At 39.0% G+C, this 144,179-nt stretch overlaps 2 protein-coding genes and 1 pseudogene across 4 annotated transcripts; 2 read left to right on the top strand and 1 right to left on the bottom strand.

Moving 5' to 3' along the window:
• Nucleotides 1-10,907: 10,907 nt before the first annotated feature.
• On the bottom strand, nt 10,908-100,256 carry MOSPD2 (motile sperm domain containing 2). Of its 3 annotated transcripts, none has more exons than XM_068962089.1 (15): nt 100,167-100,256; nt 99,938-100,007; nt 80,286-80,441; nt 78,368-78,454; nt 76,591-76,745; nt 73,074-73,134; nt 70,711-70,749; nt 60,299-60,423; nt 26,896-27,072; nt 26,000-26,112; nt 23,904-24,000; nt 23,029-23,125; nt 22,519-22,648; nt 13,837-13,939; nt 10,908-11,767 (listed from the first exon to the last, which is right to left on the bottom strand). In XM_068962089.1, exons 1-15 carry the CDS (start codon nt 100,191-100,193, stop codon nt 11,726-11,728), a joined length of 1,479 nt encoding a protein of 492 aa, XP_068818190.1. In that variant the 5' UTR covers nt 100,194-100,256; the 3' UTR covers nt 10,908-11,725. The 3 variants fall into 3 exon arrangements, with proteins under 3 accessions (XP_068818190.1, XP_068818191.1, XP_068818189.1); XM_068962090.1 differs by lacking the exon at nt 10,908-11,767 and adding an exon at nt 12,119-12,135; XM_068962088.1 differs by lacking the exon at nt 10,908-11,767 and adding an exon at nt 13,030-13,342.
• A 10,951-nt stretch (nt 100,257-111,207) lies between these two features.
• FANCB (FA complementation group B) lies at nt 111,208-129,405 on the top strand. Its single transcript, XM_068963323.1, has 10 exons — nt 111,208-111,245; nt 111,935-112,886; nt 117,132-117,284; nt 118,042-118,134; nt 123,300-123,428; nt 123,523-123,525; nt 126,315-126,481; nt 127,506-127,936; nt 128,055-128,292; nt 128,991-129,405. Exons 1-10 carry the CDS (start codon nt 111,208-111,210, stop codon nt 129,403-129,405), a joined length of 2,619 nt encoding a protein of 872 aa, XP_068819424.1.
• An 8,254-nt stretch (nt 129,406-137,659) lies between these two features.
• LOC138071963 (cardiotrophin-like cytokine factor 1 pseudogene) lies at nt 137,660-138,322 on the top strand (annotated as a pseudogene).
• Nucleotides 138,323-144,179: the final 5,857 nt, after the last annotated feature.

The raw sequence follows: 144,179 nt of genomic DNA on the forward strand, positions 1-144,179 counted from the left end.
TGATAATAGCCATTCTGACTGACAGATGTGAGGTGAGATCTCATTGTGGTTTTGATTTTCATGTCCCTGATAATTAGTAATGTTGAGCATCTTTTCATGTGCCTTATATCCTTTACCTTGCTTACCAACCATCTATATGTCATTTAAAAAAATTTTCTTCAGATTTTTTTGCCAATTTTTTAAATGGTATTGTTGTTGTTTTTGTTGCCATTTGGCTATATGAGTTCTTTATGGATTTTGGATATTAGCCCATCATCAGATATATGATCTAAAAACATTTTTGCCCATTCTGCTGGTTGTCTTGTCTTTCTTTCTTTCTTTCTTTTTTGTTGTGCTTTTTAGCTTGATATTGTCCCTCTTGCTTATTTTTACTTTTATTGCCTTTGAATTGGGAGTTAAATCCAAACAATCATAGCCTAGACCACTGTCAAGGAGCTTACTTACCCACATGTATTCTAGGAGTTTTATAACTTCAGGTCTTACATTCAAGTCTCGAAATCCATTTTGAGTTAGTTTTTATGCATGATGTATGATATAGGTCCAGTTTCCTTGTTTTGCGTGTGCCTATCTAATTTTCCCAACACAATCTACTGAAGAGACTATCCTTTTCCCATTGTACATTTTTAGCTTGTCATAAATGAATTGACCATATATATGCATGGGTTTCTTTCTGGGCTCTCTATTCTGTTCTTTTGATCTGTATGTCTGTTTTTATGCTATTTACCATACTGTTTTGATTACTATAGCTTTATGGTAGAGTTTAAACTCAGGAAGCATGATGCCTCCAGCTTTGTTCTTCTTTCTCAGTATTGCTTTGGCTACTCAAGGCCTTTGTGGTTCCATACAAATTTTAAGATTGTTCAATTTCTGTGAAAAGTGGTAGTGGAATTTTGGTAGGGATTATATTGAATATGTAGGTTGTTTTGGGCCATTGGGCCATTTTAACAGTATTAATTCTTCTAATCCATGAGCACAGAATATCTTTCAGTTTATTTGTGTCTTCTTTTCAGTTTCTTTCACTAATGACTTATTGCTTCACTGTACGTGTCTTTCCACTCCTTGCTTGAACTTATTCCTAGGTATTTTAGTCTTTTTGATGCACTTGTGTATGAGATTATCTCCTTAATTTCTCTAGTTCATTATTAGTGTGGAGAAGTACAACAGATTTTTGTATATTGATTTTTGTATCCTGTCACTTTATTGAACTCATATAGTCTACATCTTTTGGTGAGGTCTTTAGGATTTTCTATATATAATATTATGTCATCTGCCAGTTTTATTCTTCATTTACAGTTTGGATGCCTTTTATTTTATTTATCTTTGCTTAGTTGCTCTGGCTAGGACTTTCAGTAAGTACCATGTTGAAGAAAAGTGGTGAGAGTGGGCAGAGAAGTACCTTTTCTGAACAAGTGAGGAGCTGAGAACCCCCTTTAAGAAGTGAGAATGGGAAGTTGGGATGGGTGGAAGTTCCAGGCAGAGAGATGAAACTAGACTTTTTACAGCAAGAGAGAGGGGGAAATGAGGCTGAGAAGGTAGCAAAAGCCAGCTCATTCAGCAGCTTGTAGGCCAAGTTAAGAAATTTAATCATGGGCTGAGAGCCATGGAAGCCAGGTAAAGTTTAACCTGGGTATAATAAGATGTTCATTTTCAAGGGTCCACAATGTCCCTGACTACAGAAATGACTGCTGAGAGTCAGAAGGAAAGCCCAGACACAGCCTGAGATTGTTGCAGAAGTCATGTGAGAGACATTCTGGATTGAAGGAGGGAGTTTGCAGTGGGGAGTGGAGGGGCCCTGTAGGGTCAAGGATGAAGGTCAGGTTTCTAGCTGGTGTAAATGTGTTACCAAACCAAACTGGGTTTTCCCCACTTACATCCAGTGAAGCCAGTCTATTGATACCAGGTTGTAGTGAAGGAAAGTGCAGGCAGGGGGTATGAGTGGTTAATGCTCAAAAGACCTATTGGCTTTCAGGGAAAGGTCTTTAAAGATAGGGCTCTAGGGTGCATGATTAGCTTGTGGGCCTTCTGATTTGTTGGTGGTAAAGTGACCTGGCCTCAGCATCATCAATCTTCTGGTTTCAACCAATCTAGGGTCTGTGTGCTTGTGGTTAGTTCAGTTCAGTTCAGTTCAGTTGCTCAGTCGTGTCCAACTCTCTGCGACCCCATGAATCGCAGCACGCCAGGCCTCCCTGTCCGTCACAAACTCCTGGAGTTCACTCAGACTCGCGTCCATCGAGTCAGTGATGCCATCCAGCCATCTCATCCTCGGTCGTCCCCTTCTCCTCCTGCCCCCAATCCCTCCCAGCATCAGAGTCTTTTCCAATGAGTCAACTCTTCACATGAGGTGGCCAAAGTACTGGAGTGTCAGCTTTAGCATCATTCCTTCCAAAGAAATCCCAGGGCTGATCTCCTTCAGAATGGACTGGTTGGATCTCCTTGCAGTCCAAGGAACTCTCAAGAGTCTTCTCCAACACCACAGTTCAGAAGCATCAATTCTTCGGCACTCAGCCTTCTTCACAGTCCAACTCTAACATTCATACATGACTACTGGAAAAACCATAGCCTTGACTAGACGGACCTTTGTTGGCAAGTAATGTCTCTGCTTTTGAATATGCTATCTAGGTTGGTCATAACTTTCCTTCCAAGGAGTAAGCGTCTTTTAATTTCATGGCTGCAGTCACCATCTGCAGTGATTTTGGAGCCCCCAAAAATAAAGTCTGACACTGTTTCCACTGTTTCTCCATCTATTTCCCATGGAGTGATGTGACCGGATGCCATGATCTTCGTTTTCTTAATGTTGAGCTTTAAGCCAACTTTTTCACTCTCCTCTTTCACTTTCATCAAGAGGCTTTTTAGTTCCTCTTCACTTTCTGCCATAAGGGTGCTGTCATCTGCATATCTGAGGTTATTGATATTTCTCCTGGCAATCTTGATTCCAGCTTGTGCTTCTCCCAGCCCAGTGTTTCTCATGATGTACTCTGCATAGAAGTTAAATAAGCAGGGTGACAATATACAGCCTTGACATACTCCTTTTCCTATTTGGAACCAGTCTATTGTTCCATGTCCAGTTCTAACTGTTGCTTCCTGACCTGTATACAGATTTCTCAAGAGGCAGGTCAGGTGGTCTGGTATTCCCATCTCTTGAAGAATTTTCCACAGTTTATTGTGATCCATACAGTCAACGTTTTGGCATAGTCACTAAAGCAGAAATAGATGTTTTTCTGAAACTCTCTTGCTTTTTCGATGATCCAGCAGATGTTGGCAATTTGATCTCTGGTTCCTCTGCCTTTTCTAAAACCAGCTTGAGCATCAGGAAGTTCACAGTTCACATATTGCTGAAGCCTGGCTTGGAGAATTTTGAGCATTCCTTTACTAGCGTGTGAGATGAGTGCAATTGTGCAGTAGTCTGAGCATTCTTTGGCATTGCCTTTGTTTGGGATTGGAATGAAAACTGACCTTTTCCAGTCCTGTGGCCACTGCTGAGTTTTCCAAATTTGCTGGCATATTGAGTGCAGCACTTTCACAGCATCCTCTTTCAGGATTTGAAATAGCTCAACTGGAATTCCATCACCTCCACTAGCTTTGTTCGTAGTGATGCTTTCTAAGGCCCGCTTGACTTCACATTCCAGGATGTCTGGCTCTAGATGACTGATCACACCATTGTGATTATCTGGGTCGTGAAGATCCTTTTTATACAGTTCTTCTGTGTATTCTTGCCACTTCTTCTTAATATCTTCTGCTTCTGTTAGGTCCATACCATTTCTGTCCTTTATTGAGCCCATCTTTGCATGAAATGTTCCCTTGCTGCTGCTGCTGCTAAGTTGTTTCAGTGGTGTTCGAGTCTGTGCGACCCCATAGACGGCAGCTCACCAGGGTCTGCCGTCCCTGGGATTCTCCAGGCAAGAATACTGGAGTGGGTTGCCATTTCCTTCTCCAATGCATGAAAGAGAAAAGTGAAAGTGAAGTCGCTCAGTCGTGTCCGACTTAGCGACCCCATGGACGGCAGCCTACCAGGCTCCTCTGTCCATGGATTTTCCAGGCAAGCGTACTGGAGTGGGGTGCCTTTGCCTTCTCCAGAAATGTTCCCTTGGTATCTCTAATGTTCTTGAAGAGATCTCTAGTCTTTCCCATTCTGTTGTTTTCCTCTATTTCTTTGCATTGATCGCTGAAGAAGGCTTTCTTATCTCTCCTTGCTATTCTTTGGACCTCTGCATCCAGATGCTTATATCTTTCCTTTTCTCCTTTGTTTTTTGCTTCTCTTTTTTTCACAGCTATTTGTAAGGCTTCCCCAGACAGCCATTTTGCTTTTTTGCATTTCTTTTCCATGGGTATGGTCTTGATCCCTGTCTCCTGTACAATGTCAGGAACCTCGTTCCATAGTTCATCAGGCACTCTATCTATCAGATCTAGGCCCTTAAATCTATTTCTCACTTCCACTGTATAATCATAATGGATTTACAGTTAACTTCTTCCAGCTGATGGGAGTTTCAGTATTTGCCAAATAGCTCAAGGATATGACTCAGAATATTATCTATAGTCCCTGCTGCTGCTGCTGCTGCTGCTGCTGCTGCTAACTCACTTCAGTCGTGGCCGACTCTGTGCGACCCCATAGACAGCAGCCCACCAGGCTCCCCCGTCCCTGGGATTCTCCAGGCAAGAACACTGGAGTGGGTTGCCATTTCCTTCTCCAATAGTCCCTGAGGGGGAACTAAAGGTCCTTGATATTGTTCAGTGACTAAGCTATTGTCATTTTGTCTTGCTTGCTTGTTTTCCTTTGTTTTTGCATTTTCTCACTCCTCTGATTGAATTTGCTTTTTGGAATTCTGGGAAGACCTAAAAGGCTCAAGTTTTTCTATAAACAAGAGGCAGGCAGAGGGCATGGTGGGGAGAGGGTCTCTCTTGGGAAGGCCCCACAGGGTCCTGCTTGGTTATGACCCTCCATTTTCCTTGATATTCCTCAATCTTGAGGGGGAATGGGTCCAGAACAAGAAAGGGAATATGGTTTTGGATAGAGAGGTTAATCATAAACTCAGTTTTAGGGGTACTTGGTTTTACATGGATGGAGGGTGGTACTATCCATTGAGATAGGACCTGGAAGACGGGTTATGGGTGAGGATCATGAGTTGTTTTTGACATTTTCTGATGGACACCTGGAACTGCTGAGTTGGGGCGATGGGGTGGGGGGGTCGCCCCCTATTCCTTCACGCTGCCATGTGTCACCCTGGGCCCTGCTCCCAGCACGCCCGGCTCCTTGTGCTTGCTTGGGCTTCCCTGATAGCTCAGTTGGTAAAGAATCCGCCTGCAATGTGGGAGACCTTGGTTTGATTCCAAGGTTGGGAAGATCCCCTGGAGAAGCGAAAGGCTACCCACTCCAGTATTTTGACAGTTCCACTCCAGTACTGTATGGAACCACAGAGGCCTTGAGTAGCCAAAGCAATACTGAGAAAGAAGAACAAAGCTGGAGAATTCCATGAACAGTCCATGGGGTCACAGAGAGTTGGACACGACTGAGCGACTTTTACTCACGTATGTCTAAGACCTAGTGGGGGAGGTATGGTTAGACCATCAGAAGGTTAATGGTTGGCTGATGCTAACTGCTGCTGCTGCTGCTAAGTTGCTTCAGTTGTGTCTGACTCTGTGCGACCCCATAGACGGCAGCCCACCAGGCTCCCCCATCCCTGGGATTCTCCAGGCAAGAACACTGGGGTGGGTTGTCATGATGCTAACTGCAGGTCTGCATATAGAGGAGGCCACCTTAGGAAAGAAAGGAAAGAGAGCCCACTTGTAACTTGAATGCCTTAAAGACATGGTGGAGGAAGAGGAGGCAGGGAGAAAAGAAAAGCAGGAGTTTGTTGTGTCAGAAACCTCGTGGTTGATACAGTCAAACCCTGCTGCATGGATTCACTTCTGATTCAGACTGAAGCACGTGCAATGGGTGACCTGATAAGGAGGTCATTGCTCGAACTTAGCAAGTATTGTTTTGCTGGAGTGATGGTAATAGACTTTAGGATGGAGTGAGCACGGAGCAAGATGCAAGTGGAGATATGGTGAGGACCCTTCCTAAAGAGGCTTGTCTAAGAGGAAGACCATATTTCATTTCTGACTTTGGCCCTAACTATGTAAGCAACCTCACTTATATCTGGCTCTCAACCCTTAGAATCAAGACGATCATACTCCACTGTGTATAGAATGGTCAATATGTTTTCCTTTCAGTCATTTGCAATTTTCTTGTGTCTCCCAAGAGAATCTTGTTGATGGTGATTCTAGTTTTAAAACTCATTGTGTGTATTTATTATACTGCATGACCTCCACCACTACCACCAAATGAAGCAAACCAAATGCTTTATCTGCTGTTAAAAAGGTTTAGACTCACCAGGATATGGTTACTATATCATCTCTGTTTTGGCATCTTCCTAATGAATTCTGAGGGAAAATTCTGACTAAATTCTACCCTAAGCACTGACTTTATGATTTGAATCTCTATAAGACACACCCCCACCTCTGGTGACTAAGATCTCAAGTGATTTAAGAGATCTCAGAGCAGTAAATACTGGTTTGCAACGAAGCTTTGCTTTTTACATCAGTTTCCTTTTAAGCAACTTATTAGTTCAGTTGCGTGAAAAAAAAAGTTAAGTTTGGGTAGACTGTGTCATCTGATTGTTATTCCCCTTAATTATAACTTTCTCCCTCTCCACCTCCCTAAAAAGAAGTCGCTGGAGTTACAGAGTTGGAAAAGTACCTAAAACACATTTCTGACATTTATTTTATGACCGAGAACAGTGATTTGGTATTTGACTCAAGCACACTTGCCTGTTAGTGGGCGAAAGTGGTTCAGGAAAAATTGAACTGCAAATAGGAAGTTTAATGAATTTCTGTGACAGTATTAGGGTGAGGGTTTGCTGCAGAAAAGAGAAGAGTGTTGGCATGAGAAAGACAAATGATTCACTTCTTAGTTTGTTATAGTCTGAGATTCTGCAAAAGGGGATTGTCATAATATTAGTGGTTTTAAAGTTTCTTGCAGTCAGAAAGAAACAAGGCTACATACTTACATAGAGGGGAACATCAAGTTAGAATTTATGGGGCAGTTGCAAATCCACGTAGAAGGAGTTTGGAGTGGCTTCCAGAAGCTACTGAGATTTTTTTGACACTCACATGTACATACACAGCTCTAGGAGTACCTGCAAATTTGCAGAGGACTTTCTGGCATAATAGAATTCAAGGCACTGGACTTTGATCCAAAGTAAATTAGACAGTAACTATGCTGGGAGTCACAAGGCAAGTCTCCATAAGGAAAGGAGTTTTTTTCCTTCCTTTGTTTTAACCTTTTCTTGTAGCTACCTTAATAGAGTATATATAGGTCTAAGAAAACTAACTGAAACTAACTGAAATGGATTGTTCTGAAGGAAAAGGGAAAGTTAAAAAAAAAAAAACAGTTTTTCACTGGAGCTGTTTTTGACAAAAGCACACAATTACTGGAAGTCCTCTTTGCCCCAGCACATGAACTCATCGTGAGAATGTTTCTTGGGTTTTTTTTTTTTTTTTTTAATGACTGAATCAACATTTGACATAGTGGTGGCATTCTTTCCCTTAACAGATTATTTACAAAAGTTTGAATTCTTGTGTGCACTGAAGTTATGAGAGTAGAGGAAACCAGCTGGGATAGAGACATACTGTCCTCCACACCTATCATCCGGTGCCTAACACAGAAGTTCTAGTCTGTTTCCTTTCATGTGCAGGACGTCTGAATTCAGAGCACTCAGACTAGGTAAGACTGGGTCAGCTTTCTGATCCTCTGTTTCCTGATCTGTAAAATGAGGGGACCATATTGGTTGAGCTTGCTGATTTCACCCGACACACACCCTGTATAACCCTTTCTCCTTGAGAGGGGGCTGGGGCTCGTGAATGTGATGGAATAACACTTATCCCGAGCTTACACAGAGGAAGGGATTTTGCATATGTGATGTTTCTTTCTTTTTAAAAAAATATTAATTTGGCTGCACCAGATCTTAGTTGTGGCCCTCAGAATCTTCACCCTTCACTGCAGTATGTGGGATCTAGTTCCCTGACCAAGAATCGAACCCAGGACCCCTGCACTGGGAGCACAGAGTCTTAGCCACTGGACCACCAGAGAAGTCCCCAGATGTGATGTTTCTAATCAGTTACCTTTGAGTTCATCAGAAGGGAGATTGTCCTGGGCGGGTCTGATCTAATCAGGTGAGCCCTTGGAAGTGGACGTTTATCCAGCTGAGCCTCCACGGGGGACTCAGGTGACTTGACAGTTTGATTTGTCTTGTGAGACGTTATCCAGAGAACCTAGCCATGGTGTACCAGACTCAGCCACGTGAACTAGGAAATAATTTGGGCTGCTTAAGATGCTGAGTTTATCGTAATTTGTTTCATGGCCATAGCTCAGATGGTAAAGAATCCGCCTGCAATGTAGGAGACCCAGGTTCGAGTCCTGGGTTGGGAAGATCCTCTGGAGAAGGGGATGGCTACCCACTCCAGTACTCTTGCCTGGAGAATCCCAAGGACAGAGGAGCCTGGTGGGCTACTACAGTCCATGGGGTTGCAGTTGGACACGACTGAGTGACTAACACTTTCACTTTACTTTTAATAGAAAACTTACATGATTTGATTTCATTAAATACAACTCCTTGAGGTGACTAGACTATGGCTGAGACAACTAGTAGCTGCCCCCTGCTAGATGCCCTTCTATAGACTGATGGATAAACCTCTCTGACAGTTGATGAGGCACAACACAGGCCTCCATCAAAGTAAACAGGACATTAACCTGTACCTTTCAAACCTTTTTCAATGAGGTCTGTCTGTAGCTTAGAATACCAAGAAACTTTTCCAGCCAAGGGCCTTGAGTGGTTATTTGTACTTTGTCAACTTTGCTTCTCAAGTATGCTATCTTCTCTCCTCTTCCTCTCTTGCTGTTTAGGGAATGTGGAGTTATCAGACCTGTCCTTCAGTATGGTAACCTGATGCTCAGTCGAGGCAGTTTTGAGTGGTTGTAACAAGCAGTGGACTTGGGAGACTAGTTCAACTCTTGGCTCTGAAACCAACTAGCCTGTGACCTTGGGAAAAAGGATGAGTTCTCAGGCTTTTGGTTTCCACATCTATAAAACACATGATCTTATGTCTTCTCACACTGTTCAAATAAAGGAACATGAACAACTGGTAGTTGCAAGCATCACTCAAATTCTCAAGTCTACAAAGACTTGAAAGGGTACATGATCTCATTTCTGTGGGTCAGGGAGATGTTCCTTTATATTCTTGCCAGCTGAACCAGTTGTCTCAAATATTGTAACATGTGCCAGAGATTAGTCTTAGTGTGGCAGGGGACCTGAGAGGGGTAGGGAAGAGGATCTTCGGACATCACAGGGAAGTAATTATAGTCAGTGTTAAAGATGGAATTGTCATGAAGATAGAAAGGATCCTATGCAATATTTTTATACAATTGTTACAAATATAGGGGGAAACTGTTCTGGGTGGAATATTGTGGTTTAGGGTGTGGGTGCGGTGTTGTGAGGGGTCTGGGTGCCATGGCGGAAGGAAACGTCAAAACAAGCCTTCCTCTGACTGGTGGGGGATACTCCTTCACAGGGTTCAAGGCAGCCGATCTTCACTGGCTTTCTCCATGTGTCCCTTCACCTAGAAAGCAGAATTCAGTGATGGACCAAGAAAGGGCTAGAACAAAACAGGGAAAAGCCTGGGGCACTGACGTGTGGCTTTGAGTGAGATGAGATGTTCAGGAAGACCAACCCCAGCGTGAAAAGCTCTAGGGGCTGGGAAGGAAGGTGGTGGAGGCACCATCAGCAGAGCCAGGCGAGCCTCTCCAGGGTGGCTTTAAATGCAAGATCTCCTCCCTTTCACACTCCTCTTGGGAAATAGGCCTCTGATGATTACAGGCACTTGGGGATGAGGAAACTGAGGCAGAAAGGTTAATGAACATTCCTGAGTCATGCAGGAATCAAATGTCAGTGAGGGGACTGGAACCCAGAACCCCTCACTCCCTACTACCCCCGCCCCAGTCGAGACAGATGGGAGGATTTCCGTTCTGTGCTCATGGTCCAAGGAGAAAAAGGGGAGCCCTGTGCTTCTTGAGGACCCATGTGGTGCTGACATCAAGAAACCTCAAGTTGCTAGTAAAAATCTAGAGAGCTGGGTTGCTGTAAAGTAACTGACCTTTTTCTAGCTCTTCTGATCCCTAGAAAACTGTCTTTTGAGAAAGGTCACACCCTCACTGTCCCAGGTAGGTACGGGGCTCCCTTATAGGTTACTGGTCTTAGTGGCTTTATTTTTAATTTCTCAGGTGGTTCTCTCTCTCTCTTTTGCAGTTTAGAAGATGGACCTGTCCTTTTGGTTCTGTTTTATGGAGCTGCACTTGGGAGTTGTGTTTTCCAATGGCGAGGAGCCCACACACTCCCCAGGGCCTTTGCAGTCCCCATCCAGGGCTGCCCCCGCCCCCAGCCGCTCTGATGCCCTCTTGCAGGGACTTCCTGCCACGTGCCCGGCAGCCAGGCAGGCAGGTGTGTGGGTACTAGGATGGGGGATGTGGGGCAGTTGTCACTTGGGTGGCCACTCTAGTGGTATGTTCTACGATGGAGGCCCAGCTCTGACAGTGAGGCCAATGCTGAGTCAGGAAAATGGAGAGCAGCCCCGAGCAGCAGACCCTGACCCTGGGCGACAAGAAACAAGATACAATGAGGTTGGGTTCTCCCGAAACCACAACTGTCTTTGGAATTCTGCAGTGCCCTCCTTATAAAAAGGTAAGCAGGTCCAGGAGAAATTAATGTGATTTTTGAAAGGTCAGTGTGAGCCTGAGCATTGATTTTTTAAGATGCTTTATGAATTAGAGACCAGAGGTTTTTCCTGATGATATTTATTGCATAAATGTAATTATTTTTCTAAAACATATTAAAATAGAAAGCATGTTCTTTTGATCAATTTATACAAAGAAAATACCAATATAGTAATAAAAATACTGAAAATATATGAAAAGCACCAGAACATTAGAGAAATTACACTGGCAACAATTCTAGGAATATATTTTTTTTTTGCAATTGTACAATAAAGTGCTCTTAAATCCAGTCAAAATTAGTGGCAAGATATAAAAACAGTTATGGTATATTATGAAATTTGAGACTAGGTTTACCAGCAATTGTATTTTTAGGCTACTTGCCTATAATGATACTTCATTAATGTTTTCATGGAAACTCTGTGAATTTCCATTCCCAAGTGAAAACACTCTAAATCTAAATGTTGGTCCTTGGTAATCTGGTCATAAACAGGTAATGTCATATTAAAAAATAATTATAGAGTACTCAAAATAATCATACAAATGTGATTAAATAAAATCAAAGGAAGACAGAATAAAATCAAATATAAATATATGTAACCAATCAAGACAAGTACAAAAGTTTAGATACCTTTGATTTTATGGTTAATTTTCAGTACATTTTGCTTAGTCACATTTAATAGACAGACAAATGTTAACAAGATATGTTATTAAATTCAACTGGCCAGACATCAGGGAAAAACATTTTAGTGAGTTTATGTAATTATCACATGAAACATAATACATTTCCAATTTTGACTATTTCCACATTATTTGCAAAAGAACAAAACACATAGACAATTTGGGATTAGACTATAGTAAAGCCAGCGATCTACCATATAAGGGGAAACCGCTGTGCACACAGGGAGAAACTATGAACAGTACTTAGGGTGGACTGCAGTCACTTTCACGTCTGGAGGTGACAAACTGAAACAGAAAAACCCAAATTAAGACAAAGTATCAGACCAGTATCCATTTAAGGTTTTATTTCCTAGGCCAATTTTCAAGGAAGTCTCTCTTTTCATTCTTCATAATGCCATTTTGGATTCATCAAGTTCTCAAGATGAAAGCCGCCAACACTGCAACCTCAGAATAAAACATTCTCCAAACGTGGCTCAATCACAACTCAAAATTTATTTTACAGACCATGTTTTGTCTTTCATATAAAGTAGATTTACATGTGAAGCAACAGGGACCCAAACTGGTTATATTGATGAGAAAACAAACTACTTTTATTAGGCTCTGCTCCTGCGAGGTGTTTCATGTTAGGAATTGAGGAACTGTCCTCAGTATTGCTGTTGACAAAGGTGGAAGATCAAGTCAGTTAACCTTGGTCTGAAGGTTGGACAGTCGATCACCAAGTAATATTTTTCACTTCTAAAATGGAGAACTGACAACCTAAGTTTCACTTTTTTTCCCCACCCTCTTAAATACTCCAGTCTTTTGTCAAGTTCCCCTCTCATGCCTGATTTTAACAAGAAACTGAAATGTAAATGAATTATACTGCTAGGCATCTTTTTCAAAAATTAACTTTTCAAAAAATATGTTTATCTAACTCCTTTCATTTAGAAAAGAAGGTGAAGATGGTCCAATGGAGGATCAGGCCTTTCTAATAGGTGAAGCAAAAAGGTATGTGTTCAGCCAGAGAGCAACAGGAAACTGCATAAAAAGGACTGGAGAGGTTCTCCTTCCAGATGTTACTGACAGATTTCAGAGAAAATCCAACCAGACTTAGTTCCCCAGGCCTACCTCAATGAGAATGTGATTGTTCAAGACAAAGTCTGAGATTAATAAAAGGCAGGCAGACCTTTAAGGAAGATGGAGAGGAAACAAAGGCTACAGGTGGTTTGGCATTAAGTAGTTGTACATTTCAAAAGAACATCAACTAGCACGTGTTAGTAGTTCTCAAAATGACAAAGTCCTGGTTACAGAAATGACTCTGTATAAGTAACGTCTTTTTTTTTTTTTTTTTCAATATACATTGTTCTATATACACAGTATAGAAAAACTAAGTTGGCTCAGCTATAATAACTGTTTAAAAAAAAAAAAGCAGATGACGTGTTTTGGCTGCAACAAAGCAAGTTACTTTTCTGTTCAGCTAACATATACATACATATATATATAAACATATATATATATATATATGATAAAACAAGCTTTAAAAGTATTCAGGAGGGGAAAATAAATTATCTGTAAACTATTAAGTCACACAACAGCTATGCCTTTACTTACTTGACTACTACCCATAGACTCTCATAATCAATCTCTTCAGTGTTTGCTCATTCTACTAGTTTATTTCAAGAATGTTTCAATTCTGGTGGAAGCACAGATGTGCGACACTTGCTCCCACTAAGGCCCACTTCTTTAACTGTGCAACAGATAGAAAAAAGAAACCATAAAGGTAAGCAAGAGCACAGTTAGGGCAAGTAGCAGCTGCTGGAACCGGATACATTGTTGGACTTGGTCTTCAAGCTTCCTAGTGGTCGCTACCAAACAACTGAGCTGAAGACGGAAAAGAGGATGAAAGGTTTGCATCAGTACATTAATCATGTGCGTGACAAACGAATATTAGAAACCCCACAAACAAGTACGGGAGAGTCCATGCACTCTGAGAGGCTGGGTGGAAAGGCAATGAGGAATTAGCCTTGGCTGGTGAGGAGATGTGCCTCTCTTTATTCTTGTTTTGAAAAGGAGCAAAGCTATGATTTCCTGGAGGTACTGAGACCAACTCTTCAGAAAGAGGCCCTCCACCTTTTTCAAATGTAAATGCACTACATGATACCTTTTCTGGGAGATCATGTTTTTCGATGAGCTTTCAGAAAGAAACAGCTCTCTGAAAGTAACTCACCGCTTACCATTTCTGATCTGGTTTCCCTTCACGAAGAGGAGAGCATTTCTGTCATGCCAAAAGGTTTCCTTATGTCAGTGGGGATAAATGGATTTCTAATATTGATTAACATTAAGGACTGTTTTAGTTGGGAAGAAAGAACACTTACCTGATGGCAGAGGTCTTCGCTGGTTTTAACTGACATGTTAAAGGCGTGATCTTTCCATGTAAGACTAGATGGTTTATAGCTGTCAACAATATGGCATCGTAACCTATGAAAATCCAAGGGAAACGTAACTTCTTAAAGCTGTTAATGAATTATTAAAAAAGTAAAATATAAGGTGAAAGAAAGTAAACACAGAAGTGTGTCACAGAGGGGAAAGCATTCACTTCTCTGCCCAGAGATACCTAAGGGAGCCACTCAGTGTGTATTTATCTTCGAAGGGCAGCAGAATTTGTCATCCCCTCAAAGTATGCCTCTGTGGCACATGGTTTATCTTGAGCTGGTTATTCTCTAAGAAAAAGCAGACACAGGAAAAGTTCTGGAAACTGAATCAGTTCAGCTCAGTCGCGTTTGGCTCTTTGCGACCCCAGGGACTGCAGCAATGTAGTCCATGACCCCATGGACTGAATAGCAGTTACCTTTTTGTGAGAGACATTTACAGTTTACACAAGAAGTCGCCTTCTCTACAGCAGAAAGAGGAGGATGACTCTAAACCTCTGGAAACTCTTACGAGTGGAGAAGGTGGGGACTTAAGTATGTGGGACAACCTTACCTGTGTATACCGTGCTTGTCCTGCTCACCTCCCAGTCCCTCACCCCTAACATCATCTTTTATCTTTAGTTGGAGATGATATTTAAGGTGATGTCATGGGCCACTTCAGGGAGTTTGACTGTTTTCCTGGGTATCCCTCCAGTATACAGGAGTTATACATGCTATTTAACTTCTGTTTTTCTCCTGTTTTCTTCTATTCATCTGTCTATGATTATGCAGGCTGGGGGGATGTCTCAGTCAAGAACCCAAAAAAGTAAAGGGTGAAGTCTTTTTCCTCTCCTACAGGTTGGCAATCTCCCATGGGACCTGCCGGGACACCATCCTCGCTTGGGACCCTGCAAATGAGATCCTGGAAATACGGAAGAAGCCAGAGAGGGTAAGGATTCTTACCACAGTCCTCTCTCCCGAATTTCACTCTGGGGGCAGCTGAGAGACGAAGGTAAACATTTCACCTTGCCCCTTCTTTTCCAAATAGAGATTAGCAGGAGAAGATAAGGGTCAGCTAGTTCCTTAGGTGTCTTGACTCTGGTAGAGACTTTTATTTTCAGGACTTCTGTTTTCTACTGGTCCTTTTTCCTCCCAGAGATGGTGGTTGTTTTATCTCTATCTTTTGTGGTGTTTGGCATAAGGAGAACCACAGGACAGGTGAGACTTTGCTTTTGTTTCATTCTGTCCTGAGAGCTTGGCTTTACGACCAATGAGAGTATTCTCTCTGGTCGCTGCCAGCTAGATGATGCTCGTATCTACATGCATCTCATGACCAACTGCATAGGCTGGGGATCCAAGACACAAAGTGATAAGCGGCCTTCTCTGATCCTTCCAGCTGTTGTGGGAGTTTGGCATAAAGGGCCCTTGTCCTTGCAACCTTGCCTCCTTTAGTGCAGAAGTCCTGTTCCTACAGCGCCCACCCGGTGTCACAGATGAGGAGGTTTGTAACTGAGAGCATTATCACATTCTTGTGGGAAACTGGAGACACTTCTCATGACACTGTCCTTAGCACATGTGACAGTGAAGGTCTTGGCTTCCTGAGGCTAATTCTGGAAGTGAGCTTTCTGAATTTTGTGAGGGCTGCATCTTAAAGCACCCCGTTTTGGGATGCCTCTTGCATCCATGGTTAAGCCATCAAAAGGCTTATTGGTGTGGGTTGCTATTGAAAGTAACATAAGATGTTACTTGTCAATGGCCAAATGATGGATCTTTCGAATTGGAGAAACTTTTGTGTTTAACATGTTTCAGAGCTCTCATCCTAAACAATTAACTTCTTTGCTATCTAGGGAAAGACTAACTTGAAAGGAGGACATGAAGGAGTATGGCAGTCAGCTTAGGGACATCCTTAGCAAGATGAAATGACAAAGTTCTTTTTAGCTCCACTTTTAGAACATATCTATCAAATTTAGAGAAGAGTTAAAAAGATCAGTTCCCCGCTCCCAAGGACCTTGATTGGCTGTGCAGGGGTGTTCTTAACATCCACAATTATACTATAGTTATCACATACACCAGATGGCCCCCTGCGGAAAACAGGTACACTCACTCACACAGCAAATATGACCACAATTCCTCCCAAATAATCAGGAAATGGATAAACCAATATTCAGAGGCTGATAGAAGCAATAGTAAAGGCTTCCCCTACCCCCTCCCTGAAGGTGAATTGGTCCAAGGCTGAATTGTGCACTCAGAAAAAGGAGAACATTCAAAGGCCTTGTTGAATGCTTTATCTGAATTTTGTAAAGCATGCTGCATTAAGCCCTGAAACTCCAGAACACAGAAATCATTTGATTTCCATCTTAATTGGAAATCTTCTCCCTGATATAAAGCAAATTGAAGAAAATGTAGTTGGATGGCAGGTCAGTCCCTTGATATCATTCAGGCTGCAATCCAATTTTTTGAGGCATTAAAAGCAACTGTCTTTGTCCTGCAAATCTTTACAAAGCCAGAAATTCAGCTCTAGAAGCAATTCAGTGTTCACTTATCCTAACCAGTTCGAAAACCTGCCCTATTTATTAATATCTCGAAATACCTGTAGGCATTGTCAAAGACCAGGACACTGGAAATAGAACTGTTCTGTACTTGGAAAAACTTATATGGTAATTACTCTACACCTCTGATATTAGGCAAAGTACCCCCAAAACTCCAGGCAAAAAACTTAAAGACACTTTCTCAGTGCCTTTGTGTTGTAAATTTTCTGTCCCCACCTTCTTTAGGACATGATAGCCAGCTTTTAGAAATGCAAATTCTCGGAAAATGATTCTCATCAGAAGGCAAAAAAGGAGCTATTTTGAAACTGGACAAATGAAAAAACCATACATATACATACATACATACATATATATATCAGTTAAAACATATATCTTAGCACCCTGAGAAGGTAAACTTACTCCAGCTGCCAGAAACACAATTTGGATTCACCTGTTCTTTTATAAGCTAGTGAGTTTTGTGTTACTGTACCAAAAATCAGGGCTAAAAATTTAGAACCAAAGCTTTAAGATCTCTGTTTGCATCTGTTTACATGTGTTTATATATGTGTTAACAAATGTGTGGTATTTTTCTATCTCTGCATGGTACTGTAAAAACTAATTCATAAAAGTTCTATTTAATTGGCATAAAGAAAAAAAGTGGTTTTCAAATTAAATATTCCTAGAACTCTCAAATATAGAAACTAACCCCGATTTTTTTTTTCCAAGTTCACGTGATCTGGGATAATTTTTGGTAAATAAAAAGCTGGGTTAAGTTTGTTGGTTTAATTCAGCGTCATCAAGAGATGCAACTTTTATTCTACCTGGACTTACTACTCAAATAAGCTCATGTTAGCTCTGTTACAAAATCTGTCAGCAAGAAAAACAGCTTGGGATGATGGCTGACACTGTGCCTCGATGTTTTTATGAATAGACTGAACAATTCTATCTAAATCACTTGACCTAACAAGTCACAGGGATAAAAGTTTGTAGGTGAGCTTTTCAGCACTGAGGATGTTTTATATTTCTTAAAAATAGTTTTCTAAATATCTTTGATTGCTTGAGAGTTGAGAGTTTTGCTACGTTAAATGATAGGGAATTAATTGAATATCTAGGTCATTTCCAAATAAGATAAAATACTGAAACATTACTAAACATAGGTTTATCTACTTTGGGCTTCTTAGTACAGAATGGAAGATATTTGGATACATAAGACATAGTCATATCTTGTGCCATGTTAAAAAACTATTCTAGGAGGAAACATCTGTTTCTAGAAATGATGAACTATATTCATAAATTTGCCAGTTTAAAGAATGCTGGTGTAACAGACTGCAAGTGCTTGTTTTGTTTTCACCAGAAATTAGTTTCTAAGAGTTATGAAAGTTATAATACTAGAAATAAGTATAATAACTCCATATGCAAGAGTTGGGATATTTTTGACTAAGAGAAGTGAAAGTAATTATATCCTAAAGTAAAGCTAGTTATTTCAGAATAGAAAGTAGGAGAATAAAGGACAAACTAAAGGCATATAGAAAGCTGGGAAGAGAGAGGAAGAGAAAATGTTACCTTGTATAGTCAAGAGCGCTAAAATTGAATAAATTTGTTTTAAGGGTTTTAAAAATAAGCTTAATAGTGTAAGTACATAAAACAAATTTTCTTTCATTTATTGGTTAAAGGACAGTTTTATTAGACTACTGGTCTGCCCCCACTAGGAGATTGTGAAAGGTTTTTCTTTACCCTTTCTAAGTAATCTGCCTAGAAATCAAAGATTTGATTGTATTAAAATGATTTCCTGTGTTTCTAGTTATCTTTATCATCAGGTCTTTGATTACTTTAGCAAACAGTCTTTTAAAGATTAAGAGCTAAGTGACCATCTGTATTTGCCTTCGAAATTTAACTGTCACTTTGGTTAATTGGATATGTAAGTATTGTTCCATAATAATTTATGATTCTATTTAGTCAAGTGTCCAAACCTTTTGATATTTTTGACAAGCTTCCCCACATCAAATTCTAAATGAAATCTTTTTGACCTCTAACTAACTTTGGGACTTTCCACAGGGCCTCTGTGGAAAGATGTGTTTTCTCTCATTATAAAAATATATTAAACCACTTAGGCTTATTTGATAGATTAAATTATGTGAGTGAAAGTGTTAGTCGCTCAGTCCTATCCGACTGTGATCCCATGGACTGTAGCCCGCCAGGCCCCTCTCTCCATGGGATTTCCCAGGCAAGAGTGGGTTACCCTTTCCTTCTCCAGGGGCTTTTCCTGACCCAGGAATCAAACCCACGTCTTCCGCATTGCAGACAAGATTCTTTACTGTTCGAGCCACCAGGGACGCCCCCAATTACATGAGACACATTGTCAAATAAGAATACTAAACCTTCTTGATTGTATTTGTAGAGATACATGTTTCATCTTCAAAGAGACTCACAAAAAGGACTCTGACAAACACTGTAGGATTCAGGTTTCTGATAACTTCAAAATTATAAAACTGAACTGGGTAGGAATTTCCAGAACTAATGGAAAAACTGGACTCAAGCAGAACAAAAATTAATAACATGGAATTGAATGAAGCTGATGAAAATGATTCTAATTTTTATGACTTTTGGTTAGAAATACAATGTTCTGTTTCTCCAGATTTAAGGAAAACTTTTTCTCTTATGGTATCTGTGATTTACTGCAATTTGGTAAATTATACCTTTGTAAGCAGAATTGAGACAATGTTTTTCCATACCTGATCCCTCCAAAATCTGGAAACACTTAGTGATATTCTCATTCTCATGGTGATACAGTTATTTGCATAAGTTCAATGAGAATCTGTTCCCTTTGTAACAGGACACAATTGGAAACATGGTTATATTATCAAGGTTTATGACTCAAATGTCATATTGAAAATGAAATGCATAAAGACAGGTATGAGCAGATGGCTGTAAGGAACTAGAGACACTTGGGGAAAAAACTCACCTGGTACCTTGTTTTCAGACAGCCTTACTAGGGGAGTAAGGAAAGTCACTTCCTGGCAAGCTCAGGAACCTCAGGATACTTTGGGGACCTCAAGAAGAGAGGAACTTGCCTCAATTGGCACAATAACCTTACTTACCCATGTTTACCGTGCTTTCCCTGACAGCAGCTCAGAACTGGCTTTCTTTGGTCCTCAGCTGGAGGTGCTGATGGGCTGCACCATTTGGGTGAGTAACTTTTAGTTTTCCTAGGTTTCTCTCGCATTTACAGGAGGTGTCCATGTTATGAAACTTCTGTTTCTCTGTTTCTCTCCTGTGCATCTGGCTTTTATACAGTGGGTCTTAGCCAAGAACTTAGAAGGGTAGAGGAGAAATTATTTTTCCTTTCCTACATCTTCTAGCTTTATTGCACAAAGAACACAATTATACACAGTCCTCAATAACCTATGAGAAGTTTTCTTTTATATAAGGTATTCAATAGTATTCAATAGAATTCACCCAATCTAAGGATCTGAAGGAAACCACCCTTTCTACCTGGGAAGCAGTGCTCTCACCTGGCCTTCAGTGCTAAACCACCAAGTCTCCCTGTTTCTGTAAGTGATGGATTCTCTTTTGACAGTTATAGAACAGCAAGCCATTAGGAACTGATTTACAAAATAAGACAACAAAACAACTCATATGTAACAAGACTAGGAAAAAAACCTGGTAATTTTAAGGTATGGTTTCATAAGCACTTCAAAAGTAGGCCCTCTTGTAATATAACTTGAAATTTAAATATCTAAACACTCCATTTAAAAACACATCACAACCAGCACGAGCCTTACCTAGGATCTGTGTTCCCTTCTCCCTCTTGACTTAAGGCTGACCTCTACCTGGGTTTTAGGTTTTGTTCCTTCTTTCTCAGGAATTTCATGGTCAGTGATTTACCTTGTAAGGTCAGCTTCTCCTTCTGAAATTGTTCTTACCGTGGTTTTAAACAGTGCTCAAACAGCTCCCACTAAAAACCCAAAACACAACACATTCTTCCTTCTAAAGATGACCCTGGTCCTGCCTAAATAAGCCAAACCTTCAGGAGACTCTTTACTTACGTTTCTTGGGCAGTTGACTCCTGCCAACTAAACTGATCCTTGTGAGGTCATCAGTGACCTCTATGATGTCATCAGCAGTGGCCACCACTCACATGTCATCTTTGACAGACACTGGTAGCAGTTTGCTCCTTCATGAAACATACTCTAACCTGAGTTTTGAGGGCGCAGCTCACTTACTGGTTTCCCGCCTGACTCCCTGTATTGTCCTCCTTTGTTTGGCCACTAAATATTCCTCTAGGCTAGGTCTAAGTGTAACTTTTACCCTCTTTCACTGGGGAAAAGTCAGACCTAGCCTAGTGGAAATACAGCTTGTCTTTCTAGACCCTTTCTTATTTTTCTTGCTCTCTTACCTATGAATGACCTGAAAATGATAATCTCGTCCAAGGCATTTCACGTCAGGTCAATGTTCTCCCTGTGGTTTTACAATGGTGACCAAGCTCCTCCTCTGGGCCCTGCTTCCTCTCCAACATTCTTTCTTAGTATGGGTCCTCTCACATTCTGTTCCAGTCATTATGTGTTAAAATCAACCACAGCCATTAATAGACTTCCTAGCTTCTCATCTATAGAGAAAAATAATTACCTATACCTAACTTTCCCAGGTGGCGCTAGTGGTTAAGAACCCACCAGTGTAGGAGACATTAAGAGACACGGGTTTGATCCTGGGTCAGGAAGACCCTATGGAGAAGGAAATGGCAACCCACTCCAGTATTCTTGCCTGGAGAATCCCATGGACAGAGGAGGCTGGCGGGCTACAGTCTATAGGGGTCACAAAGAGTTGGACACGACAGAAGTGACCAAGCATGCACGCAGAGTTGTCCTACTAACTAAATGAATAAATATGAGTAACACACTTACACCAGTACTAGCATATAGGAGGTTCTATTTAAGTGTTAATATTCTGTCTGCCCACAGTCTATTTTCTACACAGCCTCCCAGAGGAATCCTTTACGTAAGTCACTTACCTCATGGCTCTGCTCAGCACCAGGTAATGGTTTCTCCTCTTAGAGTCATCAGTTCTCACTATGAGAATGATTTGGCCCCTGCCACCCACCTTACTTGATTTAGGCTCCAATGACTTTGCTGTTCCTCACACAGGCCAGGAACACAGCTTTTTCATTTGTGGTTCTCTCTACCTGGAAAGCTCTTGTCCCAGTTACCTACATGGCTTTCTCTCATTTCCTTCATGTCCTACTCAAACACCATCAGAGTAGCCATCTTAACTGTCCTCAACTGAGCTTCCTCAATACATTCTGGGCTGCACCATTCTTCAGCGGTGGCGGGGGGGGGGGGGCGGTGTACCCTGTGCAGAGGGGTACACTGAGTAGCATCCCTGGTGTCTACCTGCTAGATGCCCACAGCATCCCACTGTTCAGTTATGACCAACAACTGTCCCTTGGGGAGCAAAACTGGGCACACTGAGAAAAAAAAAAAAGACCCATAACCAACCTTCTCTTACCTATACATCTTTTTAAGATGTAAATGACTTGCATGCATGCACAGATGTACATGTGTAATATGCCTATACAGTCAGGGTTTTCTCCTCTTAAAGAGGTAACTGTCATACATATTTTTCTGTGAGTAGGTTCTTTTCTTTTCCTAATACTATATCAGATGTCTTTTTCCTGTATCAGAACAAACAGACATAGTACACTCTTTTGAATGGCTGCAGAGTACTCCTTAGTGTGGCTATTCTGCTGTTACTTTCCTGATGATCATTTAGGCTCTTTTTCATTTTCCACTAGTACAAACAATGCTGCAGCAAACATTCTGGTACATAAAGTGAGCATTCCTATAAAGGTTTACTGCTGGAAGAGAAATACCTGTGCTTGTAATTTTGACACATCCAGAATCTTGCACTGGCCTGCCAGCAAGTCTCTGTTATTAGCAGTCCTAGAGCCACTCCAGGTCCCATTCACGTGGGCACCCTAGAGCCTTTCAGCAGTTGGGGCCCACAGTGTAAGCCTAGTGTCTGCCAAGTGCAAGAAGGAAGGAATGCCTGCCTAGCCCAGGTAGGCACATCCCTCTTTGGGATTTTTCCCATTGCAGTTTGAGAGCTTATGAATCAAAAAGAGTACCTGTGCTCCATCACTTTGTTTCTAGGAACTTCCTTCCAAAACTGAGTTAATTCTGCTGGACCCGTGCCAGATGTCTGTTCCATTTCTGCAGCCATTACCAGAAAACGGTCTTGGGCAGAGACTGTTAAACCTGCATTCCAAAAGGGCAAGTTAATACATAAACAGGAACCTTTACAAAGGGTTGGGCATGTGGCTTAGGCATTGTTCTAGAAAACAACACTAAGGAAAAAGAATAATATGGAACTATTGTAAAACAGGCAGCTCTCCTATAAAGATGAGGACTTTTGTGGTTTGAAATTCAATTTCAGCTGGCATTAGTTTCAACAAGTTTAGTTGTTCAATTTTTTTAATGAGACTCATTCAACCATCTCGTTTTACAGTTGGCCAGAGTATGGTGAGGTGACTTGCTGACAGTCCAGTTTCGAGATTCCAGTTGAGCTCTGCTGACTCATCACCCAGCCCTAGGTCCCCCATAAATAGCCTGTTGCAGCCACTCAGATGACAACTCACCACCATGGGGAGACACAGCTATATCAACTGATGCACCAGGGTCACAACTGCTATTGCTGGGCTTGACTCTGTACTTTTCCGGAGCAGTTGTTCTCACCTGTTTATAAAGACAGTAGTCATAATAACTTTCATGCTCTTTGGGGGGAAATGGTTGAAAAATGACTTTTAAAAACCAGTTAATAAAGTCTATAAAACCACCTTGGTGGTTAAAATGTATCTTTTCCCATCAACAGGTAAAAAGCACCTCAATTTATTGGGAAGAAACATTCATCAGTCCAACTGTCACTGAGCCTTCCTCTTAAATTAAAAAAATGAGCCCAACTGTTAATTATTAAATTCAGGTGGTTAACAGGATAAATATTTCATATTCAAAAACACAACATACATTAGAATACATGTTACAACAGTGTTTAGAAATTGAAAAACATTAGATAATCAAAGAACATCCAGAAAGTAGATGATTTAAGGAAGTAAAACCTACCATATGGGCAATAGTGGGCTCAGTCCTGTTATACTTACTGCTCAGCATCAGGTTAGTATCCAGTATAAACTATACTCCAGAATATACCGCACTTGGGGGGAAATGCACTTTTGATTTTATAGCTTTATTTTTCACTCTTACTTATTATTCATATAATGAAAAAAGGATTTTTTTTTTTAAATAACAAACATTAAACCCTGGGACTAATTTGGACAGTATCCTATTACTGCATATTATAGACAGATACAGACCTCAAGGGAACATTTTAGATAAGCTTAGAGCTAAAAGGCAGTTTAACAAGCCTAAAAATATCATAAATAAAAACATGCAAGCTCAAAATTATCAATCTTTCAATTTCCACACATAACTTATAAATTATCTTTCAGATATTTACCTTAAATGCCACTATGTTTTTTGTTACATTTGTCAAAACTATCAAAGCTTTCTTCTCTCCTGAGTCTGTACTTCCAAAATAGAGTTCTTCTGCTGGGCTACATGGTAATAAAAGCATAAGGCATTGGTATTGCTCAGAAGAAATGACAAATCTAATCATCAGCTTGAAGGAAAATATCTGGTTATGCCCATTTGTATGAAGAGATTTCATCAAAGAAGATTACAAAACAATTACCTAATACATTTTGTATTTTAATCTTACTGACTGAATGAATGCATGCTATTTGAAAAGTCCTATGGTTTCCCCTAAGATCTAAAAGAAAAATAGGCAGGAACAGAAGGGAGAATTAGGAGGATTCTGAATTAGTCCTGTAACCAGCACCATCTTAAGGTTTATTTACTGAAACTCTTTGGCAGGTGACAGATAAGAACCAGAGAAGAAATTGCCACTTCAACTTTACCTAATTACAAACATTAGAATGGGGCACATATCTATACACCAACTTAAAAAAGTCAGAGATATATTTAAGTAACAGAATAATTCCTGACTATAGTTTTTTTCTAAGTAACATGGAAGGAGAATAACATAAGATTTGCCGTGGGAACTACAGGAAAATTGGTCAAAAAATCAGTAAGCTTCAAAATGCAATTTTTACTGTTATTAGCCACTGTAATGCCCATGATCTAAAATAAAAATAAAGACCCAAGCACAGTTTGTGTAATTTAATTACATGAGCTAAATTTAAATTGCATCAGGTGCCTCTCCAAACAGTACAAAGGACTATGATTTTTAAATAAAAAGGTGAATTTGCCAGATAGCCCTTGACTTTGAGCTCCATCTTTAAACAGACTCATTTTATATCAGGAATTGTGTAGAGAACACATTGTTAAATAAGAGCTCTCCCTGGAGAGCTGTGCCTAGCTTTGGACAAGAGATAAATTGGCATGACTGCTGGCTTCCTTTAAAAACCCACGTGAAATATACCACAGAAAAGATAGGAAGTTTCTGTCTTCAACTGTTCTCAGTACCCAGCACAAAAACCATGAAAAGGTCTGGGGAGACAGAGGCTGGTTAGGTCCCCAGGTCTGTGGAGGAAAAGCACTGTGATTTTCTGGTGGGCATTGCAGAGTTGGCTTTCTCCCTAGCTGGCTCTTCTAGCCATATCTCAATAGCAGTAGCCCAGGAACTAAGGTTGTGACAGGCCTCCAGAGGAAAAAAAAAACTAGCTTGCAAACTAGTATAGGGGGAAATGAGGAAAAAAATTCTGAAGCAGGGAAAACGACAAAACAAAACCATGGAAAGGAGAACAGGCACGTGTGTTTCCCCCTGTACCCGCCACACACACACACTCATGCAGATGGTGAAGATAAATCCAAATATAACAGTAATTAAAATATGTGTCAACAAATCAATCTTGTCAATTAGAGAATTTCAAATTTGATCTTTAAAATGTCTGGCTCTACTGTTCATGAGTCTTTAACAGTTATATAGAAAGGTTTCAAGTAAAGGGATATAAAATGATACAGTAGGCCATTACTGAAGACAGTTGATAAAGCACTGTTAAATAAGGCTATATAGATTTACCAACCCAAAGCATCAATAGTGAGAAAGGTCTCTACATAATGATAAAGAAATCATACTAAATTTTTTGGATTGAACACCCTGGAGAGAAAAAGAGAGATGTGCTGAAATTTGGCTTTGGTAAAAATCCTATTTTTCTGGTTCAGCTTTAGTTTTGGAAGGTTAAATCAATAAAGGGCTACTTCAGTGTCATTTCTGGCAACCTCAAACTTATGCAAGTCAAACACTATCAATAAAATGAGAAAAATGTATGTCATTCAGATTTGTTGTTAATATGGGAGTATTCATTATTACCTAATGTGGGATAAAGGCCTTTTAAACAAACTCAACAGAATAAATAATAAAAAGGTAGCTACAATACTATGTTTGAAAACCAAGGTAAGTCTTCAGATACCCCTTAATTTTACATGTCCACAGTTTCAAAAACAGTCCAGAAATTTTCTTAACTTTGCAGTTCTCTCAAAACAATCAAGATATGTTACAAAAGCATAGCTAATAAAATCCTTAGCCATTACCTGATGTGTAATAAGGGCCCTTTAAACACACTCAGTGGTTTCTTGAAAGTTTTCATTTTGGAATCAACTTTTTCATTCTCATCTGCTTTGGAAGTAGGTTCCATTATGTTACCCTAAAGACAAATTTTATATATATATATATATATATATATATATATGAAAAAAGATAAAAAAATTGAGTTTCACACAGGCAGTGACAGGCAGTTCATTAGGTCACAAAATAAGCATTATAGTGACTCGATCCAAATTATAATCTTTAAGCTAGGTTTACTATATGTTAAATATATAATTTAGATATAATAATCAGATCATTAACCTATATTTGAGTGCCTACTATATAAAGAAGCCCCTTTAGAAAATGTAACATGGTCTTTCTCTTAAGAGTCTTTTTATTTTTAGTTTTTTTGGCCACACTGCACAGCTTGTGGGATCTTAATTCCCCAACCAGGGACTAAACCTGGGCCCTGGGCAGTGAGAGCACTGCATCCTAACCACTGGACCACCATAAGGGAATTCCCCTCCCTTATGTATTTTAAAATCTTTTCTACATAGAATATATTTATATCTCTATCAAGTTCCTGATATAAAAACATAACAACTCAGTGCTCTTTAAAAGTGACAAAGGGGGTAGATCAAGGGTACGTTTTAAGTTACTTTTATTTCAGATAAAACATTTTTTGGATAAAAGGATTCTTTCAAGGTGTTTTTATACAAAGCATGGAATCAGCCTTTTATATAATGTAGTGGTACTAACAGTCAGCTAGTGTCATCCTTGCTCTTTTTACATTTCAAGATATAGAAGGGCAGCAAGTTTAGTGAATTATCTAAATTCACATAGCCAGCTGGTGGGACGAGATCACATCTTTTGTCTCTCAAATTTTTTTTGTTAAAATTACCTTTTTAGGAAGAGTTGTTTGTTCTTCATTAGAAATTGTTTCCAAGGTATCTTTGCCATCACTTTCTATATCTTCTTTACTTGAAGCTTCATCCTCACTGGCAATAGGCCCATTTTCACACAGTGGTGTTTGGAAATCATCATCTACAAGTGGTGGGTAGCTATACTTGAAAGGATCCTGAGAAAAAAGAATTTGTATCAGCTTGCTGAGAGGTGGGTAGAGAAATAATACTCTTAGTAAAGTTAAAATCCATTCCTCTGGCCAAGGAAATAGAGTTAATTAGATAGTGAAATTTAAAACAAAGCAAGCATTTCAAAACAGCATGGGAAAATGCAATAAGTGGTGTGGGACAACTGGCCAGCCATCTGTAAAAGAACCAAGTTGGATCTTCAGCTCGTTCTTTATGCCAAAAAGAATTTCAGATAGGTAAGAGCTTTAAATGTGTGTATTTTTTTAAAACCATGTAAGTTTCAGGAATAGGGGGATTAAAAACAACAAAATGAAGAAACACAAAACCTAAGTAAGGAAAGACCTTTTTAAGTATAACATGAAACCTAGAAGGCATAAAAATATTTATAAAAAATGAAACATTTCTGATTGAGGGCTGAGACAAGATGACAGAGTAGAAGGATGTGAGCTCATCTCTTCTCATGAAAACACCAAAATCACAACTAATTGCTGAATAACCATTGAGAATAAAACACTAGAACTGACCAAAAAAGATACTCTATATCCAAAGACAAACAAGAAGTCATAAGGAGACAGTAGGATGAGCACAAGCATGGTAAAAATCAAATCCCATACATGCCAGGTGGGTGACCCACAAATGAAAATACCTGTATCACAGAGGTTCTCCCACAGGAGTGAAAGTTCGGAGGCCTACACCAGCCTCCCCAGCCTGGGGGTCTGGCATTGGGAGTAGGAGCCTCCAGAGCATCTGGCTATGAAGGCCAATGGGATTTGACTGTAAGAATTCCACAATACTGGGGCAAACAGAAACTCCACTCTCAATAGTGACACACAGAATCTTGTGACCACCAGGACCCAGGGGAAAAGCAGTGACCTCGTAGGAGCCTGGGTTAGACCCACCTGCTAATACTGGAGGATCTTCTGCTGAGACGGGGTGGTTATGGCTCACTGTGGGGACAAAGACACCGGTGGTGGTAGTTCTGGAGAGTATTCATGGGTGTGAGCCCTCCTGCAGGCCGCCATTTCCTCACTAAAACCTGGTCCCTCCCAATAGCCTATAGGTTCCAATGCTGGGATGCCTCAAACCAAACAATGGGGTGGCAACACAGTCCTGCCCATTAGCAGACAGTCTGCATGAAGTCTTCCTGAGCCCACAGGTGCCCACTAAACACACCCCTTCACATGATCTTGCTCACTAGAGGTCTTACAGGAGAGAAGTGACTCCACGTCTGATCTTTTTTTTTACTTTTAACCGTTACCTGATTATTGCAACTGGATTACAACTAGTTACATGAATCATTGTTTTGTTTCTTGTCTCCAAAATGTTTGTGCTTTGTGTCTTCCTGCTGCATTATGTCTTTGTAAATGTTGCTCGCTGCATTATTTATATCCTGCCTCATTTATAAGATGAGTTGTCTATCATAGTACCAAGTGTGCAAACAGGCCTCCAAAGAAACTTCTCTGGCTAAACATCTTAAGGAAATACATTACACTGATAACATAAAATAATTGTAATAGTGTGATTCTAGGTATGGGAAGAGGCAATAAGTGAAAATGTCTCCTGGATCATAATTAGATCTAGAGAATCATTAATTATTGATGGGGGTCTACCGACTCGATAGATGTTGAGTTTGAGCAAGCTCTGGGAGTTGGTGATGGACAGGGAAGCCTGGTGTGCTACAGTCCAAGGGGTCACAAAGAGTTGGACATGACTGAGCACTGAACTGAATCCAAAAATTAGCACCTGGAGTGGCATATTAAGTATTTTTGCCTGATCTGGGAGGGGCCACCCAGTGTCATGGGACAAAATTTCATCATAAACTGTCTCCCAAATATTGGTTAAATTCCTGACCAAGAGGGGAGGATCTGAGAAATGGAATATTTCCTGCCATATCAGCCATCAGCAATTGCAGCCCCCTGCCCAACATGAGCTGGTGGGCCCTAGGACATCAGGAAGGAGAAGAATATCTCCTATCCAGCAGCCATCAGACTTCAGCCACTTGCTATGGTGAGTCCTGAGGAAACTCGGGATATGAGAATACAGGATTACAGGCCCCAGATACCTGAGGTACATGTCAAGGAAATGATTTCAATGAGCCCTGACTCTTGTATCTTCACATACACAGAAAAGTTGCTAAATTCTCTACCTGAGCGGCTGCCTCTCAGGCCTTAAGTCCTCAAAATTCCCACTGAAAAGAACATAACTCTTAACTTTTAGGTTGTGAATATTGTTTAACTGTACAGGTGTAAAGTAGACACTTCCCATACAGGAACAAAAGCAGCAACATTTGGAACACTGGCACTGATGGTAGACATTCCCAGAGACATCTATCGGACAAGATGCAACAGGAAGCAATTAGAATGGTCATGGCCCCGTTTTCTACAAGACTGTGGAATAGACACTGACAGTGCACAACTGTTACTGGGAAGAACTGACTCCACGCTGGCTCTGTTTCTTCTCCTTTAACCTTTGCTTCCCATGGCTTTTGTTCACGAAAAGGATACTGTCCATACATAGTGGGCTGCCTTGGGGAACCCTGCCCCATTGCCTGAATGTTAAACCAAAATGCCTTTGTTCCAGGCCCTGTCCACCTGTGGATGGCTACAGGAAGGAATTAATGTATCCTCTCCACGAGGCTGTCTATTCCAGGAGATATTTGCAAGATTAATGGAACTTTTACTTGACTTCCCCGCCTTCTCCCATCTCTGTTCTATAAAAAGAACCAGGCATCCAGACCCTGATATGATGGCTTTTTGGAGACAGTAGTCTGTCATCTCAGTCTGCCAGCTTTCCAAAGAAACTCGTATTCCTTGCCTCAACACCTCATTTCTCGGTTAACTGGCCTGTCATAGCAACCAGAGCAAACTTGGATTCGGTAAAAGAGACACAAGACTCAGCTCTGCCCACAAGTTGGCAGGAACCAGTCCCTCCTAACAGGAAGCCTGTACGAGCCTGTTAAATAATTTTTCTTTTTTAACCATGCTGTATGGCTTGTGGAATCTGTTTCCTAACCAGGAACTGAACACGTGTACTCAACAGTAAAAGTGTGGACTCCTAACGACTGGACCACCAGGGAATTCCCTGCACAAGCCTCTCAGAATGGCCTCATCCACAAGGGAACAGAAAGCAGAAGCAAAACCGAACTACAACCCTGCAGCTTGCAGAATGGAAACTGCAATCACAGGAAGTCAGACAAAATGAGACCAGCAGAGGAATAAGTCCCAGATGAAGGAACAAGATAAAATCTCAGAACAACAACTATGTTTAGTGGAGACAGGCAATCTACCTGAAAAAGAATGCAGAGTACGGACAGTAAAGATGATCCAAGATCTTGGAAAAAGAATGGAGGCAAAGACTGAGAAGAAAGAAAAAATGTTTAATAAACACCTAAAATATCTAAAGAACAAATAAAGCAAACTACAATAAGTGAAATGAAAAACACACTCAGTTCAGTATAGTTCAGTCATGTCCGACTCTTTGCGACCCCATGAATCACAGCACGCCAGGCCTCCCTGTCCATCACCAACTCCTGGAGTTCACTCAGACTCACGTCCATTGAGTCGGTGATGCCATCCAGCCATCTCATCCTCTGTCATCCCCTTCTCCTCCTGCCCCCAATCCCTCCCAGCATCAGAGTCTTTTCCAACTCTTCGCATGAGGTGGCCAAAGTACTGGAGTTTCAGCTTTAGCATCATTCCTTCCAAAGAAATCCCAGGGCTGATATCCTTCAGAATGGACTGGTTGGATCTCCTTGAAGTCCAAGGGACTCTCAAGAGTCTTCTCCAACACCACAGTTCAAAAGCATCAATTCTTCAGTGCTCAGCTTTCTTCACAGTCCAACTCTCACATCCATACATGACACTGGAAAAACCATAGCCTTGACTAGACGGACCTTTGTTGGCAAAGTAATGTCTCTGCTTTTCAACATGCAATCTAGGTTGGTCATAACTTTCCTTCCAAGGAGTAAGCGTCTTTTAATTTCATGGCTGCAGTCACCATCTGCAGTGATTCTGGAGCCCCCCAAAATAAAGTCTGACACTGTTTCCCCATCTATTTCCCATGAAGTGATGGGACCAGATGCCATGATCTTCGTTTTCTGAATGTTGAGCTTTAAGCCAACTTTTTCACTCTCCTCTTTCACTTTCATCAAGAGGCTTTTTAGTTCTTCTTCACTTTCTGCCATAAGGGTGGTGTCATCTGCATATCTGAGGTTATTGATATTTCTCCCGGCAATCTCGATTCCAGCTTGTGCTTCTTCCAGCCCAGTGTTTCTCATGATGTACTCTGCATATAAATTAAATAAGCAGGGTGACAATATACAGCCTTGACGTACTCTTTTTCCTATTTGGAACCAGTCTGTTGTTCCATGTCCAGTTCTAATTGTTGCTTCCTGACCTGCATATGGGTTTCTCAAGAGGCAGGTCAGGTGGTCTGGTATTCCCATCTCTTGAAGAATTTTCCACAGTTTATTGTGATCCACACAGTCAAAGGCTTTGGCATAGTCAGTAAAGCAGAAATAGATGTTTTTCTGGAACTCTCTTGCTTTTTCCATGATCCAGCGGATGTTAGCAATTTGATCTCTGGTTCCTCTGCCTTTTCTAAAACCAGCTTGAACATCTGGAAGTTCACGGTTCATGTATTGCTGAAGCGTAGCTTGGAGAATTTTGAGCATGACTTTACTAGTGTGTGAGATGAGTGCAATTGTGCGGTAGTCTGAGCATTCTTTGGCATTGCCTTTCTTTGGGATTGGAATGAAAACTGACCTTTTCCAGTCCTGTGGCCACTGCTGAGTTTTCCAAATTTGCTGGCATATTGAGTGTACCACTTTCACAGCATCATCTTTCAGGATTTCAAATAGCTCCACTGGAATTCCATCACCTCCACTAGCTTTGTTCATAGTGATGCTTTCTAAGGCCCACTTGACTTCACACTCCAGGATGTCTGGCTCTAGGTGAGTGATCATACCATCGGGATTATCTTGGTCGTGAAGATCTTTTTTGTACAGTAGTTCTGTGTATTCTTGCCACTTCTTAATATCTTCTGCTTCTGTTAGGTCCATACCATTTCTGTCCTTTATCGAGCCCATCTTTGCATGAAATGTTCCCTTGGTATCTCTAATTTTCTTGAAGAGATCTCTAGTCTTTCCCATTCTGTTGTTTTCCTCTATTTCTTTGCATTGATTGCTGAAGAAGGCTTTCTTATCTCTTCTTGCTATTCTTTGGAACTGTGAATTCAGATGCTTATAGCAGAATAAATGAGAGAACAGATGAGTGAGTGGGAAGACAGAATGGTGGAAATCACTGCCACAGAAGAGAATAAAGAGAAATGAAATGAGAACAATCTAAGACACCTCTGAGATTGCATTTAAAGCACCTCTAGTCACATTAAAGGGATGTCAGAAGGAGAATGATAAAGGACCTGGGAAAATGTTTGAAGAGATAATAGCCGAAGACTTCCATAACATGGTAAAGGAAATAGTTACCCAGGTCCAGAAGTGCAGAGTCCCCGGCAGGATAAACATAAGGAGGAACGTGCCAAGACACATGTTAATCAAAGTGACAAAAATTAAAGAGAAAATATTAAAAGCAAAAAATAATGTACAAGGGAATTCCTGAAAGATTATCAGCTGATTTTACAGGAGAAACTCTGCAGACCAGAAGGGAATGGCACGATATATTTACAGTGAAGAACCCATAACCAAGATATCCTTCCCAGCAAGGCTCTAACTCATAGCTTGTGGCGGAATCAAAAGCTGTCACGCAAAAGTTAAGAGAATACAACACCAGACAAACTATGCAACAAATGCTAAACAAATTTTTCTAGGTGGAAGGCAAAAAAAAAAGGGGCCACAACTAGAAACAAAACATAATGAATGGAAAAGCTCACTAGTAAAGAATGCATATAGTAAAAGTAAGACATCATCCACACAGAAATAGGATATGAAAACCAGCAATCATGAGAAGAGGTGTGTACAAACTCAAGATATTGGAAATGCATTTGAAATTAAAAGGCCAGCATCTGAAAACAATCTCATTTATAGACTACTATATCAAAACACAGTTAACTGCAAACTGAAAATCAACAATAAATACACACACACCAAAGGAAAAATGAAATCAAACACAACACTAAAGTTAGGCATCAAATCATGAGAGAAGAAAAGAGGAAGCAGGGAAAAAGACCTACAAAATCAAATTTAAAAATTAATAAACTGGCAATAACAAGGGAGTTTCCTGGCAGTAGAGTGGGTAGGATTTGGTGCTTTTATTGCCACAGCCTAGATTCTATCCCTGGTCGGGGAACTAAGATCTGTAAGCCATGCCGCAAGGCCAAAAAAGAAAAGACAGTAAAACAAAAACATATCAATAATTACCTTAAATGTAAACTGATTTAATGCTCTATCCAAAAGACAGAGTGGTTGAATGGATGCAAACTCGTACATAAGCTGTCTACAAAAGACCCACTTCAAATCTAGAGACACAGACTGAAAGTCAGGGGACTGAAAAAGGTATTCCATGTAAATAGAAATCAAAAGAAAGCTGCAATGTCAATACTCATATCAAACAGATTTTAAAATACAGACAGATTGTTTTAAGAGAGAAAGAAGGACACTATACAGTGATCAAGGGATCAATCCAAGAAGATAAAACAACTGTAAATATACTAGCACCCAATATAGGAGCAGCTCAATATATAAAGCTGGTACTAAAGGTGAGAGCCATAAAATGAAAAATCTACAGTAACAAACTAATAGTGTGGGACATTAACACCCCACTTTCATCAATGGAAATATCCAGACCAAAAGTCAATCAGGAAAAACAGACCTTACAAGACACATTAAAATAGATCAACTTAATATTTATAGAGCATTCCATCTGAAAGCAGCCGAATACACTTTCTTCTCAAATGTACATGGAACATTTTCTAGGATTGATCACAAGTAAGGCCACAAAGTAAGGCTTGGTACATTTACGAAAACTGAAATCACATCAACTATCTTTTCTGACCATAATGCTATGAGATAGAAATGAACTAAAAGGAAAAAAAGTAAGAAACACAAACTTGTAAAAGCTAAACAATATGCTAAGAAACACCCAGTGAGTCACTGAAGAAATCAAAGAGTAAATTAAAAAATACCTAGTGACAAATGACAATGAAAACATAAAGATCCAAAACCTATGGGAAACAGCAAAAGCAATTCTAAAAAGGAAGTGTACAGCAATACAATCTTACCTTGGGAAACAAGAAAAATCTCCAATAAAAAACCTAAACTGAGTTCTGACAAAACATGGTCCACTGGAGAAGGAATGGCAAACCACTTCAGTATTCTTGCCTTGAGAACCCCACGAACAATATGAAAAGCAAAAAGATATGACACAGAAAGATGGACCACCCAGGTCGGTAGGTGCCCAATATGCGACTGGAGAAGAGTGGAGAAATAACTCCAGAAATAATGAAGAGATGCCGTGAAAGCGAAAACAATGCCCAATTGTGGGTGTGACTGGTGATGGAAGTAAAGTCCAATGCTATAAAGAACAATACTGCACAGGAACCTGGAATGTTATGTCCATGAATCAAGGTAAATTGGAAGTGGTCAAACAGGAGATGGCAAGAGTGAACATCAACATTTTAGGAATCAGTGAACTAAAATGGATTGGAATGGGTGAATTTAATTCAGATAACCATTATATCCACTACTGTGGCCAAGAATCCCTTAGAAATTGGTGTAGCCCTCATTGACAACAAAAGACTCTGAAATGCAGTACTCGGGTGCAATCTCAAAACTGACAGAATGATCTTGGTTCATTTCCAAGGCAAACCATTCAACATCACAGTAATCCAAGTCTAAGCCCAAACCACTAATGTGGAAGAAGCTGAACAGTTCTATGATGACCTATAATACCTTCTAGAACTAACACCAAAAAAGATGTCCTTTTCATCACAGGGGATTGAAATGGAAAAGTAGGAAGTCAAGAGATACCTGGAGTAACAGGCAAGTTTGGCCTTGGAGTACAAAATGAAGCAGGGCAAAGGCTAAAAGAGTTTTGCTGAGAGAATGCACTAGTCATAGCAAACACCCTCTTCCAACAACACAGGAGACGACTCTACACATGGACATCACCAGATGATCAATACAAAAATCAGATTAATTACATTCTTTGCAGCCAAAGATGGAGAAGCTCTATACAGTCAGCAAAAACAAGACTGGGAGCTGACTGTGGCTCAGATCATGAACTCCTTACTGAAAAATTCAGGCTTAAATTGAAGAAACCAGGGAAAACCACTAGGCCATTCAGATATGGCCTAAATCAAATCCTTTATGATTATACAGTGGAAATGACAGATTCAATGGATTAGATCTGATAGAGTCCTTGAAGAACTATGGATGGAGATTCATAACATTATGGTACAGGAATTGGTGACCAAAACCATCCCCAAGAAAAAGAAATGCAACAAGGCAAAATGGTTGTCGAAGGAGGCCTTACAAATAGCTGAAAACAGAAGAGAAGCAAAAGGCAGAGCAGGAAAGGAAAGATATACCCAAATGAATGCGGAGTTCCAAAGAAAAGCAAAGAGCGATAAGAAAGCCTTCTTATGAGAACAATGCAAAGAAATAGAGGAAAACAACTGAATGTGAAAGACTAGAGATTTCTTCAAGAAAATCAGAGATACCAAGGGAACATTCCGTACAAAGACGGGCACAATAGAGTACAGAAATGGCAAGGACCTAACAGAAGCAGGGGAGATCTAGAAGAGGTGACACAGAAAAACTGTACAAAAAAGGTCTTAATGACTCAGATAACCGTGACAGTGTGGTCAACAACATAGAGCCAGACATCTTGGAGTGTGAAATCAAGTGAGTGTGGGCCTTAAGAAGCATTACTATGAACAAAGCTGGTGGAGGTGATGGAATTCCATCTGAACTTTCAAATCCTAAAAGATGACATTGTTAAAGTGTTGCACTCAATATGCCAGCAAATATGGAAAACTCAGCAGTGGCCACAGGACTGGAAAAGGTCCATTTTTATCCCAGTCCCAAAGAAGGGCAATGCCAAATGATGTTCAAACTACTGCACAACTGTGCTCATCTCACATGCTAGAAAAAGCAAGAGAATTCCAGAAAAACATCTACTTCTGCTTCACTGACCATGCCCAGGCCTTTGACTGTGCAAGTCACAACAAACTGTGGAAAATTCTTTAAAAGATGGGAGTCTGAAACACCTTACCTGTCTCCTAAGAAACCTGTATGTAGGTCAAGAAGCACCAGTTAGAATTGGACATGGAACAATGGACTGGCTCCAGAGTAGGAAAGGGGTATGTCAAGGCTGTATATTGTCACCCTGCTTAATATATGAAGATTACATCATGTGAAATGCCAGGCAGGATGAATCACAAGCTGGAATCAAGACTTCCAGGGAAAATATCAACAGCCTCAGATATGTAGGTGATACCACCCTAATGGCAGAAACTATAAAGTAACTAAAGAGCCTCTTGAAGGTGAAAGAGGAAAGTGAAAAAGCTGGCTTAAAACTCAACATTCAAAAAACTAAGGTCATGGCATCTGGTCCCATCATCTCATGGGAAATTGATGGGGAAAAAATGGAAACAGTGACAGACATTATTTTTGTGGGCTCCAAAATCACTGCAGATGGTGACTCCTGCCATGAAATTAAAAGGCACATGATCTTTTGAAGAAAAGCTATGACAAACCTAGAGAGTGTATTAAAAAGCAGAGACATCACTTTGCCAACAAAGGTATGTATAGTCAAAGCTATGGTTTTTCCAGTAGTCATGTACAGATGTGAAAGTTGTACCATAAAGAAGGCTGAGCACCAAAGAATTGATGCTTTCGAACTGTGGTGTTGGAGAAGACTCCTGAGAGTCCCTTGGACAGCAAGGAGATCAAACTAGTCAATCCTAAAGGAAATCAACCCTGAATATTCACTGAAGGACTGATGCTGAAGCTCCAAAACTCTGGCAACCTGATGTGAAGAGCTGACTCACTGGAAAAGACCTTGGTGCTGGGAAAGATTGAGGGCAGGAAGATGAAGATGAGATGGTTTGATGAGATCATTGAGTCAATGGACATGAGTTTGAGCAAACTCTGGGAGATACTGAAGGACATGGAAGCCTGGTGTGTTGCAGTCCATGAGGTTGCAAAGAGTCAGACACGACTTAAGAACTGAACAACACCACCTAAAGCAAACAGAGAAAGAAGAAGAAGCAAACCCCAAAGTGAATAGAAGGAAACAAATCATAAATATCAGAGCAGAAATAAATGAAATAGAGATGAAGAAAACAACAGAAACGATCAATGAAACTAAAAGCTGGTTCCTTTAGATGATAAACAAAACTGATCAATCTTTTAGCAAGACTAATCAGTAAAAAGGAGAAGGCAATGGCATCCCACTCCAGTACTGTTGTCTGGAAAATTCCATGGACGGAGGAGCCTGGTAGGCTGCAGTCCATGGGGTCGCGAAGAGTTGGACACAACTGAGCGACTTCACTTTCACTTTTCACTTTCATGCATTGGAGAAGGAAATGGCAACCCACTCCAGTGTTCTTGCCTGGAGAATCCCAGGGACGGCAGAGCCTGGTGGGCTGCCGTCTATGGGGTCGCACAGAGTCAGACATGACTGAAGCGACTTAGCAGCAGCAACATCAGTTAAAAAATAATAATAATAATAATAATAAAGTGAGGACTTCCCTGATGATCAAGTCTTTAAGAATCTGCCTGATAATGCAGGAGATACAGCTTTGATCCCTGGGCCAGGAAGATACAACAAGCTGCAGGGCAACTGAGCCCATGTACTGCAACTATTGATGCCTGAATGCTCTAGAGCCCATACTCCACACATAAGAGAAGCCACCACAATAAGAAGCAGGCACACCACAACTACAGACTAGTCCCTGCTCAAAGTAACTAGAGAAAGCCTTAACAGTAACAAATACCTACTGCTGCCAAAAATAAATAAGAAAAAAAGGTGGAGGGTTCCAGTCAATAAAATTACAAATAAAAAAGAGAAATTAAAATAAATACCATAGAAATACAAAGGATCACAGGAGACTATTCTAAACTATATGCCAATAAAATGACCAATGTAGAAGAAACAAATTCTTAGAAAGTTACACTCTCCCAAAAATGAACCAGTAAGAAACCGAAAATATGAACCAACCAATCACAAGTACTAAAATTGAAACTATGTTAGAAAAATTCATAACAAACAAAACTCTAGGATCTGATGGCTCCACAGGTGAATCCTTCTGAAAATCTTCAAAAAATCCACTGAGGAAAAGACACTCCTAAACTCATTCTATGAGGACATCATCATCCTGATACCAAAACCAGACACATATCACACACACCCCAAAAAATCACAGGCCAGTATAACTGATGAACACTGATGCAAAAATGCTCAACAAAATACTAGCAGACCATATTCAACAATACATTAGAAGGATCATACACCAAGATCAAGTAGCATTTATCCTTAAAGACACAAGGATATTTCAATATTTGCAAATCAGTGTGATATACCACACTGACAAACTAAGAATAAAAATCATATGATGATCTCAAAACATGCAAAGAAGGTCTTGACAAAATACCCATGAAGAACAGTATGTAGATTCCTTGAAAAACTAGGAATAAAATGACCATATGATCCAGCACTCTTACGGCAGAAAGTGAAGAGGAATAAAGAGCCTCTTGATGAAGGTAAAAGAGGAAAGTGAAAAAGCTGACTTAAAACTCAACATTCAAAAAATTAAGATCATGGCATCCAATCCAATCACTTCATGGCAAATAGATGGGGAAACAATGGAAACAGTGACAGACTTTATTTTCTTGGGCTCCAAAATCACTGCAGATGGTTACTGCAGCCATGAAATTAGGACACTTGATCTTTGGAAGAAAAGCTATGACAAACCTAGATAGCGGAAGAAAAGCTATGACAAACCTAGACAGCATATTAAAAAGCAGAGACATTACTTTGCTGACAAAGGTCTGTCTACTCAAAGCTATGGTTGTTCCCTGATGATTACACAGTGGAAGTGAGAAATAGATTTAAGGGACTAGATCTGATAGATAGAGTACCTGATGAACTATGGACAGAGGTTTGTGACACTGTACAAGAGGCAGGGAGCAAGACCATCCCCAAGAAAAAGAAATGCAAAAAACCAAAATGGCTGTCTGAGGAGGCCTTACAAATAGCTGTGAAAAGAAAAGAAGCAAAAAGCAAAGGAGAAAAGGAAAGATATAAGCATCTGAATGCAGAGTTCCAAAGAATAGCAAGAAGAGATAAGAAAGCCTTCCTCAGTGATCAATGCAAAGAACTAGAGGAAAACAACAGAATGAGAAAAACTAGAGATCTCTTCAAGAAAATTAGAGATACCAAGGGAACATTTCATGCAAAGATGGGCTTGATAAAGGACAGAAATGGTATGGACCTAATGAAGCAGATAATATTAAGAAGAGGTGGCAAGAATACACAGAAGAACTGTACAAAAAAGATCTTCACAACACAGATAACCGTGATGGTGTGATCACTCACCTAGAGCCAGACATCCTGGAATGTGAAGTCAAGTGGGCCTTAGAAAGCATCACTACGAACAAAGCTAGTGGAGGTGATGGAATTCCAGTAGAGCTATTTCAAATCCTAAAAGATGATACTGTGAAAATGCTGAATTCAATATGCCAGCAAATTTGGAAAACTCAGCAGTGGCCACAGGACTGGAAAAGGTCAGTTTTCATTCCAATCCCCAAAAAAAGGCAATGCCAAAGAATGCTCAAACCACTGCACAATTGCACTCATCTCACACACTAGTAAAGTAATGCTCAAAATTCTCCAAGCTACGCTTCAGCAACACATGAACCGTGAACTTCCAGATGTTCAAGCTGATTTTAGAAAAGGCAGAGGAACCAGAGATCAAATTGCCAACATCTGCTGGATCATTGAAAAAGCAAGAGAGTTCCAGAAAAACATCTATTTCTGCTTTATTGACTATGCCAAAGCCTTTGACTATCTGGATCACAATGAACTGTGGAAAATTCTGAAAGAGATGGGAATACCAGACCACCTGATCTGCCTCTTGAGAAACCTGTATGCAGGTCAGGAAGCAACAGTTAGAACTGGACATGGAACAACAGACTGGTTCCAAATAGGAAAAAGAGTACGTCAAGGCTGTATGTTGTCACCCTACTTATTTAACTTACATGCAGAGTACATCGTGAGAAACACTGGGCTGGAGGAAGCATAAGCTGGAATCAAGATTGCCAGGAGAAATATCAATAATCTCAGATATGCAGATGACACCACCCTTATGGGAGAAAGTGAAGAGGAACTAAAGAGCCTCTTGATGAAAGTAAAAGAGGAGAGTGAAAAAGGTGGCCTAAAGCTCAATATTCAGAAAACTAAGATCATGGCATCTGGTCCCATCACTTCATGACAAATAGATGGGGAAGCAGTGGAAACAGTTATTTTTCTGGGCTCTAAAATCACTGCAGATGGTGATTGCAGCCATGAAATCAAAAGGCCCTTACTCTTTGGAAGGAAAGTTATGACCAACCTAGATAGCATATTAAAAAGCAGAGACATTACTTTGCCAACAAAGGTCCGTCTAGTCAAGGCTATGGTATTTCCAGTGGTCATGTATGGATGTGAGAGTTGGACTGTGAAGAAAGCTGAGTGCCGAAGAATTGATGCTTTTGAACTGTGGTGTTGGAGAAGACTCTTGAGAGTCCCTTGGACTGCAAGGAGATCCAACCAGTCCCTCCTAAAGGAGATCAGTCCTGGGTGTTCATTGGAAGGACTGGTGCTGAAGCTGAAACTCCAATACTTTGGCCACCTCATGCGAAGAGTTGACTCATTGGAAAAGACCCTGATGCTGGGAGGGATTGGGGGCAGGAGGTGAAGGGGACAACAGAGGATGAGATGGCTGGATGGCATCACTGACTCGATGGACATGAGTTTGAGCAATCTCTGGAGATGGTGAAGGACAGGGATGTCTGGTGTGCTGCAGTCCACAGGGTTGAAAGTGTCGGAAACAACTGAGAGACTGAACAACAACAATGATCTAGCAATCCTACTACTGGGTGTATACCCTGAGAAAACCATTTTCAAAAAGACACATGTACCCCAATGTTCACTGCAACATTATTTACAATAGCCAAGACATGGAAGCAACCTAGACATCTGTTGACAGATGAATGGATAAATAAGTTGTGGTATATACACACAACAGAAAATTATTCAGCCATAAAAAGAAACAAATTTTAGTCAGGTGACTTGAGGTGGATGAATCTAGATCCTGATACAGAGTGAAGTAATTCAGAAAGAGAAAAACAAATATTGTATATTAACCCTTATATGTGAAATGTCAAAAAATGGTACTAATGAATCTATTTGCAGGGCAGGAATAGAGACAGACGTAGAGAACAGACTTGTGGATACAGTGGAGGAGGGAGAGGGTGTGAGAATTGAGAGAGTAGCACTGAAACATACACATTCCCACATGTAACAAGCTAGCAAGTGAGAAGTTGCTGTATAACACAGGGAGTTCAACCTGGTGCTCTATGACAAGCTAGAGGGATAGGGTGGGTGGGGGTGGGAGGGAGGTTCGAGAGGGAGTGATATATGTATGTTTACGACTGATTTGGGTTGTTGTATGGGATAAACTGACATAACACTGTAAAGCAATTATCTTCCATTTATAAATAAAATTTTAAAAAGTCACCCATTTATGATAAAAAAAAAAAACCTCTCCAAGAAGTAGGCATAAAAGGGAACATTTCTCAAAGTAATAAAAGTCACCTATGACAAACCTACAGTTAACATGATACTCTATGATGAAAAACTGAAAGCACTTCCTCTAAGATCAGGAACAAGGCAAGAATATTCACTATCACTTTTATTCAACATAGTTTCAGAAGTCCTAGACCCAGAAATTAGAGAAGAAAAAGGAATATAAATTGGAAAAGTAAAACTGTCACTGTTTGGAGATGACAGGATACTATACATAGAAAACCCTAAAGATGCTTCCAGAAAACTACTAGAGGTCATTAATGAATTCAGTAAAGTTGCTGTATACAAAACTAATACATAGAAATTTCTTGCATTTCTATACACTAACAACGGAAGATCAGAAATTAAGGAAACAATCCTATCATCACATCAAAAAGAAGAAAAATGCCTAGTAATAAACCTACATAAGGAGGCAAAAGGTGTATACTCTGAAAACTGTAAGATGCTGATGAAAGAATTCAAATATGAAACCAACAGAAGGAAAAATATAGCATATTCTTTGATTGGAAGAAACAATCCTGTCAAAATGACTATAGTACCCAAGGTAATCTACAGATTCAATGCAATCCCTATCAAATTACCAATGTCATTTTTTTGCAACTTAGAACAAAAATTCAAAAATCTGTGTGGAGACAGAAAAGACACCAATAGCCAAATCAATCATGAGACTATACTACAAAGCTACCAGTTATCAAAAGAGCATCATACTGGCACAAAGAGAGAAATACAGATCAATGGAACAGAAGTACAGAAATAAACCCACACATGTATAGTCAATTAATCTACAACAAAGGATGTAAGACTAAAAGTTGGGGGAAAAAATCTCTTCAACAAATGGTGCTGGGAAAACCGGACAGTTACATGTAAAAGAATGAAATTAGAACATTCTTTAAAACTATACACAAAAATAAACTCGAAATGGATTAAAGAGCATTTAATGGTACTATTTAATGAGTACTAATCAACTCCTACCACTTCCCTGGTGGCTCAGATGGTAAAGCGTCTGCCTACAATGTGGGAGACCCAGGTTTGATTAAACTCCTAGAGGAAAACACAGCAGAACATTCTTTGACATAAATTGCAGCAATATCTTTTACAAGCTGACTCCTATAGTCATGGAAATAAAAACAAAAATAAACAAATTGGACCAAATAAAACTCAAAACCTTTTGTACAGCAAAGAAAACCATAAACAAAACGAAAAGACAACCCACAGAATGGAAGAAAACATTTGTAAATGATGTGACTGACAAGGGATTAATCTCTGTAAAGAGCTCATGCAGCTCAATATAACTCAAACAACCCAATCAAAACACAGGCAAAAGACATATATAGACAATTCTCCAAAGAAGAACATGGAAAGCCAAGAGGCACATGAAAAAATACTCAACACTGTTAATTATTAGAGAAATGCAAATAAAAACTACAAGATATTCTTCTAAGATCAGGAAGAAGATAAGGGTTTCCATTCCCACCATTATTATTCAATATAGTTTCTGAAGTCCTAGCCATGGCAATTAGAGGAGAAGAAAATGAAAGGAATCGAGATTGTAAAAAGAGGTAAAACTCTCACTGTTTGCAGATGACATGATACTATACATAGAAAACCCTAACAATGCCACCAGAAAATTTCTAGAGCTAATCAGTGAATTTAGTAATGTAGCAGGATACAAAATTAATACACAGAAATTCCTTGCATTCCTATACACTAACAATTAAAAAACAGAAAAAGAAATTAAGGAAACAATCTCATTCACCACTGCAACAAAAAGAATAAAATACCTAGGTATAAACCTACCTAAAGAGACAAAAGATCTATATGCAGAAAACTAAAACACTGATGAAAGCAATCAAAGGTGATACAAATGGGGAGATACACCATGTTCTTGAAGAATTTATATTGTGAAAATGACTATACTACTGAAAACAATCCACTATCAAATTACCAATGCAAATTACCAAATTATCAAGATTCAATGCAATCCTGATCAAATTACCAATGGCATTTTTTACAGAACTAGAAGAAAAAATTTTACAGTTCATATGGAAACACAAAAGACCCCTAATAGCCAAAGCAATCTTGAGAAAGAAAACCAGAGCTGGAAGAATTACCCTTTCTGACTTCAGACTATTCTACGAAGCTACAGTCATTAAGACAGTGTGGTACTGGCACAAAAAACAGAAATAGAGACAAATGGAATAAGCAGAAATCCCAGAAATAAAGTACCCATAGGTGCATGGGTTTATCTTTGACAAAGAAGGCAAGAATATACAATGGAGAAAAAGCAGCATCTTCAATAAATGGCGATGGGAAAACTGGACAGCCACATGTAAAAGAATGGAATTAGAACACCTCCTAACACTATACAAAAAACAAACTCAAAATGGATTAAAGACTTACATGTAAGGCCAGAAGCTATAAAACTCTTTAAGAGGAAAACATAAGCAGAACACTCTGACAAATCACAGCAAGATCCTCTTTGACCCACCTTCTAGAGTAATGGATAGGAAAACAAAATAAACAAATGGAACATAATTAAACCGAAAAGCTTTTACACAGCAAAGGAAACTATTAAAAAAAAAATGAAAAAACTCTCAGAATGGGAGAAAATAATTGCAAATGAGGCAACTGACAAAGGATTAATCTACAAGATATAAAAGCTGCTCATGCAGCTCATTATAAAAAAAAGACCCAATCCAAAATGGCAGAAGACCTAAATAGACATTTCTCCAAAGAAGGCAGACACATGATCAGTAAACACATTAAAAGATGTTCAAGATCATCAAATATTAAAGAAATGCAAATCAAAACTATAGTGAGGTATTACCTCATGCTGGTCAGAATGGCTATCATCAAAAAGCCTACAACAACAACAACAAATTCTACAACAAATGTTGGAGAGGGTGTGGAGAAAAAGGAATCCTCCTACACTGTTGGTGGGAATGTAAACTGATGAAGCCACTATGGAGACCAATATGGAGATTTCTTTAAAATAAACAAACTAGGAATAAAAGTACCATATGACCCAGCAATCCCACTACTGAGCATACACCCTGAGAAAACTACAGTTCAAAAAGACACACATATCCCAATGTTCACTGCAGCACTATTTACAAAAGCTAGGACATGGAAGCGACCTAGATGTCCATCAACAGATGAATGGGCAAAGAAGTTGCAGTACATATATACAAAGGAATATTACTCAGCCATAATAAGGAACAAAGGTGAATCAGTTGAACTGAAGTGGATGCACCTAAAGCCTGTATACAGAGTGAAGTCAGTCAGACAGTGAAAAACAAATACCATATATTAACACATATATATGGAATCTAGAAAAATGCTACTATTGAACCTATTTGCAGGGAAGGAATGGAGATGCAGATGAAGAGAATGCACTTGTGGACACACTGGGGAAAGGAGAGGGTGGAATGAATTGAGAAAATAGCACTGACATATATACACTACCATGTGTAACACAGAGAGCTAGTGGGAAACTGTTATATAACATAGGGAGCCCAGCCTGGTGCTCTGTGACAACCTAGAGGGGTGGGAGGGAGGTTCAAGAGGGAGGGGATATATGTGTATGTGTGTGTGTGCATGCGTAGTTATGACTGATTTGCAATGTTGTATGGCAGAAATCAGCACAAGTCTGTAAAGAAATTATCCTCCAATTAAAAAATAAATTAACAAAAAAACTATGAACTATCACCTCACACCAATCAAAATGGCCATCATCGAAAGGTCTGCAAACAATAAATGCTGGAGCAGGTTTGAAGAAAAGGGAATCCTCATGAATTGTTGGTGGGAATGTAAATTGGGATAGCCACTATGGAGAACAGTACGGAGGTTCCTTAAAAAACAAAAAAACAGAGCTCCCATATGATTCAGCAATCCCACTCCTGTGCACATATTAGGAGAAAACCATGTTCAAAAGGTTACATGCACCCCAATAGTCACCAAAGCACTGTTTACAATAGCTAAGACCTGGAAGCAACCTAAATGTCCACTGACAGAGAAATAAAGAAAGATGTGGTACAAATATTCAACAGAGTTTTCAGTCAGTTCAGTTGTTCAGTCATGTCCAACTCTTTGCAACCCCATGGACTGCAGCACGCCAGGCTTCCCTGTCCATCACCAACTCCCAGAGTTTGCTCAAACTCGTGTCCATTGAGTCGGTGATGCCACCCAACCATCTTATCTTCTGTTGTCCCCTTCTCCTCCTGCCTTCAATCTTTCCCAGCATCAGGGTCTTTTCCAATGAGTCAGCTCTTTGCATCAGGTGGCCAAAGTATTGGAGTTTCAGCTTCAGCACCAGTCCTTCCAATGAATATTCAGGACTGATCTCCTTTAGGATGGACTGGCTGGATCTCCTTGCAGTCCAAGGGACTCTCAAGAGTCTTCTCCAACACCACAATTCAAAAGCATCAATTCTCTGATGCTTAACTTTTTTTATAGTCCAACTCTCACATCCATACATGACCACTGGAAAAACCATAGCTTTGACTAGACGGACCTTTGTTGGCAAAGTAATGTCTCTGCTTTTTAATATGCTGTCTAGGTCAGTTAGGTTCTGATAATAATGCCACAGGAGGGTAGGCTCTGGTTAACTGGTTTCCCCTGATGGCAGAAGAACTGAGTCCTCTGGTGTATTTCAAAATGGCTCTTCTTCCAGCTCCTCCTGCAGGAAGTTCTAGGAGATTTTCCCCTAGTATTTACTGAAGAAATCTGGTGGAGCTCCTGGAGGTTAATGTCACAGTGTTGTGGGGGCCCTTCGGTGACTGGATCCCTTGGAGCTGTTAATTCTGAGAATTTTCCAGTGAGCCTCTAGCAATCCATCAATTGCCATTTAGGTTTTTAACTCCTGCAGTGGTTTCTGCTTTGTGAGTCTCCACTCTGGAAAACCTAGACTCCCTACATAGACTTGACTGTTTCTCTAAGTAGTCTGTCTTGTGTCTACCCCTTTCTTATGAATTCAAGAAGAGCTATTGCTGTCATCACTCCCTTCAGCTTTTTACTTTTAGGACAAGGTAGCAACTTCCAAGCATCTAATGTGCAAAACCCAAAACTGGAACTCTCTGTCCACTTTCTAAAAGGAAAGGATTCTGGATTTCTGTGTCACCTTTCATGCTCTTTGTCATACTGAAATTTGTATAGTAGGCTATTTCTCCAGATAATCAATGAGAGGCAGAGTAGAAATTTTACTCCTCAACACCTAGGCTCAGAGGAGCAGAGAAAGGAAAATTGTGAGACAGTAAGTTGAGAGTTGAGTCCAGTCACTCAGTATTACTCAGCCATTAAAAATAAGGAAATTATGCCATTTGCAGAAGTATGGATGGACCTGGGATGATCATACTAAGTGAAGTCAGTCAGAGAAAGATAAATATCATATGATATCATTTATATACAAAATCTAAAAAAATGATACAATTGAATTTATTTACAAAACAGAAATAAGCTCATAGACTTAGAAATCAAACTTATGGTAACAAAAGGGAAAAGATGGGAGGGAAGGAATAAATTGGAAATTTGGTACTGACATATACATACTACTGTATTTAAAATAAATAAAGGGGAGGGGACATATGTACACCTAAGCTGATTCACGTTGATGTTTGACAGAAAACAATAAAATTCTGTAAACCAATTATTCTTTAATTAAATAATAAATTTAACAAAATACAACAAATAATGAACAAAGATCTACTGTACAGCACAGGAAACTCTACTCAATATTCTGTAATAACCTAAATAGGAAGAATAGATACATGTATATGTATAATTGAATCACTTTGTTGTATACCTGAACTGTGGCTCAGTGGAAGAGAATCCGCCTCTAATGCAGGAGATCCAGGTTTGATCCCTGGGTTGGGAAGATCCCCTGGAGAAGGGAATGGCAACCCACTCCATTATTCTTGCCTGAAGAATCCCATGGACGGAGAAGCCTGGTGGGCTACAGTCCTTGGGGTTGCGAAACAGTCAGATATGACTTAGCTACTAAACAACAAGAACTACTCTCTAATTTGCAGGGGGTGGAGTAGCAGTAGTTTAGGGCTTCCCTGGTAGCTCAGCTGGTTAAGAATCTGCCTGCAATGCAGGAGACCCCAGTTTGATTCCTGAGTCGGCAAGATCCATTGGAGAAGGGATAGGCTACCCACTCTAGTATTCTTTGGCTTCCCTTGTGGCTGAGATGGTAAAGAATCCGCCTGCAATGTGGAAGACCTGGGTTCAATACCTGGCTTCAATCCCTGGGTTGGGAAGATCTCCTGGAGAAGGGAAAAGCTACCCACTCCAGTATTCTGGCCTGGAGAATTCCATGGACTGTATAGCCCATGGGGTCACAAAGAGTCAGACACGACTGAGCAACTTTCATTTTCACTCTCAATAAGCATTGTAAATCAACTATACTCCAACAGAAAATAAACAATAAAGGGAAACATTTCTGAATGGCAACACAAACAAAACCCAACCAATAAATCAACCAACCACAAAAAAAAAAAAAAAAAAACTTAAAAAACAAAGCATTTTTAAGAAGTCCATAACTGGGAAAATATGTATTACATATAAGAGCAACAAAACCCACTTTTTCTTAATATAGAAAAATCAACAAGAGTAACCACTCAACAAAATAAGGAATAAAGGAATGATGGAGAGTTCATAGAAAAAAATAGATTGCCTTTTAAACCATTAAAAAATGCTCAACATCACTTACAATAAAAAAGTACAAATTTAAACCATAGTTAACTATTTTTTACCTGAGACTGACAAAGCTTAAAATAAGGAAAATAGGTGGTGTTGGCAAGGATGTGATTCAAGCATTCTCATACATTAAATAGGCACAATCTCTTTACAGGGAAATTGATAACAGGTATCACAAATCAGCTATTGAAGTTTAAACTAAATGTAACAACTGACCTAATGATTTCAATTCAAGGAGTTTATCTTCTACAGATACTGCTGCTTCCATGTATTAAGAATTCATTATGAGAATATTCACTGAATCAGTGTTAGTAATGGTAAAAGGTTAGAAAATTAACGGTATTTAAAACAGAACATAATAATAATACATCATTAGATCCACACAATGGAATATTCTGCAATGGTTTAAAGAATCTATTAGATCTCTAGCAATCAATATGGTATGACCTAAAAATAAATGATATTAAAAAAACAACAGAATAATATACTAAATAGCATATAATGACTACAGTAAAAAACAATAACAATGGACTTAGTATTTCTAGAAGAAGAAAAAACTCTGAAACAGTGACTACTTGGGGGAATTGCAGCGGCAGTGATTTAGGAAAGTAGACATACTTTTAATTTTCATTGTGCTGTTGTAATTTTCAGTCTTTGGTACTGTTTGTTTTATTTAAGGAAGTGTGTATGTATTTAGGGGAAAAATGTACTTTAATGAACAGTAGTCCTTTTACTATTATAACTACAATTCTGAGGAAATAAATCTCTAGCAACCGAGAAGGGAAATAAAATACCTTTTTCTATCCATAAGAGAGACGTTATGGGGAGGGAGGTGGGTGGGGGGTTCATGTTTGGGAACGCATGTACACCTGTGGTTGATTCATGTCAATGTATGGCAAAACCAATATAGTATTGTAAATTAAAATAAAGGAAAAAAAATATTAAAACAAAAAATAAAAAAAAAACTTATAAAGCAAAAAAAAAATAAAAAAAATAAAATTAATAGCATGCAGTAAAAACTACTTTTAAGAAACAACAACTGTATTGGCAAATTATTTAACAGAACAAACCAATCAAATAGTTATTTTAACCAAGGTTAGTATCTGAAATGACACATACTTTTTGAAATGAACCATACTTTGTTTTTCTAGGTTTAAAAGTGAAATATAAGGCCTCAGAAGAGGAAAGCAGGAAACATGAAGTTTAAATAGTGCTTCAGGGGGAGGAAGTCAAGATGGCAGAGTAGGAGGACATGGAGCTCACCTCTTCCCACAAATACATCAAGAATACACCTACAAATGGAACAATTCTCAGAGTACATGCTGAACACTAGAAGAGGACTTTGGGCAGCTAAAAGGACAACAAAGATCTCTGCATAACCAGGTAGAATGAAAGAAAGAAAGAATACAGGAAGCTGAATGGGATCTTGCACCCCAAGGAGGGAGGTGCAAGAGAGGAGAGGTTCCTGTACCTCAGGAAGTTCCCTCATTGGCAGGGCTATCAGCTGGGACAGAAGAGGAGTTACAGAACACAGCAACCAGTCTGTGGCAGGCAGGACAGAGTGAGACCTCCACAGGTGGTCCACAACCCTGTGCACCCCAGCCTGAGATGTGTCTGCAGATGCAAACGGGCTGGATGCTGGAACGTTGGGTCTGGAGAGAGCAGACCTGGGGAAAGCCTGCTGCCCGTGGTGACGAGATAGCCTGAAGGGATGGGAGGGTGGAGCTCTACAACCAGGAATATTTGTGGAAGAAGCCTGGGACGCCATAGAAGCAAAGTGCCATTGTTCAGAGGCATGTAAAGGGTGAGGCTGTCACTGCAGGCTCTTTCAACATGTGTTGACCTTTGACTTGGTGGGCTCCAGGAGGGGCTACCTCCTCGGTGGTCCACACACCCTGACCACTGCCCCAGTAGTCTATCGCCTGGGCAGGCTCCACAGGGCTGGGGGAAGATAGATCCTTCACTCTTGGAGAGTACACACAAGGTCTCAAAAGCTGGGCCCCAGGGCAAAGCAATGACTCCATAAGAGTCTAGACCTACTTATGGGTCTTGGATAGTCTCCTGGCGAGGTGCAGGTTGGCTGTGGCTCCCTATGGAGGCAAGAACACTGGTGGCAGAGGCCTCAGGGAATATTGATGGGTATGAGCTTTCCCAGAGGGAGGTCCCCGTTTTGGCACCAAGACCTGGCCCCATCCAACAGTCTGCAGGTTCCAGAGCTGAAATACTTCCGGCCAAACAATCAACAAGACAGGAACACAGCGCCACCCAGCATCAGACAGGCTGTCTCAAGTCATACTGAGCTCAAGTGAAGTTAAGTGAAAGTCACTCAGTCGTGTCTGACTCTTTGCGACCCCATGGACTATAGAGTCCATGGAATTCTCCAGGCCAGAATACTGGAGTGGGTAGCCTTTCCCTTCTCCAGTGGATCTTCCCAACTCAGGGATCTAACCCAGGTCTCCCACATTGCAGGCAGATTCTTTACCAGCTGAGCCACAAGGGAAGCCAAAGAATACTAGAGTGGGTAGCCCATCCCTTCTCCAGTGGATCTTCCTGACTCAGGAATCGAACTGGGGTCTCCTGGACAGCAGGCAGATTCTTAACCAGCTGAGCTACCAGGGAAGCCCTTACTGAGCTCAAAGACGCCTCTAAACACACCCCTTGACATGGCCCTGCCCACTGAGGGCAGGCACCAGAAACAAGAAGAACTAGGATCCTGTAGCCTGCACAAAGAAGGCTACAAGCACAGAAGGTTAGACAAAATAAGATGACACAGAAATATGTTTCAGACGAAGGAACAAGATAAAAACCCACAAGAACAACTAAATGAAGAGGAAATAGGCAATCAAGCTGAAAAAGAATTCAGAGTAATGATAGTAAAGATGATCCAAAATCTTGGGAAAAGAATGGAGGCACAGACCAAGAAGATATAAGAAATGTTTAACAAAGAGATAAAAGATTTAGAGAATGAAGAATTAAAGATAAACAATTCAATAATTGGGACTTCCCTAATGGCGCAGTGGATAGGAATCCACCTGCCAATGGAGACAATATGAGTTCAATCCCTGGTTGGGGAAGATTCCACATGCCAGGGAGCAGCTAAGCCCATGTGCCACAACTACTGAAGCTGGTGCACTTTAGAGCCTGCGAGCAACAAGTACTGAGCCTATGTGCCACAACTACTGAAGCCTGTGTGCCTAGAGCCTGTGCTCCACAACAAGAGAAGCCACCACAATGAAAAGCCCATGTACTGCAATGAAGAGTAGCCCCCGCTTGCTGCAACTAGAGAAATCCCACACAAAGCAACAAAGATTCAGTGCAGCCAAAAATAAATCATAATTAAAAAAAACTCTATCCCACCCTCTCTCTCTCCCTCAGAGTCCAAAAGTCCACTCTACACATCTGTGTCTCTTTTGCTGTCTTGCATACAGGTATTGTAAAATAAAATAAAGTAAAAATTAAAATTAAAAAAACTAAAAATCAAAACACAATACAAATAAAAAATATACTAGAAGGAATTAATAGCAGAATAACTAAGGCAGAGAATGAATAAATGAACTGGAAGACAGAGTGGTGGAAATCATGGCTGCAGAACAAAACAAATAGAATGAAAAATGATAAGAAATGAGAAAGAAAGAGGGAAAGGGCCTGAGAAACTATTTGAAGAGATTACAGCTGAAATTTCCCTTGGAAAAGGAAATATTCACCCAAGAGCAGGAAGTGTAGAGAGTCCCTGGCAGGATAAATCCAAAAGGAACACCCTGAGATACATATTAATCAAACTGACAAAAATTAAAATACAGAGAAAAAATATTGAAAGCAACAAGGGAAAAGCAACAAATAACATACAAGGAAATTCCCATAAAGTTATCAGCTGATTTTTCAGTGGAAACTGCAGGCCAGAAGAGAGTAGCATGATATATTCAAACTGACAAAAGGGAGAAAATCTCCAACCAAAAACATTCTAACCAGCAAGGCTCTTGTTCAGACTCCACAAAGAAACCAAAAACATTACAGACAAGCAAAAGCTAAGCGAACTCAGCATCACCAGACCAGCTTTGGAATAAATGCTAAAGGTACTTCTTTAGGTGTTTAAAAAAAAAAAAGGCCAAACTTAGAAATATGAAAATCCACATGGGAAACCTTACCAGTAAACATACAGTAAAAGTAGGAAATCATCCACACACAAATATGGTATCAAAACCGGCAACTGTGAGGAGAGTACAAATGCGGAAAATGGGCAATGCATTTGAAATTAAGTGAACAGCAACTTAAAACAATGTTGTATATATATACATATAGATAGATAGATTGCTATATCAAAACCTTATGGGAAGACGTCCCTGGTGGTGCAGTAGATAAAAATCTGCCTGCCAATGCAGGAAACAGAGGTTCAATCCCCGGCCCAGGAAGATTCCACATGCCTCTGGCAATTAATGCCCATGTGCCACAACCACTCTGTGCTCTAGAGCCCATGAGCTGTAACTATTGAGCCCACATGCCTCAACTACTGAATCCTGTGCACTCTAGAGCCCATGCTCTGCAACAAGAGAAGCCACGACAATGAGAAGCCTGCACACTGAAACTACAGAGTAGCCCACACTCTCTGCAACTAGAGAAAGCCTGTGCACAGCAATGAAGACCCAGAGCAATAAAAATTAAATAATATTAAAAAAACGTTATGGGAAATGTGAACCAAAAAACTACAACAGATACACAATAGATACACAAAATAAAAAGCAATATGAACACTAAATCACGAGACGAGAACAAAAAAGGAGGGAAAAAGACTTACAAAAACAACTTCAAAAGAATTTTAAAAAATGGCAATAAGAATATATATATCAATAATCACCTTACATGTAAATAGGTTAAATGCTCCAATTAAAAGACACAAACTGCCTGAATAGGATAAAAAAATGACTCATATATGCTGCCTATAAGAAACTCATTTCAGACCTACGAACACATACAGACTGAAAGTGAGGGGATGGAAAAAGATATTCTATGCAAATAGAAATGAAAAGAAAGCTGGAGTGGCAATACTCATATCAGACAAAACAGACTTTAAAATAAAGACTGTTATAAAAGACAAACAAAGACACTACATAATGATCAAGAGATCAATCCAAGAAGAAGATATAACAATATAAATATATATGCACTCAACACAGAGACCCGCAATATACAAGGCAAATGCTAAGGGAAATCAACAGTAACACAATAGTGGGAGACTTTACCTTTCACTGTTCATCTGAAACGATCACAATATTGTTAGCTCGCTATACCCCAGTAAAAAATAAAAAGTTTAACAAAAAATAGAAAATAAACAAATAAACAGAAAATAATGGGGGACTTTACATTCCACTTCCACCAATGGACAAATCATCTAGACAGAAATTCAATAAGGAACATAGGCCTTAAATGACTCATTAGACCAGATAAACCCAACTGATACTTACAGCACACTCCATCTAAAAGCAGCAGAATACACTTTCTTCTCATGAGTACATGGAACATTCTCTAGAATACATTATATCTTGGGCCACAAATCAAGCCTTGGTAAATTTAAGAAACCTGAAATCATAAGAAGCATCTTTTCTGACCAAAACACTGTAAGATTAGAATTAAATTACATGTAATAACTGTAAGCAAAAAAACACACACAATCATGTGAAGGCTAAACAATATGTTACTAAACCAATGGATCACTGAAGAAATCGAAGACAGAATAAAAAAAAAATACCTAGAGGCTAATGACAATGAAAACATGACAATCTAAAACCTATGCGAACCAACAAAAGCAATTCTACGAGGGAAGTTAACAGCAATATGATCTTACCACAGAAAACAAGAAAAATTTCAAATAAACCACCTAAAGTTACACCTAAAGCAACTAGGGAAGAGGAACAAACAAAATCCAAAGTTAGCATAAGGAGAAAAATCATAAAGATCAGAGTGGAAATAAATGAAATGGAGACAAAACAACAGAAAATATGAATGAAACCAAAAGCTGGGTCTTTGAAAAGATACACAAAATTGATAAACTTTTAGCCAGACTCATCATGAAAAAAAGGGAGGGCTCAAATCAGTAAAATTACAAATGAAAAACAAATTATTATAAGCACCACAGAAATACAAAGGATCATGAGAGACTACTACTACACTACTACAAGTGCCAATAAAACAGACAATCTAGAAGAAATGGACAAATCCTTAGACTGAACCAGAACAAACTAGAAAATGTGAACAGACCAATAACAAGTGATATTGAAACTGTGATTTTAAAAACTCTCAACAAAGTCCAGGACCACATGACTTCAAAGGTGAATTACATCTCACATTTAGAGAAGAGTTATCACCTATTTTTCTGAAACTCCTGCAGAGGAAGGAAAACTCTCAAACACCTTCTAAAAGATTTTCATCACTCTGATATCAAAATCAGACAAAGCACAAAAAAAGAAAATTATAGGCCAATATCACAGATAAACAGACGCAAAAATCCTCAACAAAATACTAGCAAACCAAACCCAACAATACATCATGATCAAGTGGGATTTATCCCAGGGATGCAAGGATTCTTCAATGCAAGCCAATTAATTAGTGTGATATACCATATTAACAAACAGAAGAATAAAAACCAAATAATTAAATTGGTAGATGCAGAAAAAGCTTTTGACAACATCATGCATATTGATATTACTTTAAATGTAAATAGATTAAATGCACCAATCAAAAGACTTAGACTGGCTGGGTGGATGAAAACATGTGCATGTATGTACTTCTAGTTTACCATATCACTCTGCTTGGAACCCCTCCCCCCAGTTGTACGTTACTATTTTATATTGTTAAGTTAATCATGTTCCCATTATGGCTTGCAATTTTAATTAACTTTTATTTTTTGTCTGGCTATTGACTGTGAAAACTGATAAACATATTTTACTTTTGTGATTATTCACTTAATACCACTGTATCATGATTGGCCAACAGAAAAACAATAGACCTCTATATCACCAAAACTAGGATCTAACAGAAAAAAACTTGTAATCACTTTTTAAAATCCAGATGGATATCAGAATTATCCTGAAACTTTTTGAAAAATACAAATGCTCAGGTATTTCTTTTTCTCACCAGAGCTCCAGATATGTTTCTAATGAGCAGTCATGTTTAAAAACAACTCGACTATATGATGATCTTTTAGTTTTATCTAGTTTATTTCACTTTTTCTATTTCATATTCAGGGCTCCCATTTCATTTAGTTTATGTTCTCTAATTTTTTCCATCTTTTTTTTTTGGATACTCTTTCTCAAGCCTTTATCAAGTATAGTAGAAAAACTTTTGTATACACATATGTAAATGTGTAATATATATATATTTTAGAAAACTTATGAACCTAAAAAATTATGACATTTTGGCTAATCAATGAATATAGTAAAGGTACAGGATATAAAATCAACACACAGAAATACCTTGCATTCCTATACACTAATAATGAGAAAATAGAAAGAGAAATTAAGGAAACAACTCCATTCACCATTACAACAAAAAGAATAAAATACTTAGGAATATATCTACCTAAAGAAACAAAAGACCTATATATAGAAAACTATAAAACACCGTGAAAGAAATCAAAGAGGACCCTAATAGATGGACAAGTATACCGTGTTCATGGATCAGAAGAATCAATATAGGGAAAATGAGTATACTACCAAAAGCAATCTATAGATTCAATGCAATCCCTATCAAGCTACCAACAGTATTTTTCAGAGAACTAGAACAAATAATTTCACAATTTGTATGGAAATACAAAAAACCCTCAAAGAGCCAAAGCAATCTTGAGAAAGAAGAATGGAACTGGAGGAATCAACCTGCCTGATTTCAGGCTCTACTACAAAGCCACAGTCATCAGGATAGTATATGGTACTGGCACAAAGACAGAAATATAGATCAATGGAACAAAATAGAAAGCTCACAGATAAATCCATGCACCTATGGACACCTTATCTTTGACACAGGAGGCAAGAATATAGAATGGAGAAAAGACAAATCTCTTTAACAAGTGGTGCTGGGAAAACTGGTCAACTGCTTGTAAAAGAATGAAACTAGAACACTTTATAACACCATACACAAAAACAAACTCAAAATGGATTAAAGATCTAAATGTAAGAGCAGAAACTATAAAACTCCTAGAGGAGAACATAGGCAAAACACTCTCCAACATAAATCACAGCAGGATCCTCTATGACCCACCTCCCAGAATATTGGAAATAAAAGCAAAAAATAAATAAATGGGACCTAATTAAAATTAAAAGCTTCTGCACAACTAAGGAAACTATAAGCAAGGTGAAAAGACAGCCTTCAGAATGGGAGAAAATAATAGCAAAGAAGCAACTGACAAAGAATTAATCTCAAAAATATACAAGCAACTCCTGCAGCTCAATTCCAGAAAAATAAATGACCCAATAAAAAAATGGGCCAAGGAACTAAACAGACATTTCTCCAAAGAAGACATACAAATGGCTAACAAACACATGAAAAGATGCTCAACATCATTCATTATTAGAGAAATGCAAATCAAAACCACAATGAGGCACCATTTCACGCCAGTCAGAATGGCTGCTATCCAAAAGTCTACAAGCAATAAATGCTGGAGAGGGTGTGGAGAAAAGGGAACCCTCTTACACTGTTGGTGGGAATGCAAACTAGTACAGCCACTATGGAGAACAGTGTGGACATTCCTTAAAAAACTGGAAATAGAACTGCCATATGACCCAGCAATCCCACTGCTGGGCATGCACACCGAGGAAACCAGAATTGAAAGAGACACGTGTACCCCAATGTTCATCACAGCACTGTTTATAATAGCCAGGACATGGAAGCAACCTAGATGTCCATCAGCAGACGAATAGATAAGAATGCTGTGGTACATATACACAATGGAGTATTACTCAGCCATTAAAAAGAATACATTTGAATCAGTTCTAATGAGGTGGATGAAACTGGAGCCTATTATACAGAGTGGAGTAAGCCAGAAAGAAAAACACCAATACAGTATACTAACGCATATATATGGAATTTAGAAAGATGGCAATGATAACCCTGTATGCAAGACAGCAAAAGAGACACAGATGTATAGAACAGTCTTCTGGACTCTGTGGGAGAGGGCAAGGGTGAGATGATTTGGGAGAATGGCATTGAAACATGTATATTATCATATATGAAACGAATCGCCAGTCCAGGTTCGATGCATGATACAGGTTGCTTGGGGCTGGTGCACTGGGATGTCCCAGAGAGATGGGATGGGGAGGGAGGTGGGAGGGGGAACACATGTACACCTGTGGCAGATTCATGTCAATGTATGGCAAAACCAATACAATATTGTAAAGTAATTAGCCTCTAATTAAAATAAATAAATTTATATTAAAAATTATGACATTTTGATTCTACCTGTTTGACTTAGTATGACTAGAATACTAGATTTCTAATTAAAAAATAAATATGCAATAAGTGACAAAGTTTTACTGTGTAGCATATGGAACTATAGTCAATATCTTGTAATAACCTATGATGCAAAATAATTTCAAAATAATATATGTGTATTTGTATAACTGAATCATCTTGCTGTGCACCTGAAACACTGTAAGTCAACTATACTTCAATAAAATATATATATTAAAAATATGGCAAAGTTCAACAATGCAAAACTGCAATTACTTTTGCACCAACCTAATAAAAACAACCTACTATATAGAACAGGGAACTCAACACTCTGCAATAGCCTATATGGGAAAACAATCTGAAATAGGATGGATATATGTACAACCGATTCATTCATTTTGATGAACACCTGAAACTGACAATAAACGTTAAAAAAATACAGAAATAATTCAATATTTAGGGGAAGAAAAAGAAACATCTTTGAAATCATCTTTAATGACCATCATTCAGTAATAAGACACTTTTCATTTGGTTTTTCAGATGTCTAGGAATCAAGATACTCATAACCAGTTTAAAGTTCAGTTTGGCTGAAGAAATAGTTGTGCATGTCTCTATATGAAAAAATTTCTATTTTTGTTACCCTCATCCCACCCAATTTCCTTTGCAGTGAGTTGAAGTGTTGTGGAGTTCTCTGTAGGACTACGTCCAGTTATGATAGTCCGGAAACAGTCTCAGACATAAGGATATATATATTTTATATCTTTTAAAATAAACGAGTCTCAGTTCCTAAGTATTAATGGCAACCCACTCCAGTATTCTTGCCTGGAGAATCCCAGGGACAGAAGAGCCTAGTGGGCTGCTGTCTATGGGGTTGCACAGAGTCGGACACGACTGAAGCGACTTAGCAACAGCAGCAGCAGGGACCTCATACTATTCTTCCTTTCTTTTCTTAGAATCATCCTTAGCTGGTTGCCAAAAGCTGCTGAGAACTTTCTGTATAATATACCACTCTCGTGGAGAGTCAATTTTGGTTCAGATATTTTATCCAGTCTTTCATAGGTTCCAAATGTACTGTACAAACAAAAGGTTGATAACTTCCCCCAGAAATTACCAATTCAAGGTTTTTTCCAATGAAAGAAACACAGAAAAGGATACACAAAAACTTTTCATTTTGCTACTCCTTTGATTCTAACCACTCTCGTGGAGAGTCAATTTTGGTTCAGATATTTTATCCAGTCTTTCATAGGTTCCAAATGTACTGTACAAACAAAAGGTTGATAACTTCCCCCAGAAATTACCAATTCAAGGTTTTTTCCAATGAAAGAAACACAGAAAAGGATACACAAAAACTTTTCATTTTGCTACTCCTTTGATTCTAGTTGAACGTAATTTTGCCAGTACAAAGTAGATTGCCAAAGTCAAATAACTGAAGTATTACCAATCAAATTAACCTAAAGCATACAAAATCCATAGGTTTCACAGTTTATTTTTTTAAAAAAGTCATTATCCAATTATGTTTCACTGCTATGGAGTATTAAAAATTTAACACATTTCTACTTACTTCTGGTCTCTTATTTGTAAGTAGTAAGATCATTTCCAAAAAATATTATAGTATATATTAACTTTTAAATTAAAACTGTTCAACAGTAAATAACCGAAATCAAACTAAAGAGACATCAAAAGGCAAGTAAGTGATTTATAGTCACTCATTAAACAATTTATGGGCTATCTCTAGACAGTGTAATGCAGTCACTATGCAGCCACAAACAAGAACAAGACAGCTTATCACATAATGATTTTGAATGATTTCTAAGAGATTTTGTGAAGCAAAAAGCAGCACACACAATAGTGTATAAATACACTACTTGGTTAAAACCATGATGGGAGGGAAAAAGAATTATATATATATATGAATACTATAGTTGTTTCTATATTACATACTTAGTATAGTTTTTAATATAGGTAACACAGATCCCTGGGGGAAAAAAAAAAGAATTAAACTAGAGAGAACAGGATGGTAGCCACAGCAGTACAATTCTGAATACTTTTACTTAGTATCTTTCAGTTTAAAATCATATAAAAACTTGACCTATTCAAAAATAACAACTCAAGATGTTTAATAAAAAATGTCTGTAACTCTGGTTTCTATTATAGAGTATCTATAATTTTTCTTAGGCTATTTAGATATTGCTTTTCTGTTTCTGTTGAGGAAAGAATACAGCCTCATGTGTCATGTCCCAGTCTTATTTTAAAAACAGGTTCTAGGTACTGTACTTACAGTTCCACCCATGTGAGGAGGCAGGTATTCTACACTGACATAGTCTTGGATGTCACTTTTACTCGTAAACTTCAACAAACTCACTGCTTCTGGACCAAGCCAGGTTTTCACAATTTTGAAAGCAGCTGAAGAAAAACACAATCACTGTATTAAATTCCTTTCATTCTCTTTCTCGATTTACTTACCGTATGTGCTAATGTAGGTCCTCTGAGATTAGTTTGGGCTAAAATCTGTTAATATGTATTTTTCCATGGCATGATAGTTATATTCACATATATTCACATTCTCTAACCCCTTATGGCAGAAAGTGAAGAAGAACTAAAGTTTCACTTTCCTGATGAAAGTGAAAGAGGAGTGAAAAAGTTGGCTTAAAATTCAACATTCAGAAAACTAAGATCATGACATCTGTTCCCATCACTTCATGGCAGATAGATGGGGAAACAATGGAAACAATGAGAGACTATTTTTTGAGGTTTAAAATCACTGCAGATGGTGATGGCAGTCATGAAATTAAAAGATGCTCGCTCCTTGGAAGAAAAACGATGACCAACTTAGACAGCATATTAAAAAGCAGAGACATTACTTGCTGACAAAGGTCTCTAGTCAAAGCTGTGGTTTTTCCAGTGGCCATGTATGGATCTGAGAGTTGGACTATAAAGAAAGCTGAATACCAAAGAATTGATGCTTTTGAACTATGGTGTTGGAGAAGGCTCTTGACAGTCCCTTGGACTGCAAGGAGATCCAACCAGTCCATCGTAAAGGAAATCAGTCCTGAATATTCATTGGAGGGACTGATGCTGAAGCTGAAACTCCAATACTTTGGCCATTTCAATACTTTTGCGAAGAACTGACTCATTGGAAAAGACCCTGATGCTGGGGAAAGATTGAAGGTGGGAGGAGAAGGGGACGACAGAGGATGAGATGGTCGGATGGCCACAAAGTCGGACACAACTGAGCAACTGAACTGAACTGAATCCCTGTAGGCATTTATACTTTAACTGTGCCTTATGGGTTTCAAATGTTCCAGGAAGATTCTGGAGAATTAAATTACTTTGATGTTCATTAACAAACTTATGGTTTTGGCCTCTGAACAAATCCATCAATGATTCCGACTTCTAAGATTTCCAGACAATGAATCAAAATGCATTGTGATTCACTACCTGTACAACAGTACGGGAAGAGTCATTTGCCTTATGCTTCTCTGATAAATCCCCAATCTGAAAAATCTTCTAAAATGGGAAGTCAGGAAGAGAAAGAAAAAGCCCTTCTCTTATGTGTGTGAGCCAGACTCAGACTTTTCCACCCTAACCTTAAACTTCTGTGCCTTTCTCCTAAGCCCTGCAGCTTAAGAGTTACGATGATATTATAGAATCTTCAAGAATAAAATTATCAAATACGGCTATTTTGTAACTACAATTTTGTTCTATCATGCGATTTTGATAAACTTTTTAACCTTCTTTCCATCATGAGTTCCTAAGCACATTTTAATGGAATTAAAAGAGAAATCCTGAATTAAATTTGCAAAAGCATCAATGAAAAAGTCAGGAAATAAAACAGCATGATAATGAACATTAAACAGTAGTTCAGAAAACTGCATTTTTACTTTGGCTAATTATGTTTAAAAATTTCTACATAACATTTACATTTTCATTAATTTCAATTCAAAAAATCTGAGTTGGCATGTCTGAAGCTATGGTACTTGAAAGTAACTGAAGTGCTATAAAGCTGACTTTTCATAACAGCTTTTATTGAAATAAAATTTACATACCATAAAATTCACTTTTTTACTCATCAATGATTTTTCTTTAGTATATTCAGAGTTGTGGAACTCATCACCACTATCTAATTTTGGAACATTTTCATCACCCAAAAAGAAATCTCCACCCATGGGCAATCTCTCATCTTCCTTTCTCCCTGACAACCATTAATCTAGTTTCTGTCTTTATGGATTTGCCCGTTTTTGTAACTATGTTTTTATAAATATGAGTTTTTATTTCCTACTAGCTTTGTTCACTCAGCATGTTTTTAAGGATCATCTGTAATGGAGCATGTATCATATTTAATTCCATTTTATGGCTGAATAATCTTTCATTTTATGGTTATATAACATCTGTTTATTTACTGTTTATTAGCATTTGTTACTATCAATAACCTCAGATACACAGATGATACCACCCTTATGGCAGAAAGTGAAGGGGAACTAAAGAGCCTCTTGATGAAAGTGAAAGAGGAGAGTGAAAAAGTTGGCTTAAAACTCAATATTAAAAAAATGTAGATCATGGCATCTGGTCCTATCACTCCATGGCAAATAGCTGGGAAAACAATGGAAAGAGTGACAGACTTTATTTTCTTGGGCTCCAAAATCACTGCAGATGGTGACTGCAGCCATGAAAGTAAAAGCTGCTTGGTCCTTGGAAGAAAAGGTGTAACCAACCTAGACAGCATATTAAAAAGCAGAGAGACATTACTTGCCGACAAAGGTTTCTAGTCAAAGCTGTGGTTTTTCCAGTAGTCAAGTATGGATGTGAGAATTGGACTATAAAGAAAGCTGAATGCTGAAGAATTGATACTTTTGAACTGTGGTGTTGGAGAAGACTTTTGAGACTCCCTTGGACTGCAAGGAGATCCAACCAGTCCATCCTGAAGGAAATCAGTCCTGAATGTTCATTGGAAGGACTGATGCTGAACCTGAAACTCAAATACTTTGGCCACCTGATGCAAAGAACAGACTCATTGGAAAAGACCCTGATGCTTGGAAAAGACTGAAGGTGGGAGGAGAAGGGGATGATAGAGGATGAGACAGTTGGATGGCATCACTTACTCGATGGACATGAGTTTGAGCAAGCTCCAGGAGTTGGTGATGAACAGGGAAGCCTGGTGTGCTGCAGTCCATGGGGTTGCAAAGAGTCAGATATGACTGAGCCACTGAACTGAACATTTGTTTATCCATTCATCAACTGATGAACTTTGGATTATTTCCACTTTTCACTATTATGAATAATGCTACTATGAACCTTTGTGTAGAACTCCTTGTGTAGACACACATTTTCAGTTCTCTGAGACATACACCTAGGAGTGAAATTGCTAGGTCACATGATAACTCTGTATTTAATTTTTTGAGGAATGGCAACTGTTAAATGGCTGCGCTATTTAACATTCTCACCCACAATGTATGAGGGTTCAAAATTCTCCACATCATTATGGACACTTGTTACTTTATTCTGTCTTTTTGATTACAGCCATCCTAGTAGGTGTGAAGTAGTATCTCATTTGGTCTTAATTTGCATTTCTCTAATGATGTTGAGCAGCTTTTATGGGTTTATCACCCATTTACATATTTTTTTTGGCAAAATAATCTGTTAAAATCTTTTGTCCTTTTCACCTGGGCCACTTGTCATTTTATTGTTGCATTATAAAAGTTATTTATATATTCTACTCACAAGTCCCTTTTCTGATGTCTGATTTGTAAATATTTTCTTCCATTCTGAGAACTGTCTTTTTACCTTCTTGATGGTGTCCTTTAAGGTACAAAAGTTTTCAATATTAATGAAGTACAATATATCTATTCCTTTGTTGCTTGTGCTTTTTGGGGGTCATACCTAAGAAACCACCGTCTACTCCAAGGTCACACTGATTTACCCCTATGGTTTTTCTAACAGGTTTATAGTTTCAACTCTGATCCATTTAGAGTTCATTTTGTTAGATGATGGAAGGTAGAGGTCCACCTTCATTCTTTTGAATGCTGATATTAGTTGTCCCAGTATCATTTGTTTAGAAGGCTAATCTTTCTCCACTTAACTGTCTTGGCACCACTGTCAAGAAATCAATCATAAATGTTTGGATTTATTTCTGGACTCTCAATTCTATTTTACTGGTCTTTATTTCTATTATCATGTTCACACCACAATGTCTTAATGCTTTTATAGTGAATTTTAAAATCAAGAGATGGACTTTCCCGGTGGTGCAGTGGATAAGAATCCACCAATGAAGGGGACACAGGTTCAATTTCTAGCCTGGGATTCCATATGCCACAGAGCAACTGGACCTATGTACCACAGCTAATGAGCCAGTGCTCTAGAGTTTAAAAGCTGAAACTACTGAGCCTGTGTGCCATGATTACTAAAGGTGGCTTATCTAGAGCCAGTGTTCCACAAGAGGGGTCACCACAATCAGAGGCTCACGCACTGCAACTGAAGGGTATCCCACATTCTCTGCAACTAGAGAAAAGCCCAGACAGTAGTGAAGACCCAGCATAGCCAAAATTTAAAAAAATAAAAATTAAAAAAAATCATCTAAACATAGTTAAAAATAGTTAAACTATTTTAAAAATAGTTTAAAATTGTTTAAAAATTAATAAAATCAAGAGGTGTGAGTTCCTCAATTTCACTGTTCTTCAGTTCAGTTCAGTCGCTCAGTCGTGTCTGACTCTTTGCGACCCCATGAATCGCAGCACGCCAGGCCTCCCTGTCCATCACCAACTCCCGGAGTTCACTCAGACTCACGTCCATCAAGTCAGTGATGCCATCCAGCCATCTCATCCTCTGTCGTCCCCTTCTTCTCCTGCCCCCAATCCCTCCCAGCATCAGAGTCTTTTCCAATAAGTCAACTCTTTGCATGAGGTGGCCAAAGTATTGGAGTTTCAGCTTTAGCATCAGTCCTTCCAAAGAAATCCCAGGGCTGATCTTCAGAATGGACTGGTTGGATCTCCTTGCAGTCCAAGGGACTCTCAGGAGTCTTCTCCAACACCACAGTTCAAAAGCATCAATTCTTCGGCACTCAGCTTTCTCCACAGTCCAACTCTCACATCCATACATGACCACAGGAAAAACCATAGCCTTGACTAGACGGACCTTTGTTGGCAAAGTAATGTCTCTGCTTTTCAACATGCTATATAGGTTGGTCATAACTTTTCTTCCAAGGAGTAAGCGTCTTTTAATTTCATGGCTGCAGTCACCATCTGCAGTCATTTTGGAGCCCCCCAAAATAAAGTGTGACACTGTTCCCACTGTTTCCCCATCTATTTCCCATGAAGTGATGGGACCAGATGCCATGATCTTCATTTTCTGAATGTTGAGCTTTATGCCAACTTTGAATGGCAAACCACTTCGGTATTCTTGCCTTGAGAACCCCATGAACAGTAAATCACTGTTCTTACTCAAGACTATTTTTATTACTCTGGGTCTCTTGCATCTCCATATGAATTTAAGGACAAACTTGTCCGAATCTGTTTAAGAAAAAAAGTGGGGGCAGCAGTTGGGATTTTGACAGAAACTGCACTGAATCTGTAAATCAACTTTGAAGCACTGCCATCTTAGTAATTAATAGGTCTTCTAATCCATGAACAAGACATGAATATTTACCTAGATCTTGAATTCCCTTCAGTGGTGTTTTACAGTTTTCAGTGTATGAGTTTTCAACTTTTTATTATTTTTATTTCTAAGTATTTTATTCTTTGTGATGCTATTACAACTGGAATGATTATATAATATCATTTTGGGTTATTCATTGCTAACGCATAGAAACACAATTGGTTTCATGTATTGACTTTGCATCAGGTCACCTTGCTCAACTTGTTTACTGGTTCTAACAGGCTTCTGTGTATGTATGGTTTGTATTTCTTAAAATTTTCCATATAGATATCAGCTGCAAATACAAATAGTATGACTTCTTTTCCAATCTGGATGGTTTTTCTTTTTCTTGCCTAAGTGCCCTGACAATCTAAGTGGTAAGAGCTGACAACTTTATCTGGCTCCTGATCTAAGGGGGAAAGTATTGATTCTTTCACTAAGCATGATGCTAACTGGGGGGTTTCAAAGATGAAGTTTTGCACAGATGTCCTTTATCAGGGTGAGGAAATTCTCTTCTGTGAAGAATTAACTTTACCCAAAGAAAGGTCTGGCCTTTATCCTCAGCTTTCAGAACTAATCTTCATGTCTGTTGGAGTGTCTTTGTTTGCCTATATGCCTTGAGTCACAGTGGAACAACATGATTTAGTCTGGGGGCTTTGGGTCACACAGTATCTGTAGACCTCTGGAGAGACTGGAGAGTGAGATGAACCATGTGATAAACTGGTCAGGCCTAAGTAATGGAGCTCCAATAAAAACTTTGAACGTCAGTGTTTGGGTGAGCTTTCCTGGTTGGCAACACTCTACGAGCATTGTCATGTACTGATGGTGGGAAAGTAACGCACTTCACATTTGGTACTTTCCTGGATTCGGCCATATGTTTTTCTTCCTTGGCTGATTTTAATCTGAATCCTTTCTTAGTAATAAATTATAGCTGAGTATAACACCTTTCAGTGAGTTCTGTGAGTGACCATAGTAAACCTAAGGGTGGTTTTGGAAACCCCTTTACATTACAGTTGGTATCAGAAGTAGGAGTAGTCTTGTGTGAACTACTGTGATCCCCACTAACTTTTCAGACATTCCAACTCTTTCTGCCTTCTATTCCTAGTTTCTTGGGTACTATGATCAGGAGAGTACATTTGAATTTTCTCAAATGTTTCTTGTGTCTATTAAAATTATCATGTGTTTTTTCCCCCTTTATTAATATGTTGAATACCTGGTTTATTTTCATATGTTGAACCAACTTTGCATTCCTGAAACAAATCCCACTTGATCATAGCATACAATACCATTCACATGCTCGCTAGATTCAGTTTGTTAATACTTTCTTGAGGGTTGGTTCATTTATATTCGTAAGGAATATTAGTCTCTAGTTTTCTTTTCCTGTGATATGTGATATTAGGGATATACTTGCCTCATAAAATGAGTTGGGACATGTTTTATATTTTCTGGAAGAATTTCAGAAGAGTTGGTATTGATTCTTCTATACAGGTCTAGTAGAATTTACTAGTGAAGCAAATACCTTGTTCTAACAACCCAAGAGACAACTCTACACAAGGACATCACCAAATGGTCAATACTGAAATCAGACTGATTTATATTCTTTGCAGCCAAAGAGAAGAAGCTCTATATAGTCAACAGAAACAAGACCTGGAACTGCCTGTGGCTCCTTATTGCAAAATTCAGACTTAAATTTGAGGAAAGTTGGAGAAGGCGATGGCACCCCACTCCAGTACTCTTGCCTGGAAAATCCCATGGACGGAGGAGCCTGGTAGGCTGCAGTCCATGGGGTAGTGAAGAGTTGGACACAACTGAGCGACTTCACTTTCACTTTTCACTTTCCTGCATTGGAGAAGGAAATGGCAACCCACTCCAGTCTTCTTGCCTGGAGAATCCCAGGGAAGGGGGAGCCTGGTGGGCTGCCGTTTATGGGGTTGCACAGAGTCAGACATGACTGAAGTGACTTAGCAGCAGCAGCAGCACGGAAAATCACTAGGCCATTCAGGTATGACCTAAGTCAAATTCCTTATGATTATACAGTGGAGGTGATGAACAGATTTAAGGGATTGGATCTGGTAGCGAGTGCCTGAAGAACTATGGATGGAGGTTCATAACACTGTACAGAAGACAGTGACCAAAACCATCCCAAAGAAAAAGAAATGCAAGAAGGCCAAGTGATCATATGAGGAGGCTTTACAAATAGCTGAGGAGAATAAAAACAAAGCTGATAAAAAATATTTTAAAAAAAAGAGATGAGGAAGGCAAGGGAGAAAGGGAAAGATATACCCAACTGAATGCAGAATTCCAGAGAATAGCAAGGAGAGATAAGAGGGCCTTCTAAAACAGACAATGTGAAGAAACAGAAGAAAACAATTAACTGGGAAAGACTAGAGATTTCTTCAAGAAAACTGGGGATATTAAGGGAACATTTCATGCAAGGATGGACATGATAAAAGACAAAAACAGTAAGGACCTGACAGAAGCAGAAGAGAATAAGAAGATGTGGCAAGAATACACAGACAAAGTGTACAAAAAAGGTGTTAAAGACCAAGATAACCATGATGGTGTGGTCACTCACCTAGACTCAGACATTTCCACAGTGTGAAGTCAAGTAGGTCTCAGGAAGCACTACTAAGAATAAAGCTAGTGGTGGTGATGGAATTACAGCTTAGCTATCTTAAATAGTAAAAGATGATGCTGTTAAAATGCTGCACTCAATATGTCAAAATCTGGCAAAGTCACTGGTGGCCACAGGACTGGAAAAGGTCAGTTTTCATTCCAATCCCAAAGAAAGGCAATACCAAAGAATGTTCAAACTACCATACAACTGTGCTCATTTCATATGCTAGTAAGGTTATGCTCAAAACCCTTCAAGCTAGGATTCAGCAGTATGTGAACCTAGAACTTCCAGATGCACAAGCTGGGTTTAGAAATGGCAAGGGAACCAGAGATCAAATTGCCAACATCCACTGATCACAGAAAAAGCAAGAGAATCCCAGGAAAACATCTACTTCTGCTTCACTGACTATGCTAAAGCCTTTGTGTGGATCAAATCAAATTGTGGTAAATTCTTAAAGAGATGAGAATACCAGTTCACGTCACCTCCCTCCTGAGAAACCTGTAAGTGGGTTAAGAAGTGGTAGTTAGAACCAGACATGAAAACAACAGACTGCTTCAAATTGGGAAAGGAGCATAAGAAGAATGTATATTGTCACCCTACTTATTTAATTTATATGCAGAGTGCATCATGCGAAATGCTGGGCTGGATGAATCACAAGTTGGAATCAAGATTACTGGGAGAAATAGCAACAACCTCAAATATACAGATGATACCACCCTTATGGCAGAAAGCAAAGAGGAACTAAAAAGCCTCTTGATGAGGGTGAAAGAACAAAGTGAAAAAGCTGGCTTAAAACTCAACATCCAAATGGTTATATTTGACTAATTCAAAATTAAATACTCTGCCAAATAAAAGACTTGTTTTCTAAGTACACAAACAAAAACTCAATATTTAAAAAGCTAAGACCATGGAATCTGTCCCATCACTTCATGGCAAACAGAAAGAGATAAACTGGAAGCAGCGACAGATTTTATTTTCTTGGGCTCCGAAATCACTGTGGATGGTGACTGCAGCCATGAAATTAAGACACTGCTCCTTGGAAAGAAAGCTATAACAAACCTATTCAGCGTATTGAAAAGGAGAGACATTACTTTGCCAACAGAGGTCCGTCTAGTCAAGGCTATGGTTTTTCTAGTAGTCATGTATGGATGTGAGTGCTGGACTATAAAGAAGGCTGAGCGCTGAAGAATTGATGCTTTTGAATTGTGACACAGGAGAAGACTCCCGAGAGTCCCTTGGACTGCAAGGAGATCCAACCACTCCATTCTGAAGGAAATCAACCCTGAATATTCATTGGAAGGACTGATGCTGAAAGTGAAGCTCCAATATTTTGGCCATCTGATGGGAAAAGTCAACTCACTGGAAAAGGCCTTGATGGTGGGAAAGATTGAGGGCAGGAGAAAGGGGTGACAGAGGATGAGATGGTTGGATGGCATCATCAACTCAATGGACTTGAGTTTGAGCAAACTCTGGGAGATAGTCAAAGGACAGGGAAGGCTGGCATGCTGCAGTCTATGGGGTCACAAAGAGTTGGACACGACAGTGGCTGAAGAACAACAACTAGGGAAGTCATTTTGGGTCTCAGCTATTTTTTATGATCTTTTAAATTAATAATTCAAGTTCTTTTGTTATACTTATTCAGAATCTTGAGTCCATTTTCATAGTTTGTGTCTTTCTAGGAATTTGTCCATTTCATCAAGGTTACCTAATTTCTTGGTATGCAATTATTCACAATATTCCCTTACAAGCCTTTAAATTTCTCTAAGGTCTACAGTGATGTCTCTTCTTTTATTCCTGACCTTAATAATTTGAGTGGTTTTTTTTTTCATTCATCAGTTTAACTAAAGTTTTGTTAATTTTGTTGAACTTTTCAAAGAACCACGTTTTTATTTCATTGCTTTTCTGTACTGCTTTCTATGTAACAACTGACTTTGGCAAACACAGATGAAAATGCACATTCTAAAAATAACATTAAATTTACAACCACAATGAAGCTGGTAAAGAATGTTTTTCAATGGTTTAAACTTTGTTTTGTCAAAGAACATATCATGACTGTCAGAAGGATCACGTGACAATAGAGATTTGGGTAAGTATTAGATTCATCCCATTTTCTTGCTCAACTTTTGAAGCCAAGGCCTGCATTCTGTGATATATCTCATCTAAAGGTGACAAACTGAGGCTTCTGGCTACAGTTTTACCTGAATGGTTCAATATTTAAAAACTGTTTTTAGGCATGACTAAAGGGTGTCCCCAGAGCCCGGGAACAGAATGTTAGCCCAGTTTGCCTACGAGCAGCCTTTGACTATTCCAGCTCCAGCCTGTTAAAAGTACACACCAAGCATAATACAAACATTTTTTAAAAAACAAGTATAGAAATATTGCTAAATTGGGAAGAAAAAAAAGGAATCAGATATTTTCTGTTAGGGAAGTATAAGTAACATACTCACCGTTCATTATCCAAGGCATATCAAAGATCACCATTTTTGCTGAAAGATGGGAAAAAAAAAAATCATTGATTGTAGCTCAGTCCCTCAATAGTAGTACCACTTATACCTGACCAAGAAAAAACTAGTGATATAAAGGGAACTAGAAGTTGAGATATGTGACTCAGTTTTAATCCCATGAAGTGTGAGTAGTGCTAGAAGTAAACTAACTTCTCACAATGGTGAGGGGTTCACCTAGGAGGACGGCTTATGTGTAATGAAAAATGCACTATCACTGCCCGCTGGCAAATAGCCTGTTCCTTTATTCATTATAGCTTTTATTTTTTGCAGAAAAGTACAAAAAATAGTTAAGTGGGTAAGTGGAGACTATGGATGTGGCATGTGGTATTTATTAGTGCTAAAGGCAACTGAGCTTTAAAATGATTTCAATGTCTAATTTATGGTTTCAATTACAATTTTATAGAGATTATATCATTAAACCCACCCTTGACAGTTGTCCTCATTTTTAGTAAGTCATGTTTTAAGAAACAAAACTTGTTTCAACTTTTCTTAATATTATCAGCCCTAGGAAGCCAATAATTCCAAAGTACACAGAAATATTAGTTGTATACTTAGATGAAGATATTAAATAGCTCTATTAACAATTGTGACAAAGAATCAGAACTCACAAAGGGGACTTTTGATATAAAATTCATTCTATTTCAGATGAATCAAAAAACAATTTCATTCTTCTCTGAACAGGGAACCTCCTAGAATAATTAATGTAGGACAAGTAAAGTACATGTAGGGAAGAAGGTACATGGAAAGAGGTACCCTGGTGCTTAATACCTCAGTCTTCATCTGAGATCTGAGATCTGCCTCAAAAGATCTGGATTCAATAGCTTAAGAAATAAGAGTTACATTTCATGACAAATTTTAAAGCGTAAGTAATCTAAGATTCTGTAAAATTCAATGTCTGCAAAGCATTATGAAGCTAGAATATATACATTATATAGTTATTTGGAATGACAGTGTTCAATTCATCTTCATATAGACCCATGAATTTGTTAACAGTTTCCTCAAAAGAATCTTAGATGTATTTTATAAAGCAGTAATAATATCTGTGCTCTTCAAAATGGCTCTTCACAAACTGCTTTGGATATTCCAATAAACAAGTGGAGATTTTTCTTTCATTTTGTACATAAAAGAAAGAAAACCTAATAATATGGGGTAGTATTTCCCTACTGACCAATGACTGGCACCATTCAGCAAGTCTTAATGAATCAGGGTACATGCCAGATCCAGGAAGAAATCAGAAGGAACAGCAGATCCTACAGGTTCCCCAAACCAAACATTCCTTTTACCTAAAAATGTTCATGAATACTGTCTCTGAAGACACGAGAGCACAGGGCTATGAGTGGCACTGATCCTTGATAACCATCATGCTTTCTGTATGCTCTTCACTCCACATTAACACTAACGTGAAAGCATGTCGGCAAAAATTACTACAATATTGTAAAGTTATCAGCCTCCAATTAAAATAAATAATTTTAAAAACCCACCAAAAAAAAAAGCTTGATCTTAAAAAAAAAAAAATACAATGACTTAGGGATTTCATGCTTTAGTGTCACCTGAGTTACAAGTCCCAAAAGACCCCAACTGTGGAATTTGCCAGGGGTGTGTCCAACCAGACCTCAGTTTCCATTTTCTGATATCCCTGTTGCATCTCTCCTGTCTCTTTACTTTCATCCCACACGGGTTAAAAGTTTTTGGCTATCTATGTGGGATGGCATCTTGATTCTCCAGGGGGAAACCATCATATAAATTTAATCAATCAAACATGAATACATAACATGTAGGAGTGCTTCATTTAGGTAATTAACAGAAGACTCACAATTAAAAAACAAAATCTAAATGCCAACTAGTCAAATGTTTTCTTAGTAACAATTTAAAAATATCAAACTGATAGAAACAGAGCATTTTATGTTTGAGTTGGTTATCACACCTTATCGATACTGCTCATCTGTGTCTTGCATGTAAGAAGCTCCAAATAATACTTAAAATTAATTTCTCAGTTGAAAATATTAAAATGGTACAATCTTAGAAATATATATATGTTTTTATGTCTCTATATGTGTGTGTATGTGTGTGTTACAGGATGATAAAAACACAGATTATAACTTATACTCTTAAAACTATAAAGAACAGTGATTGTTTATGAAAAATTTCTCCTGTACCTACTAGGATATGCACTTAAACTTCTATTAACACATTTAAAGGTCTTCACCAAAATGTAACATTTCAGGTTTTAAAGGCTATAATACAAAGCTCACAATTGTCATTGTCTATGGTTTCACTATATTTTTATAAACAAGAAATTTACTTACAGAGGTATTTGGGGTAATAAACCTTAAAGCAGTTGATGATAAAGCGTACAAAGTCCATGTCCTAAAATAAAGAATATACATTTAAATCTTTAAGACTGGCCACATTAGAAAATTTTAAATTGCGTATTTCTAAGGGTGCTCAATTAAATAAAAATGAGGTAATTATTAAATTCTTTAAAAATAGCTCATAAAATAAGTATCTATATTCCCAGAATTTGGTTTTAAGTCATTAAGATACTTAAAATAATCAATCTTAAAACTGAATTAAATATATGGCTGAGTCCCTTTGCTGTTCACTTGAAACTATCACAACATTGTTTGTTAATTGGCTATACCCCAATACAAAATAAAAAGTTAAAAAAATTGAGTTAAAGAAATTAAATGCTTACACATCATTCATGTTACCTCAAACTAGTTAGATACTTCAGGCTGCTAAGGTAATGTGGCTTTATAAAATGGATCTAAAAAGGAACTCTCATAGAAAAATTCTAAACATCTGTTGAACAATTAAATAATTATTAGAACAAATACACAGGCTACAGCCTGACTACTGGGAATGGCAACATATATGTATATAAATTCTGATATCTCTTTTTTAAACCTAATTTCTATACCTCATAATAGTCAATAAAATATATTTTATTAATCTTTCACACAACAGTTAATCTGATCATACCAGTTCGCTGGATCTACTTCTACCTTTGTTCCTCTTATGTAGGAATCAAGAATTTTTTTAGTTTATATTTAACTACTGTTCATTGACTTCAATTTCTGGGAGATATAGCTGACTGTTAGTTCTACTGCACTGAACACAGCAACATGAAATTAGATTATCAGGGATACTATCTACATGGATCATTTCATTTCGTATGTTTCCACTGGCCATGGGATGACTTACTCATCAACTATCTTGTAAGGACTGTAGGATGAAAAATACAACCAGGTAAACTTAAAAGCATCAATTACTAAAAGGTGAGCTGTCCTAGAGATCTGAGTCTATAAAGTTATTCCTAGTATGCGAGTTATAGCATCTTTAACTCCAATAAACTGAAAATAAGCATCCTTAAGTATTTTAAGTATTTATTATGGAATAAACCCTAGCATATAATAATACTTTTATAACTAGTCATTATATCTACTGTACACAGGGTTTAATAATCTGTAGTAAAGTAAGAATCAAAGGGAATACCTCAAAATTTACATATTTAATTACCTAGTACATGATCTGTGGCCCCCAGACTTTGCCTAAAAAGTCCTTGTCCAATATTCTTGTTGGAAATACCTTTTATTTCCAAGGTATTAAATAAAATAAATAAAATGTATTAAATAAAATAAATACCTTTTATTTAACTGAATCACCTGGCTTATAAAATTCCAAATTACTGCTAATTCAAGTCAATTTAATAGGATGCCACTGGTGTACATATATTGGTAGGTATTACATAAAAAAGTTTCATGACACCCATTGCTCCGTGTTCTGTGAGGATATTTTCAAGGATACTATTCATTATCCTGTAAAATGTCTTTCCTTTGAAGACTCATGAAAGACTTTTCTTCTAGTTCAAGTATCAGGAATGAATGCACTTCTCTTAAGACACAGGTTTTAAAGTATGTCCACTGAGTAATTTTAAATGTTTCCATTTCTTTCAGGCAAGCTTAAAGCCAAATTGGTGGCCTAATCTAATAAATAATTGTAAAAAATTTTTGACTTACAATTCTGTATACAGCTTTACAGGCCAACTTAAATCTTTTGTGAATTGTGAGGATTATATATAATTATATATATATAAACATTATGTATAAACATAAAAATATATAAACATTATATAAACATAATTCAGTAAGATTCTAGTACTTGAAAACATTAATGATTTAAGTACTAAGTAATGCAAATAAATCTTATTTATAAATTAAAGATAATGAAATAAAATATAAGTAGCTTGAAAAATTATCAGACAGCTCAACTCACTGCCCTTGTATTTGTTAATAAAAAAAGTTAACATTTTTTTTATGATTCTGGGTTAATTTAAATACTAATTATTAGAATAGTATCATACATAAAGGATAACAGAATTATAATTTATTTCATGGAATATTTATCTAGGCATTTTGGTTTAGATTTGAGATATAAAATGATTTACTCTGTAATCTAGAACTCACTGACATGGAAACTAGATTGAAAAATGAACCAAGGGCAAATGACTCAGAGATACAGAAAGATGAAAAAAAATGTGGGCCTACTGCCTAAAAAAACTCTATACAGCTTTTTTTTTTTTTAATGTCTAAAGTTTCCCTTTTTGGGGTGAGGGTATCACTACAATATAATTTTGTCGCCTCTATCATCTAAAAAAAAAAAAAGCTATATTCCAGTATTACTACGAATTATTTATAAACACCATTGTACATAGCTACACATATGCCATTAATTAGATATACCATAATTCACCACTTCACTATGTTGACATTTACAATTTTTCACCATTTTAAATGACACTCTGAAAAAAAATTCTGATGCACAAAGGTTTACTTTTTGTACCAAGGTTTATTTCTTTAGAATAGGTTTCCACAAGTTAATTACCAGGCAAAGAGTATGAATACGAACACTTGAAAGGTATTAACATACTTTGCCAACTGGATTTTCAAAAAGATTTCAACACTGATGCAGGCGGGTCCCCAAACGCCACTTCACTGCCACCAGCATTAGCTCAGGTTTGAGTGTTAGAGACAACAGCTCTAATAAACAGACAACAAATCCCCATCACTGCTAAAGGGTTTGCAGTCAGCACTAAGGGCTCAAATGGAAGACTGGTAAGTTTTATTTATTTTTTTAAGATTGGCAAGAATCATCTGAAGAAAACCAGGTTTGAAAACTAACCAAATCTATGGGGAGGGAGGTGGGAGGGGGTTTCATGTTTGGGAACACATGTAAGAATTAAAGATTTTAAAATTAAAAAAAAAATAAAAAAATAAAATAAAAAAAAAAAAAAGGAAAACTAACCAAATCAAACAGAAAGCGAATTTAAACGAGCAAACAAGAAACCCCAACAAAATCACAAAGTGCTGGATTTGCAAAAACGCAAGCAAACATCCTGTCACTGCCAAACAGCCAATGGTATGCTGGAGAGCTACACTGCTGTGCTCCACGTTTTCGGAGTGTGCTCCTCTGTGCCAGGCACAGGGGAGGTGCTACAGAGGACACTGGCTTTGACAGAAAAGTTCACTGTTACCACACCTACTCATTACCCTGCCAGCCTTGACACCCAATATCCTGCCTATCAGGTAAGGAACATTTCTAGAAAACATACAGTTTCAATGCCAAATATGTTTAGTTTTTTGCAAATCTTATTCCATGTTTGACTTCAATCACAATTCCGGGCAGAGGGAATAAATTCCAAACATGACCTGATTAGCTCAATTTTATAGGATTCTTTGGTTGAGTGGCTGGTGATGGGAAGGACAGGAGAGGAGGATGATGTCGTGATAAAACAATGATTCAGAATTAATGAAAAATTCTTACTATGCTATTTAGTCCAGTCTCTGACAGGTCAAACATCACTGTAACAGGCTTCCCATTTTCTCTCTTAGCATACCGTTCCAACCAGAATGCAATAAGCTTCTTTTTGTCCAATATGGTCTTATGGTCTTTTATATGGTACTTCACCCTGATCCAGACTTTAAGCAGAACATAAGATAAAAAGAAAAAATATTTATAGCATTTCAATATTATTTTATGCATATATCATTCATTTCCCTTGACATTTTTAAATTTATATTTTGTTTCTCAGATTAAAACCATCTCTTCCTTCTTTTAAATGAGAAACAGTGTATACTTGTGAATCTTAAAGAGTCACAGAAAGGTATCCCCCCCCTTAGAAAATACACTTTCCCCCTTAGTAAGCAAGGGAAGAAAGAAAATACAGGTGAACAAGTAATATTTGCTAATAACCTACAAGTACTCTACCCTGTGCTTAACAATAAAGAAAGCACTAGAAAAACATTTTATCCAGAAGAAAAGCCCAGACAGAAGCACAATGGTGGCAAAAACAGGTGTCGTGCATGGGGGCAGAGCATGGCGAGTGTTGGGAGTGGCGGCAGCTAGGACAAAATGTGACGAGCGGCGGGAGGAGTAGCTGAAGAGAGAGACAGAGCTGGGCTCGAAGGACTCTGTGTTAAATGCTAAGGTGCTTTGATTTTCCTATTTCAAACATCTCTGGGCAGCAGCACAGAGGGGAGACTGCAAGAGGCTGAGAGAGAGGCCCAGCAGGCTGCTTCCTGGGAAGGGCCTGGGGTGGGGATGGGTTGGGACTGAAGTGAGGAAGTGCTGCAGAAATCAGAGGAGGGGCTCAAGTGAAGCTCTGTCCAGGGAAGAGTCAATGGCTGGTGGACCTGAGCTGGGCAGTACAGGGAAGGTGGTGGGATGTGTGCAGTGCACTGAGTTGTGTTGAAGGCGGCCAACCACTGATCCGGTGCGCGGCTGGGGGACGGCCTGGGGTCACCGCTGTTTGGGGGATAGGGGCTGAAGGAGCCCAGGTACTTGACATCACCCAAGGAGGCTGCATCAACTGGAAAGGAAAAGAGGCCAGAAGAGGAACAAATCCTGGGAAATACATGTGAGACACCAAGTGGAAGAAGAGAAATGGGAAAGAAAGCTTGAGCAGGAGGAGCCGGCACTGGGAGGAAAACGCTCTGAGAGGGCAGTGACACAGGAGCTGATCACAGGCCGCCGACTGGGCGTGCGAGGTGGGCACGGAGCGTGCAACACACTACTTTGGCAGGCTGACTGCTCAGGATGGGGGCTCTGACGCGGCCACTGAGCCCCAGCCTTGGTGCCAACCGAGCTGCATTTTGGACAAAGGGGAGAGAGGACTGACAAGGGAGACCTTGGGACAGCAGGCTGATGATCGCCTCACTCTCACACCGATTTGGGAAGAAGTAAGGGGAGAAGACTGTGGGTAACTTGAGAAGCCATCCTCAGTGACTGTCAGAAACATTCTCCATCAAGATACCGGGCTGAATTTTAATATTAGTAAATTAGAAAGAAGAAAATGACTCTGAGTTACATCATTCTGGCTGTGTGATGGGATGTGGCATTTGGGCCTTTGCAGCCTGCTTTATTATATGGTACATTCAACTACCAAGTACCTGATGCTTGGTCCACCTGGCCCCAACCACTCCCACTGGAGGAAACCTGACATGTGGTTCATACACAGAAAGTTCTGCCTATTATCAATTCAGTTGAGATAGATGACATCTCAAAATCCTGAAAAGCTAGTACATATATTAAATATACTCACACAACTTGTTGCCTTCTTTGTCATAACCATGGAGATAAATGCCACCAATTTCCAATAGCCACCTGGGAATGGAGGCTTCGGTCAGGTCTAAAAGGTGACAAACTTTAATGAGTAATTCTAACTCAGAGGTCTTTTAAAGAGAATACTTAGAACATATAGATTACTATTATATAGTAGTTCTGGTACAGAAAATGATAAGGTTTTTTTTTTTTTTAAAAAGATACAGCTTTTACAAACATTTGGAAAGTACCTCTGATGATAAAAAAAAAAAAGTGTTTCTTACTAAGTAGGAAAAAACTACATAAAGACAGAGATGACAAAAATGGAAAAATCCATTTCCTTTTACATGTCAGCCATTATGATGTAGACACATTTTCATGTTCTGATTTTATTTCTCATAATGACTTCCAAACAAATATCATTATTGGACAATTTCGGAAGAACATGGCAGTAAATATCCACATCATAGTTTCAGAGGTGATGTAAGAAATTACTATGGTTTCTCTAGTAAAATGTTTTAGTCTATTTTTCTACAAAGTCTGATAACCAGCAGAGGCTAACACATTTATAATCTTGGCACAGGTGGGAAATACTTCAAGAAAAATGCTAGATCCTTTAGCAGGAGGCCTGCTCTCTAACAAGGTCAAGAACCAACACAGCAAGGCAGCAAATGCCAAGGCTTTTGTGTCATTCATCAGTACTTCCCTAAGAACTCTCAAAGATGTCTTTATCTTTCCTCACCCTTCTTTCATCATATCTCTGCTATTGGCCACTAGAAACTAGCAATTCTATATAAGAGAAAACTATTGCAGCAATTCTATATAAGAGAAAACTATTGTTGAGTTTAAGGTTTATCCTGTACTTAAAACGATTTAGGAATATCAGGTTTACATTTCTTGCTTGGTTAATAAATGCTCACTGCTCAAATTCCCTACAGTTTTTATATTTCCAATCAAATGATTTTTTAAATACCCTCCTTCTGAGAGATTTTTTCTCCAAATATGATGACTAGAAAGAGTATCTGCTCTGGATTTATTTGTTGACTATTTTGTATTAAATCTTCAGACTCAGTCACTCCAGAGTTTATAATCCTTACGGTCAGGAAACCCTTCTTTAAACCTCATTGAAACCAGTAGTTTCAATGACTTCCTACAGGAGTTGGTGATGGACAGGGAGGCCTGGAGTGCTGCAGTACATGGGGTCACAAAGAGTCAGACACAACTGAGTGAACTGAAACCAGTAGTTATGCCAGTTTCTTCCTGTTAAATTTTTTAGGAGGAGATAATGGGTAACCTTTCCTGAAAAGAGGTCTTCATTTACTTGAAGACTACTACATAATCCCCTCTAAGATTTAAAACTTTTTTTTTTCAGGGAAGGGGGTGCAATTTCAATCTAGAATTAGACCTTGAAAATCAAAATGTTAAGAGGAGGCAGCTACAGGCATTCTTGGGGATAAGCTTGCATTTTGGGGATTCCTATTCATCTAGTAATTCCACATGGAGCACCTATTAACACAAGCAACCCTGGGAATAGAGGCAGACACCAGGCAACAACTGAGAAAAACAGGCAAATAGTATCTCTTTTTCTCCAGGCTTGGTGGTAAAGATGCTGAGCTGCTAGTTTAATTAAGGTTCTAAACCAAAAAACTACAGAATAGGAGACTGTGCTGTTAGTGAATAACGTGAGTGTGATTTGGCTCCTTGGCAATCTGATTTCCTCGTGAATAATGCTACTTTTAAGACTTATTTATAAGATGCTTCTCTCAAAGTGTTACTGGGTCTTTATAAAACCTTGTACCCTGATATTTATGATGACTGCCAAGAATATTTCCAAATATGCTATTCAATACATGTAAAACAGTAACATTTATGCAGGGGAGGGATACAGTACACAGTCAAGGTTAAATTGAACAGCTTACCATTGACAGCCATTTCTTTCCTCCACTGAAAACTCTCATCAAGCATCTTCAGTGTTTCATCTACGACATTATGCCTCCAAGCCAAGTAACTTTCAATCCAGTTATCATCTTGCTGTAGTCTTTCAACATCACGTGAATCATACTTATCTGACTTATCTAGGGGAAAAACAGTAATAAATATCCATGTCAGATAAATTCTGCAGTGAATGATAACCAATACTAATACCAAAGGAGAAGAAAGACCCGAAGGATAAAGCTAAGCTATTTGAAGATAGACACAGGGATGCAGTTCAGATGAAAATGCAATTTAAAGGATTGATGGAATTTCTAAGTGTGACTAAAAGTTATCTAATAATTGCAGCTTTATTTCAAGACAAGCCACCACGGGTGTAAAAAATAAGAACATAGTAAAACATTTTGCAGAACCCTCTCTAAAACCATAAACGAAGATCTGGGAAGAGCAATTATGTTATTGGAACTTGAAGTCCTCACCCTAGTCAACGAAAAATGAACTTTTGCGTAAAGAAATAACTAAGTCATACTTAAAAAGACATGTGTTTGGCAAATGTCTTTTTTGAAAAGGAACTAAATCCAAAATGGAAATGATGTATGTAGCAGTCAACATTCCCCATAGTTCAATGGAATGTGTGTGCATGCTTGTGTTAGCTGCCCAGTCATATCTGACTCTTTGCGACCCTCTGGACTGTAGCCTGCCAGGCTACATTCACGGACAGAGGTCCATGGAATTCTCCAGGCAAGAGTACTGGAGTGGGTTGTCATTTCCTTCTCCAGGGATCTTCCCAACCCAGGGACTAAACCCAGGTCTCCCACATTGCAGGCGGATTCTTTACCACCTGAGCTACCAGGGAAGCCCTAGTTGGAGTAATTGTTGCCAATGATGTCTCATTATCCACCTACACACAAGCTGTGTTCCCATCAAACTCTACATACCTCTATACCCTCCTTCCATGGCCCCCCCTCTATTTTCCTGTAATTGAAGTTTCCTCGTCTCCTTACAACCACCTCTGCACATCCAAATTCTACCATTCTGTAAGACTCGTTTCAAATGCTTCCTCTTCCATAAAATTATCCCTAGGCCCAGAAGTAATTCCTTCCCTGTGAATAGCTAGTGGACCTGAACTATGCCTTTCTTAAGGCACTTAGTGCATTTCCCCTTGAATCAGAGTTACTGGCATTTATGCCATATCTTCCTGTACAGAGATCTTAACAGCACAGTCTATACATCCTAAGAAGCCCCCAGAGCAGATTACAGCAGAGCCAATGAAAAGACTTTTAGGAAATATTTGTGGACTGAATCTTTTCCTTTCCTATTTTTATTTTCTCAGGCAATGGTACCCTCCCAGGTGCCCAAGGAAGATATTTCAGAAAACTGCCTTCATCTCCAATTTTTTTTGCCCCTAGTTAGTTGCCAAATTATATAGGTTCTATCTCCTCTCCATTTGTTCTGACTTATTTCAGGCCCTCATGGATAACAGATGAAAGGGCAGGGGAATATAAAGCACATTCATGGAATTACCTTCTTTGAGACCCAATTTCCATATCTTTAAATTACATTAGATACTCACAGGGTTGTGTGAGGATTGGATAAAAATGTATATATATAAAAGTACCTGAAAGTTTAAAGCACTATAAAATATAACATGAGGCCGTAAGTCATGTATTGTAGAGTGTTAGCTTGGATATGGCTTTCAATATCTGGTCTCTACTTTTCTAATGCATACTCTGTTGTAGATAAACCTTAGAAAATGGTATTTTAGCTCTGCTATTCAAACATTTGTCAATATTCAAAGCAAAAAGGCCCCTGGGAACACCTGCCCCTCCAGAAGGACCATCCATCCAGTTTGGCTACTGGACAACTTTCTCCAGTGGACTGATATGGTGTTTTGCTTGAAATTACTGTTTGCCTTCAAGAAAATTTCTCCCCAAAACCCAAGTCTGAATAACCACAGTTTGCTTAACAGTTGTTCTTTCAAATAAAAAGGGTGGTCCATGAAAAATATGACTAATTTAGTTGGTAACTCAAGTGCACAAAAGTATTTTATGAGTACTTCTCAATTTGGTTACCCAGAACACTTAAAGAACATGCACTCAAGGGTCAAGATTTAATAAAACTTATTGCTTCATCAGAGGCTTTCTAAAATAACATTGACTTAAAAAAAAAGTTTTAATTGAGCATGCTGACAATGAAGACTATATTGGCCATTCACCTTGATTCAGGCTGAGGAGGCAACAGCTTTGCCTACCAATGCTTCCATGTAATCAGAGCAAATGAAAAATGCAAGAGGCTTCTTAGCATCACTGTGAAAACAGCTCTGACCTCATGGGTTCCTGAAAAGCCCTTGGCATCTCCAAGGATCCAGAGACTAAACTCTGAGAACCACTTCCCCAGGAAAACATGTGGTAAGTGGTGAAAACTCAGAAAATTCTTAGCCATAAGCAGAAGAATCAAACATACTTGCTGTTATTATCATTATTCCTACCCCTGTTAGTATTATCACTACAGTGTCCCTTACCAAGAAATTCAAAGCTTACTGCTCCTGGAGAGCTTTTAGGAATGAAGATTTTTGCAGTCAGAAATCTCCATTTAGATTAAAATGGTTGCTATTAATAAAACAGGTACTTAAACATATGAGATGCCTGTTGTTAGACATTATCCCTAGATAGAAAGAAATGGAAATGAGAGAGCTAGAAAAGAGAGCGCGAGAGAGGACTAGGGAGGAGGTTATGTAGGTGGAGGGAGAGAGTCAAGAGACAAGCTGGGGCAGAAGAGGACCGAGAAGGGGGCTAAGGCAAGGAGAGGGAGAGGAGGAAGGAGACAGAGAAACAGAAAACTGAGCATTCGAGCTAAGGAAAACTTGACCTGGACCACAAGACCAAGTGCAATACTGTTTACGACATCACAGTTTGCTGCAACACAGCCCCCAGACAACTGAGCTGAGGGGAGGCAAAATACACAGCCCCACACATGCTTCTCTGGTATACTGATTATTTTGAGCTATTTTTAATAAACAGCAAATACAGGAAAAGCTCTAAAAGGTGAGCAGAAGTCATCCTTTTATATGAAAAAGTTATCCTTTTATAAGAAGTCATCCTTTTATAAGAGAAGCCTCCATTTGTAAGGATGCTGCCCTCTCTGTAACAGGAAGAGAAGAATGATGCAAAATCTCCTGAAACTCTTATCGACACAAAAGGTAAGGACTTAAATCTGCACAACCATACCCTTATTTACTGAGCTCTTCCTGGTCATCTCTAATAACTGACTCCCCACCCCGACATTTTCTTTTGTTTTTAGCTGGAGATGGTAGTGAAGGTGGTGGCTTGGGCCACTTTGGAGAGTGACTCAGTTCTCCTGGGTCTCTCTCAACATATACAGGAGGTATACATGTTATTAAACGCGTTTGCTTTTCTCCTGTTCATCTGTCTTTTATCAATTTATGAGATCAGTTAAAGAACCTAGAAGGGTAGAAGGAACTTCCACAGAATCCTCAAGTGTTAGGGAGTTTGGTCCTTTGGTAAATCCAGATGTTACAGGGAAAAGCTAAAGATGTACACCCAGAAGGTATCTGAAGATATCAAAACCTTCCCCACTCCCTACCTAAGACATCACTTTACCTCTCAGTGACTAAAGCACAGAGATAAAGAAGAGATCAGTCTCCTACAGAGATATATGTGTACACTGTCTAATACCTTGTCCTTATTACTTTCATCTTGCTGAGGACCAGTGAAAGCTGCATCAGAAATCAACGTGAATCTCAAGTAGCAGACTTTGAAGCCTCATCCTTGCACTTGTTCAAAACAGCTCAAAGCTCATTTCTGGCCACTCCTCTGTTAAGAAACCTTAATGAACTATTGCCACACTTACTATGGTTTACTGTCTCTTTCTACTTTTTCTCCTTATATGAATTTTGCTCTATAAATTGGTCTTATATTTATACAGTATATCACCAAGCCAACTGGACACTCCTAATTTTGCTGAGAAAGAACCAGATAAGTGGCTATGGTGATTAACCTCTGAGTCAGACAGGACTAACTGTTCCAGAGAAAAGATGACTCCTCTCAACTCTCCTTCTTCCCCCGTATGCACACGTCCTTTGAGCTCTCTCACATACACACTTTTAAATGTTGTAAGATAAAGAGAACACAGTGCTTACTCATAAAACAGCAAATTCCATTATTAACTTTTCCCTCTCTTGCACTTGTTGGCTGGTGAAATTACAAACCAGCCAGAAACTATGTTTTAAGGTTAACAAATGTGAAAAAAAATTCATAGCCAGATTCAGGATATGGGACAGTGATGGAATCAGAAGACCCCTGCTATTAACTATGTTCAGGAAGACTGAGAAAGTCACTCCAGGCCTGACTTTTCTTCTCTGTAAAATGGAGATAAGGTCTGCCTTTTCAGTCTTATGAAGATCAAGGACACTCTGAAAACTTTTAATACCAATGAATTTTTATTAACATAAGGTAGAATGCTACTCATGAACAGAAACCTAAATTCGAATTGACCTATTAGACAATTGAGAAAATCTTGAAATTATATTGTAGTTATTATAAATGTGCCTAGAATTCATATAAAAGGTTAAAAAAATGAAACAGTATTTTGATAATGAAAAACAGAGAACAGTTATCGACTGGGTGTCAAAGCAGCAAATATGTAACTCAAACATTTCAGTAGTGTGAAATCTCATGAGTGTGTGTTTGGTCACTAAGTCACGCCCAACTCTTTGTGACCCCCATGGACTGTAGCCCACCAGGCTCCAATGTCCATGGGATTCTCCAGTTAAGAATACTGGAGTGCGTTGCCATTTCCTTCTCCAGCGGATTCCTGACCCATCAAACCCGAGCCTTCTGAATTAGCAGGCAGATTCTTTACTACTGAGCCACCAGGAAAGCCCTTAAAACCTCTTAGCATCTGTTATTTCTCCAAGACTCTGAGCACTGATCTATTTAAAGTCCTGGTGGGGCCCTGGAAGAGCATTTGTGCTAGATGGACGATTTCTATTGGCTGGAGCCTGTATCTGTCAACAATGTGTGATTAGGCTGAAATAACAAATATTCCCTTAAGGGCATCCTCTGCTGATTGGCCACAACCTACCCTGAATCTCTTCTTTCCCATGAAGCTTTCAGGTGAGAGACTGCCAAGCAGGTGACTGTCTACAGTGGGATTAAGCCACTGACCTCCAGCAGCAATTCTCAAACTTTAGCACCTATCAGAGTCACCAGGAAGGTGTGTTAAAACAGGCATGACTGGGGCCCTACCTCTAAATTCATGGGGCCCAGTAATTTGTGGGTGAGATCTCAGAATCTGCACTTGCAGCAAGTCCCTACAGAATGCTGCTGCTTCAGAGACCACACTTTGAAAACTCCGGGGCTACTACAGGGGTTGGCATAATTGTTTGGTAAAGGGCCAGAGGATAAACATCTAAGGATCTTAGCCTCTGAGGGCCACATATGGCCTCTGTTGCTGATTCTTTTTCTTTTTTTTTAGCAACACTTTACAAATAGAAAAACCATTCTGAGCTCAAGGGCTATTAAAAACACAAACGGGGACTTCCCTGGTGGTCCAGTGGATAAGAATCCACTTGGCAATGCAGAGCACATGGGTTCGATCTCTTGTCTGGGAAAATTCCACATGCTGCAGAGCCAACTAAGCCAAAGAGCCACAACCACTGAAGCCTGCACACCCTAGAGCCCACATGCTGGAACTACCAAGCCTAAGCGCCGCAACTACTGGAGTCCGTGCTCTGCAACAAGAGAAGCCACCGCAATGAGAAGCCTGCGCACCACAACCAAGAGTAGCTTCCGCTTGCTGCAACTAGAGAAAGCCTGGACACAGGAAAGAAGAGCCAGCGCAAGCAAAAATAAATAAGACACGACATACAACAGAACTTTGCTGACGTCTGTTGTAGAGAGGGGAGGGGCTTTCTGCTTCAGCTCCTATCCTTCAAGAACTGAGTTCATATGCTCAATATGTACAAGACATTATATCTTGGTGACTTACCTCTCTATCTGTTGGAGTCTTCTTTCAATGTTCTTTAATAACAATTCATTAGAAAGTTTAGAGATTTTTGTGTTGCTATCATGAGCCAAGACTTGAAAACCTTACACCTCTTATTTTCCTTGCCACATTGATAACTAGGTTGTTTTATATCCTGTAGAATTATATAAATAATATTGGAGATCATTGTCTTTTGCCTGACTTTCTGGGAATCATTTTGAAGTTTCATGATTAACCATGACTTTTGCTGTAGGATTTTTAGAAGAGTTAAGAAAACAAGTTACCTTGTTTGGTAAAAGTTTTGTTTGCTTTTCATAAAGGTGAATTATAGCCAAGGTGGTTTCTGTCTTTATTGAAATACACATTTTCCCTCATTTAATCTTGTTACTGCAAATATGTTTGTATTTGCTTCAACAAATATAGAAAAAAAGAAAGAGAAAACAGATATGGCTAGCTAAAAAGACAAGAGAAAAGGGAGTGAAGAGGCACAAGAGATGAAAGACACTTCTCAATACGTGCCTTTCTAAATAGTTTTGGTGGTTGAACTGTACCCATTAAAATTTCCCTGAGAAGCAATTTGTGAACGTAGTAGTTCTTCCCCTGCATTTTCTTTTTTTTTTTAATTTTCTATTTTTTAATTTAAATTTATTTATTTTAATTGGAGGCTAATTACTTTACAATATTGTATTGGTTTTGCCATACATCAACATGAACCCCCCTGCATTTTCTAATCATGAATTATCTTTACATTCCTGGGGCTAACAAAAGTGCTTGCTTGGGCCTTATGTGTCTGTGTGTGCCTTTGTGGTGGTAGGGCAGGGAGAGTGTAGAGGACTATGCCTACCAATTCAATTTTCTTTAACAGTCATTGATATATTTAGGCCTTTTACTTTTTATTGAGACAATTTTAGATGATTTTTCTTTTCTCTGGAAAGTTTTCCATGTAATCTAAGTTTTCTAACTTACTGTGACAAAGCCTGTCATTATAGTCTCTTTTATGATTTTTAAAATCTCTGCCACATCTATAATTCTATCTGCTTTTTGTTCCTAGTGGATGTTTTTGCTGTCTCCTTTTCCTCCTATTCGGTCATCCTAGGTTGGTCTATTTTACTAATCCTTTCAAAAAGTCAGCTTAGGTTTATTACATTTACTATCTTTTTTCCTATACCATAATCATCTGCTCTTACTCCCTTCTACTTTCTCTATATTTACTCATGTTCATTTTTTAGTTTCTTGAATTCAATCTTTAGTTGATTTTTATTTGGGCCTTGATTCCTAAGAAATGAATGTAAAGACCACAGACATTCTCTTGGTCAGCTTTAAGTATTTTGTAATTTCCACTGTGATATCCTCTTTACTCTCTGGGTTATTTAGCAAAAGAATTACATGCATTGCTAGGAAGTTGCTAATCCATGGTTATTTACAGGTGTTATTTTAATTTCCTAACATTCAATTTACTTTTAAGTACCTTTTGATTATGACTTCTTATACAGTTGCTTCCTGGGGTGATCTAGTTGCTTTGGAATTTCTGAGACTTCCTTTATGACTTAATATGCGGGGACTGTTTACAAAAGTTCTCAAAGCACAACTACATATTCTACATACAAAGTTACTGAATCATGTTACATGGTCTGTAGATATGCAATAAGGACAAAAATTGATAAACTCTTAACATCTTTTCCTCTTACTGTGACCATGACAACTTTAAAAAGTTGACCTGGAAAATGTCACAGCACAATTTAAGGAAATCGAAGTGTCTGTCTACCTACGTATCTTCTAAAGGCTTCCTCTCTTGGGGATAAAACATAATTCAGTAGTTATGAGGACTAATTTATGATCACTCATCATATGTTAGCTCAAAAGAGAGCTAGGAATTGCAGATGCAAAGATGAACAAAGCCTGGGTCGATCCCTTGGATGGTTCATAATCGAGAGTTTATGTAAAATATCCAGGAGTGTAATTACACTTTAAAAGTGTAATTCTACCTTTCCTTTCCAGAGAGGGCAGCTGATAAGAAAAACTCCAGTTTTATGTACTTTTACCCACAGAGGTTCCTTCTATTCACTACTTATCTTCCTGTCCCTGAAATTCTCCTCTCAGAGATCATCTATGATACTAAAGTTTCCTGGTTCTTCTACTTCTCTAACCACTTCCTCTCCCTCAGCCTAGTAAGGTGAAGGCATTCCTCAAGGTTAACTGTGTAATTTAAAAGGCAGCAAAAATAAAGACACTTTCAAAATTAAATTTACCATCAAGATCCCACCAAAGGAAAACCTAAAGATTATACTCAAGATGAAACAATAATGATACCAGATAAAAGATCTGAAACTTAAGAAGAAATGATAAAGATATTGGCAAATACAAGGTATAAAAGCAAACACTAATAAAAAACAACAACAACAAATTGGAAGAGCAGTAATTTATGAGGAACCAAGTTAGAACTACACAATGACCATTTCTTTCAGGGAAGAGAAAAGAGGAAACACTCCTAACTGATTTTATGAAGTCTGAATAATTCTGACATCAAAGTCACACAAGAAAAATACAAGAAAGGAAATTTACAGACCAATTTTTGAATACAGATGCAAAATTTTCAAAGAAAATATCAGCTACTGAAAATATCAACTGACCACAGCAAAATAAATATTTTTAAAACCAATTAATACAATAAACTATATTCACAGATTAAAAGAGAAAAACCAAGTGAACAGTTCAGATACAATGTATTCAACAGATGAAGAAAATGCATTTAGTAAAATTCACTCCTTAATTGTGATGGGAACAAAACAAAACAACGAACAAAAACCAAAACTAGCAAAGGAGGAACAGAAGGAAACCTATTCATTTTGATAAAAAACATCTACAGAGATCTTGTTTGGGCTATCTAAGATCAGGAATAAGACAAGTAGGCTTTTATCACTGATTCAACAGTGTTCTTAAAGGTTCCAGCCAGTATAAAGCAAAAGTACTTAAAAGTCGTAAAAATCGTTAATGACAATTAGTTATCATTATTTCAAGGTGATACTATAATCTACAAAGAAATTGCCAACTTATCTAGAGATAAATTAATTGAAATGAATAAGGTTCGAGTCCAATATTAATGTAAAAAGTCAAACATACTTTCTATAAACCAGCAACAATCATCTAGAAAATACATTCTGAAGAGATACTGTTTAAAGCATCACAAAAATAAAACATAAAGTATCTGGAAATAAACTGAATAAAAGTGGGTTAACCTTTATGGAGAAAATTATAAATCTTTCCATAAGGAAGAGTTTGGCTGATAGGTATACCAAGTTCTGTGAAGATTTAACCATTGTTATGTCAAGTTTCCCAAAATTGATCTTCTGATTTAACACAATTCCACTCAAAATCCTCAAAGAGGTTCTTTTTTTTTTTTTTTGCGGGGGGGGGGGGGGGGGTGGGATTGCAAAACCATAATAAACATTCTAAAATTTAAACGTAAGAACAAAGGGCCAAGAGAATCTGAAGAAGTTATTTTCATAAGCAGAAACCAAATGGCCCATAAAAATATGGAGATGCTCAATCTCATTTGTACTCAAAGAAATACAAATTAAAACCACAGTAAGATATCCTAACAATGGCATCAGATGGGAAAAAATAAAAACAAAACACTGACAATGTCAGTTTTTAAAGTGTGGAAAAACAAGGACATTCAAAAACTGCTGGTTAAAATAAAAGCAGGTGAAATCACTTTGGAAACTAGATTATCTAGTAAAGTGGACTGAGTATCTATTCTACCAGCCACCCAGTTCACAGTTGGCTACAGAAGTTTTCAAACTTCTTGGTCTCTGGACCCCTTTTACACTGAGGGCTCTACATTCCATCCAAGGCAACAGAACAGGACTTCCCTGGTGGTCCAGTGGTTAACAATCCTCCTGCCAATGCAGGAGACATGGCTTCAGTCAGTGCTCTGGAAGACTGCACATGCAGTGGGGCAGCAAAGCCTGCGCACCGCAACTACTGAAGCCCATGCGCCCTAGCGCCTGTGCTCTGCAGTAAGAGCCCCATGCATGGCAACAAGAGCAGCTCCCACTCACCACAGCTAGAGAAAGCCTGCATGCAGTGGCAAAGGCCCAGCACAGTCAAAAGTAAGCAATAATTTTTTTTTTTTTAAGCAGCAGAAGGGAGTGTGGGGAGAATGGATACATGTATATGAATACCCGAGACCCTTTGCTGTTCACCTGAAACTATCACATTGTTTGTTAATCGGCTATACCCCAATACAAAAAAAAAAAAAAAACACAGCAGAATACACATTCTTTCCAAATGCATATGTAATGTTCTCCAGGACTGACCACATGCTGGGCCATGAGTCTTGGTAAATTTAAGAAAACTGAAATCATATCAAGCATCTCTTCCAATCACAATGCTACAAGGTGAGAAATAAACTATAAGAAAAACTATTAAAAAAAATACAAACAGGTGGATGCTAAACAATATGGTACTAAACCACCAATGGATCACTGAAGAAATCAAAGAGGAAACCAAAAAAACAGCTAGATATAAATGAAAATGAAAGCACAATGATCAAAAACCTATGGAACGCAGCAAAAGCAGTTGTAGGAGGGAAGTTCAGAGTAATTCAATCTTACCTCAAGAAACAAGAAAAATCTCAAACAGCCTAAACTTACACCTAAAACAAATACAGAAAGAACAAACAAAATCCAAAGTGAGTGGAAGGAAAGAAATCATAAAGATCAGAGCAGAAATAAGTGAAAAATGAAGAAAACAATAGAAAAGATCAATGAAAACTAAAGACTGGTTCTTTGAAAAGAAACACAATTGCTAAACCTTTAGCTAGGCTCATTAAGGAAAAAATGGAGAGGACTCAAATCAATAAAATTAGAAATGAAGAAGTTACAACTGACTCTACAAAAATACAAAGGATCCTAAGAGGCTACCAGAAGCAACCATATGCCAATAAAATGGACAACCTGGAAGAAATGGACAATTTCTTAGAAAGGTACAGTCTCCCAAGACTGAAACAGAAAGAAATAGAAAATATGCACAGATCAATCACCAGCACTGAAAATGTGATTTAAAAAAACTCCCAACAAAAGTCCAGGACCTGATGGCTTCACAGGCAAATTCTATCAAACATTTAGATAAAAGCTAACACCTATCCTTGTAAAACTCTTCCAAAAAATTGCAGTGGATGGAAAGCTCCCAAATTCATTCTATGAGGCCACAATCACCCTGATACCAAAATCACATAAAGATACCACAAAAAAGAAAATTACAGGCCAATGTCATTGATGAACACAGATGCAAACATCCTCAATAAAATATTAGCAATCCGAATTCAACAACAGATTAAAAGAATCTTACAACAGGATCAAGTGTGATTTATCCCAGGGATGTAAGGATTTTTCAGCATCTGCAAATCAATCAGTGTGATACACTACATCAACAAATTGAAGAATAAAAATCATATAACCATCTCAATAGACTCCAAAAAAGTTTTTGACAATATTCAGCAGCCATTTAAGATTAAAAACTCTCCAAAAGTGGGCATAAAGGGAATCTACCTCAACATAATAAAGGCCATATATGACACACCTACAGCTAACATCATATTCAATGGTGAAAAACTGAAAGCTTTCCCTCTAGGATTAGGAACAAGACAAGGATGTCCACTCTCAGTTTTATTCAAAATAATTTTGAAAGTCCTAGCTACATACAGCAATCAGAGAAGAAAAAGAAACAAAGGGAATCTAAACTGGAAAAGTTAAACTGTCACTGTTCACACATGACATGATACTACACATAGATGATCCTAAAGATGCTACCAGAAAACTACTAGAACTCAATGAATGTGGTAAAGTTGCAGGTTACAAATACACAGAAATCTGTTGCATTTTTATACACTAACAACAAAAGATGAAAAAGAAATTCAAGACACAATCCCATCTACCATCATCAAAAAGAATAAAATACTTAGGAATAAACCTACCTAAGGAGAGAGGAGATCTGTACTCTGACTCAGATGGATGGAAAGAAATAAATCATGTTCATGGACTGGAAGAATCAGTATCATGCAACTGACTATACTACCAAAGGCAATCTACAGATTGCAATCCCCATCAAGTTACCAATGGCATTCTTCACAGAACTAGAACCAAAATTTGTATGGAGACACAGAAGACACCAAACAGCCAAAGCAATCTTGAGAAAGAAAAATGGAGTTGGAGGAATCAGGCTCCCTGACTTCAGACTATACTACAAAGCTATAGTCATCAAAACACTATGGTACTGACACAAAAACAGAAATACAGATCAATGGAACAGGACACGAAGCCTAGAAATAAACCCATGCACCTATGGCCAATTAACCTATGACAAAGGAGGCAAGACTTCACAATGTTGGAAAGACAATCTCTTCAACAAATGGTGCTGGGAAAATCAGATAGCCACACGTAAAAAAATGAAATCAGATCATTCTTAAACACAATACACAAAAATAAGCTCAAAATGTATTAAAGACCTAAATGTGAGAGCAGACACTATAAAACTCCTAGAGGAAAACATAGGCAGAACACACTCTGTCATAAATCCCAGCAATACTTTTTTTCAATCTGTCTCCCAGAATAATGAAAATAAAAATAAACAAATGGGACCTACTTAAAAGCTTTTGCACAGTGAAGGAAACAATTAAAAAAAACAAAAAGATAACCCAGTTCAGTCACTTCAGTCACTAAGTCATGTCCGACTCTTTGCGACCCCATGGACTGCAGCATGCCAGGCCTCCCTGTCCATCACCAACTCCTGGAGTTTACTCAAACTCAGGTCCATGGAGTCAGTGATGCCATCCAACCATCTCATCCTGTCGTCCCCTTCTCCTCCCATATTCAATCTTTTCCAGCATCAGGGTCTTTCCCAATGAGTCTGTTCTTCGAATTGGGTAGCCAAAGTGTTGGGGCTTCAGCATCAGTCCTTCCAATGAACACCCAGGACTGATCTCCTTTAGGATGGACTAGTTGGATCTCCCTGCAGGCCAAGGGACTCTTAAGAGTCTTCTCCAATACCACAGTTTAAAAGCATCAATTCTTCTAACCCAGAGATTAGGAGAAAATATTTGCAAATGATGTGACTGACAAGGGATTAGTCTCCAAAATTTACAAACAGCTCATGACACTTAATATACTCAAAACAATCCAATCAAAAAATGGGCAGAAGACCTAAAGAGACATTTCTCCAAAGAAGATATACAGATGGCCAAGGGGCACATGAAAAGATGTTCAACATCACTAATTTTTAGAGAAATGGGAATAAAAACTACAAGGAGATATCACACCACTCAAGATGGCTATCATCAAAAAATCCAAACAACAAATTCGAGAGAGGATATGGAGAGAAGGGAACGTTCCTACATTGTTGGTAGAAATGTTAAGTTTCTACAAGTGTTATGGAGAACAGTATGGAAGTTCCTTAAAAAACTAAAAATGGAGCTACCATATCACCCTGCAATCCCATTCTGGGCATATTCAGAGGAAAACATGATATCAAAGGCTACATGCACCACACTGTTCAGTGCAGCATTGTTTACAATAGCCAAGACACGGAAGGAACTGAAACGTCCACTGACCGAGGAATACGCAAAGAAGATGCAATACGTATACACAACGGAATATTACCCAGCCATAAAAGAGAGTGAAATAATGCCATTTGTAGCAACACGAATAGACCCAGAGATAGTCACACTGAGTTACCTCAGACAAGAAGAAATACCCCATGACATCCCTTATATGTGGAATTTAAAAAGAAATGATACAAATGAACTTATTGACAAAACACAAACAGACTCACACACTTAGAGAATGAACTTATGGTTGCCAGGGGGGAAAGATGAGGTTAAGGGATGGTTAGGAGTTTGGGAATGACAAGTACAAATTGCTATATTTAAAATGGACAACCAATAAGATCCTACTGTATAGCACAGGGAACTCTGCTCAGTGTTATGCAGCAGCTTGGATGAAAGGGGAGTTTGGGGGAAAATGGATACATGTATATATATGTATGGCTGAGTCCCCTTGCTGTACATCTGAAACTATTACAATACTGTAAATCAACTATAATTCAATGTAAAATAATGATTTTAAAAAATAACTGAGGCCTCTAAAGACTTTTTTAAATTAATTTAATTGGAGGTTAATTACTTTACAATATTGTATTGGTTTTGCCATACATCAACATGAATCCGCCACAGGTATACACGTGTTCCCCATTCTGAACCCCCCTCCCTCCCCATACCACCCCTCTGGGTCATCTCAGTGCACCAGCCCCAAGCATTTTTGTTTCTATGGGTTATATTTACTGGTAGTTACTACATTAGGTATCATAACTGAGAAAAAATTTAAATATAACCACACACAAGTACTTTATTCTATCATCTGTCAGAGTAATATCATCACATGCCATGTAATCTCTGGGAAACCCCACTGTGTGCTTGTGAGAGAATGCCAGTGAAAGAGGAAAATGATGTCTTAGTGTTATTATGGAAATAGTTTGGACTCAGAAGCTCTTTGAAATCATCTCAAGAAACTATAGTTCCTAGACCAATTTTGAGAACCACTGCTCTAGACAAAGTCTAGGCATCAGATATGTTTAAGAATGTTTATAGCAGCATTATACATGGTAGTAAAATCTAGAAAGAACCCCAAATTCATCAATTGGTATTTTCATTCTGTGAACTGTTGATACACCACGACTGTAAAAAGGAATCAACTACAGTAAGAATGACTCTTGAGCAACAGATGCAAATCATGGAGAAATATATGCAGCTTTGATTTCCAGTTCAAAAAAGAGGCAAACTTAATCAAGCAGTGGTGAGGAATACATCACAGGTGGCAAAGCTAATGAAAAGCAAGAGATTGAGTAACAGCAAATGCAGGATAGGCAACTACCATGTGAATGGCAGGGTTGGGGGTACACAGAAAGTTCTGAGTAGCGAGTATATGGGTGTTTATTTTTTGTTTTACACATTTTGTATGAAAATATATTTCAAAATTAAGAAATAAGAGACCAACACAAAACAAAAGCACTAGAAAAGTTACTGAATAAGAGACAATTTATTTAACGTAACAGTAATGGAAGAAACCACAAAGGAATGGGTAATTTTGAATACATTCATTCAAAAAATGAAAAAAAGTCAGAGAGACAAACAAGAAAAGGCCAAACCAATTTTAAAAGCCACACACTAATAAAAAAAAGAATTTTAAACTACAAATGGATATAAATAGATGAAGTTTATTATCACTAGTAATCAAATGCAAATTAAAACCAAGAAAAAAGCATTAAGAGATGATCCTAATCTGGGTAAGGCTGTAGTGACCCTAACACTTTCCTGTGTACTGGTGGGAATTAAGCTTGGTGCAATTTATATGGAGGAGAATTAAGCACACATGTCAAGTATCCTAAACTATTCACTCTTCAAACCAATAACTCTACTTCTAGACATGACTATTCAGGAAACAATCTGAACTACTGCACAAAATATTATATTAACGAACAAAAAAAGGGAAAGAATCTAAATATCCAAAAGAGGCTTTTTCAGATAAAAGAAAATTCTCTTTTATTTACAGGACTGAATATTAACTAATGTTAAATGTTGGTTACTTCCTAATATGGGGAAATAAAATCATGGCAATAAAAAATAGAACACAGAAAACTACATACAGAATGATCTTTTAAGTGTTTTAATGTATAGAAAAAAGTTCGTTCACTGTTAGAAGGGCTATAGCTCTGTATGATAAGTTTATGGGAGATCCCCTGGACTGTTTTTGGTATAACACAAATTTATTTAAATAAATTCACATACTTGTAGAATCAGAACAAGCCTAAAATAATAAAACCCACAAGCCTCAGTTGAGTACAAATGTATTGCTTCAGTGGCCATGGATCTCCACGCTATACGCCCACTGTTTTTAGTCACGTGTGCTCCTTAAGGATCATCAAAGTGGACTTCCTCTGGCTTCTCAAACATGCCCCATACCTTCTCACTTAAGCATCTCAACCTGGACTATGTGATCCACCTGAATCACATTCGGTATCTGGCTGGCCGAGTTCTAGCATCTCCCAAAGTTCTTGAGAAATACCGCTTTTTCTGAGAAGGTTTTTCCAACTGTGCTAACCCAGTCACCCAAATTAGATGTTATCTTTCCTGGTCTTGGACTCCTACAGAAATGATTTTAGCATTCCTATTCTTCTGGACAGCATTTGCCTTTAATATTTCTGTCTCAACACCTTTACTAGATTGTAGTAGTTCAGGAAGGGGCTCTATCTCTAATATTGGCACACTGCTTCCCACAATTAGACAGGAACGGAATAAATTTTTGTCACAAGAGTAGTCTCTTGCCCTGGCCACAAGAAAGAGGAAGAGATGATGGGAAAAGTTTCTCATTTGAGACTCAGCATGAAATTTCTCAGAGAAACAATGAGGGATTAAAAAGGACAATTAGCAGTGCTACAACAATTATGACCTCCGAATTTGTTCTTTTCGCAGCTACAAATCTATCCATAATTGGTAATAATTTCTGTGGAAACAAAAACATGCTTGGAATTTCCAAGAACCCACCCCCAAAAGAGCTGTTGGAGTTCAGCCACTGTGTAAACTGATAAACTGCAGATAATATTTTCCTTTAGGAAAAACATGTTTGCTTAAGTCTGCCTAAAGCTACTTCTGAAACAAAATATTGTTAATGGTGAGAGAAAGGGGAGAATCAAAGAGGAAGGAGGAAAGTGGTTAGTCTCAATATCTAGCTAACTTCTAAAAAGTAAACTTGAAAGGGAGAACACAGACAAATCATAAAACCCTTTGTGCCAGTTTCCCACTCTACCTTTACCCAATGCTCTATTTCACAAAACAACTGAAACTTTAAGGGGAGAAAGCCTCAAGAATTTTTCTTTTCCTTACCAATGCAAGTCTTTAAATTAATTAAATCAGTATTTGCCATGGCTGTGCAGATAACTCATTCACACATATTTGGTTTTCACACAAAACCCTCCTTATACTTAATGCCACACAGTGCTTTACTTTGAAATAACACTGGTCTTTATGAGACATTCTGTGAGGACCGCTCTCTGCCAGATTTTTGTGGGGGAGAGGAGACAGGACAGCCCTTCATACAGACTTGGACTCATCTTCATAAGTATATGTATATTTATATTTAAGCATTGCTATATTCAGTCAATGACTATGTATTGAGAACTGTGTGTGCTAAGTAACAGAGGTGAGTCAGACCCTGCCCTCATGGCCCACAGGTTGCCCCAGACCCACATTTTACTGAAGGAAATGAACAATAATAAGTCAACAAATGAACGAGGGCGATTACAGGTGATGATAACCATAAAGGAGACAAGACAGGGAGGCCATGTAATAACCAGAGTTATAGGTTATGATAAGAACTGTAATGGAGACAAGACAGGGAGGCCATTTAATAAACAGCAAAGGTCTCTCAGATACATTTAAACCAAGATGGAAAAGCAGAACCTAGCTATGCTTGGTGGTCTTCTAGGCAGAGAAATGGAAAGGTCCCGAGATGGAAACAGACTCAAGTCAGTTTGAAGGGCATAAAAGAAGCTGGTTACCCTATTCTGTGGGTCACATTTGTAGGTTATGATGTTAATTTTGTGCATCAGTATACCAGGGAGTCATAGGTTTTCAACATAAGTATTCTTTAATGAACTGCTGCTTCAATGATATGTATGAGTGTGTACTAGACTGCAATATATAATACGTTTCTTATTGTGGGCAGTGGTGAAATCTGCACTGAGCAAGAAAAGTAGTAACATGAGGATGGTGCTACAGGCCACCAAAAATAACTGAGATTTTTTCTTTTTTTCTAAACACAGTAGAATGGTACTAGAGGGTTTCAAGCTGGGGAGGGCCATGATCTAATTAGGTATGTTGGTGTTGCCAAAAGATTACTACAGTGAATTCAGAAGACCTGAGCACCAGTCCCATCTTAGCTACCAAGGAGTTTGAGCAAATCATTTACTCTCTCCAGAGTTCACTTTCTTCATTGTAAAAACGAGAAGGTTGGACAGAGATGACCTTTAAGATTTTATCTATTACTAAATTCTCCAGGCTATATCCTGCTTCCTCCCTTGGGCCTAAGTAAACTACTACTGGTGAGTACTAGCACATTAGGTCAAGTTCTGGGTTACTTCACAATATTATAAACTATACAGCTAAGACGGAGAAGGCAATGGCACCACACTCCAGTATTCTTGCTTGGAAAATCCCATGGATGGAGGAGCCTGGTGGGCTGCAGTCCATGGGATCGCGAAGTCGGACACGACTGAGCAACTTCACTTTCACTTTTCACTCTCATGCATTGGAGAAGGAAATGGCAACCCACTCCGGTGTTCTTGCCTGGAGAATCCCAGGGACAGAAGAGCCTGGTAGGCTGCCATCTCTGGGGTCGCACAGAGTTGGACACGACTGAAGCGACTTAGCAGCAGCAGCAGCAGCATACAGCTAAGAATTATGTTTCCACAGAAATCAATTTTAGAATTATCTCTTTATTGGAACCAGCTATCTCATTGGGCTAAAAGTGAAATAAATGCTTTTGCAACTCTCTAGTACAAGATTTGGGGTGTGAAGAAAATTGACAGGGAGGGATGAGAAGATTTACTGACCAGGTTATTCAGAACAGATTTCTTTATTTGTTCTAGGTCATCAACTGACATACAAGCTAGTGCCATCTAAAGTTGCAGGGAACCCTCAGCACTGAAGTCAAGATGTAGAACCTGAACTTCTTTCATGTAACCAAAAAGACTACTGAGGAAAACTACTTACTGAGAGCCTACTATATGCTAACCCCATGCTACACAGTTTGCTATACATATTTTCATTTAATCCTCCTAGTTAGTCAAACTTCACAAATATGGAATCAGGGGCTCAGAAAAGACAAGCAAGCTATTAAGAGCAAGGGTCAGGATTGGTCTTTAGTCTGTACTTACAATAAATTATCCTGCAGGATTTTGAAAATTACTGTACAGGTATTAAATCATCAGTTAAATATTGGACAACTCCAGTTATCTGTGATATGTGGACAGAGAGGTTCACCCAATAAATCAATTTGGGACGCACGGGTACTTTGCTAGGTACAGTGTGAGATGAAAAGAACCTGCTCCAGCACAGGGGGGCCTACTTCGCGGGCACCTGCTGGGTGGTATAAAGTGGAATAAGGCAAACTAACCTAGGGATTCAGATACCCAATTAAGCACACGTGAATAATATTTTGGCAATTTCCAGGTTCATTTTCTCGATTGTTGTTCCTGATACTGATAGGTCAGCAGAGGAACGGCGTCATCTGAGCTGAGGGCCTAACAAGTGTCCTGAAAGTTCCATAAACTTGAGATACTTGAAACACGAATTTCTAACTCACATTAACCTTTTAGGAAGCAAGAGACACGTCACTTGGCCAACTGGAGCATTATCTTTGCCATATTAAGGAGAGAAAACTTAGAAAACGTGTAAGGCACGGTCCTCGTGAGGATCGAAATGGTCCCTGTCGGCTTCCACAGAGACCCAAGCAAACATCTCAGCAAAGTTGGGGCCGCTCATGGCACACCTGCCTCAACACCAAGATCGCGCGGTACCCACCTGTCACATACTCAGCTTCAAACCTCCGTCGAACCTCAGAGATGAGCTTGGCTTTATTCTGGGCTTGATACTAGAAGAGAGACACGAAGGGACGCTTAGACGTTACAGGCACCATCCTACTTCCCCTCTGCCCAGCCCACCTGCACCTGGGCGTGTGGCCCCCTAGCCTCAGAGGCGGCTTCGGGGTCCGGGATAGAGGGGCACGGCAGTGATCCGGTCAGCTCCTCACCTCGGCGATAGTAGCGGTCGTCGACATGATCAGAGTTGGCGTCGCTCCTTTCCACAGCTGCGGTCCGAATATCTCAGCACTGGGAAAGCTGGCCAGGAGGTAAAGAGGGAAGGGCGGGAGGTGGAGGCGGTCGCGTGACAACGGAAGGAAGGCGGAAGCGTCGCCACACCGCCCAATCTGGTGCGTCGCTCGGGTCTGGAGGCGGGACCAGGCCCTCAACTTGGCTTTCCATTCGTTTCGCGTTCAGACCCCGCCCCCGACGTCCCCTGAACTGCGGACCCTCCCCCGCCAGCCCGCGAATCTCGGGCTCTTCCCTGGCAAAGGTCCGCCCGTGCGAGCTTCGGTTGCCATTCACTTTTACAACATTCCCCGGAGGCCCCGCCTCCTCAGGTTCCCATGGCAACCGAGTTCTGGCCGGATGGGCAGGCTCCACCTCCTCTGCGCTGGACGCAGCCTGCGGCCTGGACCTCCCAAGATGCAGCGCGCAGGCGGGAGGTTTGGAGCAGCAGGACACTGTACGTATTTTTGGCGTTGCGGCTGCGGGGTTGTTGCTGTTGTGCTGAGCAAGGGTCTCACGCGTAGAGGTAGGGCTGGCGGCTTGTTCCCTGACCCGACTTTCGCCGAGAGGTAGCGGGGCTGGGCTTGGCTCCTAGTCCCGTTATTGCGGAAGACCGGTTAGGAAGTGGGCATCCCCAGGCCTGTGCACCTCTTTCTCTGGAATGACAACTAGATTATTCCTAGTGCTTTCTCTATTTGGGAATTACTTCACTTGCAACTTTCTTCACTTCTGCAACATCTCTCTCACTTGGAGTATGAGATACTTAACAAAGGATTTAATTTTGAAATCTTTGAAAGAGTTATGTAAAGTTTAAAGATATAAAGCGTCTTCAGTGTGTTCGAATCCTTGCGACCCCATGGACTGCAGCACGCCAGGCCTCCCTGTCCATCACCAATTCCCAGAGTTTACTCAAACTCATGTCCATTGAGTCAGTGATGCCATCCAATCATCTCATCCTCTGTTGTCCCCTTCTTCCGCCTTCAATCTTTCCTAGCATCAAAGTCTTTTCCAGTGAGTCAGTTCTTCGCATCAGGAGGCCAAAGTATTGGAGTTTCAGCTTCAGCATCAGTCCTTCCAGTGAATATTCAGGACTGATTTCCTTTAGGATTGACAAGTTGGATCTCCTTGTAATCCAAGGGACTCTTCTCCAACACCACAGCTCAAAAGTATCAATTCTTCGGCCCTCAACTTTCTTTATAGTCCATCTCTCACATCCATACATGACTACTGGAAAAACCATAGCTTTGACTGGACCTTTGTTGGCAAAGTAATGTCTTTGCTTTTTATTATGCTGTCTAGGTTGGTCATAGCTTTTCTTCCAAGGAGCAATTGTCTTTTAATTTCATGGCTGCAGTCACCATCTGCAGTGATTTTGAAGCCCAAGAAAATAAAGTCTCTCACTGTTTCCACTGTTTCCCCATCTATTTGCCATGAAGTGATGGGACCAGATGCCATGATCTTAGTTTTCTGAATGTTGTTTTAAACCAACTTTTTCACTCTCCTCTTTCACTTTCATCAAGAGGCTCTTTAGTTCTTCACTTTTTGCCATAAGGGTGGTGTCATCTGTGTATCTGAGGTTATTGATATTTCTCCCGGCAGTCTTGATTCCAGCTTGTGCTTCATCCAGCCTGGTATTGTGTGTGATGTGTAAATTAAGATAGTTCTCACCTGGGGCAGTTTTGTCCCCCGGGGGACTTTTTGACCATGTCTGGAGACATTTTAGCTTGTTGCAAGAGAAAACTGCAAAGAAATTATAAGAACAGTCCCCATACTCCCACCAGCCATAGTCAAACAGGATGGACACTTGAGCATCTTTTTCCCCAAACTTATTTTATATATTTACTTTATGATGGGGGGAAATGAACATTGTGTTCATCTTATTTGTAATATTATATTTGAGTATATCCTTGAAACAGTATCTCAAGTATGGCTAAAGTCTCTGTCTGGCTCCACTCCCCTACTCTGATATCTTTCTTCTCCAGAATAGAGAGTCACCAGAATTTGTCATGAATCCTTACACCTTTGCTTTTTAATTTTGGACCAGGCTGCCTATGTTTGAGGGAGAAGGCAATGGCAACCCACTCCAGTGCTCTTGCCTGGAAAATCCCACGGACGGAGGAGCTTAGTAGGCTGCAGTCCATGGGGTGGCTGAGTCAGACAGGACTGAGTGACTTCACTTTCACTTTTCACTTGCATGCATTGGAGAAGGAAATGGCAACCCACTCCAGTGTTCTTGCCTGGAGAATCCCAGGGACGGCAGAGCCTGGTGGACTGCCGTCTATGGCGTCGCACAGAGTCGGACATGACTGATGCAACTTAGCAGCAGCAGCCTATGTTTGAATCCTGTCTCTGTCACTTCCAATCTGCAGGCCTTTGTGAAGATCCTGAAATTCCATGTCTCAGTTTCCCCATCTGAGGATAATAGTACCTATAGTGTAAGGATGTTCTGAGGAATAAGTGCATTAGTCCAAAGTGCTTAGAACAGTGCCTGGCACAGAAAAAGCAGCCAGGGAATGTAGCCATTGTAGGTAAGCAAAGTATATTATGCTGTTTTATCTGTTTTGATTTTGATATGTAATATACCAGAGTATACATATTTCTGCAACTTAATTTTTTTCATTTGATTTTTGAAATCAAGCCACAATGTTGCTGTTCAGTCTAAGTCATGTCTGACTCTTTGCAACCCCTTGGACTGCAGCACACCAGGCTTCCCTGTCCTGAGTTTGCTATCTCCCTGAGTTTGCTCAAATTTATGCCTATTGAGTAGATGGTGTTATCTAACCATCTCATCCTCTGCCTCCCCCTTCAACTTTTGCCTTCAGTCTTTCCCAGATCAGGATCTTTTCCAATGAGTCATCTCTGCATCAGGTGGCCAAAGTATTGTAGCTTTAGCATCAGTCTTTCCAATGAATGTTCAGGATTGATTTCCTTTAGGATTGATTGGTTTGATCTCCTTGCAGTCCAAGGGACTCTCAAGAGTCTGCTCCAACACCACAATTCAAAAGCATCAATTTTTTGGCACTGAGCCTTCTTATGGTCCAACTCTCATATCCATGCACGACTACTGAAAAAACCATAGCTTTGACAAGATGGACCTTTGTCGGCAAAGTAACGTCCCTGCCTCTTAATATGCTGTCTAGGTTTGTCGTAGATTTTCTTCCAAGGAGCAAGCGTGTTTTAATTTCATGGCAGCAGTCACCATCCACAGTGATTTGAAGCTCGAGAAAATAAAATCCGTCACTGCTTTCATTTTTTTTCCTCATCTATTTGCCGTGAAGTGATGGGACCAGATGCCACGATCTTACTTTTTTGAATATTGAGTTTTAAGCCAGCTTTTTTGCTCTCCTCTTTCACCTTCATCAAGAGGCTCAATGATACACATTTAATTCATTCCTCTTAGCTATAATATGATATTCCATCCATATCTATTCATTCCCCTATTGGTGGTCATTGAAGTTTTTGCTTTTTAAAAAAAAAAATAGCACAGTGAACATTCCAGAAAAAGTCTTCATTATTATGTAGGATTATTTCTCTTGGTTGATATCTAGAAATGAAATTTCTAGGTGTATGCATTTCTGTTCACTGCCAGGTTGTCTTCCAAAGTCTCCCTTTAATTAAGTACTTGTAATTATTTCCTAATTTATGACTTCACCTCCAGTGTCACTTCACTCCCCCATCTTCAACACTGTCACCAGGATCTTTATTACTCAGAAGTACAATCCTGTGGTTTCTATTTTTGAAATCTTTCAGTGGTTTAACATTCCTTAGAGAAAGTTAGAAGTCCTTAGTATGGCATCAAGAACCTTTAATCTTTCCTGATTCTCTCAGTGGATCACATTCATTCAAATTTCAGATACACTAAGTGTTGCTGGGAAAGAGAAAGGGGAGATTTGACTTGGGCAGGCCTCAACAAATGACTTCTAGTTATATAATAGGTAGAAGAAGTTTTAACAGTGAGCCTATTCTGTAGTCAAGTTAATTTACTAGGTAAACAATGTCCTGTATGTTGGAAAAATGATTATCTCTGTGATTTATGCTCATAAGATTATGTTTAATATTATGAGGTGAAGTTTACAGTTGAGTGTTATAATTCTACCTTTTTCCCAAAGGTAGAATTCCAAAGACACTTTGCATTGGTCACAGTCTATCGATTGGTTTCTTAGAGAATTTTATAGCTTTCATTTGTATATAATATAGTGCTCTTTTAGGATCTTCCTGTACCAGACCTGGTTCTGAAATTTATAATGCCAAATGTATTCTTTAGCATTTAATAGAAACATTGTTTATTTGTTGGGAGACTGGAAGAGAAGGATGGATAAAGGTGATAATTTGTTGCCTATATTTAGGTTAGCATGTATCATTTTTCTAATATACTCACACATCTGTTTTCATTTTATGTGTAAAATATACAGTCAACTTTGATGTGTGGTGATACAGAACAGGAAAAGCTCAAATTAATTGCCTAGTATTTTATAAATAATCTGCATCCAAATCTTCCTTCCTGCTGCTTTCTTTCCCCTAGCCTCCTCCAGAGCTGTGACTGGAGGTAAAACTTAACTGGTTTGAGTTACCTGTTTTTTTCTGCAACCACTGTTGTAAGAGTACTAAGTAAAAAGTCAAATGACTAATATGCTAGAATACTATCCTGATTTGATTAATCAAGACTTATTTATATTGGTTTAAGAGCCTCTACATTGAACCTTAGTTTCACTTGTTTCCAGATTATTTCTATCTTAAAACTGAATATTACCACTTATTCCATAGCTTTAAAGTTTTGTCTTGTGAACATATGCTCAGAACTTTTACCTTTAATGTAGATATTGCATTAGTATAAAATAAAACAGATATTCACAGATATGTGAATTCAGTAAGCATTGAGATTATTTTAGAAAGTTTGAAGGAAAAAAGTTATCTTTATAAATTAGTAGTTTAGCTTCTGATTTTTAGCTCTGAAGATGATCCATGTAAAATAACTTATCTTGAAAAAGTGCATGTTTTTGCAGTAGTACTTAAAAACAAAAAATAGCCTTTCATATTACAGCTGTGTTTTAAAATCTATTTGAATCTAAGTCCATGAGAATAAGTTTTCTTTTTGCCTAGAGCTCATGCTCAAAGCTTGTAGCAGTGGTTTGCAACTTTTTATCTCTATTATCACTCAGCGTCTATCTTTCCAGGCCATAGTTCAGGGATACAAATCATAGATTTGGGGGCTGGTTGGGGTGGGTGGGGGAGTACAGCAGTAGGTGCATGCAAAACTTTTGAATTAGGGGCCAGTTACCAGATAAGTTTGTGTTTTAGAACAATAACTGAGGTAGCATAAATGAATGGACATATTGGAGGAGAGAGAGACTAGAGTAAGGAAGGCTGATAAAGGGCGTTTGCTGCTGCTGCTGCTGCTGCTAAGTCGCTTCAGTCGTGTTCGACTCTGTGTGACGCCATAGATGGCAGCCCACCAGGCTCCGCCGTCCCTGGGATTCTCCAGGCAAGAACACTGGAGTGGGTTGCCATTTCCTTCTCCAATGCATGCAAGTGAAAAAGTGAAAGTGAAGTCTCTCAGTCGTGTCCGACTCTTCGAGATCCCCTGGAGTGCAGCCTACCAGGCTCCTCCATCCATGGGATTTTCCAGGCAAGAGTACTGGAGTGGGGTGCCATTGCCTTCTCCGGATAAAGGGTGTTGACTGTAGCCTAAATGAGGGATGAAAGCCTCACAGACACAACTGGGACAGAAAATTGTAAGAAAGAAGTTTCTAAGTTAAGAAACTTAGTTATAGTGTTAAAAGAATACAATGTCAGGTGCCCGATTTTCCTAACTCTTCACTTTATGAAGGGGCAACAATACATACTCTAAAGTTTATTGAAGGGGATGATTCTACTGACCTTTTAGCACTGAGATCCTCCTTACTCCTGCCACACTTGTGGGTAAACCAGAGCATTGTGTTGATGACCCATTAGTTGTGACATTTAATATTAAAATTACAAAATCCTTTTCTCAATGCAAGTTATTTTTGTTTATTTTCAGTATTAGAAGGTCAAGACCTTTTGAAGTGAGTAGGTAGTAAAAGATGATGAGTTCTTAGATCTTTACCTCCGAATATATAATGTTAAAAAAATATCAATTAGTGCCAAAAAAGCAAACTCTGTTAGAAGTCTCCTAAGAGGTCTGAGATGTCTGTGGGAAATTTGAAATAAAGAAGTTATTAGTCATACATTTTCATGTAATGTAACCAATTTCAAGTAAAACATAGTTTCACAAGTAAAAGCTACACCTTTGATTTCACTACCTATCTGCTTTACTGATAAAGCTTAAGCTGCTCTGGGATACCTGTTTTCCCAGATCTTTGCATGAGTTGCCTAACAAGCCAGGAAGTCATTTGGCTTTTGCTAGTTTGTATTATCCAGTATCTCCAGTTGCTTCAGTAATTCTTCTAGAAATTCTCGAAAACAATATAATAAATTTGATTTGAAAAGAGATGTTGTGTAACAGATTACTCCCAAATTTAGTGTAAAACAACAAACATTCATTATCTTAAAATTTCTGAGGACCAGGTTTTTGGGAACGGCTTAGGGGTGGTTCTGGCTCAGGAAGGCTTGACTGGAGCTGGGAGATGTGATCCTAGGAAGGCTCACTCACATGGCTCTTGGCAAAAGGCCCCAGTCCCTTGCTAGCTGTTGGCAGGAAGCCACAGTTCTTTGCTCTGTGTGCGTCTCCACAGGGCTGCCCAAGTGTCTTAATGATATGGCAGGTGATTTTCCCCAGTGCAAATGATCCAAGGAAGAGGTCACTGAGGAAGCCACCATGCTCTGTGACCCAGTTTGCTTCTATATTCTGTGCCTGGAAATGAGTCATGATGACCAGGCCTCACTCAAGGAGAGGAGATTTAACTGCCACTTCTTAATAACAGGAGTTTCAAAGAAATTTGTGAGGGTCTATTAAAACCACAAGTGATGTATTCGGAAGTTCGACAATAAGGTGCAGCATCTCCAATTTAAATGATCTGATATGCTTTTAAGTAGAGTTGCCTGTAAATCAAGTCATTTTAATAAAATGCAGGCTACATTAAGTTAAATGAAATGATTATGGTTCAGTGATACTTTTTTCTAATTGGATTGTTGGTAGATTTTTATAATCAAAGAACAAAACTTAAGCCTTTGGAGTTTGCTTCTCATTCAAAAGAGGAAAACTATATTACTTACTTGTACATGACCTCGTTTTCATTTATTTATAAAGTACTTGATTTTCCTGGTGTAAATAATCCACAAATAAGAGAAAAGAGAGAGTATGAGTTAGTTATTTAAAGTGACAAGAGACCTTTCAGCATCACAAACCATTAAGTATACAGTTGCTCTGATGTTTCTGAGATTAGGTACTGTATGAGCCAGAGCTAGCCATGATGGTGAGAATGATGGTAGTTAACCTTTTCTAGCACTTTCTATGGGCCAGGTTCTATTTCAAGTGAGTTCTATTCATTAATTCTGGTACCTTGTAGGTTTGGCGCTGTTACCGCACCCTCTTACATAGATGTGGATGTGAGCCGGCTTAAAGGGACTAAATAACTTGCTCTGATTCGCACATCTAAGGAAAGGCAGGCCCACCATTCAGAGGGTACTCTGATGGTTCTTAGCATATGCTAAGCATTTGGTAACTATTACAGGAGTGACTCCTGGGGCCAAGCTATGGTGGAGGTAATGGAAGATAATGGCTACCTCCTTCCAAAGGTCCCATGCATGCACTGCTGCACTCCGTGCCCCCGACCCTGCAACAGGCCACCGCTGACCCACGCCTCTGCTGGAGACTCCTGGACACTCACGGGCAAGTCTGGGTCAGTCTCTTGTGGGGTCACTGCTGCTTTGTCCTGGGTCCTGGTGCACACAAGGTTCTGTGTGTGCTCTCCAAGAGTCTATTTCCCAGTCCTGTGTAAGTTCTGGCAGCCCTATGGTGGGGTTAATGGCGACCTCCTCCAAGAGGGCTTATGCCATACCCAGGCCTCCTGCACCCAGAGCCCCTGCCCGTGCGGTAGGCCACTGCTGACCCATACCTCTGCAGGATTCGCTCAAACACAGTTCTGGCTGTCTCTGTGGGGTCTCTGGGTCCTGGTGCACACAAAGTTTGTTTGAGCCCTCTGAGCGTTTCTGGTGTGTATGGGGTTTGATTCTAAACATGATTTTGCCCCTCCTACCATCTTGCTGGGGCTTCTCCTTTGTTCTTGGGCCTGGGGTATCTCCTTACAGTTTCTCAAGCACTGCACAGCTGCTGCTTCATCTGGTCCCATCACTTCATGGCAAATAGATGGCCAAACAGTGGAAACAGTGGCAGACTTTATTTTGGGGGGCTCCAAAATCACTGCAGATGATGAATGCAGCCATGAAATTAAAAGACGCTTCCTCCTTGGAAGAAAAGCTATGACCAACCTAGACAGCATATTAAATAGCAGAGACATTACTTTGCCAGCAAAAGTCCGCTAGTCAAAGATATGGTTTTTCCAGTAGTCATGTATGGATGTGAGAGTTGGGCTATAAAGAAAGCTGAGTGCTGAAGAATTGATGCTTTTGAACTGTGGTGTTGGAGAAGACTCTTGAGAGTCCCTTGGACAGCAAGGAGATCCAACCAGTCCATCCTAAAGGAAATCAGTCCTGAATATTCATTGGAAGGACTGATGCTGAAGCTGAAACTCTAATACTTTGGCCACCTGATGTGAAGAGCTGACTCATTTGAAAAGACCCTGATGCTGGGAAAGATTGAGGGCAGGAGGAGAAGAGGACGACAGAGGATGAGGTGGTTGGATAGCATCACTGACTCAATGGACCTGAGTTCGGGTGGACTCTGGGAGTTGGTGATGGACAGGGAGACCTGGCGTGCTGCGGTCCATGGGGTCGCAAAGAGTTGGACACGACTGAGCGACTCAACTGAACTGACTGGAGTGACTCAGCATACATAGCCAGTGAGTGAAGAGACTTCACCATCTTTTTCTTATGTGTTTTCTCACATGAGTTCAATGGAGGGGGTGTTCCTTTATTCTTTATTCTGCCTTACTAATTATCTCAAGTTGCCTTTCTTATACCCAGTCTTCAGAGCAAGGGAATACGTGCCAGGACAATGTAGTGGTTAGAAGTATAGGGTCAGGAGCCAGAGGGCCCCTCTTCTAAATCTAGTGCCATTGCTGATTAACTTTGTAACCTTGGGAAATTTTCTGACCTTCATTAAAATAAAGTTTTCTCATTTAAGAGGCAGGGCACCTAAAGCCAGTGCTCTGGGACAACCCAGAGGAATAGGGTATGGAGGGAAGTGGGAGGGGAGTTCAGGATTGGGGGGACACATGTATCAGTTCAGTTCAGTTCAGTTCAGTCACTCAGTTGTGTCCGACTCTTTGTGACCCCATGAATCGCAGCACACCAGGCCTCCCTATCACCAACTACTGGAGTTCACTCAGACTCATGTCCATCGAGTCAGTGATGCCATCCAGCCATCTCATCCTCTATTGTCCCCTTCTCCTCCTGCCCCCAATCCCTCCCAGCATCAGAGTCTTTTCCAATGAGTCAGCTCTTCACATGAGGTGGCCAAAGTACTGGAGTTTCAGCTTTAGCATCAGTAGATGATGGTAAACTTAATAATAGGAATAAATGTTGGACTTTGCTAATACCAAATAAAAGATGATGTGGAGTTTCAGCTTTAGCATCATTCCTTCCAAAGAAATCCCAGGGCTGATCTCTGTGGCCAATTCATGTTGATGTATGGCAGGAATCATCACAATATTAAAATTATCATCCAATTAAAATGAATAAATTAAAAGATGGGATATTAAGAATACTTACTTTAAAAGAATATTTGTGAGTATTAAATTATGCATGTATTGTACCTGGCATACAATAAGCATGAACAATTTCTGGCTATTTTTTAATTCTTGTGTTCATTACAATATCTAATCCTCTGTTTTTTTCTACTTTGAATAAGAATAGTGACTTCCTTAGGATGTAAAACTGCATTGCTTTTGCAAAATAAGATTTAAATTTCATTTCTATTACTCCTATGAAGATTTTTTTTTTTAAAGTCATGTTACAGCATTTCCTGGTTTCCACCACTCCCCCCGCCCCCATCCCCCACCTCTCCGGGCTTTCATTTTGGCTATCAAGTCTGTAGAAGCTCCTTTCTCAGGGAGGCAGAAACCCAAGTGCCTGGGCTATGGGAGCAATCTAATATGAATCCTTGACTGACTGAGATGTCATTATAGAGGGGCTAAGACGTAGAAGGAGAAACCAGGTTAGGACTGTATGTTTGAGAGACAGAGGTAGAACCCTTAAGAAATTCTCTGAGCCGGAAAGTTTGCAGTTCTTTATAATGGAGCACTTGTACCTTTTAATAGATGCTGTTAACAAATTCACTGATCTTCTGTGATGTGCTTATTTGCCTTCTTTGCAAACTGTGTTTTTTAAGGGCTCTACAGAAATGACATTTGGGATACAGGTTTTTTTAAACTTTTTATTTTATATTGGAGTGTGCAAGAATGAATATGAATTGCAGGACACACTGGGCTTCCCCAGTGGCTCAGCGGGTAAAGCATTCCCCTGTAATGCAAGAGACACGGGTTTGATCTCTGGGCCGGGAAGGTCCCCTGGAGGAGGGCATGGCAACCCACTCCAGTATTCCTGCTTGGAGAATCCCATGGACAGAGGAGCCTGGCGGGCTACAGTTCATAGGGTTGCAAAGAGTCAGACACGACTGAAGCGACTGAGCACATAGTCGATTAACAATGCTGTGTGATTTCAGCTGGACAACTGAGGGACTCGGCCCCGCATACACATGTATCCAGTTCGTTCTTTCTGGGGCTGTTAGCAGTCATTCTCCGCTCTTCTCGAGTAGCATATTGGACACCTTCCAACCTGGGAGACTCATCTTTCAGTATCATATCTTTTTGCCTTTTATACAGTTCATGGTGTTCTCATGATACCTATACTAGGGTGGTTTGCTAGTCCCTCCTCCAGCGGATCATGTTTGCCAGAACTCTCAAAACTCTCCGCTCTGACCTGTCGGTCTTGGGTGGCCCTGCACGACATGGCTCATAGCTTCACTGAATTATGTAAGCCCCGTTGCCACAACAAGGCAGTGATCTGTGAAGGGGATACATGTATCCATTCCCCCCTAAGCCCCCCTCCCATCCAGGCTGCCACATAACACTCAACAGAGTTCCCTGTGCTATACAGTCGTTTCTTGCTAGTTATCCATTTTAAATACAGCAGTGTCTACATATCTATCCCAAATCCCCTAACTATCCCTTCTCCCCATCCTTTCCCTGCCCTGCAGCCATAAGTTCATTTTCTTAAGTCTGTGAGTTTGTTTCTATTTCATAAATAAGCTCATTTGTATAATTTCTTTTTAGATTCCACATATAAGGGATGTCATATGATATTTCTTCTTTTCTGTCCGACTTCACTTAGTGTGACAGTCTCTGGGTCCATCCATGTTGCTGCAAATCATGTTATTGAGATACAGGTTTTGATAAGTGTGACATTGGTAAGATAGCATAAAAAGCTAAAAAATGTTAATAATGTTTATAGTTGCCTGTGTAATAGTTCTCTAACAAAAACATGTGTTTTCTTTTCAGCTCTGCCTACTCAGTGGCAGTTTCCCTCATTTCATTTTTAGGTTTAAAAGCATCAACTGGAATTGACTTACTTTCAAAAACTGGACCAACACAAATTGGACTTGATACTGTAGATTCACTAGCAAACAAGCAATGTCATCTAATGAACAAGAAAGGCTCTGCTGTTATAATGGAGAAGTCCTTATTTTTCGTTTGTCTGAAGGAAATTTTGTAAATGAAGGGCCTAAAAAAACTCCTGTGTTACATGTCAGAAGAATGGTATTTGGCAGAGGACCAGGGGGATTTGTTCAGAAATCCACTGGATTCTTTAGCATAAAAGAAGAATACTCTCATTTAAAAATTATGTGTTGCAACTGTGTTTCAGATTTCAGAACTGGAATCAATCTGCCTTGTGTTATGATACAGTGCATTAAAGAAAAGAAGATTTTCAAATATTTTCTACTATTTCTTCATGGTACCAATAAATTTGAAAAGTGTTTGAGTTTTAGACTAGGCTATGAGATGAAGGACAGTATAAGGGTCCTTAATGGCCCTTTAGTTTTATGGAGACATGGTCAGACATTCTTTTATGTCTCTTCTCAAACTTGCAAAGTTGTCACTGTGTCTATGAACTTTTCCTCTGTTGAGTGGGCAGGGGAGATTGAAAATCTAGGTATGGTTTTGTTAGGACCAAAGAGATGTTATTTATCTGCAGAAGGATGCACTCCAAAGCCTTCAAAATCAGATTATGCAACTTGGAATACCCACTTTTGTGCATACTCTCTTGAAAGGGCAGAAATAATAAGTGATACATATATTATCCCTCCTGCTTATACCAGCATGATAACATTTGTACATGTCTGTTCAACTGAGATTGTCAATGGCCAGTTAAGAATGTCTCTGATTGCCCTTACTCAAAGAAATCAGCTGATTTCATTCCTAAATGGGACTCCTACAAGTGTGTGCCAACTTCCATTTGGAGATCCTTGTGCAGTTCAACTTGTGGATTCAGGTGGAGAAGACCTCCTTTTCATCATATCCTTTAAGTCCAGTGACGCTTGTGCTGTTTGGGAAAAGAGCTTTCAGGTATGGTACTTATAATCATTCAGTTGCTGTCATCTTAGACCTACTAAGCATCCCTATGCTTCATAGGATTCATCCTAGAGTCTTATTATCCAAATTGATTTTTAGTTCTGCACTTAAGGAAATAATGTATGTTACAGCATTCCTTTTTCTTAAAATGATTATCTGAATGTTTTGCTTTGCCATTTTGAATCATAAAACCCTTGAGTTTTTGGAAATACATGAATACATAACTACAGTTATTATCTATCTATGTCTTTTACCATAACTCTTTCTAGTTTTCATTAATGTGATAATAATTGGATTTGTATTTTTACTTAGAACAAGACCATAAGCCTTTCTGGAAAACTCAAATCAGTTGTTAAACTCTGAAGAAGTTGGTAGTTGTCATTTTAAACTTGAAATCTAGAGGAGTTCCTTGAAACTTGTCATTATCTCTTTAGAGACAAATGATGGTTCTCCAGAGAAAAGCAACATGTTAACTTTTCTAGAAATTGTTGCTTAGAGAATTGCATTACGTTATATTTTGAAACTCAAGAGTTGTCCTCTGAAAAAGCATTCACATTTTATCTATATATAGTCATGTCTTTTAATGTAAGGTTTGAAATTGCTTTAAAATACTCACTGGTATTGAACGTTCAATAACAAGTAGAAAGGTGTAGAAAATGAAAAGGAAATTGGAGGATTGGAATTATGTGTCTCCAATAATATCTCTCTGACCCTGATGTTTTGTTAACATTGGATCCTCCAGGCATAAGATGTTTATCAGCACATTCAGTTATGTGTGCTGAAGTGTTAATAATTTGAGATCTTCCAAAGCAGTTTTTAGTACATTATACAGCTTTTTAAGTTCTTGTGCTACTTTGGAAAGCAAAAAGCAGCAGATACTGCCTTCCTTGGTGTGCCCTGTTCATTTCATTAGAAGCTCAGTTAAAATTTCTCTCATTGTATTATCACCTTGATATGAAATATTGATAAATGTTTCAGAAAGCTTGAAAAGCTTTTTTTTTAATTTGAATGTGTATACGTGTGTTTGTGTGTGTGTAGAAATAGGTTAAAATTATGTTTTATGAGACTTTTCCTTGTAGACTAGATTACCTTGATGCTAGTAGGAATTATGTTCAACCTCTGCAACACGTAGAGGACTTAAATTCTCAAAAGGAAAATCATTTGAAAACTGTCCTGTTTTTATTTTGAGAGCAATCTTTAAAAGCTCATCACACTTTTCTTTCAAGGTTTTGTGGGAAGGTAGCATTTTCTGTTTGAAGAAGTGGTGTGGGGAAAAGCATCTGTTAATGGTAAAGCCTATACTCCTTATTGGGGTTAGAGTAGTGGGAAGAACACTGTTAACCTTGGGTTTCAATCCCAGATGAACACCACACTCGTGTTACCTTAAGGGATGTATTTACTTTTTGTGAACTCATTTTCTGTCTGTATAAATTTGTGATCATCTTGCCTCGGAGAGAGAAGAATTCAATAAAATGACATTGTAAAGTGACCTGGACAGCACCTGGTGCTCAAGACAAGCCCAGAAAGTGGCAGCTACTATCGTGTTGGACGAAGGCTAGGGCTATCATCAGCATTGGTGCTTACCTAAGGTTCCCTCTTCACTTGGCTAAGGAGTAGTAACTTCCTGTCTCATTCATTCAGTGGAATAGTCCTCTCTTACTTGAAATGGGTCCCCTGCTCGGACACCATAGAATTCTGCCACCGACACATTACCCAAGGCAGAAGACTGTATCACTGTTTGTACATGGGCCTGTAGCTGGTGGGCTCTCTGCTTTGAAATCGTATCCTAGGGTTCTTTTTCTACACTAGACCACCAGGTTATTTACCTCCGTCTCTACTGACAATCGCTATGCTACCTTTTCAGGGATTCCGTACTTCTAAGCTGTTCTCAAGTGCCCAGTACTGAATGCTCAGGAGCTACATCCTGATACCTACAAGTTAAGCGCTTCTAGATTGTCTCTGATACCTTGCCACTCTGGGAGTTTCACAGCTCCTGTCCCTGTCATGGTGTTTATTTATACACACCTACTTAAAAAGAAAACGATATAGCTTATGGTAAAATACTTGATTACTTTAGCAACAAGAATAAAGATTAAGAATCTACAGATAAAAGGGGGAATAATCGTGTCAGAAAACCTGAGTTAAGGGAAGTAATTGCATTTGAGAAATTACACTTCGTTTAGCAGTTAAGAGAAATAAAGTAAATACAGGAGGTTTTATAATTGAATGGAACATACTTTTAAGGGGAAAATATTTTTCTCATTGCCTAGGGAAAGGAATTTCCTGTTTGTGGTATCAGGAGGTTTTAAATAGCAAAATGAATACATTATTGAGTAATAAAATGGTGCCTTTGATGGTTTTGCCCCGAAATGGGAGAAAACATCAGATGCAGTCTTCCTTTGGGTTGGCTATGGATTTCATCCATCCATCCTTTTACTACTTCATTACAAACAGGAATTAAGGCAACTTACAAAGATAGGTGAACTACAAGTAAGCATAAATTAGAATAAATAATGAAAATCAAGGTTACTGTGTTCTGAGATCAATGCTTCATGAAGGCCCTAGTCCTTAATCCAGTGGTAGGGCTTGAAAGAGAGAGCTGAGTGTGGATAAAAACATGACTAGCTTTTCTCCTAGGCTTTTTCTTTTGAGTAGGAATTATCTCTGCAAGTTGGGGCAAGTATCCTTGTAGCAGGCATTTCAAAATTGAGATCATTGTCAAGTATGTGTGCAACAGATAGTGGTGTGTTCTCAGGTAGAAAGAGGCCAGTATGTTTAGAGGCGTGATGTCCAATATGGTCAGTAGTCACTGGCTCCAGGTGGTGATTCAGCATTTGCAGTGTGGCTGGTCAGATTTAGGATGTGCTGTCCATGTCAAATACACAGCAGATTTCAAGGGCTTAGTAGAAAGTGGGAGTAAAATATTAATATCTTTTCTTGATTCTGTTGAATTGAAGTGATAATATTTTAGCTAGCCTAAAATGCCTTTTAAAAGTAAAATAACCTTTTTACTGCTACTAGAGAATTTTCTTTTATTGGCTACTGGAAAATTGAAAGTCATGTATGTGCCTTGCGTTTGTAGCTCATCTATATTTCTTTTGGACAGCCCTCTTCTAGAGCTGGAGATTGCAGGAGTGTGTACATGCATGCGTGCATAGCTCTGTGGTGTTTGTGTGCTGAGCACATTCTTACTACCAGTGTCTCTTGGCATGGTTCATTATAATGCATGCTACTCGTGGTGGGGTGGTGGAAGAAAGGGAGGCTATGGGTTTACAAATAAGCTTTCTCCCTGCATGAGTGAAAACTCACTGTTTTGAGTGAAACATCACTGCTTTGGAATTAGCCTTATAGGGGAAAGATCGATATTTGATTATGTAGCTTGAAGAATCTTATGTATTCTTCCTTGAATGCAAGCTTCCCTCTACCTGGAAGATGATGTATCCATTCTTCTGGGGTTCTGCATGGGGTTTTCAGCTTTTCTGCCTGAGGGAGAAGAAATTTCTGATCCCTCTGTTGGTTTTCCAGGGGATCAATCTGGAAGCCTTCAGCTTTTGGATCTTTAAGAAGTTGTCTTCTATTTTAAACTTGGAATTTCACGCTCTGGTATAAATTTAACAAATCATTCCAATAGGCTGTGATGATTCTAGGTGCCCCACTATTAGGATCTCTTCCCTTCTGTGCCCCACATAATCACTCTGTTCTCTCCTACCAGAATTCAGCATATATTAATTAATTATAATTTCATATGGACTCTTACTCTGCTTTGAGAGCTCTTAAAAGTGTTTGCTAGTACCTTCTAGTTACCTAACGCAACTGAATTCCTTGTGTAATTGGTTTGATCATAAATACATATCCACTAAGGCTTACGAGTGAGGGTTATCCTTAAATTAACCAGTTAGAGAACGAATCTTCACTAGAGTTAGTCATGAGAAGTGTTAACATTTATAAATTATAATAAAAATTTTATATAGGAATCAGGAATGTGACAGCCCCTGGACAAATGTTGATAAAATATTAAATATGAGTATCTTGCTATCTACAAATTTATGACTCCTTATGTCTTCTGATCTCCCAATATCTTTATTTTAGTTTGGTTTTTAGTGTTTGCACTACCATTTTCATGACTGACTGGTAAGATCGAAGATGAGAAAGTGGATCTACGTGCAGCAAAAGGATTTAGCTCACTTTCTATGTATTCATGTGTCCTTTCTTTGTTCCTTCTTTACCACTCTCTTTCAGGTCGCTGCCAAGTGGGAGAAGATTAGTTCAGTACTGATAGATGACTTCTTTGGAACTGGAACGGAACAAGTACTGCTACTTTTTAAGGACTCCTTGAATTCAGATTGCTGGAGTTCCTTTGAAATAATAGGCCATGACACCTTAAACTGTTTGGTAGGTTCTGTTTACTTTTTATACGTTACTTTAAGAACGTTTTAGAAAATGTGAGTACTTTAAAGCTTTTGACTTACCTTTAAATATTTGTTTCATACTTTTGACCCACCTTTTAAATATTTTGATTGCATACTTTAAAATACATACATTGAATCTTTTAAATAGTATATTGACTCTCCTTTCAACAAATGTCATGCAATTGTATACCAAATGTTATACAAACAGTATACCATTACTGTTTTCGGTGTAAATTTGAAATACAGTATATCTGGTATTTGCTCGTGACAATACTGTAAATTAACTTCATCATTGCTTCTGAAGAGCACATTTTATGCCAATAAAGCATGGTGATATTAGATTTATTAAGGAATAAAATCAAGTGAAAGTGCTTTATTAAAAGAAGTAACAGTTCACAATGTGTTAAGATCTTGAACGTAAGAGAAATAATACCCCAAAAGTTTCAGACCTATCTTAAATACCTCTGAGCCTCAGTTTTTTTATTAGTAAAATGACAATAATTCTAATTCTCTCTAGTTAGGACATTTTGTAAAAACCTAGTAAGCTGATACTTTTTGAGGCAGTATACAAATGTTCCATGGGTGGTGATAGTAGTATTCATTTTTTTCCTAGTTAGGAGAAAATGGTGTATATTGTGGCACACTGCTTTTTTGGATAAACTTTAATTGTATTCTGTTAATCTTAGGAATTTTCAGTTTATTTCAAAATTTCAGTTTTAATGTGCTGTTTTGTTTACTAGAGTGAAACGTTGGATTGCAATGAAGATGACCTATTTGACGACAAACATGAGAATTGTTATTTGGTGGTCCTACCTCTGGAAAGAAGATTGAAAGTTAGTGTCTGTTTCCTTTTGCTTTTTTTGGATTAGTGCTGTTCTAAATGAAGGAAAGAACATTGAACGAAAGGTCCTTAAAGTATAAGCAATGCAGTGATTGGGGGAAAAAGAAATGGTACAGGTTATCTCCTGCTTTTCAAAAGTTTGCTTCATGCTACTTTGCTTAATGCCATTTTGGTTTACGCCACTTGGCGTTTAAGAAAGACCTCCATTAGCAAAAACTGTTTTTGCTAGCCAAAAGAAATCTGAAGAGGAGTTTTGCTTTTATGAAAAAAGGGGAAAGCGAAAAATAGTGTTCAGCGTTTGTTTTGCAACAAGCCATTGCAGCACACATCCCAAGCAGCAAGAGTAGTCCTGCCAAGCTCCTTTTCTGGACCTTATCTCAGCCTCTCAGCAGCCAGCCGCCATGGCTTTCACCTGGGTCTGTGAGCACCTGGGCTCTATCTCGATTTATTTGGTGCTGCTGCTGCTGCTGCTGCTGCTGCTGCTGCTGCTGCTGCTGCTGCTGCTGCTGCGTCACTTCAGTCATGTCTGACTCTGTGCAACCCCATAGATGGCAGCCCACCAGGCTCCCCCGTCCCTGGGATTCTCCAGGCAAGAACACTGGAGTGGGTTGCTATTTCCTTCTCCAATGCATGAAAGTGAAAAGTGAAAGTGAAGTCGCTCAGTCGTGTCCGACTCTTAGCGACCCCATGGACTGCAGCCTACCAGGCTCCTCCGTCCATAGGATTTTCCAGGCAAGAGTACTGGAGTGGGGTGCCATTGCCTTCTCCGTTATTTGGTGCATCCCTTACCAAGATGTGTCCTAAGGTAATTGCTTCTTTGCTTTACACCATTTCCTCATGGCGTACAAAAGGTTTCATAGGCATGCTCTGCTTTTGGTTAGTGGGGGAAACTTGTATTTCAAAGCATCTATTTCCTTTTTCGGTCCCTCTGTAAAAGCTATTAAGACATTACTTATAAATATATCGTCTAAAATGATAGTTTTTTGTAATAAGATTGTGTAAATTTGATAAGACTTATAAAACATAAACATCTGTCTTTTGAAAAACACGTATTTTGTAGTTTTAGGGTCGGTATACCATTGCTCTTTTAAAAGAGCAGTAAATATGATGAATGATGACATGTTCCAAACATGAATAGGTTACCTTCAAGTTTTCCATACAAAGCTCTCTAAAAATTATTTTGATATTTTCCCAAGTGTACAAAGGGACTACATATTCCCTGTAAAATACTCAAACTTTAATGCCAAGAAATATTAAAAAGAGACTAACAATTATCTTTAATTCTACTACTGTGATATAACCAGTGTTAAAACTCTGACTTGCATATTCTCATTGATGTTTTTAATGAATATATACAAGTTTACATGGAAATGTGATTATAAGATGCCTGTTCTCACATAACCTGCCTTTTTTCATTCATAAAAATTTTCAAATATACAGAAATTTCATAGAATAATACAGTGATCATCTCTAGTCCCCGTGTAGATTCCCCTATTGTTACTTTATAAAAATCATATTTGCCTTATCTGTTTCTGCTTGTGTGTATGTACATGTATTTGAAAGTTGCAAATATTCAGTATTTCACTCTTATGTGTTTTAGCAGGAATCTCCTAAAATAAGGACATTCTCCTGTGTGACCCCAATACTGTTATTCACTTAGAAAGTTAATATAATCTCTTAGTTTTATTTACTATTCAGTCCATATTCAGAGGGCTTCAACTGCCACAAAAATGTTTCATATGGCTGCTTTTTTCAGGATCCAGTCAGTGTTTGCACTTGATTATTATATGTCTCATTGGTCTTTTTCTCTAGAATAAGCCCTCCCCACCTTTTGAAAAAATGACACTGCTGAGGCCAAGCCAGTTGTCCCTCCTTTTGGGTTTGTCTGACTGTTTCCTTGTGTTGTCCTTTATGTTTTTCTGTATCCCTGGCAAAGTTTTTTGGTGAAGGGCCAGATAGTGAATATTTATACCTTGCAGGCCCTTAAAAAGTTTTTTTTTGCAAGTATTGTAATATTAAAGTGAATTCACTAAATACTTAGTGAACACATATTAGATGTAAATGTGAATGATAGATAAATAAAGCATCATAGTGGACAAAGAACTGCAAAGGAAAAGGTGGATTACCTTAAAAACTTTTGTGCTCCAAACAAAGTAAAATAAAAAAACAAATTTTATAAAAGGAAATTGTAAAATTTGACAGAGGATTAATTTACTTAATATAAAATGCATTCTAAAACAGTATTGTTGAGCATATAAAGTGGCCCAGTCTCTTTAAAGGAAGTTTGTTATAGCTATTAAAATGTGAATTGCATGTCTTTTTATTGTTGCAATTTCACTTCTAGAAATCTGTTCTAAGGTTGTACTTACATATGTAAAACTGATTTTACAGGAATATTTAAGTAGTATTTATAAACACAATTCAGTCAAAATCTAAATATCCATCATTAGGAGTATGGTAAATAAATTATGATTTAACTGAATCATGGAATACTATGTAGCTGTCAAAAAGGATAAGGTACCTTTTTATACAATCTTTAAGTGATGCCAAATAACTTAATTTATGAAAGCATGGCTTTTAGAAATTCCACTTCTGACAATATGTCACTTAAATTTTTGAATCAACTCTGATAATAAAAACAACTTAAAATGGTAGTTGAAATATATATTTTTTAAGCTTCAAAAGCTAAAAATATTAAAATAAGAATAGATTAGCAGACCAAACTCTAAAGGCTGAAACCCAGAGAGACAAGTAGAACACGATTGCCCTGGGAGCATTCTATATTTAAACTAAAGCAGTAGTACCCTAGTCACCCAGCAAAACCAACATAAAGTCCTCTGCAGGAACATACATTTATCCTAGGCATCTTCTGAATCTCACAAATAATTTTTTAAAGAAAATGAGCCACCCACATGAGTTGGGCGAGTGAGCACATGAAGAAACAAGGCATCCTAATTAATTATTCACAGAAAATAACCAAATACCATTCCTGTAAACAAGTACATGTTACCACTGGCTCTTATTGTGGCTAAAAACATTTCTAAGCGCTGGAAGACCTTTTAGAGATGAAGAGATCTACCCTCTTCACCATTTTGCATACACGGAAGCTGATGGAGAGCCAGAAATGTGAGGTGGTTTGTGGAGCTGGAACTGGAGTTCAGCCCACTGTCTTTCCCCTCTATAGTTTATTTTCCAGCCACTCATTGAAGGGGATAAGGCAAGGCCCGGACCTTGGAGACACTTGTACATGTGTCCAAGAAGGTTCACAGTGTTGGTGGTAATGCTCCACAACTGGGCCCAGATGTCCACCAGCGGGAGGGGGAGAGGGCAGCTGGGGTAGTGAGCTGATGGGATGCTGCAGGCATGAGCTACAGCTACTAGTGAGAAACGGATGAGCTGAAAAGTGAGCGCGTACAGAATGACTCCACCTACAAAAGTTCAGAAGCTAAAGACACACACGAATTAAACATATTCTTAGGAGTTGATATGATGATGGTAAAATGATGAAGAAGTTATCTTGAAAGGGGAGAGTAGTGTTACCTCCAGTGGAGAGAGGTTCTCGATTGGGGAAGGCCCATGGGTTGCTCTGAAAGTGCTGCTTTTTTTGACCTGAGTGTGGTTCCAGTGGTTTCTACTTCATCCTTAGTCTGTGAATTTTTTTTTTATCTTGTGCGTGTTTCTGCATGTATGAGAGTGGTCACAATAAGAACAGGAAAGCAAGATTCAGTGTCACACAGTACAGTGTGCTCCTGTATTTGGTTTGGGGTGGGTTTTATTTGTTTTGGGGGAGAAGAATGAAAACACACCTTAACATACACATGGGAAAGTTCTGGAAAGCTAAACAATCTTTTGTCTTTACCAGTGGGATTGAGGGTCTAGGAAGGGAAAGTGAGATCTCTTGGTATGTTGTTTCAATACATTGTCATGGGCTTATTTCATACTTTTATAACAAAACTAACACCATAGAACATTTCAGTAGTCTAATGAGTCACGATTTAGTCTTGGAAAATTGGGATCATGTTGACAAGAGTCAGGAAGCGAGAACATGGAAAATTTCTGAGGGGGTCCTCATTGTCAACCTGCCCATGTGTCCCTCTTCTTCCGCCCCCTACCCCTCCAGCATTTTCAAACTTGGTTCTCCACCTTGGACAGGTACATCTCACGTCCCCTCAGTCATGAATTACTCAACCAGTGAGTGATGGAGTGTGAGTGATGTGGAACCCTCAGAAGTAGGCCAACATAGGAAGTTTTAAAATATTAGCTACACATTTGATATATTTTGTGCAATGAGGTAAGATAGGGTTCAGTCTTCATTCTCCAACTTCTATTCATTGATAAAAGGAAAAAAATCTGTCTTAAAATGTAATTTAAAAGAAAGGTAAATACAGGATGTATCTTGTTTTTTTTCAACCTACAAAAACATATATTAACAGCCAAATTAATACTTGAACAGTCTCAGATCACCATCTGCAATGAAACAGCTTCTGAAAGTTCAATGGCGCAACTCTTTAAATTTTCAGAAGTAAAATATATTTCATGAATGTTTTATCCTTACTGTTGATATCTATTTATCTGGTATAATAACAGGAACAGGTTGCTCTCTGCCCATTGAGAGCCATTTTATCTCCCTGGTAGTTAAGAGTTAACCCCAGCATCGAGTTTATTTGCACAAAAATAAACATGTGACAGTTTGGGATCTGTTATATGTTACCTTTAAAATTTTGCTGTAAAGATCATATAAACATGATTTCAAGCAATATTAAATCAAAAGTAAGCATTTCTATTCATAATGAGACATCTTGTTCTTGCAGAAATTATTTCAAGAAAAAGTTTTCTTGTTGGGGTAGTCATTTTTTATGCATATTGATTAAATTTATTCATATTCATATCAATACTTAACTCAGTTTTAAAACATGTGAATACACTGACATTGTCTCAATTTGATATGTAAGCTATTGCATTTATTTGCTGTATTATTTTCCTTTGTAATTAGGGATTTCATTTTTTAATAAAATAGTTTTGCTCTGAGTATTCATTGCTAGCTATAGGAAAATGAATTAATAAGCAAATTTGGAGAAGATACCTACTTAATTATTACTATATTTGGTTTTATTTGAAATTATATCTCTGACAATGGTTTTTCTTTATGGTTTATAGGTTGGTTTCATTTCTATTTGGAAATTACAGCAGCATCTCTTGCTTAAGGAAAAAATTATATCAAAATCTTACAAGGCTTTGATGAACTTGTTTCGAAGAAAAGATGATAGTACACTAAGTGCAGAGGAGGTAAAGTTAAAATGTGACCATTTTATCATTTTACGAATTGAAAATCTAAAAGCTATTTAAGAGCTATTTAAATTGGAGTATTGGAATGTATTAGAAAGTGCTGTTCAATGAATCAAGAAGCACAATGGCAGGGATTATGTAATGGTGGGCTTTTATGACATTGAAAACTGGTTAAAAAACCAATATTTTAACCAGTTTGCAAATTATTCTATATGCTATTAAAATCTCAGTTGTCAGCCACCTTGAGGAACAAGTTTGTTTTGTTTTTATTAAAGATGTAACTATTAAACTGTTTATTTGTGTAGTTTGAATAGAAATTACTCTTACGTGAATTACAGTTAGTCCTTGAACAACATGGGTCAGGGCCTCCAGCCCTATGTGCAGTTGAAAATTCGCAAGTCGTGTTACTGTGGACCCTCTGTATCCTTGGTTCCCCATCTGCAGATTCAACCACCCGGGGAGTATGTAGTGCTGTAGTATTTACTATTGAAAAAAATTCACATATAAGTGAAAGTGAAAAGTATAGTCACTCAGTCACGTCCGACTCTTTGCGACCCCATGGACTTTAGCCCACCAGGTTCTTCTGTCCATGGGATTCTCCAGACAAGAATCCTGGAGTGGGTTGCCATTCCCTCCTCCAAGGGATCTTCCTGATCCAGGGATTGAACCTGGGTCTTCCGCTTTGCAGGCAGATTCTTTACCATCTGAGCCACCAGGGAAGTCCTCACATGTAAGTAAGTGGACCTGCACAATTCAAACCCTTTTTGTTCAAGGAACGACTGTATATGTTTTCTGACTTCTTCAACAGAATATATTAATTATTATTTCATTTTGTGTTAATGGTGACATAATTTCATCTTTAATATAATGATTGTTCTTTTAGTCTGTTGTGTGATTCATTTCTAAGAGTATTTATTCCTCTAGTTAATGTCCCTAAATTGCTATGCCTTTTCAGTCCTCCTATTGCTTTTTATAATGTTATTTTCATTTTCCTTGTGGTTGACCATCATAAGAACCTCTTCAGGTATCTTGCAGTTACTTATGCCAGTGTGGTAGTGTAGAATATTAGCAAAAACTGCTTTGACTTCATAAAAAATAGTGTTTATACATATTTGTTTCATACAGAGAAAAATAGTATAGTTGAATTACAGATAAATCAAGACAAGCTGGACATAAACACACTTGAAGTTGCATATTTTCTTTCCTCAGGTGACTTTAACATCTTACTCTGACTTCCTCCAAGATTTACCATTCTTACAATGGTCTTTGCCTTTTGTCTGTATTTCAGTCTTAGCAACATGAGGATTTTGGCCCCAAATGATTCCATTAATGTAAGAAACAAAAGCACATCATGTTGCATTTCTGTGTTACTATTCTCAGCTCCTGGGGACCCTCATGCAAGTCCTGTTGAAAGCCATTGTTCGGTCTCCCCATTTCCCTTTCTTACTTGAGCCCAGTGATTTTGCTGATATTAGAAAAGGGGAAGAAAGGTTAGAAAGTAATGCATTGAAATCACTGTCTGGAAGGCACTGTTTTGAGCCCTTTACATTGCTATCTTTAAAAGCAATTCTGGCAGGTAATAAAAATTTCTGTTTCGGGTATTTACCCTGCCTCAAATCTCAGAGCTAGTGGCAGAAGTATCAAATTCCTAGGAACACATTTAGTTCACTAAAATGTAGATGCCCATATCTTTTTTCAGTAATTACCATGCAGAGGGGCAGTGTAGAGTAATAGTTAATATGCACCGTGGGCTCTGGAAGCAGTTGGCTCTGGTTCAGATCCCAGCTCTGCCTCTTGTCAACTGTGTGACCTGGGATAAGGTACTTAACCTCCCTCTGCCTCAACTTTTCCTTATCTGGGAAATGTAGATAATAATACTACCAATGCAGGGTACTAGAGTTATTGTGATGGTTAAACATATTTATACGTGAACGGCATTTAGAACGCCTGACATATAGTAAGCATTCAGTAAGTGTTGTGTATTTTTTTTATTATTGTTACTCCTCCTATTTATATTTGTATTATAAATCCATATGTGTGTGGAAATGAGTGAGTGTGTCCTGGACTTTTAAGAAGAAAACTTTACCATCAACTGTACTTGAGTTTAAAAAAAAAAAAAAAAGGAAAAAGAAAAAAATTTTAGCAATAACTACACTTGAAAGAAAAAAAAAAATGAAGAAAAATTTCACAAATATAGTTTAATCAGTGTTATTCATACAAAAATGTCCAATTCTAAGTTTAGTGTTAGTCATTGATAAAATAAAGATTGCATTGTCTTCAGCATGCCTTGGGCACATTTTGTCAGATTATTTTTCAAAATGGACTCAAGGTTATATCCCTGCTGGCTCTGTGTTGGGTATCCAGAGCCTTATTTACAGTTAGGCCATGCTTCTTGATCCAAGGGTTGTTGTTGTTCAGTCGGTCAGTCGTGTCCAACTCTTTGCAGCCCCATGAACTGCAGCACGCCAGGTTTCCCTGCCCTTCACTATCTCCTGGGGTTTGCTCAAACTCATGTCCATCGAGTCAGTGATGCCATCCAACCATCTCATCCTCTCTCACCCCCTTCTCTTCCTGTCTTCATTCTTTCCCAGCATCAGGGTCTCTTCTAGTGAGTCACCTCTTCACATCAGGGGCAAAGGATTGGAACTTCAGCTTCAGCGTCAGTCCTTCTAATGAATATTCAGGGTAATTTCAAGTAGATAGTTAATTGTATGTTTTATAAATTTTATTTTAGTGAATTATGTATTATCTATATCATTGATAATAATTTACTTTAAAATATGTAAGCTGTAAGGCCCAGCCAAAAACTGGTTTACATTGTATTTTTCATTTTGCTACATTTGGTATATTTTTGTAATCAGTTATTTAAACATATTTTTCCATAAGGAATGTCTTGTTACTCTTTGTGGTGAAGAAGAAAATCCTGTCTGTACCTTTGACGAAAAATTATCAGACAATTTTCAAGATTTAGAACAGCTAGTAGAGAAGATGTGGTGTCGGGTAATAGAAGATAGCTTGGTTATTGGAGTGAAAGCCACATCTTCTTTGAAGGTGTAAGTAAATTCTAACATGATAATGTCATCTTGATCTATGGAATAGCACTGTCCAACAGAAGTATAATGCATGCCACATAGTAATCTAAATGTTCTGCTGCTGCTACTGCTGCTGCTAAGTTGCTTCAGTCGTGTCCGACTCTGTGCGACCCCATAGACGGCAGCGCATCAGACTCTGCCATCCCTGGGATTCTCCAGGCAAGAACACTGGAGTGGGTTGTCATTTCCTTCTCCAATGCATGAAAATGAAAAGTGAAAGTGAAGTCACTCAGTCGTGCCCGACTCCTAGTGACCCCATGGACTGCAGCCTACCAGGCTCCATCGCCCATGGGATTTTCCAGACAAGAGTACTGGAGTGGGGTGCCATTGCCTTCTGTCATATTAAATACAAATATAGGGGTTTCCTTGTGGCTCAGTGGTAAAGAATACATCTGCCAGTGAAGACATGAGTTTGAGCCCTGATCTGGGAAGATCCCACAAGCTGGGAGGCAACTAAGCCTGTGTGCCACAGCTATTCTGAGCCTGCGCTGTAGAGCCTGTGTTCCGCAGCGAGAGAAGCCACTGCCATGAGGAGCTTGTGCACCCTGCAACTAGAGCGTAGCCCCTGCTCACCTAGACTAGAGCAAAGCCCGCACCCAGCAAGGAAGACCCAGCGCAGCCAAAATAAATAAATAATGTTTTAAGTGAGTAGGGTTTTTTTTTCTCTTATTTAAGAGGAAAGGTGAAAAATCTACCCTAGAAAGAAAATACTGGCATTATTTTACCTTTCCTTTCTCTTAAAAAAATTCCCTTTGTAAAGTCCAGCATATTTACAATGTTTTTGCTTTCTGGTTTCAAGAGAAGTGCTATTACAGGATCTTTGGAACTATGTTTGCTTTTATACTTAATTTTAAAATCTATTTTACATTTGAAATGATGTTTCCTAGGAAAAGAGAATAAACAATTTTTTTTTTTACTGTTTAAAGGCATTTAATCATCTGGTTGATGACCTTTTAGACTTAACTGAGCTCCGTGTTTTTTACAGGTCCCTGAATCACGTGACTTTATTGCTGTCAGTGGATCAAGGCCCTAACTCCACCTTTCCATTTATTAAGTGTCAAAATAAAATATTTAAGTTGACTCGGAATTCATCTCCAGTACTAAGCTCAGTGCCATATGAAGTAAAATCAGAGGTAAAAAGAATCAAGTTGAGTGTTGATAGTAAAGAAGAGAAAGAGGAAAGCGTTGTTTGTGAACAATCATTGAAGAAAGAGTATGTACAGATGATTACCGCTGTAACAGCTCTTCCACCGCTTTTAACATTCAGTAATTTTTGTTGTGTTGTGCTGCTACAAATGAGAGAGAATGGTAACTCTTCTGAAGCTCATTATGTTCAATGTGGCAGAATTGTTTTAAGTGTAGAAGATCTTTCAAGTGGGAAATACGTGCTGACATTTCCAGAGAAGAAACCTATGGGTAATTTTTGTGGATCCTTTTTAATCATATACCTAATTGAATCCGAAAATTTTAAGAACGCCTTTTATGTGATCCTGGACAGAGTTTAATGACAGCGCTTCTGATGTTTTTGCCGTAGAACACATGGAAGATCTCTTTACACTTCTCGCAGCATGGCACAGAGCTTGCTTTCAAATCACATCACCCATGTTTGCTCTGACTTCGGTGAGGGTATGGCTCTTAGAACACATGAAGTGTGAAGTCCTCAAAGAATTTCCAGAAATTTGCTTTTGCAAAAGGCCAGGAAGTTTCTATGGAACACTCTTCAATTGGAAACAAAGAACACCATTTGAAGGAATTTTAGTAGTCTATTCCAGGTATTTCACGTCAAATTGGCATTGGTCCAGGGAAGTGTGTGTGTGTGTATGTGTGTGTGTTCCAATAAGGATCCCTCCGGTAGTGTTCTGTGCCACTGTAGGACCTGTCCAGCTCATCACCTGGTACAAGGTGAATAAACAGGTGGTCTCACTTGGAAACTGAAGCCATTTTAATTATGTTTGTTTTTGTTGTTTTTTTTTTGGTGGGGTTGATTAGGTAGGGTGTAATAATTTTAGGATTTCCCTTTCCTCCCCCACAATGAAATTTTACGAATATAATTTGGATTTTATGACTCAGAGAAAAACTTTAATCAGGAAGCAACCTAATCGGGTTATTAGTCAGTACTAACTGAATTGGTTAGGATATATATACAGTTGTTCCTCTGTATCCACAGAGGATTGGTTCCAGGACCGTAATGGACACCAAAATATGGATGCTGAAGTTCCTTTTATAAGCTGGCTTAGTACAGTCTGCCCTCCATATCCATGAGTTCCATATCCACAGATTCAACCAGCCATGGGGCTGACTGTATGTGATTACTGCTGTCTGAATTGTATCAGTAACCACCTGCATGCATTATAGGTTCTATTCATTACTAGAGGATGTAGAAAGGAATGGTAACTGATTATTACAATATGTTGTACATGACCATTTTGCACTAAGTTTTGTAATATTTTGTTTGTTTTTTTTATTCCAGGAATCAAACAGTTTTGTTCCAGTGCCTTCATGATCTCAGCACAGTTCTCCCTATAAACAGTTTCTTCAAATATCTAGAGTTAGAAAGTGAGGATTTTCTAATTGGTCATTTGGCAGCAGCTTTGGAGAAGGAATTGGTCACCCTTGCTTCTCCTTCTTCTGCCTTAGTGAAGGTTGAAACGAGCTTGGTGCAGAATTGTGAAGTAAGCAAAGAAAAGAGTAGTGATGATGTGACTGCTTTATCAGACATAGAGGAAAGCATCCATCTCTACAGAAAAGAACTTCAGAGAGAAAAGGAGCAAATGTTGGGGACGAACTTAAAAGTGAGTGGTGCTCTTTACAGAGAAATAACTTTAAAATTAGCTGAAGTTCAGCTGAAATCAGACCTTGCTGCCAAGCAACTGACAGATTTATAATTATATTCTCAGTTTGATTATATTTTAGAATATTTTTCCCTGCCATAGTGCTTTGGTCCTACTTTTTCATTTTACATTATATGCCTGCTCTGTAAAATGAAGATTGAGGCTCACTGTAGAATCTTTGGTTTTGAAGATGCATAAAATAGCCTGCCTTAGAGCAGCACTTCTCACCTGGGCTCATTTTGCCTCCCAAAATGGGCAAAGGGATATTCAGCTGTGATTGGAGATACTGTTTGGTTGTCAAAAGTAGTAGTGGCGGTTGGGGAGAGCAAGAGGTGGGTGCTATTTGAATCTAGTGGGTTGAAGCCCAGGGATGCTGCTAAACTTCCTACCCTGCACAGGACAGCTCCACAGCAAGGAATGATCCAGCCCAAATGTGAGTACTGCTGGGGTGGAGAAATCCTGCCTTAGCGTTTCCACTTAACACACAAGTGATGGAACAATATTTTGTTTTAAATCTTCTAAAGAACTTAAATAGTCCTTTTATTATTTTCTGCTTACTGAAATCTTGTTATTGTTTAGTTGCTAAGTTGTGTCCGACTTTTTGCAACCCTGAGGACTGTAGCCCACCAGGCTCCTCTGTCCATGGGATTTCCCAGGGGAGAATACTGGAGTGGGTTGCCATTTCCTTCTCTAGGGGATCTTCCCGACCCAGGGATCTAAGCTGTGTCTCCTGCATTGGCAGGCGGATTCTTTACTGCTGAGCCACCAGGGAAGCACCCTAGTAAAACCTAGCATATAAAAATCAACTTCAAACAGATAAACAAGGTTTTCAGGATTCAGAAGATTCTGTAAACATCAAGCCCCTGTGGAAATTTAAATGGCAGTGTCTAGGTGACACCACTAAAATGAAAATGGTGGAAACCCTTATTAAATTCAATTTTATTAGAAAACCTCTCTGAAACTGTAAGTCTACAGGCATGTGAAAATTGTTGGGCATTTCTCTGAAAAGCCTCTCTTTTAAAAGGCTAAGTATACCTCACAGGCCACTATTTTCAAATAGTTGAAAATGCCTTTAAGCCATCTGAAATTCCAACTGTTAGCAAAGCTAAAATGTAAAATCCTAACTAAAGTAACTTAAAGAATGGGACATTTTTAAGAACTGAGAAATTTAAGTGAAAATTCTCTTTAGTTAAGTGATTTTTAAGGGGTCAAATTAGGCATTTTAAAGGGATAAAAATTCAACTTATTCTCTTTTCTTGTTGGAAAAAAATAAGAATTCTGAAATAATAAGAGAATGTCAGGAGAAGGGAAAAGACACAAAAAGATATGGGCCGAAAAGAATGTTTCTGATTCATTTTGCTCTAAAATCTGTAAGAGAAGTTTCTGTCTCAGTTGAAAGAAAGATGATTTTAGAAAGCAGCATTTCACGCTAGCAGCAGTGAAGTGCTAATTTCCCCCCGTGCCTCAGATGTGCTTGTCCTTAATGATCAGATGATGCAAGTGGGTTTTCATGAAGCTAGGTTATTACTGTCTTGGTTTTTATGGCTGTCCATATAATATGCTACTTCTTTTTTAGTAATCCATTGCAAATTGAAATAGAACTTTATAGCTCTGTTTCTATGAAATTTCAATGAAAGATGTTTCAGACTTTCTGGAAATGGAAATGTGATAATTTCAGGATTAATTGTGGAAATCTGGAAGCAGTATATGTACATAGATGTAATGAAGCTACCCATGACATGTTCTGAAAGAACAACCAGGTAGAAAATATAGGAACTAAATTATAAAATGGAGGCTGCCAAAAAGCTAAACAGAATTTAATTATAGTAGTCTATGTGTAGAAAAGCTAAGATATTTTTTAAAAGCATGTTTATTTTTTATTTATAAAGCAACTAAAAGTTATTAATCTGTATGTATCAAATAACCTCTTTACAAGTGAGCTTTGTACTCCAGTATAATTTTTCTACTTACTACAGACTAGAAAAGCCAGAGTTTGAGGAAATGACCGCCCTTGGCTGTGCTCTCATGATTCAGTTGTGTTGGCTCTGTAGTAATCGTATTCCTTTGACCACTTCCGGAGAAGGCAATGGCAGTTCATCAGGAATCTGAGACTCCCCTCAGAAACCTGTCCTCCCAAAAGGAAACCCTCCTACACTGTTGGTGGGAATGTAAATTGGTGCAGCCATTATGGAGAATAGTATGGAGGTTCCTTACAAAAAACAACATACAATTACCATATGATCCAGCAATCCCTCCTGGGCTTATATCAGGCTCCTACTGTCTCCTCCTCACCGTGCAGTTTTCTTGTACTACAGATGTCAGCAGCTTTACGGGACAAAAGTGCCTGTATGCATAACTGGAGGTCAACATAATCGTCCTGAGTTCAGCAAGGAAACTTCTTTAGCATCTTTAACTTCACCTTGGATTATCCATTTCCTCACAGCATCAGTCACTTACCTCCAAAGTATAAGCAGTGTTGAGTTCAGTTCAGTCGCTCAGTCATGTCCGACTCTTTGCGACCCCGTGAACTGTAGCCCACCAGGCTCCTCCATCCATTGGATTCTCCAGGCAAGAGTACTGGAGTGGGTTGCCATTTCCTTCTCCAGGGGATCTTCCCAATGCAGGGATCTAACCCAGGTCTCCCGCATTGCAGACAGACGCTTTAACCTCTGAGCCACCAGGGAAGCCCAATAAAAATATAAATTTATTAATATTATTGTGATATCAGGGGAAATGTGGGTCATGTTATTTTTAATATTTTTATTGAAATATAGTTAATGTACAATATGATGTAGGTTACAGGGATATGATAAAGTAATTCACAATTTTTAGAGGTTATACTCCATTTATAGTTATAAAATATAGATCATATTCCCTGCATGTACAATATATCCTTATGACTTGTTCTATACATATTAGTTTGTACTTCTTAATTCCCTACTCCTGTGTCACCCCTCGCCCCTTCCCTTGCCCCACTGGTAACCATGAGTTTGTTCTCGATATCTGTGAGTCTGCTGCTTTTGTGTTTTATATATATATAGTTTGTTGTGTTTTTTAGATTCCACTGTATAAATGATTTCACACAGTATGTGTCCTTTTGTGTGTGTCTTATTTCATTTAGGACAGTGCCCTCCAGGTCCATCCATGTTGCTGCAAATAGCATTATTTCATTCTTTTTTATGGCTGAGTAGTAGTCCATATATATATATATATATACACACGGACACACATACACACACACATACCACATCTTTATCCAGTTATCTGTTGATGGACCTTGGGTTGCTTCCATATCTTAGCAGTTATAAATAATGCTGCTATGAATAATCATGCATGTATCTTTTAGAACTAATGTTTGTTTTGGTTTTTTCCCGGATGTACCCAGGAGTGAAATTTCTGGCTCATATGGTAGTTCTACTAATATTTTTAATTTTTTAAGAAGCCTTCATAATGTTTCCACAGTGGCTGCATCAGTTTACCTTCTCAGCAACAGTGTGCAAGGGTTCCCTTTTCTCTATATCCTCACCAACATTATTTGTATTCTTTATGATGGTAGACGTGAGGTAATGGCAGAAGTGACGACAGATGTGAGGTGATATCTCGTTGTGGTTTGGATTTGCATTTCTTTAATGATTAGTGATTTTGAGCATCTTTTCAGGTGTCTGTTGGCCATCTGCATGTCCTCTTTGGAAAAATGTCTAATCAGGTCTGCCTACTTTTTAACTAGATGGTTTGTTTTCTTGATATTGAGTTGTATGAGCTGTTTGTTTATTTTGGATATTAACCCCTTAACAATCATATCATTTGCAAATATTTTCTTCTATTCAATAGGTTGTCTTTTCATTTTATCATGGTTTGCTTTGTTGTGGGCCATGTTATCTTAAATCCTATAATAGGTGAATTCTTAGAGGTGATTGCTGGCTCCAGCCAAGTTTTCTCTCTTGACTTGCCTCTGCTCTATCTAAATACTTGACTCTCTATTTTTTATTTCATTTCAGTTGTCTTTGTTAGAACCATAACTGTGCAGAATTATTGTATAATAATTTATATTTGGGAGTTTCTTAAATGAAAGTGTCAATTCTTTAAATAATCCTTAAATAACTTCTCTTTGAGACATCGCTAGAAAGTCTTGAGATTCTCTGAAGTGTTTGTCATTGGCTGGTAGTCACTGCAGTAGAGCTTGGAATTCCAGGAAAACTTGGCTCTTTTAGAAAACTTAATGTCTTTATTCCACATTAGTACATCACTTGAGAAGAAATGGAGTGGGATTCTGTTTTCTTTTTTCATCCTTTGTGTGCAGTAATCCTTCCCAATGATGTGCCTATAGAAAACATTTTGTCTCTTTCAAAATATCAATGGTATATGAAGTGGAAGAGGATGTGGAGATCTTTCATCTAGTCATGTGTTTATTGATATTTCATCAAATATGTGTCTTGCTCAAGTATATAAGTAGCTGCTAGGGATCTAAAGATAAATATGACTCTTTGCAGCTTGAAAAAAACTTGCAGTCTTAATGAGAGAGACAGTGGCACAGAGCTCTATGCTATACTAATTCATAAAATTATTCCTGGGGTCTTATGGGAATACCCTTCTGGGGCACTGTACCCAATAGGGACAGTGTTTGAAAGCATGAGTTCTTCATTTTGCATGACAAGACTCTTTAGGGATCTGATAAATTAAGGATATTCTTGTTCGGGTAGTTGTGGACTAAAGTGGTATTATCATATACTGGTATTGTGTCTGATAATTCAGGGATCATCCACCAGACATGTTGCTGTCCCATTAAGAAAGAGCCAGAGAGGGACTTCCCTTGTGGCCCAGTGGCCACGACTCTGCCCTCCCAATGCAGGGGGCCCAGCTTTCATCCTTGGTCAGGGAACTACATCCCATATGCTACAACTAAGAGTTCCCATGCTGCAGGGAAGCTAGAGGATCCCTCGTGCCACAACTAAGACCTGGTGCAGCTGCATAAACAAACTAGAGAGTAGCCCCCACTCACTGCAACTAGAGAAAGCCCATGTGCAGCAACGAAGACCCAGTGCAGCCAAAAATAAATAAATATAATAATTTTTAAAAACACTTTATTTAAAAAAATATGAAAAAGAAAATGCTCAGAGAGTTACATATACACAAAGAAAGAAGTTCAAACCAGAGCATTTTGCACAGTAAGAAGGGATCTAAAACATTTAAATCATGCAGTTTTGAAATACTTATTAATTGAAATTGATTATCTGAATTATTTACCTATGTGGTAAATGCATAATATTAAATTTTTCATGGTAATCATTTCTAAGTGTACAGTTAAATCATGTTAAGTATATTCATGTTGTTGCACAATAGATTGCTAGAACTTTTTCATCTTGTGAAATTAAAACTATATTCATTAAGCATGAATTCTCAGTCCTCCTTTTCCTAGCCCTTGCTTTACACTAATAATTCTCAGCCGTGGTTGTTGATAAGAACCACCTGACGACTTCTTAGGGCTATGCTGACCCTAAGCCTCACTCCAAAGTTTCTGATGCAGTTGGTCTGGGATCTGCCTTGGGCCTTAGCATCAGTTTAAAATCTCCCCCAGTGATTCTGATGTACAGCCAGAGCCAGTGCCTTACAACAAGCAGAATGTCAGCCTGACTGTTTCAGGGGGCACGGCTTCACAGATTTCTCTTTATCATCTTTCTCTTCGTAATGTAACATGCCATCGTTTCTCATGCTTCATGTACATACAAATCATCTGAGGATCTTGTTCAAATCTACATTCTCACTTGGCAGGTCTTGAGTGGGGCCTGAGACTGCATGTCTAACAAGCTCAAGGGTGATAGTGATGCTGCTGGTTCATGGACCATACTCTGAAAGGCAAGGTGATAAGCAACTTCATGGTATTGTTAAAGTCAGGACTTTTGTGTTGGGGGAAATTCAAGTTTTCAGAAATCTTACTGTCCTTCCATAAAATCCTCACAGTTTACTCGGTTTTCTGGTTAGCTAACTACAAGGCCATCCATCTCTGGTATTGTGCTTCCACTGGTACAGATTCTACACAAAAGTATTGCCATACATTATCTATGTTTCAGCACCTTTGGTGATGAAAGGAATGCCAAAGAATACATTAGCTTACTCTTACTTTCTTCTTTGACATTTCCCAATTTAGATGATCTTCCATGCCTTATATCCATAATCATTGTGGGAGGGTATCTTCTCTTTCATTCCAAAGAATGAAAAATTATGCCAAATACTGAAACAATGGAAAGACAGTGATTGTACAATTCCAGATGACACCTTTTATCCATTAGGTCTTCTATTAAAGGAACATCCAACACAAAACAAACTTACCAGTGGAGGAGATGGCATGGTTACTGTAACTGGTGAGAGGTGTGCAAGCTTGAGATGGCTTGATTCAGCAGCTCAGCAGTATATTAAGGTGTACATCTTGACACACCAGTGCATCCAGAAGGAGGAAGCTTGCAGAGGAGTGAGGAACCTTCTTTTCCAAAGCATAATCTCTCCTCATGTCTTGCTGCCCACATTCAGCCCTGAGATGGCCTGTGGTCATTTGAATATCCTGTATTGATTGGCTCAGGCCTGGATTATGAAAGGGAGATTTACCTGCTTCCTGTTTACTACTATTTAAATGATTTTACGTAGGCATTTGTTATGGATTGAATTGTGTCCTCCCCTTACCTCCCCCGCCCTTCCCAAGATAGATTGAGGTCCTAATCCTTAGTAAGTATCTCAGAATGTGACTTAGTTTGGAAATAGGGTTGTTACAGATGTGACTAGTTGTTGTTGTTCAGTTGCTCAGTCATGTCAACTCTTGGCGACCCCATGGACTGGAGCACACCAGGCTTCCCTGTTCATCACCATCTTCCAGAGCTTGCTCAAACTCATGTCCATTGAGTCAGTGATACCATCCAACCATCTCATTTTTTGTTGTCCCTTTCTCCTCCCACCTTCAATCTTTCCGAGCATTAGGGTCTTTTCCAATGAGTCTGCTTTTCGCATCAGGTGGCCAAAATATTGGAACTTCAGCTTCAGCATCAGTCCTTCCAATGAACATTCAGGACTGATTTTCTTTAGGATTGACTGGTTTGATCTCCTTGCAGTCCAAGGGACTCTCAAAAGAGTCTTCTCCAACACCACAGTTCAAAAGCATCAATTCTTCAGCACTCAGCTTTCTTTATGAAGTCCAACTCTCACATCCAGACATGACTACTGGAAAAACCATAGCTTTGACTAAATGGACCTTTGTCAGCAAAGTAACATCTCTGCTTTTTAATATGTTGTCTAGGTTGGTCATAGCTTTTCTTCCAAGCAGCAAGGGTCTTTTAATTATATGTCTTCAGTCACCATCTGCAGTGATTTTGGAGCCCAAGAAAATAAAGTCTGTCACTGTTTCCATTGTTTCCCCATCTATTTGCCATGAAGTGATGGGACTGGATGCCATGATCTTAGTTTTTTAATGTTGAGTTTTAAACCAGCTTTTTCACTCTTCTCTTTCACTTTCATCAAGAGGCTTTTTAGTTCCTCTTTGCTTTCTGCCATAAGGGTGGTGTCATCCGCATATCTGAGGTTATTGATATTTCTCCCAGCAGTCTTGATTCTAGCTTGTGCTCATCCAGCCTGGCATTTTGCATGGTGTACTCTGCATATAAGTTCAATAAGCAGCGTGACAATATACAGCCTTGACATACTCCTTTCCCAGTTTTGAACTAGTCCCTTGTTCCATGTGAGTGGGTGTAATTTTTAAAATTGTGGAGACTAGCATGGAATTGATATCTTTTTGTTTTACCATGTAGAAATGTTTTAAAAAATGGCTCCCACACCTGCGTCATTTTGTAGAACAGAATATACTGATGCTAAAAATATAATCTTAGAATACACATTATTTAAACTGAATAAATTTAGTTTCATAAAAAAATCACCATGTTGTCTTAATTGTTCTCAATCTCATTGTGCAACACACCAGTGGAAAATTAGGGACAGGCACTTGTCAATGAATCAGTGTTTAGGAATCATAGATGGGAAGGTTTGAAGGAATTTATGTGAGCATGTGGCACAGTCCACTTTTTCTTTTACATATATGGCCCTGTTAGCTGTTTAGAGGCTGGATTATAAGAGACAAAGAGTAGATTGAAGAGTAGCAATGAGGAGATTGCTAGAGTGGTCTAGGCATGAGATGATGAAGTTTTGGTTTAAATTGGGATAAGTAGAACTGAGCCGGGCTGGGCTGGGCTGGGCTGGGCTGGGCCAGGCAGCGGGAGTTGCTGCTTCCTACTTGGCTGGAGCCCACCAGGCTGTCCATCTGGGAGAGCTGGTGGCAGGGGACTCATTGGAGATGCTCACATGCCTGTGAACCTTGCTCTGGCACCACCCCCACCCAGCCCTCATGTGCATAGAAAACCCAGGGCCTGGCCTCTCCATCTAGAAAACCCGTGATCTCACCTGCTACCTGGACACCAGCTCCACAGCTTGGCCGGCACCTCTCTGAACTACCTGAGTCCCCCCTTTCAACGAGCCTAACTTCAACACCTCAGTTGGGGGCAGAAACTCTGCTCAGGCCCTCTGTTATCCTGGAGGTGTGGCGAAACCTCAAGGACAAACCGCTGCTGACCCAGAACTACGAAGCCTACAGCCACCACCTGTGCTACTTGAGTGGCCTCACCCTCAAGGCCATCACTCTCAAGCAGTGCCACAGCCTGGCCCACCTCTGCACCAGCCTCTAGGGTGTGCTGGGAGACATTGTGGGTGCCATGGCAGCTCTGGGCTACCCACTGCTCAGCCTCTGCCTGGGACTGAGCCCGCCTGGGCCCCCAGCTTTCCCCACAGTGACTTATTCCAGAAGATGGACAGTTTCTGGCTGCTGAAGGGGCTGAAGACCTGTCTGTGACACTCGGCCAAGGACTTCAACTGTGTCAAAAAGAAGATGCAGCCTCTGGCCACTGTAGTCACCCTGCCCCTGGAGGTCCATGACTTGTAACCTCTGACCTTCCTTTACCACCTTCTCTTTCCCCTCCTCCTTCAGACCCTGCTCCCATGCTGGGAAGGAGAAACCTATATGCCAACTCTCATTGAGCCAGGAGGCCAAAACCATGAGCCTTTAGCCCTCCATGGACTTGGAAGAGGATGTGACTCAATAAGACCCATCCACTCCCAGCCTTCCTGACTTCTCCAGGCCTGGGGAAGAGGTGCAGTAGGCCCCATCCCATTTCCACCTAATGTGATGGCCAAAGGAGCCCAAAATGATTGGTGCAAGGCTCTCATAGCTTCATGCTTCCTGCCCACTACTTGCAAGCATCTACCCAACTCCTCAAGTGGCGCTCCCAGGAAGCGTGCCTGTAGGGTAGTGAGTGGGCTACCATCTTGTGTACCTTTCTGGCATGAAGCCCTTTGGCTGCCATCCTCTCCTTAGATGGGTGTCGCTCTGCTTACCCCCAAATAACTCAATACATCCAATTCAGGAAACACACATGGTAGCAAGTCGAAACAGGAAGAGATGGGATTAAAAAGGGAAGAGGTGGGGTCTGCATTGGAGGTAATACTGAAAGCAGAGTGAGAGGGCCAGGCCAGACACAGGGGTCACCAAGGCAGTCAGTGTCACAGGGTGGCAACCAAAGGACATTGCTAAGGATTTTCTTGCCAGCTTCAGGACCCTTCCCCTCCACCCTCTTTCCCGAGTATGTGGGTTGTCAAGGCTGAGGAGGGCAACCATAGCCACAGCCACAGAATTTCCTCAGAGTTTATATTGCAATAGCATTTTGAGGTGTGGGGGCAGCTCCCTCAAGCCCTAGGCCTTAACCCTACCCACTCATGACTCTTCAGTTTATTTATTTATTTATTTGAAGATGTTATATATTAGATGATATTTATTGCCAAATTTCTATCCTTGTATTAACAAATAAAATGCTTGCTTCAGAACAAAAAAAAATTGGCAAAGGTAAAAATGAAGAAGTATGTGGCAGAGATATTTAGAATGTATGGTCAACAGGACTTAGTTTTTGATTTATTAATAATTCTTAAAAGGAGAGGCATCACAATCACTGGAGTTGAGTGTGTATACACACATATACACATGCCTAGACTTACCCTAGACCTAAATCAGAAGGGTCAACCTGGCTGTATGTATTTTTAAAAGCTACAAGTATGAGTCCACTGTTCACCATTTGTTAAAAACCAATGCATAGATGGTCAGCAGAAGGAGAGGTTTTTGAGTTAACGATAGAATGGACATGAATCTGAGCAAACTCCAAGAGATGGTGAAGGACTGGGAAGCCTAGCGTGCTGCAGTCTATGGGGTCGCAAAGAGTTGGACACGACTGAGTGACTGAACAACAACAATGATAGAAATCGTGGAAAAGAATAGCTTGAACTCCTTCAATGAAATTATTTCATTTTATGAAAGTATTTTATTGAATAGGCTGAACTCAGTGTAGGCAATCTTCTTGTTTCTGGAACATCCCTATAGCTTCTTTGGTACTTAATGCTGAAGAGCAATCTCATTTTCAAGTGTTGAAAAATTAATTCCAATCCATTATCCAGAAAATGAGACTATATAAGAAAGCAAATATAGTGTAATTATAGTAAGAACAAAAAAGTACCCCTAGGAAGAAAGGTGCAAGACCAGAAGGAAGGAAACAAATGCTGCTAAAGGACCCTCCCCTCCAGAATGATCAATAGTGACACATCTTTTTAAATAGAAACTCAGTGTCATTAAGTTGTCAGTTCTTTGTTCCTTAACGGATATAACTCAGTTCCAATAAAGATACCAATAGATTTTCTTTGAAGCAAGTCATCTTGATTCTAAAGTTTTTGTGGAAAAATCTGCAAGCCAGAAATGTCTTGGAAGATTCTGAAAAAGAAAAGCAAGTGGAGAGTCACCCTACTGCTTATTAAGATGTATAGTAAAACTGCTGTTATTTAGTCACTCAATTGTGTCTGACTCTTTTGCAACTCTATGAACTGTAGCCTGTCAGGCTCCTCTGTCCATGGGATTTCCCAGGCAAGAATACCGGAGGGGATTGTCATTTCCTTCTCCGGGGAACCTTCATGACCCATGGATCAAACCTGTGTTTCCTACATTGCAGGCAAGGTCTTTACCGCTGAGCCACCAGGGAAGCCCATATAGTAAAATGTCAATGAGGAAAAGTGTGTTTCTTGTGTACACATAGACACACCAGAATAGAACAGAACAGAAAATTCAGAAATAGAACCAAATGCTTATGAAAATATGTACATGGACAGTGTTCCACTTCAGTGAGTAAAAGGTGATCCTAGGAAATCCAAGTAGCCATCTGGAGAAGACATGGGAGAATGTACCCATTACCAGGATCAAAGTTTCAAGTATTAAAAAAAGGAAAAAAAAAAAAAAAAACTAGATGACAATAAGTGATAACTTCCAAAGATTATCAATTTATTTCACAAAGTCCAGAAGCCATAACATTCAGTCACTTAAAAAGAAAAACTCAAAGCATCTTTATTAAAAAATAAAGTGAAGAGAAAACATGGGAAAGATGTAATTTGTGATATGACTTAAGGACTAACATCTACAATACAGAGAAGATATCTTGAAAATGGTAAAGGGAAGGGGAACATGTCAATAGGGAAAATGGTAAAGAAAAGAAACTAATGGAGAAGGAGATGCAAATAAACATTTTAACAACATGTACAACTTAAAGCAAAAAAGAAAAATGCATCCATAAAACTGGCCTTTCACTAACAACTTTCAGCTCTGAGATGTTGGTAAACTTTGTGGATGTATGTGTTGTTTCAGCAATCCTAAACCTTGAATGCATGCAGGAAGAAGCTTTCAGAGTGGTAGGAAGTTTTGTACATAAAATTCAAAGTCTATAAATGAAAATAAAGAGCAAATACACTTAGTGACAAAAAAGACGAACCCTGACTTTCATTTAACAGTGAAATGAAATACATTGCCACTCTCCCACCAGACAGAACTGGATACACTACAAAAGTCACATTTTAAAGGATTCAGAGAGCTGTGGAAACAAAGACTGGATGAACTGAAATTACAGTCAACGGAGAGTTGACTCAATAATTGCCAGTCCTTTGTTTATCTCGGGACAGGCTGTAGATCACACTTGTTCCAGGCAAAGGGCTTCTGCTTGAAGACAGAGAAGTCAGCAGCCTTTTAGCAGTTGCATAGTACTGTAATGACATTGAAATATTAAGGGGGTCTAAAGGTGCATAGTTTTCACCTTGGAATATTTTCATCACCAGTGGCTGTACAAGAAATGGAGGAACTAGCACAAAAACTTTTAAAAGACAAATATCTGAAATATCTTTCAGTTGTACAGTGCTGCCAGAGAGGAGCATTGCTTCAAACACATGGTGAGTTTCCCCTTAAAGATATTTCCCAAGTTTTAAAGCTGAGTGAAGTAGGATGCTAATGGAAGCTGAAAACCTCTGAAAGTCAGAACTATCCATTAGCTTCTAGGCCCAAGGAGATCTGTATTTCCAGAACCTATGAATAGGAATATACCAGAAGGAGACAGGGCCTTACAAAGTTTGCAGTATGTTCCAGATCAAGCTGAATTTCTGATTGGATTGAGTGTATTAGCTACTCACATTATTGCATAATAAAAGGAAAACCCTCTTTTCTGTGAAACTTCTATGGTTTTTCTATTTACACTATCTGGCACACAGTTAAATTTCTAGATGAGCAAAAAGCAAGACTGGCAATTAAGAGGAAAAAAATAGATGTGGATTCATGGATGTTGCTGATACTGAAGTTAGCTTATAAGAACTCGAAAATATGTTATAGAATATATTCTAAATAGAGAATAAGGACAAAAGAGATGAAAGAATAGAAAATTTAAAATGATTTGGATGTCTAAATAATCAAAATGAAAGTTTAGAACTGAAAAAGACAGTATCTAAAATTTAAAGCATAATGTATGAGTTTGGCATCAGAGGGGACATGGCAGGATGTAGGATTAGTGAACTGGGATATGGGTCAGTGGAAAATGCTCAAACTGAAGCAGAGAAAGAAAGAATGGAAAAAAGATTAGTGTATAAGAGACATGTAAGACCTACTCAAATGGTTTAACATTCATGTAATTCACATTCCATAGGAAAAGAGAATGAGGCAAAAGCAATATTTGAAGAGGTCATAGTTGAGAATTTGTTTGAAACTGATGCAAGACATCAACTCAGGGACTCAAGAAATAAGTGGGAAACTGCACTTAATGTGCATCAAGGAAAAACAGCTGATAAAGTCCAGTGGAAAGTCTGATAAGGGGTTAGAGAAGAATACGTTGCCTTCAAAAGAACAAGAGTATAACCAACAGCCAGTGTCTTATAAGAAACATTGAAACCCAGAAAGCAATGGAATTTCACCTTTAAACTGCTTATAGAAAATAACTGAGCTGAAAACTATAGATGTAGCAAAAATATGTTTCAAAAATGAAGATAACATACATACATTTTCAATCAAAGACTAAGGGAATTCATTGCCAGCAGACCTGCTCTAAAATATTAAGGGGATTTCTCCAGGCAAGAACAAAATGATGCTTTATGAAAACATGAAAATTCCAGGAAAGAATGAAGAGCATATTAAAAGATAAATAGTAAATAAACATGAATCAATATTGTACAAAACAGTTATTGTTATGTCTTCAAATTATTTGTAGACTTTAATACATGATGACAGAAAGGTGCCATTACCAAGATGGCAAAGCAGGACACCCAAGCCTCTGTCTCCCTCCAGAGAACAACAATCAGCAATCCACAAACAAAAATAGCTATGGGAGTACTCAGGAGTCCACTTAGGAAGCTTCAGCAACACAGTGGACCACTAACCTGAGAATAACTATATCAAAAAGAGAGTAGGAAGAACAGCTCCATTTTGCCTGCACCATCCCAGTCCCAAGTAACACTGGTCAGTGCCCGGAGGGAGCTCCCTGGCCCAAAACAGTTCCCTTTGCTGGGAAAAGAAGAAAGGAATGAGCGATGAGTGACCAGCTTGCCCAGCCTGTCAGGATACTGCACAAAAGACCTGCTTCATTTCATGCTACCCAGAGACTGGCATAGTTGTGACATCTAGAAATGGCTAGGAATATGGAAGATGGGCAGGGGCTACTAGTATCAGCCATGCAGTGGGAGTGAATGTGGCTCCCAGAGACCTGCTCTGCAGAAGACCCCAGCAGTCTTTGCAACTGAGGACCTCGACAAGCCTTGAGGATGCTGCAGAGCCCTGCAGCTTTCATCACTGAGGACCTCATCACAGGCCCCAGCAGACCACTCCACAGAAGGTCCCAAAAGCTTTTGACACTGAAGAAACCAGTGGCCAGCACAGCCACTATGGCCCCCTGCAGCTTCTGTTCCTGAGGGCCTCATTTTGCCTTTGCAGACTGATGCCAGCTGCCTGAGTCCCTTCCTGTTTTCCTCTGTCTTCGCCCAGAACTTGCTGCAGGATGTCCAGGACCCAGGATCTGCACTGGCAATTAGCCACAAAACCCACTCCAGTAGTCCTTGCCTGGAAAATCGGATGGACAGAGGAGCCTGGTGGGCTGCAGTCGATGGGGTCACATGGGCACGACTGAGTAACACACTTGTGACTGTGTGGGTGCATAATGTAGGTCCATAGACTACCACCCTGTGGCTATCTGCAGCTAGCCCCAGTAGATGCGTGAGGGTGTGTCAAATGTCCAGGCACCTCAGCTGCTTGTATGCCTGGAGCTGGCCCTGCCTCCTTTGAGTGGACCTTACTGCCATGCATGTACCTGCAGCTAGCTCCTGCAGCCACATGAGGGCACATTAAATAGCCTGGAGCCCTGCAGATACTTCTGTGTCCACCATTGGCCCCAACCCTTGACATTGGC

This window comes from Capricornis sumatraensis, chromosome X (assembly GCF_032405125.1).
Source record: "Capricornis sumatraensis isolate serow.1 chromosome X, serow.2, whole genome shotgun sequence".
Classification (NCBI taxonomy): Eukaryota; Metazoa; Chordata; class Mammalia; order Artiodactyla; family Bovidae; genus Capricornis; species Capricornis sumatraensis.

Bases quoted from the DNA above. Each gene is read 5' to 3' on its own strand.
- FANCB (XM_068963323.1), top strand. From the start codon at position 111,208: ATGTTTGCCAGAACTCTCAAAACTCTCCGCTCTGACCT. The intron at 126,482-127,505 runs GTAAGTAAATTC...TGTTTTTTACAG, and splicing joins GCCACATCTTCTTTGAAGGT to GTCCCTGAATCACGTGACTT. The intron at 127,937-128,054 runs GTAATTTTTGTG...TTTTTGCCGTAG, and splicing joins TCCAGAGAAGAAACCTATGG to AACACATGGAAGATCTCTTT.
- MOSPD2 (XM_068962088.1), bottom strand. From the start codon at position 100,193: ATGTCGACGACCGCTACTATCGCCGAG. The intron at 78,455-80,285 runs GTAAGCTGTTCA...GTCACCTTTTAG, and splicing joins GAAAGAAATGGCTGTCAATG to ACCTGACCGAAGCCTCCATT. The intron at 22,649-23,028 runs GTGAGTTGTCAT...TTTGGAATGCAG, and splicing joins AGCTGTGTCTCCCCATGGTG to GTTTAACAGTCTCTGCCCAA.